This window comes from Pseudorca crassidens, chromosome 4, assembly GCF_039906515.1.
Source record: "Pseudorca crassidens isolate mPseCra1 chromosome 4, mPseCra1.hap1, whole genome shotgun sequence".
In the NCBI taxonomy this organism is placed as follows: domain Eukaryota; kingdom Metazoa; phylum Chordata; class Mammalia; order Artiodactyla; family Delphinidae; genus Pseudorca; species Pseudorca crassidens.
Window position 1 is genome coordinate 633,969 of NC_090299.1, and position 138,532 is coordinate 772,500.

Consider the following 138,532-nt stretch of genomic DNA (forward strand, 5'->3'; position numbering starts at 1 on the left):
AAGCCGGGATATTCCAGCAGCCGGACACAAACAGAGTGAGGGCAGACGGGTGGCACCCAGGAGAGCTGGTCTCAGAGTCTCAGGGTGTCCGTCTTGACACCCACATCAGCCCTCATGAGACGAGGGCCCTTGCAGGGAGGAACACGAAGTAGGAGGCCTGTGTGCCTGGGCTGCTCAGACCCAGGGCTCGGAGCCTCCCTGGAGCTGAGACACTGGATCTTCACGGGTCTCACAGTACCGGCCCCGTCACCCCTGCAGCAGATAAACTGACACGGAGCCTGGGCCTCAGCCAACGACACCCGCGGGGCCCAGGACAGAGGCAAACATATCATCACTGCGGGGAGAAGCTCTCCTTCCAGCACCGTTGGATTCTGACCGGCGAAGGTGACCTCACAATGGGAAGCGGGAGAGGGAGGCCGGGGGCAGCAGGCGCAGTCTCCACACGGCCGGCCGGTCCACACGGTGAGGCACTGCCAGGGCTAAGGGAATAAGAGGACAGGCGAGCCAGCAGGGGCGAGACCCCCGGTGGGGAGAATGGAACCTCCAGCAGGAAGCCACACTCACTGCAAGGAACCGGCCGCTGGGTGAGCGGCCGGGAAGCCCCTGGACGTTGAGTTTGCCAGGTGTGTGCACGCCACCCAGGACGCGGCGTGGAGTGCGGGGGACGCAGAGGGGCAGGCAGAGTGTCCAGGGGCTGCCATTCAGGGAGACTGAGAGGGTGAGGAAGGAACGATAACGCCTGGGAACTTTCCTCCGGCTGAGAGATGCAGTCCTCGGACTCCGGAGCACCTGAGTCTAGAGCTGGAAAAAGGAACCTGCGCTTGTACGTGTGGGAGAGAAACCACAGAGCACAAAAACCAAACAGTTCAGGAGACGAAAGCACCCCAGATACCTCCAAAGTAGCGATGACGACAGCAGACTTGTTAAGATGATAAAAGCAAACAATAATTATGTACCTAGTTTTTCAAAGTCTCGAGATAAAATAACTATTGACTTGGGACTTTACACACAGCGTGGTTATCTGCTGTGGTATAAAAAAATTACCCCCAAACTTAACAAGTTAGAACAGAACACATCTAGTATCTCAGCTTCTGCCGGTCAGGAGCACAGGAGTGGCCGGGGTTGGCCTGATGGTCTCACGAGGCCGCAGTCAAGGCGCTGGCCCGGGTCGGGGTCCCGCCTGAAGGTGCCCCGGGGAAGGGTCTGCTGCTGGGCTCACTCAGTGCTTGGCTGCCCCTGGCTGTTGGGCTGAGGCACCTCACTTGCTGGCCTCACGGGCTTCTCCCAAATGGCATCTTGGTGACAGGAGTCTTCCAGCAAGGTGGAGGTCACAGGCGTTTGTAACCAAATCGTGGGTGTGAAGCCCGTTTGCCACATTCTGTTGGTTACCAGTTACCAGGTTACTATGTTAACGCTGTTACTAGGTAACAGTGTGTGTGTGGGGGGGGGGAATTCCACAAGGAGCAGGGGATCGTGAAGGTCTCGGCAGAAGTCAGTCTAACTCAATAGTCAGATCGTCACTTGAGAGAGAGGGCTTAAACCAAAACATCTTCCAACATGCGTGACTAAGGAGTTTATCAGTGACAGGTCCTTGCCGAAGAGACTGCTAGAGGAAGCACTTCGGAAAGAAAGGAGTGGGGCTGAGAAGGAAAGGGCGTGAGCAAAAGAAGCAACTGTGAGCTACTCACACAAGGTGATAATGACGGTACTTTGGGGAAGAAAGGCAGAGAGGAGGTGAGATACTGAAGAATCAGAATGGAACTTAAACCATGTAGAACTTGGCGATAAAGAAAATGCTTAGGATGCAGCTAAACACACACTTGGAAGGGAAACTGTTCTGAAACTGCACATGTGGGAAAAGAAGAGAAGTGGAGAAGCAGGGACCTAAGTGTCCAACTCAGGAGGTTAGACGTGGATAGCAGAGAAAAGCCATGGAGAGAAGAAGGAGGAAAACAGTCAGGTCTAGAGAAGCGATTCACAGGACTGAAGATCAGAAGAAAAGTAAACATTAGGCAGGATGAGCAAAGCCAGAACCCGCCTGGACTACCTGATGGTTCCACAGACTAGAATACAGCAGAAGCAATGGGATGTCACCTCCAAGGTGAAGCTACAAGAAGGCTGTGGCTCCTGTTTCTCTCTCCCTCCTTCTCCAGCCCTATCTCTATCCCCATCTCCACCTCCATCTCCATCTCCATCCCCATCCCCATCTCCACCTCCATCTCCATCTCCATCTCCATCCCCATCTCCACCTCCATCTCCATCTCCATCCCCATCCCCATCTCCATCTCCCTCTCCCTCTCCATCTGCATCTTTATCTCTATCTCCATCTCCTTCTCTCTCTCTCTCTCCAGCTCCTTGCTCTGGGAAAAGTGGTTGCTCTGTTGTGAGCTGTCCCGTGGAGGGGCCCCATGTGGAGACACTGACGTCTCCAGTCAGTGGCCCTGTGAGTGAGCTGGGAAGTGGCTGTGACCCCAGTTGAGCCCTCAGATGACTGCAGCCCCAGTTGACACATTGATGGCAGACTTGTGAGACCCTGAGGAAGAAGCCCCAAGCTCATCACGTCTGGTTCCTAACACTGGGAAACTGTGAGGTGATACATGTTTGTGGTTTTCAATCACTGAGTTTCGATGTAACCTGTTACACAGCAATCAATAACTAATACAAACTACAAAAGTCACAATGTGGCAAGATTGAAAAAGAAAGGAGGAAGGATGGCTTTACTAAACAATATTAGCAATGAACAGTGAGATATAAGCACAGATAGAACAGAGATTTTAAAATCAAAAGAAGATATAACCAATTCTGCCAAGAAATTCAAAGCTTAAATAAAATAAACAATATTCTGTTAAAAATTAAGCTAACCAAAACTCACTCAAGAAACAATAGAATACACAAATAACCCAGTAACCACAGAGAAAATGGATCACTCGTTTAAAGGTGAACCCCCTGCAAAAATGCAGATGGTTTAAAGGAAAGTTCTGTCAAATATTTAAAGAGCAGGTAATACAAATCTTATTAAAGTGTTTCAGGTAATTAAGAAGTAGGAAAGGGCTTCCCTGGTGGCGCAGTGGCTGAGAGTCCGCCTGCCAATGCAGGGGACACGGGTTCGTGCCCCGGTCCGGGAAGATCCCACATGCCGCGGAGCGGCTGCGCCCGTGAGCCATGGCCGCTGAGCCTGTGCGTCCGGAGCCTGTGCTCCGCAACGGGAGAGGCCACAACAGTGAGAGGCCCGCGAACCGCAAAAAAAAAAAAAAAAAAAAGAAGTAGGAAAGCTACCCAAATAATCTTGAGACATCAAACTCAGACGTTACAATGAAAAATTTTAAGATATAGACTAGTCATATTTAGAAACAGAAATACAAGATTATCAAATAAAATACCAGCAAACCAAACCCATCAATATGTATAAAAATAATTACACCAAATTAGGTTAATTTCAGGCATGTAAAGATGATTTATCATTAGAAAATATATTAACATTTAACACATTAAAAATCAATGGAGGGGGCTTCCCTGGTGGCGCAGTGGTTGAGAGTCCGCCTGCCGATGCCGGGGACACGGGTTCGTGCCCCGGTCCGGGAAGATTCCACATGCTGCGGAGCGGCTGGGCCCGTGGGCCATGGCCGCTGAGCCTGCACGTCCGGAGCCTGTGCCTCGCAGTGGGAGAGGCCACAACAGTGAGAGGCCCGCGTACTGCAAAAAAAAAAAAAAAAAAAAAAAATCAATGGAGGGGCTTCCCTGGTGGTGCAGTGGTTAAGAATCCACCTGCCAATGCCAGGGACACAGGTTCAAGCCCTGGTCCGAGAAGATCCCACATGCCGCGGAGCAACTAAGCCTGTGCGCCACAACTACTGAGCCTGCGCTCTAGAGCCCGCGAGCCACAACTAGTGAAGCCTGCGTGCCTAGAGCCCATGCTCTGCAACAAGAGAAGCCACCGCAAAGAGAAGCCCGCACACCACAACGAAGAGTAACCCCCGCTCACCACAACTAGAGAAGGCCTGCGCACAGCAACAAAGACCCAATGCAGCCAAAAATAAATAAATTTTTTAAAAAATCAGTAGAACTTTTTCATTGAATCATCGCAATAAATACAAGAAAAATATTTGGTAAAATCTGGTAAAAATTATTTTTTCATCAAGGTGAAATTGACATAACATAAAATTCAATTATTTTAAACTGGACAATTCAGTAGCTTCTAGTATATTCACAGTGTTACGCAACCATCACCACTATATAATTCCAGACCATTTTCATCAACCCCCAAAGAAACCCTGTGTCCATTTAGCAGTCACTCCCTATTTCCCCCTCCCCTCAGACCCCGACAACCATTAAGCTGCAGATTAATGTCCCCATGAATTTGCCTATAATTACATTTAAATTGAGTCATGCCATATGTAGACTGTTGTGTCTGATTTCTTTCACTTAGTGTAATGTTTTCAAGGTTCATCCATGTTGTAGCACGTATCAGTACATCATTCCTTTTTATGGCTGGTTACAATTGCATTGTATAGTTATACATTTTGTTAGTCCATTCATCAGTTGATAGACATTTGAGTGTTTTCCACTTTTTTGCCTGCCTTTTTATCAGAGAGTTCAATCCACTTATATTTAGTGTAATTACTGATGAAGAGGGACTTACTTCTGCCATTTTGCTACTTGTTTTCTATTTATCTTACATATATTTTGTTCCCGGAAATATATATATATATATATATATATATATTTGTTAATTTCTTAGTGGTGGTTCTGTGGATTACAAGTAATATCTTAATTTATAATAATCTCGTCTGAATTAATACACACTTATGTTCAGTAGTTTAAAAACTTTGCTCCTATTTAGTTCCATCCCCACCCCCTTCTGTTGTTTTCATCACAAATCACACTTTTATACATTGTACGTCCATCGATATCATTTATAATTATTGTTTTATGTAAACGTCTTTTAAATCAATAGGAAATAAAAGTGGACTTAGAAACCAAAGCACAGTGATACTGGCTTTTATATTTACCTGTGCTCTTTACTTCTTTGTATGGATTTGAGTTACTGTCTAGTGTCCTTTCATTTCAACCTGAAGGAGTCTCTTTAGCATTTCTTGCAGGGCTGGTCTACTAGTGACAGATTCTCTCAGTTTTTGTTTATCTGAGAATGTCTTAATTTCTTCTTCAATTTCGAAGGATAGTTCTGTGGGTGTCGAATTCTTGGTTGATAGCTACTTCAATGTGTTTATCATCCCACTGCCTCCTGGCCTCCATGATCTCTGACAAGAAATCAGCTGTTACTATTACAGAGGTTCCCTCCTACAAGTCAGTATTCTCACTTTGTATTTGGTTTTCAGCAGCCTGATTGTTATGTGTCTTAGTGTGGATCTCTTTGAGTTTATCCTACTTGGAATTTGTTAAGCTTCTGGGATGAGTACATTCATTATTTTCATCATATTTGGAAAGATTTTGGCCATTGTTTCTTCAAATATTCTTTCTGCCCCTTTTCCTCTATCTCCTCCTTCTGTGACTCCCATTATGCATATGTTGGTTCACTTGGTGATATTCCACAAGTCTCAGGCTCTTTTCATTATTCCTTTTTCTTTCTGCTTCTCAGATGGTCTAATGCCTATTGACTTATTTTCAGGTATACTGAGTCTTTTGTCTGCTCAAATCTTCTGTTGAAACACCTCTAGTGAATTTTTCCTTTCAGTTACTGTACTGCTCAACACCAGAATTACTATTTGGTTCATTCTGATCATTTCTATATTTTTATTGATAGTGTCCATTTGGTTTGACATTGTTCTCATGGTTTCCTTTGGTTATTTGTACATGTATATTTAGCTCTTTGAGCATATTTAAATAGTATATTTAAAGCCTTTGTATAATAAGTCTAATGTCTAAGCTTTCTCAGGGACAGCTTCTGTATACTTATTTTGTATGAACCATACTCTCTCATTTCTTTGCATGCCTCATAACAATTTTTGCTGTTGGAAACTGGACATTTTGAATATTACAATGTGGCAACTTTGGAAATCAGATTCTCCTCCTTCTCCAGGACTTGTTGTCGTGTCTTGTGGTTACTGTTGTTTTCTTTAGTGATTTTTCTGAACTAAATTTGTAAAGTCTGTGTCCTTTGTCATGTGGCCACTGAAATCTCTGGTCAGTTAGCTTCATAGTTAGTTAGTGATTTGACAAAGACTTTCTTAAAAGCCTGAAACAAAAGAAAAAAACAGATAAGTAACAGAAACACCAAAAACCCTCCGAGTCTTTGCAGAGGGGCTGTGTGTGAGCTCAGTGCCTTCACCTCTCACCCAAGGAGCTGACAGCTCTGCCTTAGCCTTCACTTCCATTTACATGGAGCCCAAAGGTCACACAGAGGTGAGCAATTAGGGCCTCTCAATTCTTTTCTGAGGATGTGCCCAGCCCTGGCTATGCACATGCACCTCTAGATTCTCAAGGATATGTGGGAGGTTTTCAAAACCTTATTCCCCAAAGTACCTCACTGCCCAGCTTTTCCTCCCAAGCTTTTTAGTGTGTCTGTTGTTTGCCCCAGTAGCAACAGCTAATACCTTTGCCTTTAAATGTTTTCGATAAATGTTTTGACAAAAATCAGCCCCTTAGGTAGCTACTTCTCCATGCTGAGAGAGTTCCTAGTTCGGTAAAATAAAGGCAAGCCCGTTGCAACAGTCCTTCAGGGAGCCACCAGAAGGTCAAAACAAAGAACCACAGCTCCTTGGGAAGGAGGTCCACTCTGCTGCCTCTGGCACCAGACACCCACACCTGGCACATGGGCTGCCATCGTCAAGACTGCCAAGCCAGGCCAGGGATGGGGGCAGTAGGGCAAGGGTGAGAAAAGTGACCCAGAGCCCTCATGCTGAGAGTGAGCTGCCTTTCCCCTTATTATTCATTCACCTTGTTTCTTTAAATCCTTGACTGTATTCCAGAGTTTTGATAAAGTTTATTCTGATAGTTTCTGCGAGAGTATCTGCTAGCTTTTGGAGTCCCTTACTGCACCATTTGCACTGATGTCACTCCTTAACAAACATTGCTGATGAAATCCTGTGAGAAAACTATGAGTAGCTGGGAAATTCCTTGACTTGATAAAGAGTATTAACCACAAGTCAACCGCAAGCACTGTAAGCGATGGTGTGGCAATGGTTACACAACAAAGTGAGTGTTCTTCTTTTTTTCTTTTTAAATTTATTTATTTATTTTTGGCTGCATTGGGTCCTCCTTGCTGCACGTGGGCTTTCTGTAGTTGTGGCGAGCGGGAGCTACTCTTCGTTGCGGTGTGTGGGCTTCTCATTGTGGTGGCTTCTCTTGTTGCAGAACACGGGCTCTAGGCACGCAGGCTTCAGTAGTTGTGGCACGTGGGCTCAGTGGCTGTGGCTCGCGGGCTCTAGAGCGCAGGCTCAGTAGTTGTGGTGCACAGGCCTAGTTGCTCCGCGGCATGTGGGATCTTCCCGGACCGGGGTCGAACCTGTGTCCCCTGCATTGGCAGGCGGATTCTTTACCACTGGGCCCCCAGGGAAGTCCCAGCCTAATTACTATTGGAAAATGATAAAGGACACTGTGCACTTGAAGATAGTGTGGGGCTAGTGATGGGAGAGCTGAAGGGTGAAGGAGGCAGTCCCTGTGGCTGCATGGGGAGCTGCCTGGAGATCCCTCTGGACAGAGGCCGTGGCCCTTGTGCAAGGAGACAGCCGGCCTCAGGTAACCCAGCTGCCCCCTAACGTGACGCCCTGCCTGGGTCCTGAGGGGCCAACTCAGCCAAGTGCCTGGGCCACGGGGTCCTCCCGGAGCCGGGGGCACAGTGAGGGAGGGGAGAAGGGGTGCCGTCTGATGCATCTCCTTAGTCATCTTGTCCCCACAAAGGGTCACACAGCTCCGGGTCAGACTCATCCAGTGTCGGAAAGAAGCCAGAGCGAAGCCAGAGCCACCCTCCCCACGGCCCTCCACCAGGGCCCGAAAGCCCCAATGGTTGCTTGTTTCTTCTCTCTGTTAACCAAGAACAAAGACCTGGCTGTAATGAAGAGGCGCTTATCTGGGGGCTGTTAGGACCACAGCCCAGATCCAAGCACCAGAATTGTGTTCCACCAGCCTGAGATCTGCCTCTTCAGCTGGGCCCGGGCACTGGCGGGAAGACCCAGACCGGGTGCTGATGAACACTCCCAAGCAGGGACCCCTTCCTCTTAGCCAGGACCTGGACCTCAGAGGGTGACAGCTGTGCCTTGGGACCTTGCCCTTTCCTGTCAGAAGAGAGAATAACGTTTGTTTGGTGGAGGTTTACAGGAACATTGTGACCTGACCATGACCTGACCTCAAAAACAAAGGCTCTGACACCAAGGAGTGTGCAACAGCTAACCACGCTCCCCCCTCTCCTTTCCCATAACAGGGCTTTGCTGAAGGGTTTCGGGGAGTTGGGGGTTTTAAGGCATGAGCCACCCGTCTCCTTGCGTGGCCCTGCAATGAACCTCTCTCTGTTCCCAGCTCTGATGTTCTGGTGTTGTTTGGCCTCACGGTGCCTCAGGCACACGGACTTGTGTCTGGTGACGACTGCACAGGAGCAATGAGGTGCTATCTAGGAAGGATACATCCACCTCGCCACATGGGTGGCCCACTCCCTCTGCTGTCCTGGACCCTGCGGTATGAAGGTCCTTCCTCTTCTTAGAGCCTCGCCTCCCCTGTCCTTGCCCCATGCCGCCTGCAGCCCATCCGCCCGTACTCCATCTCCCTTTCTCTGAGGGCCTGTCTTCTGAACCAGCTATCAGATGGCAGAAGCTGAGGAACAAAAGCGAGCGGTTGCAGCGTCAGGACCCAGGCAGGCTTGGAAGCGCGGCGGGACATCACAGGGAGGCATTGGGACGCGCGGGGCTGTTATAAGAGCCCGGCGCGGCCGTGGTCTCCCAGAGGACGTGGCGCTTCTGCTGCAACTCCTGCAGCTCGTCGCCGCGTCCTCCGCCGCCGCCTTCCCCGAGCCAGCCCACGGCGCGACCCGCGCGCACTCGTCCTGCCCCGGGCCCCTCGCCCACACCGTGCACTCCACGTTGGTGCTCGCGTGCACCTTCGCGCCTCTCTGCGGGCTGGCGAGTTCACGCACCCGCACCGGGCGCCTCCTGCACCCTCGCCCCTTGGCGGGGCTGGCCCGGCCCCTCGCCCTCGCGGTCCCGTCCAGCAGCGAGGGATCGGGCGCCGGGAACCGCAGCACAGCGGACCCCTACCCCGCCGGAGATTGCCCCTCCCAGACCTCCAGCGTCGCAAACCGGCTCCGCACAGGCCGGCGGAGCGCCCCCGACAGACGCCGGGCCGGGCCTCCAGCTCCGCGCTGGTCAGAGGGTGGCCGCCAACCCCCTACTGGGACACCGGTCGGCCTTGGACCACCGCCGGACGCCAGATCCAGGGCCTGCACCTTGGACTTCCTGCTCCACAAAGGCCAGCCGCTGACTCACAGGGAGAGTTCCTGGGACCCCTGCCCACCTCCATGCAACCTCTCAGTGGGCTCCCTGCAGAGCAGTCACAGGCCCGTGTGCCCTGACCCACCTAGGAACCTTAAACCAAGGTCTCCTTGGACCCCAAGCCGGGCAGAGGTCAACCACTGATGCGCACTGACAGTCCCGTGGCCCTACCTGAGCCTGGGGACCTTACATCTAATCTTAACTGCACTTGAATCTACTCCCATAAGAGGACAAAGCACCACCCCACAGTCAGCCCCCAGAGTCATCCATGTAGCAGCAGGTCCCCACCTTGGATGCCCCACTGAGCAGGGGACTCCCACCTACCAGCACCCAGAGCCCCTTGGGTGCCCCTGGACTTAGGGAACCAGATCCCAAGGTCTCTGCTTTGGTCTCCCCCCAGGAGAAAAGGCAACCTTCTCATCCAACTGAGCGTGCCCTGGACCTCCGCCCACCACCACCCAAGCTGTGTGCATGGGGAATCCAGCCCCACTCCCCCTCCTACAGGACCCCACCCACGTGTGCATGGGGAATCCAGCCCCACTCCCCCCTTACAGGACCCCACCCACGTGTGCATGGGGAATCCAGCCCCACTCCCCCTCCTACAGGACCCCACCCACGTGTGCATGGGGAATCCAGCCCCACTCCCCCTCCTACAGGACCCCACCCACGTGTGCATGGGGAATCCAGCCCCACCCCCCCTCCTACAGGACCCCACCCACGTGGGCATGGGGAATCCAGCCCCACCCCCCCCCACAGGACCCCACCCACGTGTGCATGGGGAATCCAGCCCCACCCCCCCTCCTACAGGACCCCACCCACGTGGGCATGGGGTATCCAGCCCCACTCCCCCTCCTACAGGACCCCACCCACGTGGGCATGGGGAATCCAGCCCCACTCCCCCTCCTACAGGACCCCATCCATGTGTGCATGGGGAATCCAGCCCCACTCCCCCTCCTACAGGACCCCACCCACGTGTGCATGGGGAATCCAGCCCCACCCCCCCTCCTACAGGACCCCACCCACGTGTGCATGGGGAATCCAGCCCTGAGCTTTCCCTTGATGTTCCCCGAGTCCTCTTGTGCCTGTGGCCCTCGGCACTTCTGGCTGGAAGGGGCTACTACCTGGTAGAAGAGAAATGCCTCGTCCCACTCACCGTGCACCCCACCACCGCACGGCCCTCCCAAGCCACCTTGGACACCTCCCATTGCTGCCGGGCGACCATGGCCCTGACCCACTCCCTGACTCTGGGCCCCAGCCACCAGAAAGGGAAGGACCAGCCCCGGCAGCCCCCCCCACCCAACAGCAGTTCAATCGCTCTGTGAGACTGGCGGAAAGCAGGAAGTGGGACAGGGAGAGCGACCTGGACCCAAAGAAGTGGGGCCTCCTGACCCAGACAGGAGAAATCCAAGGCCACCAGCGCAGGCGGGACTCGGCCTTCCATGGCCGGGGCTCCGACTCAGAAACGGCAGCGCCTCATGGCCGGTGCTTGGAGCCGTGCGTGGCGTGGTCCCCTGGGAGGGTCACCGTGCCGAGGTGCTGTTGGGCCTCTGGCCTGGAGACCTTTGCTCTTCTGGTGGTATATCACCTGAGGAGTCTTCGTCTTCTGGGGAGGGCTTAGAACAGGACAAGGACAGGAGAGCTGTCCACAGGCAGGAAACTCGCGGATAAACTTTGGAGGAATTTGACAGAAAGCTTAAATTTATGAAGACAGTTTTTCACAGAAAGAGGGAAATTAATAAAAATCTATCCAAGAAAGTGTCTGAACTGAAGGAATTGCTCGGAATGTCTGAAGAAAGCCACAGGAGGAAAAATCTATTCCACTTGTCACAGAAGGACGCCATTTAAAGAACTCGCCAGAGAACAGACGTCCCAGGACGCGGCTGGAGATGAGGGAGCCTGCGAGCGCGTCCCAGGGGGAGCCGCGGGCCCTGAGCGCGGGGGGGTCCTCGGCAGAGCTCCTCCAGGTCAAGGACAGGTCCCCCGCCTGAAGGGGAGGGGAGGCATTACAAGAACAGGCTGAGCGTTGGGGTGGGGAGGAGGCCCAGGCCCGAGAGCTGGAGAGCTTCTTCCTTAAGATGCGGGGCCTCCTGGAAGCTTTTGTACCGCGGACGTTTCGCGGTGCGAAGGCCTGGCACCCCTGTGCACCCCACCCTGGGAGGGGGCCTAGAAGCGGGGTAGAGGCGCTTCACCACGCATAGGAGTTTTGAACAAACCGCGTTGGAAGGGGACGGAAGTGTTCCTGCGCCGGGGCGCAGGGCAGTGCTCTTGCTCCCTCTCTCCCCCACGCGGCCACAGGCTGCAGCCCAGCTCCTGCTCTGCCCAGAACCCTCTTGCTTCCTCAATGCCGCTGGCCCCGCCCCTCACCTCGGGGCTCAGGGAAGCTTTGAGCTCCAGGGAGCCGGGCTGGGACGGCTGGCTTGAGGGAGTGTTGACAGATGTGGCATTAGAACATATGTATATGTTCTGAAATATGTATAGGTTCACAGGAGGGTGCAGATAGGGCCGAGAGGCCCCGGGCACACTTCACCCATTTTGCCCCGGTGGTGACATCTTATGTCACCGTAAGACAGCACTCCCTAGGAAGCTGGGGTCAGTGTGGTATGCGTGTAGGGTCCTGTCCTTCCGTCGCCCTGCCCGCGGCAGCCACCCATCCGCTCTCCATCTTGGGAGCTTTGTCATCTCGAGAGTGTGGCCTGAATGGAGTCATACGGCCGTGACCTTTTGAGATACTGGTCGGGCTTGTGTTTAGCTTTTTAAGAACCCGTCAAGCTGTCTTAGCAGCGCACGCACATTCCCACCAGCCGTGTGAGCCCTGCGTCCCTTCCGGTCTGCTGTCTTCTAGCAGGTGGGCAGTGGCGTCCTTCAGGTTTCCCTTTGCGTCTCCCTTGGGGCTGGTGATACCGAACAATGTTTCATGTGCTTATTTGCCCCCTGTGTATTCTCTTTGGTGAACGTCTGTTCATGTCTTTTGCGCATTTTCTATTCGGGTGGCTTGTGTTTTTTACCGCTGAGTTTGAGAGCTCCTTTGTCAGATGTGCGGTTTGCAGGTGTGTCCTCCTAGTCTGTACCTTGCTTGTCTTCTCATCCGAACAGGATCTTTAGTAGAGAAAACAGATTTCATTTTGCTGAAGTCCGATTCAGCACGTGCTTTATTTTACGGATTGTGCTTTTAGTGTCGCGTCTGCGTCCTGGAGATTTTCTCCTGTGCTTCCTTCTGGTAGTCTTGTAGCTCTACATCTTACTTTTAAATCTAGGCTGTGGTCGATTTGTGTCCACTTTTGTATGAGGGGTGAAGCTTAGGTCGTGGTATTTTTGTTCCTTTGTTTTGTCCTTGTTTCGTGGCCTGTGGCTGTCTAGTTGCTCTGCAAAGACCATCCTTCTATGTTAAAACGACTTTTCACCTTTGTCAAAGATCAGCCACGTGGGTGTGGTCTACTTCCGGGTGGTGAGTGAGTGTGGTCTACTTCCGGGTCCCCTGCTCTTCTCGCTGGTCCTGGGTCTTTGCCTCCACCCATACCCGTCTTGCGATGGAGTGCACTGACTTCATTCTTCCATTTTGTCCCTTTTCAAGTTGTTCTGGCTGTCCTAGTTCCTTTGCATTTCCATATAAACTTTAGAATAGTTTTGTCAGTGTCTATAAAATAAAACTTTCTGGGATTTCTGTAGGAATGTGTTAAACCCGGAGATCAGTCTGGGAGATGAGACATCTTGACTGCGGTGTGTGTCTGCATTCGGGGGGATCTCTGACCTCTTCCACCACCCTGCCGTGGGGTCCCACTGCTGCCTCTGCACCCCTACTCGTCCAGCTGCTGGAAGGATGGGTTCGCGGTGGTGCCAAGAGCAAAGTCAGGGCTCACACACTGAGGGCCCGGCTGCCCTGGCCCTCAGCGCCCCTCCACCTTCCCACCCCCGAGCAGAGCTGTGGGACCCCTGGAGCCCCAGGGCCTCCGCGTCAGCGCGGCCGGGACTCGGGCACAGCAGCTGGGGGTGTCCGGCCCTCAGAGCGGACTTGGAGATGGAGGGTGGTGGCAGCAGCTGACCCGTCCACTCGGCCCGGAGCCTCCATGCCTGGGCTCGAAGGAGCCCAGGAGCCCGTGGGGCCGAGGCCCAGGCCTGGCTTCCATGTGGAGAAGGAGTGTGGCGCTCCTCGGCCTGGGGGCTCGCCCTCCACCGAGGGGTCTCTGCGCGGGTGGCACAGGGCCTGTGTGCCTGTGGCTTCCATTTATTTTCCAGAACACATGAGTTATGACTGTGACAATCTCGGCAGCAACAGCAAAGCGTCTTGACGTGTTGAACTGTCGTTTTGTGCCCCAGGTTCCGACTTGCCGAGAAGGGACCGGGAGGTCTGGTTACCCCACCGTCCGGCCTGGCAACACTCCAGGTCTCATCTGCTGCGACACAGCTCACCGGGACCGCGCCGAAGCGTGTTGTCCAGGAAGCGTTCGTCTGAACGTCTGCTCTAGGTTCTCTGGGGCTTCTCCCTAGGAGTGGAACTCTGGGTCCCGTGTGTCACTTTCTGAGAAGCCACCAGCACGGTGTCCACAGCAGCGTCACCATTTGCATCCCTACTTGCGCAGTGGGAGGGTTCCCGCCTCTCCACACCCTCACTAACGCTCGCTATTTTCTGTTTGGGGATTATTTTGTTGTTTGAAGTGGCATCTCACTGTGTTTTGTTTTTTTGTTTTCTCACTGTGGTTTTGATTTGCGTTTTCCTAGTGACTGAGGTGGGAGGTAAGACTTCTCCTTTATCCCCTTAGCCTTCGCCGGACTGACACAGGACAGAGCAGCAGGAGAAAAGCAGACACATTTTATTTAATAAAATGTTATGTGTACGTGGGAGTCCTCACAGGACAAGGACGCCCCGAGAGGTGGTGAGGGCCAGGTGTTTATAAGGTAGGTTGAACAAGGAGTGGCAACTGTGGGACAGAAGGGGGAGTATCTGGGGGATGGAAGGAAAATACGAGGGATTTAACGAGGTCTGCTTGCAGGGTCCTCGCCTGGCAACCCGCCTCTGGTGACGAGTGTTTCTTCTCGGTGCAGGGAGGATGTCCTCCACGTCGAGTCTCCCCTCTGCCTTCAGGAGGAAAAGGGGAGCCGGAGCACCCTTCCTGCACCTGCTGTTTTGCAAGCGCCTTTAACACAAGGTAACCAATGTACCAAAGCAGCGCGGCACGGAGCGGCACGTCCTGAGCCCCTGCCCTCGCCGCGCTGAGCGTCCTTCCACGAGCTCATCGCCGTTCGTGTATGTTCTATGGGGAAATGTCTGTTCAAGTGCTTTGTCCATTTCTTTAGATTCCACATATAAGTGATATCATAGTATTTGTCTTTCTGTCTGACTTATCAGCACAATGCCCTCCAAGTCCAACCATGTTGCTGCAAGAGGCATTATTTCATTCTGTTTTCTGGCTGAGTAATATCCCATTGTGTATATGCACCACATCTTCTTTATCTCTTCATCTGTTGATCAACACTTAGGTTGCTTCCACGCCTTGGCTATTGTGAATAATGCTGCTATGAACATTGGGGTGCACATATCTTTTCGACTTAGTGTGTTTGTTTTTTTCAGATATATACTCAGGAGTGGGATTGCTGGGTCATATGGTAGCTCTATTTTTAGTTTCTTAAGGACCCTCCGTACTGTTCTCCACAGTAGCTGCACCAGTTTACATTCCCACCAACAGTGCACGAGGGTTCTCTTTTCTCCACACCCTGTCCAATGTCTGTGTTCTTTTTCATAGCAGCCGTTCTGACAGGTGTGCTGTGATATCTCATTGTGGTTTTGATTTTAATGCAACTTTCTAAAGCTGTGAATTTTACTGCACTCTTCTATTTTTACTGTTCTCTAGAAGTTCTGTGCTCTGTACCTAGCTTCTCTTTGGCTCCAGAGAGAGGCTTTGCCGTTTCTGGGCGGAAACACTCTTTTCTCCTAGTTTGGGTGCGACGTGATCGAGAAAGTCGCTCGTCCTGTTTCTGCTCTGCAGTGCCCGCTGTCTCCTTTGCAGGCTGCTGGGTGGGCCGTCTCAGCAGCACCTCTCCTGTGAGTGCCTGGATTACCTTCTGGGCTCGGTTCTTGAGAGTTTGGGACAGGGTGGGTGCATTTCACTAACGTGGCCCCGAGTAAGAAGAAAACTCTTTACACCGCCTGGGCGGCCTCATGCCACAGACGATCTACTCTCCACCCCGGTTACCATTTTCTCCTTCCCAGCACCCATTTCCATAATTAAACCATGGGGGTAGGGGTGTCTCCAGGCAGATTTACCAAGACACCGATTGCGTCCTTTCGGAGCGGGCCGCACGTTGGGGAGGACGGGCCGTACACACACACACACGTGCACACACGTACGTGCACACGGGTGCCTGATTTCTTTAGCGAGAGTCACAGGGACACCTGGACCCAGGCGGCCGGCCCCACTCCCTGTAGCTTCCTCAGCTCTTGAGTCCCTGCAGGGCTGCCCCTCTAGCAGCGACACACACCAGCTAGGTCTTAGCTCTGTCCTGCGTCCCAGCCTTCTTCTTTTCAGGCTCATAGCACCTTTCCGAAGGAACGCTTACAATGCTGGGCCCTGACAGGAGTGGTCTTGAACACCGAGCACACGTCTGAGCCCCACTCAGGACCAGGGAGGGCCCACAGCCTGGCCGCTGCCCTGGCCTCCAGCCTCGCAGCCCTGGGGGCTGCCGCCTGGAGAGTTTAGCGGCGGGTGTTGTGAAAATGACAGTCACGCAGTCTGGGTGGGTTCTATCTCTACGGCTGATCATAGAAACTAATTATAGGTTGTTTTACTAAACGATTTCGGGGAAAACCAAAAAATGTTATTTTTTACCAGTAAGCCAGCTAACTGCGAGTAAAATCTTATCCTCCTGTGTGGGGCACGTGTTTGATTCAAGAATCAGTATTTTAAACAGAATGGGCAGGTGTCAGCCGCCTCCTGTGAGATCAAAATCACCGGAGGTCAGTTCTGCTTGGACAGCGGACTGGGCAGTGTCCCTGAGCCCTGGGGGGTTATTGACGCCCTGGCTGTCCTGTGGGCAGCTGAGATGAAAGAAGGGGCCCCGGGGCCGGACAGGGAAGCCCCCATCCTGTAACAAACAGCCTCCCACCCTCATCTGCACAGCCCCGCCGGGACGTCCTCCCTCAGACCTGTCCGGGAGCCGCCAGCCTCTCTTCTCTAGATCCCCCTGACCCACCGGGAAGGGGGTGTTGGTACTCGCGCATGAGCCACCCTGCACCCCTAGCACAGCTGATGAGTCGGATCCTGAGATGCTGGAAGCTTGAATGGAGAGGACCTGGCAGCTCATGGGCGCTATGTGACAACAAAGCCAGACTTGGCCTTTGCCCCTCAGACCCCCGGGATCTCCTGGGTGATGAGTGTCTTCTGCGGTTCATAACCATCTCCTTCCAAGCACAGCTGAGTTTATGCCAATGAGGCGACGCCGCTGGGGCCTGTGAGAGCTTCAGGACAGGGGTTGGTCACTAGAAAAGCCAAGTGACCAGGGTGGGAACCCTCAGCCCCCCCACCCCCCAGACCTCCGGGGAGGGGACGGGGCTGGAGACAGGGTCAGAGCTCTTGAATGGTGAGACTGGAGAGCACCAGGTTGGTGAATGCGAGGGGACGCTGGGAGGCTCACGGCCGAGAGTGAGTGGCTCCATCCCGCCCCCACCCCGGCAACCCCCGCCCCATACTGGGCTCTTCCACTGGTCCTGAGCTGTGTCCTTTATCATGAACAAGTAAATACATTTTCCTGAGATCTGAATCGTTCTAGTGAATCGGTGAACCAGAGGAAGGGTGGGAACCACCGAAGTTGTCACCGCCAGGGAGAAGTCCCACGTGGTGGTGGGGGCCCACGTACAGGTGGCGCTGGAGGGGGCAGCCCCGCGGGACTCAGCCCTACTGCGGGCGGCGCTGACTCGGGGGGAGGGGCATCCAGATGGTGGAGGACGCGCCGGGCATGTGACTGGTGGGGTCCGGGAGGGAAGCCGGCTTCCGGGAGCCCCTGGTCTCCCTCAGGCGATGCAGCCTCCACGCCCCGTCTCCACCTCTCTCTGTGTCTCTCCCAGCCTCTTTCCATCTCTATCTCTGTGTCTCTGTGTCTCTCCCGTCTCTCCCTTTCACAGGGGGCTTGAATTAACTCCCATTACTCAGGACTAGGGTCCTTTTTACCCCTCTGCCCTGGAGCTCGAGCGCGTCTTGCTTCGCGGCCTGGTCAGGCCCCATTCTGCCCCGCCCCCAGAGCCCCCTCCCCATGCCCGGTCCTGTGCCGGGCCCTGCCGACGGTGCCCTCAGGAGCTGCAGAGTGAGGGGACCCGCAGGAAGACCCCGCAGGCAGGAGGGACCCTGGGTGCGGCCCTTGGGCCAGCCGCCCGAGGCGTTTCCGGGATGCGAAGGTGTGACTCACCGGAGCCGGAGGACCTGTCCCCAGCCCCGCCCTCCCACCGCGGGCAGGCGTCCGCCGGAGTTTGTGCCAAATGTGCTTCCGGAACACAGAGGGGGCAGTGGCTCTGCATGGCCCGAAACGAAGCGTCAGAGAGAAAACTGGGCGCGCGAGCGCTGCTCCCACGTGGACAAAGGTTACGTGTACAAACACATGGATTTTAATAAGAGGCGTAGAGTACAGAAAGGTACACGTCGTACGAGAACCTCTTCAGCCACACGTGCCCACGGGCTCCCACAGGCTCCGCTCCGAGAGCGTCTCGCGAACACAGATGGGCCAGAGACAAGCCGCCTCCCCCGAGACGGTTCTGTGACCTGTGATCCCGGAGGCCCGAGAGACTCCGCGTGGCTGGGCCCTCGGCTCACTTGACGCCAGGGCCACGCGGGGACCCGGCAGGAGGACGGGGTGCAGTGGCGGCCGGGAACCCACTCGCCTCTGTGTCCAGGGCCCAGATGCCGCGTCTTGCTGGCTCATAGCATCTGGATTAGCGGAAAAGCGCGGCCTTTCCACTTGACCTTAATCCCGCCGAGATCAGGCACCCTCCTCACTCTGGACCCCAGTGCAACCCCGCAGGGTGAGCCAGGCTTGCCTGCAGACAAGGGTCCCCCTCACCCAGACACCGCCTGTGACACAGACTTTCCCCTTTTATTCTACTTTTGTTGAGGCTAAACCTTCCAGAAACAACTTCCAAAAGCATGGCCGTGCCCCCGAGTCAGGGGCGCCACAGGCGGGACGCTGTGGGCTGTGGGCTGTGGGCTCCCCAGGCGCCAGGCGCCGGACACCACCGGCGTCCCAGAGGGAAGATCTGCCGGGGAAGCTGCATCCGAGGGCAACAAGTGACGCCTGGTCCCGGGGCAAGTACAGAGGAGGCTTCCCCCCCAGCCCCCCAGTCCTGACGTCTGTGTTGCATGAGCACCACACATCCTGCTAAAGCGAAAGGGGTAATAACGTCCCTCAGGTCCAGGGCGGTCACAAAACAGACGATAAGTGAAAAGCGTTTAAAAGAGGCAGTCACTTGGTTGCCTCAAAGAATGGGGTTGTGCAGCCCCGGGGCCCTCAGAGATGAAGCGGTGGCCATTCCCACGGAGCTGACTGGCCAGAGCACCAGCCACACGGCCACGGGACCAACGTGGTTCCAGAAGCTGGGGTTGGGGCGCGATCCATCTTTACGGCGAGGGACGCAAAGGAAATAAGGTTTTTATACTAATGAAGCTTATTCAGAAAGAACCAAGTAATCCAAATGCAGTTTTGTCTTCAAATAAGTGGATTCCGAGAATGCATGCCGCACATGAACTGTGAGGGTTTACACACTTCTGTGACATGCAAACTCTGGGCTGAGTGTTTGCGTCCCCAAACTCTTATGTTGACATCCTACCTCCTGTATTTGGAGGTAACTGGAGGTGGGGCCCCCGGGAAGGGCTTGGGTGCTGTGGGCAGCGCCCCGGAGACCAGACCACTGCTGTCTCAAGAAGAGGGAGCAAGTTGGGACTTCCCTGGGGGTCCAGTGGCTAAGACGCCGCAGGCGGCCCAGGTTCAATGCCTGGCCGGGGTACTAAGATCCCACAAGCTGGGAAAAAAGGAAGGAGGGGACGAGCATGGGAGGAAGTCTATTCACATTATCGTGCCAACACGTAAGGTCAGGTCTGTGCAAGTCCACTTCCATGAAGCTTGAGGAAGCTGATTTATGGGGTGAAGGGTCGGGAGGGCAGTCCTCGGGGGCGCAGACAGGGAGGGGCAGGGAGCCAGTACTCCCTGTGTGCCCAGTGTGTGCCCAGTGAGCGCATAAAGGGTACTGGTCTGTGGTTTCCTTGTAGTGTCTTAGTGTGTGTGGCTTTGGTTTAGGGTAACGCTGGCCTCAAAGAATGAGTCAGGAAGTGTTCCCCCCTCTTAAATTTTTTGAAAAGTTTGAGAAGGATTCGTATTAGTTCCTCTTTAAATGTTTGGTAGAATTCACCAGTGCAGCCATCAGGTCCAGTTTCTTTGTTGAGAGGTTTATTGTTGCTGTTATTACCGATTCAATCTCCTTACTAGTCATATTTCTATTCTTATTTTCTATTTCTTCATGATCCAGTCCTGGTAGGTGTTGTATTTCCAGGAATTTGTCCATTTCAGCTAAATTATCTAATTTGTTGGTGTACATTGTTCACAGTGCTCTCTTATAATCCTTTTTATTTCTGTAGCATTAGTTTTAGTGTTTCCACTTTCATTTCTGACTTTAGTCATTTGAGCTATTTTTCTTTGTCCATCTAGATGACATGAATTATGTTGATCTTTCCAAATAACCAACTTTTGGCTTTACTGATTTTCTCTATTGTTTTCCTATCCCTTATTTCATTTATTTCTGCTCTAATCTTTTTTTATATATAAATTTATTTATTTATTTATTTTTGCCTGAGTTGGGTCTTTGTTGCTGGGCATGGCCTTTCTCTAGTTGCAGCAAGTGGGGGCCACTCTTCGTTGCAGTGAGCGGGCTTCTCATTGCGGTGGCTTCTCTTATTACAGAGCACAGGCTCTAGGCGTCTGGGCTTCAGCAGTTGTGGCTCGCGGGCTCTAGAGCGCAGGCTCAGTAGTTGTGGCGCACAGGCTTAGTTGCTCCACGGCATGTGGGAGCTTCCCGGACCAGGGCTCGAACCTATGTCCCCAGCACTGGCAGGCGGATTCTTAACCACTGCGCCACCAGGGAAGCCCTGATCTTTATTTTTTTCTTCCCTTCTGCTAGCTTTGGTCTAGTTTGTTCTTTCTCTAGTTCCTTAAGTTAGTGTGCGGATTTGAGATTTCTCTTGTTGTTAATGATGTGTCTATAGCTATACATTTCCCCTAAACACCACTGTTGGTGGGTCTATTACTTTTGGTAAGTTGTGTTTTCTTTTTTACTCGTTTCGAATTATTTTCTAATTTCCCTTTTGACTTATTCTTTGATCCATTGGTTCTTTAATTTTCACAAATTTGGGAATATTCCAATTTTCCTTGTGTTATTGATTTCTAACATCAATTGTTGTGGTTGGAGGAGATACTTTTTATGGTATCTAGCTTTTTAAATGTATTGAGCCTTAATTTGTGGCTTAACATATGATCTATCCTGGAAAGTGTCTCACGTGCACTTGAGAAGGATGTGTATGTTGTTGTCGTTGGGTGGAGTGTTCTGTGCACAGCTGTTAGATCTGGTTGGTTTACTGTATTGCTTATGTCCTCTATTTCCTTATGTATCTTCTGTCTGGTTGTTCTATCCAATATTACGAGTGGGGTTCTACAACTATTGTTTCAGAACTCTCTATTTCTCCCTTCAATTTTGTCAGTTTTTGCCTCATATATCTTTTTATTGGAGTATAATTGCTTTACAATGTTGTGTTCATCTCTGCTGTACAAAGAAGTGAATCAGCTATATGTATACCTATATCCCCTCCCTCCCACCCCCCATCCCACGCATCTAGGTTGTCACAGAGCACCGAGCTGCACTTCCTGTGCTTTATAGCATGTTCTTGCTAGCTATCTACTTTATGCATGGTAGTGTATATATGTCAATCCTAATCTCCCAATTCATCCCACCCTCCCCGTCCCCCCACGTCCACATGCCCATTCTCTACATCCCTATTCCTGCCCTGCAAATAAGTTCATCTGTACCATTTTTCTAGATGCCACATATATGCGTTAATATATGATATTTGCTTTTCTCTTTCTGGCTTACTTCACTCTGTATGACAGACTTTAATCCCATCCACATCTCTACAAATGACCCAATTTCATTCATTTTTATGGCTGAGTAATATTCCATTGTATATACGTACCACATCTTCTTTATCCATTCTTCTGTTGTTGGACATTTAGGTTGTTTCCATGTCCTGGCTATTGTAAATAGTGCTGCAATGAACATTGGGGTACATATGTAATTTTGAATTATGGTTTTCTCAAGGTATATGCCCAGTAGTGGGACTGCTGGGTCATATGGTAGCTCTATTTTTAGTTTGGTAAGGAACCTCCATACTGTTCTCTACAGTGACTATATCAGTTTACATTCCTACCAACTGTGCAGAAGGATTCCCTTCTCTCCACACCCTCTCCAGCATTTATTGTTTGTAGATTTTTTGATGATGGCCACTCTGGTGTGAGGTGACGCTTTATTATAGTTTTGATTTGCATTTCTGTAATAATTAGTGACGTTGAGCATCTTTTCATGTGCCTCTTGACAATCTGTATGTCTTCTTTGGTGAAATGTCTATTGAGGTCTTCCTCCCATTTTTTTAATTGGTTTGTTTGCTTTTTTGATATTGAGCTCCATGAGCTGTTTATATATTTTGGAGATTTAATCCTTTGTCAGTTGCTTCATTTGCAAATATTTTCTCCCATTCTGAGGGTTGCCTTTTTGTCTTGTTTATGGTTTCCTTTGTTGTGCAAAAGCTTTTTGTTTAATTAGGTCACATTTGTTTATTTTTGTTTTTATTTTCATTACTCTAGGAGGTGGGTCAAAAAAGGTCTTGCTGTGGTTTATGTCAAAGAGTGTTTTTCCTATGTTTACCTCTAAGAATTTTATAGTGTCCAGTCTTACATTTAGGTCCTTAATCCATTTTGAGTTTATTTTTGTGTATGGTGTTAGGTAGTGTTCTAATTTCATTCTTTTACATGTAGTTGTCCAGTTTTTGCCTCATATATTTTGATGTTCTGTCATTAGGTGTGTAAATGTTTATATTTGTTATAAGTTCTTGCTGTATTGATCCTTTTATTAATATTTAATGTCTTTTTGATTTAAAGTCTATTTTTCTCTGATATTAACATAGCCATCCCAGCTCTCTTTTGGTTACTGTTTGCAAGGAATATCTTTTCTATCCTTTCAATTTCAATCTATTTGAGTCTTTGGATTTAAAGCAAGTCTCTTGCAGACAGTGTATAGTTGGAGCATGTGTTTTTATCCATTCTGCCAATCTGTCTTTTTATTAGAAAAATTAATCCATTTACATATAAAGTAATTACTGATAGGGAGGGACTTACATCTGTCATTGTGCTATTTGTTTTCTTATAGCTTTCCCTCCTCATTTCCTGCATCACTGTCTTTCTTTGTGTTTAGCTGATTTTTTTGTAGTGAAATGTTTAAATTCCTTTCTCATTTCCTTTTGTATATATTCTATAGCTGTTTTATTTGTGGTTCCCATGGGGGTTACATTTAATACCCTAAAGTTATAACACTCTAATTTGAATTTCTACCAGGTTAACTTCAAGGACATCGAGACCTCTGCTCCTTTACAGCTCCATATCCACCCCTTTTGGTTGTTGATGTCACAAAATGACATCTTTGCACATCGTGTGCACAAAACATAAATTATACATTCTTTTAAGCGCATCATTCTCTTAAATTATGTAGAAAACAAGATTTGGAATTATAAGTCAAAATTACAATAATACTAGCCTTTAAACTAATAATTTTTAAAATGTATTCATGTCTTAAATAAAATAGAAAACAAAAAGTGCAATAACAAGCCATTGTTTCAATAACACTAGCTTTTATAATTGCCCATGTATTTACCTTTCTTGAGATCTTTATTTCTCCATATGTTTTTTGTCTAGTGTCCTTTCATTTCACTTGCATGACTCCATTGAGCATTTCTAGTGGTCATGACCTTCCACAGCTTGCTCATCTGGGAAGGTCTTATTTCTCCCTCACTTTTGAAGGAGTTTTGGCAGGTATAGTGTTCTTGGTTGGCTTTTTTTTTTTTTGCCTTTAGCACTTTTTTTGTGTGTGTGTGGTACATAGGCCTCTCACTGTTGTGGCCTCTCCCATTGCGGAGCACAGGCTCCAGACGCGCAGGCTCAGCGGCCATGGCTCACAGGCCCAGCCGCTCCGCGGCATGTGGGATCTTCCCGGACCGGGGCACGAACCCGTGTCCCCTGCATCGGCAGGCGGACTCTCAACCACTGCGCCACCAGGGAAGCCCCCTTTAGCACTTTTAACATGTCAGCCCACTGCTTTCTGGCCTCTAATTTCTTTCTTTTTTTTCAATTTACACACAAATGTTTATTTCTCCACATTTACCTTTTTAAAATTGAAGTATAGTTGATTTACAATGTTGTGTTAGTTTCTGGTGTACAGCAAAGTGAGTCAGTTATACGTATATACATACTCCTTTTCATATTCATTTTCATTATAGTTTATTACAGGATATTGAATATAGTTCCCTACGCTATACAGTAGGTCCTTGTTGTTTACCTATTTTATATATAGTAGTTTGTATCTGCTAATCCTAAGCTCCTAATTTATCCCTCCCTCACTGCCTTTCCTATTTCGTAACCATAAGTTTGTTTTCTATATCTGTGAGTCTGTTTCTGTTTCCTAAATAAGTTCATTTGTGTCACATTTTAGATTCCACATATAAGTGATATCATATGGCGTTTGTCTTTCTCTTTCCAACTTACTTCACTTAGTATGATAATCTGAGTCCAACCATGTTGCTGCAAATGGCATTATTTCATTCCTTTTTTTATCACTGAGTGGTAGTCCATTGTGTATATACACACCACATCTTCTTTATCCATTCATCTGTAGATAGACATTTAGGTTGTTTCCATATCGTGGCTACTGTAAGTAGCACTGCTATGAACACTGGGGTCCATGTATCTTTTCAAGTTATAGTTTTGTCTGGATACATGCCCAGGAGTGGGATTGCTGGATCATATGGCAACTCTACTTTTAGCTTTTAAGGAACTTCCATACTGTTTTCCGTAGTGACTGCACCAATTTACTTTCCCACAAACAGTGGAGGAGGGTTCCTTTTTCTCCACACCCTCTCCAGCATTTATTATTTGTAGACTTTTTGAGGATGGCCATTCTGACCAGAGTGAGGTGTGAGGTGATACCTCATGGTAGTTTTGATTTGAATTTCTCTGATAATTAGAAGTGTTGAGCATCATTTCATGTGTCTGTTGGCCATCTGTATATCTTTTTTGGAGAAATGTCTATTTAGGTCTTATGCCCATTTTTTGATTGGGTTGTTTGGCTTTTTGTTATTGAGTTGTATGAGCTGTTTGTATATTTTGGAAATTAAGCCCTTATTTGCTGCATCCTTTGCAAATATTTTCTCCCATTCTGTAAGTTGCCTTTTCAGTTTGTTTATGGTTTCCTTTGCTGTGCAAATGCTTCTAGGTTTGATTAGGTCCCATTTGTTATTTTTGCTTTTATTTCTATTGCCTTGGGAGAGTGACCTAAGAAAACATAAATTCTCTGATTTATGTTAGAGAATGTTTTCTGGCATCTAAAATTTCTGATAAGAAATCTGTTGATAATCTCATTCAGGATTGTGTATGATGATTTGCTTCTCACTTGGTGCTTCCAAGGTTTTGTCTTGGCAGGTTTTTGTCTTTTGAAAGTTTGATTATAGTGTGTCTCAGTGTGGGTTTCTTTGAGTTCATCCTACTTGGATTTTGTTGAGCTTCTTGGATATTTATATTCATGTATTTCATCAAATTTGGGAAGTGTTCGGCCATTATTTCTTCAAATATTCTCCCTGCCCTTTTTTCTCTCTCTTCTCCTCCTGGGACTCCCACAGTGTGAATGTTGCTCTGCTTGATGGTGTCCCACATGTCCCTTAGGCTCTGTTCACTTTTCTTCAATCTTTTCCTTTCTGTCCCACAGACTCACTAATTTCCATTGTCTTATCTTCAAGTTCACTGATTCTTTCTTCTACCAGCTCAAATCTGCCTTTGAATCCATGTGTTGAATTTTTATTTTAGTTATTGTATTTTTCAGCTCCAAAATATCTTTTTGGTTTCTTTTTCAGGTTTTCTATGTCTTTATTCATATTTCTATTTTATTTGTACATTGCTTTCTTGACTTTCTCCACAGCTTCTTTCAATTCTTTGAGGATCTTTAAGGTGGTTGTTTTAAAGTCTTCGTCTAGAAGATCTACCATCAGGTCTTTTCATTGGTAGTTTATGTTGATTTATTTTTTCCTTTGAATAAGCAATACTTTCCTGTTTCTCTGTGTGCCTTGTGATTTGTTGTTGTTTTTGAACACTTAACACTGGACGTTTGAATCTAATAATGTGATACCTCTGGAAATCAGATTATCCCCCTTCCCTTGGGTTTGCTACTTCGTGTTATTGTTGTTCATCGTTATAGGCTGTCTCTGTGCTGAGGATAAGCCTAAGGTACAAACTTAAGGTCTTCTCAGATCATTTCTGAGCCTTTCCCTGGGCATGCATGGTCATTTTCTGATTTTCCCCATATATGCATTTATTTTTGAATGTCTGGCTCCCAAAAGAGGAAAAAGAAAAAAGTGAACAGGGATGAAGGCTGCCAGCCTTTTAAAGCCCCTGGAAGTCACTTCAGCTGGAGGGGGAGGGTCTTGCAACAATGAGAGAGGTGCAACAAGGGCCACCAGCCTGTTCATCTGCACCTCTGTGATCAGAAACAGCAATCAGTGATCAGAGCACAGATCCCCAATATCTGCACAGGGTCTTTTTTCCCCACCCTGGTTTCCCCAAGCTGTGTGTAGGCTGCTCCAGAAACACATGCACAGCTGTCTTCCATGAGCATAGGGGGTCCAGTGTAGGTAGCTGCTACTGCGTTAAGAACTAAAATTGACCAAGATTAACCACAATTTACCATCCAAGGCTTTTCCTGGATATTTCAAGCTTTCAACAGACTCCAGAGTACCCAGATGGTTACGGGGAAGATTCTGCCCCTGCATTTATTGTCCAGGTGGGAGATGGAGTCTCACCTCGCAGGTGCTTCCTACTCTGCCATCTTCCCTAAATCCTCTCTTTAAAAAGTACTTGTTATAAGGACCCTATAAATAACATGAACACCCACTAAAATGTGGGATGTGTCACACCTCTGTGTGTGTGTGTGTATATCTAAAAGCATTATTTCTCATTGATCACACGGTAGTTACAAGAATGTCAGACATAATGACTTATGCAATCTAAACAAGACAGACCGATTAAAATTTTCCGTAGTGGGAAAATATACATATTGAAACTTAGCCACGTGTGTAGACAGATGCCTGCAGCAAGAGTAGGTGATGGGAGGTTAGGGTTGAAGGACCATGTGCAGTAAGATTGCTTCCCCTCCATCATAGTAAATACCTTCCATTAACACACAGATATTCCACAAACATCTGAATACACAGGAGTAAAGTATGACCTGCCACATGTGCAAAGTGTTCTCACTATGCTGTCTCTGTTATACTCCCACAAAAATAGTAAATAGTGAACCCCGTGCAGGTAGTAGGAAGCATCAATCATTTATCCCAGGTTGGACTTGGAGGGTGTTTAACTGAACATTAATATTTGTAAAGAGTCTATTTCTCCTTTTGCTCTGTCTTTTTCACTATTGACATGCACAATTGACAACCAGTTGATGGTTGTTTGACCTAAAGGTGATAACTGAAATACTCCTAAAAACATAAGAATTTTAATAACATATTTTAGTCACCCAGTTAACATAAAACGTGGACCATCTATAGCTTTAGATCAAAAGGTAGAGGGAGTGCATCTGAACATCAGTGCTTTTAGGTTCAGTGTTCTGTAGTTCCTACCATTGTCCTAAGGAATGAAACTAAGACAACTTTATCAAAGCAGGAACTAGTTTGAACTCTTAGATCAGAGAAAATCCAAAACAGAAGAAATGTCACTCAATTTTTTCTCTGGGCCTTTTAAGAAAGTAGGCCAATTTATAAATTATTCAAGGTTCCCGTTGAGCAGTGGCGTTTTTCTGTGTGTAACTGTCTAGAGAAAGAACCCCAAAGAACTCCCTAATGTTGTGACAGTGTTGACCCGGCCTTCACTCATTAGGAATCAGGAATCTTGAACAGCAGTTCAGAGTGTTCTCATACACTCCCATTCACCCTGCTTTTTTGCCAACTATTACGGCCAATGTGTTTGGGGGGCAGGCATGTTCAACAAATTAGGCTTAAAGACCTTCTCTGGCTGAGTAGAAACCCTTCTAGAAAGAGTTGGCCGTGATTTGGAGCTATACTATAAAGCTATAGTAATTAAAACAACATGGTCCTGGCATAAAAATAGACACATAGACCAATGGAACAGAATAGAGAGCCCAGAATTAAACCCCTGCATATACAGTCAACTAATACTTGATAAGGAGCCAGGAACATCCAGTGGGGAAAGGATAGTCTCCTCAACAAACAGTGCTGGGAAAACTGGAAAACCACATGCAGACCATGATATTGGACTCCTGTCTTACACCACTCAAAAAAGTTAACTCAAAATGAATCAGATGTAAATGTAGGACCCAAAACCCTAAAATTCTTAGTAGAAAACATAGGGAAGAAGCTCCTTGACATTGGTTTTGGCAACGATTTTTTTTTTTTTTTTGGTATCGCACCAGAACCACAGACAACAGAGGAAAAAACCAACAGGTGGGACTATATCAAACTTAAAGTTTCTGCACAGCAAAGGAACCATCAACAAAATGAAAAGGCAACCTATGGACTGGGAGGAAATATTTGTAAAACATAGATAAGGGGTTAATATTCAAAATCTATTAAAAAATTAATGCCACTCAATAACAAAACAAAAAACCCATTTAAAATGGGCAGAAAGATTAAACAGGCATTTTTGCAAGGAAGACACCCAAATGACCAACAGATACATGAAAAGATGCTCAACATCACTAATTATCATGGAAATGCAAATCAAAAGCACAATTAGATATCACCTCACACCTGTTAGAATGGCTCTTATGAAAAAGATAAAAGATCACAAGTGTTGGTGAGGATGTGGAGAAAAGGGAAACCTTGTGCAACAGGCTTTCTCTAGTTGCATCGAGCAGGCGCTACTCTTTGTTGTGGTGTGTGGGCTTCTCATTGCAGTGGCTTCTCTTGTTGCAGAGCATGGGCTCTAGGGGCATGGGCTTCTGTAGTTGTGGCATGCGGGCTCTAGAGCACAGGCTCAGTAGTTGTGGTTCATGGGCTTAGTTGCTCTGCGGCATGTGGGATCTTCCCAGACCAGGGATCGAACCTGTGTCCCCTTCATTGGCAGACAGATTCTTAACCACAGTGCCACCAGGGAAGTCCCCAGAGTATTTTATTTTTATACTTCTGAAATTTGTAAACAAGACAGCCTAGGTTAAACAATACAGTTTTCCAAAGCTGCATGTGCTCATTTCATACTGTTGAAGTGAAGAGTTTTTCTGCTTGAAGTACAAAAACAATTTCCTAAAGCTCCTAAGTGGGAACACTACTGTTCTTATGATCTGTGATTAGATGAACTGATCAATTTCAGTTGGTAACATCCCTTTTTTCCCTTGGCAAGTGTTTAACAAATTCTAGAACAGATGCATTTTTCTAGGCTTACACCAACAATTTCATTCCAAATGTCGCCTGAGGGGCATGTACCATACACAGGAATCCATCTCTATCCTTCTCACTTTCACACACTCCAGAAATTAGCATGGACAAGCTCACCATTCTGTGTCTGTTCACCAGCAGGAACAGGGTGTCAGAAGTGGGATCTGAAGGCATCAAATCCCGAGAGGCAATGGCCCCCAGAATTGAGCAAGATACTCAACACTGAGCCCCTTGTGCTCATCACTTCTATGAATTGCCACCTGCTTTCGTTTTGGTGAATCTCTTCTTAGACTTCAAGTTTTGCTCTTTTTGCATTTTGAGCTCTCCAATTTTATTTGGGATCTGGAAAGTCTTTGTTGTTTCAGGGGGAAAGTTTTGTCCATTCCAGTTCAAGACTTTACCTTTAGTGAGTACTCAGTTGTTGTCTGGGGCATGGAGTGACAAGATTCTTTTGGGGGGATTGAGCTGTGTTCTAGGAATTCGTTTTATTCCTTTTGGAATCTGGGCTAGGACTTTAGCAACTTTATTGGGTTTCCAGGAGAACTAAGGGAAATGGGATCCCAGTCACCTAAATGTTTTGAGGGCAGCCCTCCTTCAGGGACTCCAGCCAGTTTCATGTTTAAAAACTATGGATCCAGGCTTCCCTCGTGGCACAGTGGTTAAGAATTCACCTGCCAATGCAGGGGACATGGGTTCGAGCCCTGGTCTAGGAAGATCCCACATGCCACGGAGCAACTAAGCCCATGCATCACAACTACTGAGCCTGCGCTCTAGAGCCAGTGAGCCACAACCACTGAGCCCACATGTCACAACTAGTGAAGCCCACGTGCCCTAGAGCCCGTGCTCCGCAACAAGAGAAGCCGCCACAATGAGAAGCCCGTGCACCACAACGAAGAGTAGCCCCTGCTCCCTGCAACTAGAGAAAGCCCGCATGCAGCAACAAAGACCCAATGCAGCCAAAAATTAATTAATTAATTAATTAATAATTTTTAAAAAACTATGGATTCCCCACATGCCCATTTTTAGCTAAGTGGGCTGAACAAACCAAAAGTAATCTGGAATTACAGTGGCCATTATGGGGAAGGTTCAATCTCCCTAAACTTGTTTTTCTTAAGATTAAATTGGAGGACCGTGGTTCTAAAATTAAACAAAATGAATGGCATATTTGTTTTCACTGGTAACCGGAAGCTTCCAAACATGCACAAAACTGTAAAATTGCTTCTTTGCAAGATACCATTTCTAAATTGGCTGAAACAACCAAAAAAAAAAAAAAAAAAGCAAAGAAAAAAAGGAGAACAAAATGGCTTCCAAAGCCTTGTGCTTCTTGTGTCCCCCCGTGCCCCCAATTTCTTTGTCTCAGGTAGGGTCTTATGTGTCTTCCCACTCCCTTTGCCTCAGACTCTGCCCCTAGAAACCATCTTGTGCTCAGGCCCTGCCCCCAACACCACCTTCCTCTCTCCTCCTCCATGAAAACCTGCCTCTTTAAAATGAGAGCCTCTGAAGATCCAAATGCTGACCCTAATTACTGGTTTTAAGTTAACTGGGGCAAACCACTAGGTGAGGAGATCCTGACTCTTGATCAGTGATGCTTTCAAGGAAAGATCTTGAGCAAAAGGGGAAAATGTAGAATTAATTAAGGAGCATTCCACTAACCTTTGGAGTCAGGACAGGCCCGCAGTGGGTGCCCTCACACCCACCATGCATGTCAATTATCCCAAACAGGAAGATGCCTCTACCTACTAACCAGCGGGAATAAGAAAACTTCCCTCCAACCCCACCCCCCAGAGCCCAGCCAATCAGAGACTGCAGCAGCTCAGCCAATGGGAAGCCTCCATGCTCCCCCCCCCCAGCTCTTCCAATGGACTCTTCCGTTATCACAGCCCCTCCCAACTCCTCCTTTTCCCTATAAAAGCAAGTCCCCATTTCTTGTTCTCTGGGTTTGCTTGTGGTCTGTCCTTGTTTGCATATTCCGAATCGAAGTTCCTCCACTATTCCTGAGTAAACTCCCTTTTGTTGGTGAAATAACTGGCTGTCATATTATTACAGTTGACAGAGGCTTGAGCTTAGCCTTGAGCTGCACAGGCTCTGATTGCCTTGATGCTGTTACTCTGGTTGATGTGATCAGGTTCCAGGAACTTGGTTTTATCCAGGACAGGAAGCTTCTCATCCTCCCGTGGTTCTGTTATTGCCATGATTCTGCTAGAATGCTGCAGGGCGTGGGGGCTGGTGGGGGTGAGGGTAGAGAGTCCGAGTGGCTCCCATTGCGACAGTGGCTTTCTTGTGTCGCCTTAGGTGTTTTTTTCAATGCTAAACTTAATATTTCTTTTTAAAAAATCGTTTCAGAAATGAGTGTGAGATGTGGCTTAATTTGAAAGTCTTCTCTTAACTAGTGAAACCTAATTTAATTTCTATTTTTAAAAGGAATAAAAGGGAATAAGAATGTGAAGTGGTTGAAAGGAAACTAGAATCTGTGTGGACGCCAGGGATGCTGGATGCTCTCCCCGCACCGGGTCCTTGTTACACTGTGGGAGCCTCTTTCCTTAACCAGTTCAGTTCTCCTCTTCCTCAGCGGGAACCTGCGGCTCCGTGTCAAGCTCCAGACGCATTCCTCTGCGGAGAGGGGCCCATGGAAAGTAGCCGGCAGACCGGCACCCGTGGCCTGCAGACATTCTGGCCACGACTACCACGCGGGGTCACTGCAAGGAGGGCTCCTAATCAGGAGGGAGGGGTCATTGCCTCCAGGGGCCGCCCCACGCGAGCCCAGTCACCCCCATAGCCGCGCTCCTAGCAGGACCCCAGCCCTCAACCCCCGGGGGCGCTCTGGGAAGGTAGCACTGGGGCTGGTGCAGCAAGCGAGCGACGGGTGGAGAGAAGCCGCCCCGCCCCGCCCCGCCTCAAGTTCAAGGAGAGACCACGCCCAGCCATGCTTCCCTCTGATTGGCTGAACGAGAGAAAGACCGGCGATGATTGGGTGGAGTGGACGCCTCTCGGCGCCCATCCTCCGCCACGGGGCGGGGGCGGGCGTGATTGGTGCAGGCATCGGCCCGCCCCGCCCCGCGACGTCACTACCCGGCGTGCCGCGCGCCGCGCTTCCGCTCCGCCCGCTAATGTTTTGGCCGGTCCAAGATGGCGGTGCAAGAGTCCGCGGCTCAGCTCTCCATGACCCTGAAGGTGCAGGAGTATCCGACCCTCAAGGTGGGGTCTGCGGCCGGGGGGCGCCCGCGCCTGGCCGGGCGGCCTCTGAGGGGAGGGGGAGGGGCTGGGCGAAGGCCGGGGCGCGGCATGGGGCGCCGGGCGGAGGCCGGGGGTCTGGGGGCCGGACTTCCCCGGGGCCGGGGATCTGGGGGCTGGGCTCCCCAGGGGCCGGACTCTGGGGGCCTGGCTCCCCAGGGGCTGGGGGCCCGTCTCTCTGGGGTCCTGGGCTGGCGGCCGGGCTCCCCGGGGGCAGGGGACCTGAGGGCCGGGCGGGTGTGGCGTCTGGCCATCCATGCTCCCTCCTGCCTTCGTGACAGGGCGGGGAGCGCGTCTGCCTGGCGCCCCGCTTCTCCCTCCGGAGCCCGATTGTGGCCCCTTCGTCCTATAATACCGTGAACTGCATCAGCGACAGCCCTGGTCGTAGACAGGCTGGCGACTTTGGAGGCTGGGGTCTCAGGGCTGTGGGGTCGCGGGCGCCCAGCCAGAGTGCCCACCGTGAAGGGCGGTTGGTGTCCAGCTATCCTCCCGGAAGCTCGTGTCAGACGGTGTTGATGGATGGCTTCCAGCCTCTAATTAGGGAACCTGTGAGGAGAGACCTCACGACCCAATGGGAACCCATTTGCAGGGCGTCACCAAACCTGAAATACAGCCCTTGCCACTCGGTCGCCAGTTGGGTGACCTTGGATGGTCGCTGAGGCAAGTCGACTTAACGCTGGGATGAAATCGGTGTTCCCGGGAGAGGGGTCGGTGCTAGTTCTTCCCTAGTTAGTAGAGGATTCGATGGTGATTGACTACAGCGAAGCACCTGGGAGTAAATTTCTTCAACGCTCAAGGTTATAACATTCCCAGGAGAGCTGCGGCCGATCCTACGTGCGTCTGAATTCCTTTCCCGGGGGCCACGTCGCATCTCTCCTCCCGGAGGACCCAGCATCCCTGTCCACGTCAGTGGTGACAGAGGGGGGGTGCGGTGTGGCCAGGTTGCTGTGAGCTCTGCGTTCACTTCCTGGGAGACCTCGGGAGGGTCCTCAACGCCTCTGAGGTTGTTTACTCCTGGCGCCTGGGTCGGCTCAGGGTGAAGAGAGGGCTCTGGCTGTGGGAAGGTAGCTGAAGGGAAGGAAGGGAAGCGCTGCCGGCCTGAGCCCGATGCCTGTTTGCTGGACCGCAGGTGTAGGGCGTGCTGTTCTGACACGCCACTCCCCAAGACCCTGCGGCTCATAGGCCACGATTCTCTGCTGCCCGAGGCACCCGACCAAAACAAAGGGGTGTGAGTGGGAACCGCTGACTGAGCTTTGGTCTCCCTCAGCCCCTGCCAGGCCTGCCGCTTGACGGACAGACAAGAAGGTTCAGAGATGAAAACTGTGGTGGTGAATGTGGGGAACACCAGACAGGCAGGATCCCTCCTCCGAGTCGTGCTCTCGCGTTTCATAACCGTGAACGGAGTCTGAGTTGCAGACTTATCAGACAGGCTTTGATTAATGTAGTTAGGCAGATACTTCTAGAGGTAAAGGATTTTGTTTTTGTTTTTTGGCTGCATTGGGTCTTCGTTGCTGCGCGTGGGCTTTCTCTAGTTGCGGCGAGTGGGGGCTACTCTTTATTGCGGTGGCTTCTCTCGTTGCAGAGCACGGGCTCCAGGCACGCAGGCTCAGTAGTTGTGGCTCATGGACTTAGTTGCTCCGCGGCATGTGGGATCTTCCCGGACCAGGGCTCGAACCCGTGTCCCCTGCATTGGCAGGCGGATTCTTAACCACTGCACCACCAGGGAAGTCCCAAGAAATATTATAGTATCCTTTCAAGTGAGCTTGCCAAATAAAGAAATTTTACTTCTTTTCTGGAATGATTTTAAAAAGTAGAATTTTTGCAAGGTACTATCTCCATTTTCCCTCACAGATTATTTAGATCCCACAGGATAATTCCTCTGTTCTCTTGACATGTGTGTCACTGCTGAGTTAACATTTTTATCAGGAGTAATTCCTACTGGATAATGAGGAAGTTTCACCAGGAACATGGGAAGAGCTGTTGGCTCGGGAGCTGTGCCGTTCATGGTCTGGAGGGAGTCAAGAGGCAGGGGGCGCGGGGGGACAGGGCAGGGGGGCAGGGGGTGAGGGCTGAGGGTGGGCATTCTGGAAGGCATAGGTTGTGCTTCTCTAGTCTGAAGGCAGCTCCTCCTGCAGGGTAGCAGGGACGTGCAGCCGGCAAGTCCCCTTCACACAGGATGGGGACTCCTCCCTGTTGGGGGGCTGGGCAGCCTCGTCATAGCCTCAGGGCTGGTAAGCTCTTCTGCTCTTCTCTCCTGGCAGAGTGGCCAGAGGGTGGAGCGGCCCTCGGTGGCGGCTCCGCCGCGCCCTGACCCGGGCCCTCTCCCCCACCCCGAGCCCCTGCTCCCCCCGGGGCCTGTGGACGTTTGGATGCGTCTTGGCGGCGGGAGCACGCCTCTGGGTGCCTCTAGCTTTGCCGCTTGTCCTGGGCTGGGGGCGCAGGTGGTCCCCATGAGAACCACTGGTCTGCACCTTGCTGTGGGGAACTTGTTCTTACTGCAGCGGGCGTGTCCGGGCACCTGGTGCTCTGGCCCTGGCTGGCAGCTTTCCCTGCAGTGTGTGGGGTTGTGGGCCGTGCCCCTCAGGCCTCAGGGAAGGAGAAGTGGAAGCTCGAGTGCGTGATCCACCATCATCAACTGGAAACCCTGTTCTAATTATGTTTTTAGAAGTTTTTTCTGAGTATAAAAGCAATTTGTGTTTATTCTCCAAATGACTTTGCTAGTTATCCCATTCGTTTTTGGAGTTTTTATTTCTGTTTTTTCCTTTGGATAGCTGAAGGAAAATCATATTTTAGAGGCCTTCTTTGTCACCGTCCAGGTCAGGTGGGAGTTCGCTCAGCCCAGGGGAGGGACCTGGCATCGTCGCTGGAAACCTGCTTTGGACCCTGATTCCTCCCCTTGAGCTCACCTGGACCCATCTCTGGGCTCACCTGGAGCCTCATCCTGGCTCCCCAGCCCCTCTCCCAGCTGTCCCCTCCTGTCACATGTGACAGGCTGGGAGTGTGGCCGTTGCTCCCAGCTGGGCCTGGAGGCAGATTCTCCTGTGTCTTTGAAAAAATCTGCTGCTTTTCATGTGGTGACAGTGTTGTTGACCAAGTACTGCCCTGCAATTTCAAATCCTGACTTTGTACTTGTAGAAAGTTTGTGTGCCAGTTACATGCTAAAGTTATAACTTTCAGTGCGGTTTTACAAACTTGGCCTCAGCCTGGCTTGGGGGAATCACGTGTTCTCAAATTTGAGAAATGCTGGTAGCATAAAGTGTTTGGACTTTTGAGACAAGTATCTGATTATGCTGTGTCCCAGGTGGTGGCCATGGCTGGGGCCTAACCTCTTTCTACTTTAGGTTTTGTGATTTCCCGAGTGAGCCAGTCCCTCCCTCAGACGCTGGCCGTCTCTGGTCCGCAGCTGCTTGCGTCATGATTGCCTTCTTCTCAGGCTGCAGCCTCGTCACACCTTCAGGGCAGTGCTTGTTCTCAGCTGAAAGAGCCCGCACGTGGCCTTGGCTTCCAGAGCCCCACACACCCAGAGCTCGGCTGCGTGCCCCTCTCTGAAGTGTGTGCCACGCGTCCTCCTGGCTTCGCGCTCCCCTCTCTCTCACTGTCGCTGGAGGGACGTTTGACCAAACGAAGGCAACCTGGTGGCATGTCCTGTCCTTGCGTCCTCCGTGCCGGGCCCTCCCGGAGAGACGTGGGTTGACGTGAGGGTCCCTGCTCGCTGCTTGTGTTTTTAAGTATGGTTAGTGTTTTAAACAGATTTCAAGTCTGGAGAGGAAAGGGCTTTCTAATCTCCATTTCTCTGTAAGGGGTGGGCTGTTGGAGCCAGCGCTGACCCTCAGCCCTGGGCAGGTGGTGGCAGAGCTGGTGGGGGAGCCATGTGGCCACCACACACGCCTCGGGCCCCTGGCTTCCGGCCGGGTCTGTAACAAACATGATCACTGAGCACGTGACATCTGCGCTCTTGGAACTCTCGGAACAAACCCTGGAGAGGGGGTCCCCGATGGTGCACGACAGCAGGGCGGCCTCATGGAGAGATGGGTGAGGCCCCGTCCTGGTCACACGCTTGGTGGCAGGAGGCATTAAACGAGGGACACAGGGTTTCAGCGCACTTGTTTGGGGGTGGCCGCGGAGGCGTGTTTCGGGGAGGAGCCATGTGGGTTGAGTTTAAGTCTTGGCAACCCTGACACGGAAGGGTCACGGTCCCACTGCAGCAAGGCAGCTTGGACGTCCCCAGAGCCCTGCAAAGGGGGCAGGGGCCACTGAGTGCCTGGCTGGCGACACGGGCCGGGGGGCGGGGTGGGAAGACGGGCCGGGAAGAGGCCTCGGGCAGGCTGAGGTGGGATGTTTGATGCTGACCTGAACCTGGCCAAGCAGTTTCCACCGGGGTAACAGTTGGTTATTTTCAGGTGTACGTTTTTCACAACCTTTTGAAAACCAGAATTATTCACTGTTTCAATCACTACTAACCAATAGTTAACAACTAAATATTGCTGAGTAGTTTGATAACTGGACTGTCGCGCAGAATGTGGCCGAGGGGAGAAAACCCCCAGCTGGGTCGATGGTCTCACTGTCCACAGAGCCAGCCTTCCCCTGCCACCACACGCAGCCCCTGGGGCCTGGCCTTGTCCCCTTTCCCATCATGACAGCGGCCCCCGTGCCCTGCCCCATCTGAGCCAGACCTCCCCCAGCTCCCCGCCCCATCCTGTGTCCCTCCCAGGTCTCTGCACATGGGAGCCGGCCTCCTAGCGCTCCACCAGCCGGCTGGGCAGGGCACTGCCAACGTGTCGTTGCCCACGTGGCCCCAGGCCACCGCCCTGAGCCGGATCCGGCCCTGCGGCCCCTGCGCTCTGGCCCTCACCCTGGGGTTTTCTTTCTGGCTTTGGTCACCCTCTGGCGCTTTTTCTGTCACATGCCCCCTTGGGACGCTGGTCCTCAGTGAGGGGCCGTGTCGGGGCGGTTGTTGCCCTCCCAGCGCCTGGAAGAGCTCCTGGCCCGTGGGGGGCACTGGCGGTAGCTGTTGGCCGAGCGAGCATCTCCTCTGTCTGGGCGGAAATCCCGTAAACATTCACATCTCACTCTTGTCCACGAGCGGCATTCCGGGTGTGGCAGCCTTCGGAGTTTCTTTTCTCACCCCCCCACCCCGGCCCGCACCCCTCTCTCCTTCCTTCAAGGCTCAGCTGCCGGGGAGGAGTGTCTGCGCCCTGCCCCTCTGTCCACTCACGGTGTGCATGCCGTGACCTTCTAGGTGACAACTGGACAGCACCCTCGGGGCACCCCCTTCGAGATGGCCACCTCCCGGTCTCACGAGCGGCCTCCAGGCTGGTTTTGCCCCAGCAATCCCTGGCAGGCTTCTGGCCAGGGTCTCCAGGTGACCCCATGGGGCTGCCTGAGCCTCTGACAGCGTCTGGTGCTCGCCCCCACCTCTCACCACGTGTGCCACAGGCTGCCCTTCCTTCCCGGAGTAGGGCCCCAGGTGGCTCCCGTGACACCACGCACGCCTGGCTCCTCCCAGGCTCACAGCCGCCCCTCATCCTCCTTGTTGGGACTGCTCGCTGACTTGGTGACCTTGTTTGAGGACCCCCGTGTGTACCGATGACTCCCAGCTGGATCCCCTCGCCAGCCCCAGAGCCTTGGACCCGGGAGCCTGTCAGACGTCCCCTCTTGGGTCTGTAAGGTGTCTCAGCATGTGGAAGTCTGAACTCGTTGTCTTACCCAACTCCTCCGCAAACCCGCTCCCCCGTCTTCCTGGTCTCAGTGGCGGACAGCGCTCCCATCCCGTTTGGCTCACGCTGGAACCTTGGAGCCAGCCTCGACCCCTCCGTTCTCAGAGCTCACATCCAGCCTGTCCTCACATCCTTTTCACTCTGCCACTGTGGCCTAAACCAGGCCCTCTCCGGGTTGTTGAAGGAGCCCCCAGCTGTCCCCAGCACTGCCCGTGCTTCTTCCTGGCAGCCTCCCGTCTTACTCGGGGTAAAGTCCAAGGTTGTTAGAGTGGCCCTCCAGGGCCACATGACTTGGCCCCCTCTTCCTCCTCCCCCACGTCGTCCTCCTCCCCTCCCCTCCCCCTCCCCCACCTCCTCGCCTCCCCCTTCCCCTCCCCCTCCTCCCCACGTCCTCCCCCACTACCTTCTCCCCCACCTCCCTCCACTCCTCCTCCCCCACCTCCTCACCTCTCCCCCTCCCCCCACCTCCTCCCCACGACCTCCTCCCCCACATCATCCTCCTCCCCCACCTCCTCACCTCTCCCCCTCACCCCCGACCTCCTCCCCGACGTCGTCCTCCTCCTCCTCCCCCTCCGCCACCTCCTCACCTCTCCCTCCTCCCTGCCACCTCCTCCCCCACCTCCACTCCTTTGGACACTGAGCCACAGTGGCCTCCCCAACTGCTACAGGATGTGCCAGCATGGGGGGCCTCAGAGTCTTTGCTCTTGTTTACTTTGTCCAGAATCCTTTCCCCCAGATGTCAGTCTGGCTTATTCCCTCACCTTCCCCCGTCTCTGCTCAGGTATCACCTTCTCAGTGCGAGCACCTTATTGAGACTGGGAGTCCCACCATCCCCTCTTCTGCTCTGTTTTTCTCCTTAGCTGCCGCTGCCATTTGACTTAACTGTGTTTTGCTTCTTTGTTTCTAACCACTGGGATTATAAGCTCTTTGGAGGGCGTAGAAGAAATAACTCTTCAAATAACAGATGAATTATTAAATATTATTTTGGCAATTCTATCCAAAGAAGTAAGATTGAAACAAGTAAATGTAACTGTTAGAACGAATGAGACAGAATATGTTTATGTACCCAGAAACACAAGCAAACTAACCAGAAAATGACTGCAGTTAATTAGAAAGGTCAACACAGTAACTGGGTACATGAAAAGCAGACAAAAGTCCTCACTTTTCTGCATCCCAGCAATAACCAGTAGAACATCTCCTGGGAAAATGCCAGGAAGAGTAAAGCGTTAGGGTGACTACAGCACACCAGCAGTGGGCGCCAGTGGAGGCGCCGTGGCTGGCAGCAGCAGAGGGTGCTGGGTTTCTGTTTGAAGATGCTAACAGTAGCTGGAAAGATACCATCTGACTTCTCTGTGTGCTTGATCAGACCTTTCTTCTTTATCACGAGGGAAGCTCCAAGAAGGGTGTCTCTGCTGGACACCAGGGTCTGCTATGAAACTGCGAAAGTAACAGCCTTGTTGCAAAGTTGCTGGCTTTGGTTATATGTTGTATGGAAAAGGTGAGCCAGTGTTTCCCTGGTGTTATGCATACAGTCGGCACTGGTGCCTGCTCGGGCTCTGTGTGTCGTGTTTGGTCATTGAGCCGCCCCGGGCCTGGAGACGCTCACGTGGAGGGCTGGCGCCAGGCTGCCTTGTGTGCACGCCGGCTAACTCATCACTTGCAGCGTGTTCTGTTTTACCCGTACTGCCCTTGCTGAGATGGACCAGTGGCATGAAAAGATGCCTGTGAGTAACCAGCAGTCGCGGATGAGAGGACCCTGCCCCCAGGAGGGAGAATATGGAGGTGCTGATGGTGCCCTTCCCGCCTCCAGCTTTGTCAGCACTTCACGGAGTGAAAAGTCCATCTCATCACATCCCCCTAGAGGTGGGCCAGCAACATGTCACTTTTCAAGAAGCCTATTTGAAAGAGGGGGTTTGAAGCACTCCTGCCCTTCGTGAGCCTCCCTCAGGTGTTTGCTGTGCCCGGGGAGGTCAGCCCAGGAGAGCGTGTGATTCGTGAGACTTCCGTGCCACACGCCGGAACACGAGGCACAGCTCTCCAGGCCAGGCAGGGCTGTCTGCTGCCATTCAGGGCTCAGTGCAACACTTTACAGGATGTTGTTAGCTTTGTGATAAATATTTAGAAACCTCTTCTGAGGTTTCTTAATTGTGAAAGATAAAAGGTCTCCTGCCATTGGGGAAATACTTCCTTCCTGTGCTGGTAAAAATGGCTGAAAACATTATGAGAACAAACTAAGGTGCATCTCTTTGTCAGCAAATACTGTGAGAAAACCCACAGCAAACACTGGAGAAGGTTTGAAGAAACACGTACCAAAGCAAGTGGCGCGGTGTGGGAGGGCTGCTGTGGAGCTGGATGAGAGTACAGGTGTTTCATACGGGTCTCGATGAGGGTGTTTGCCGGATTCTGCTTCAGTTATGAAAACAGGAAGGATTACTTTTTGCGAGTCACTGAAGGGGAAAGAGGTACTGGAGGAAATATAATTTAGCATTCAACTAATTAAATGGATAAATTCTATGATCTTAAAAGCTGTAGTGAAACAAATTACCAAGGAAACATTAAGTAGATTTGACTAATACAAATTTAATTTTTTGGTATAACCAGATAAGATAAAACCAGAATTTAAAAGCAAGTAACAAACCTTAAAAAAATCCGCCAAATGTGAACCATAAAAACCTGGTTCAAATTGATGAGAAAGCTCCAATGCCCTCTTCCTTGTTGAGTGTTGGGTGAGGAATACAAACAGAAAATATGTAGAAGGAAGAATGTGTTGAGTTGAACCGCATAAAATCACCCTTTTGTAAAAATGATGGCTGAATAGCCTATACCATGTAAAAAGATTAAAAAAAAACACAACTTCCCATAAAGAAAAACCCCAGGACATGATGGCTTCACTGGTGAATTCTATTAAATGTTTTAAAAAGAGTTAACATTGCTGCCTCACAAACAGCCAGAAAATGGAAGCGGAAGGAAGTTCCCCAGCTTGTTCTGTGAGGTCAGTTTTACCCTGATACCAAAACCAGACAGACAATACCACAAGAAAACTACACACCAGTCCTTATGGATGGATGTAGGTGCTAAAATCCTCAGCAGCGTGCCAGCAAACTGGATCTGACAACATATGAAAAGGATTATGTACCGTGACTAAGTGGGCTTTACCCCAGGAATGCAAGGTTGGCCCAACATGTAAAAGTCAACGCAATGCCATACTAATAGTATAAAGGACAAAAACCCCACGATCACCTCAATAGGCACAGATAAAAACACTTGACAAAATCCATCACCCTTTCATGATAAAAACACTCAACGAACTAGGAATAGGAGAGAACTTCCTCTACCTGATAAAGGGCATCTCTGAGAAAACCACAGCCGACATCATGCTTAGTGGTGAAACACCAAAACCTTTCCCCTAAGATCAGCAAAAAGACAAGGATGTCCACTCACCATTTCCATTCAGCATTGTCCTGGAGGTTCCAATTGGGGCAGTTGGGCAAGAAAAATAAATAGCAGGCATTCAAATTGGAAAGGAATAAGTAAACTCAATTTGCAGAGGAAATCATCTTGTGTATGGAGAGTCGTAAGGAATGCACACGTACACAACACACACACACACACCTGTTAGAGCTAACAATGTGGTTCAGCAAGGTTGCAGGACACAAGATCAGTTTATATAATGGAAATAATTTGTATTTCTGTATCCTAGAAATGAACAGTGAAAAGGGAGATGAAGAAAAGAGTTTTATTTACAATAACACTGATAAATTGGATTTCATTAAAGGGAAGAAGCTTGTGTTTCAAAGGTATTCTGTTAAGAAAGTGAAAGGACTACTCACAGAACAGAGAGAAAATATTTGCAGATCTTTTTTTTTTTTTTGCGTTACGCGGGCCTCTCGCTGTTGTGGCCTCTCCCGTTGCGGAGCACAGGCTCCGGACGCGCAGGCTCAGCGGCCATGGCTCACGGGCCCAGCTGCTCTGCGGCATGTGGGATCTTCCCGGACCGGGGCACGAACCCGTGTCCCCTGCATCGGCAGGCGGACTCTCAACCACTGCGCCACCAGGGAAGCCCTGCAGATCATTTTTGATAAGGATCTAGTATCCAGAATATGTAAAGAACTCTTACAGTTCAATAATATAAAGACAAATAACCCGATGTAAAAACGAGCAAATGGTTTGAGGAGACTCCTCTGAAGAAGAGATACAAATGGCTAATGAGCATAAGAGGAGATGCACGACATCATTCATCATTGGTGAAATAACGAAACCATGATGAGGCACTGCTTTATACCCACGGGAATGACTGTAATCAGAAAGATGGACAGTAACGAGTGTTGGATGAGGGTGTGGAGAGACTAAAATCCTGATAGACTCTGAGGAATGTAAAATGGTGCAGCCACAGTGGAAAGCAGTCTGGTAGTTCTTCAAAAAGCTACACAGAGTTACCATATGACCTAGCAGTTCCACTCCTAGATAATCTACCCAGGAGAAGTGAAAACGTGCCCATACAAAAACTTGTGCAGGAATTTATAGCCTTATTATTCATAACAGCTCCAAAGTGGAAGCAGCTAAAATGTCCATCAGCTTATGAGTGCATACACAAGTGTGGTATTCGCATAATGGAACACTATTCAGCCGTAAAAAGGAATGAAGTACATGCTGCATCATGGACGAGCCTTGGAAACATTACGCTAAATTAGAAAAAAAGCCAGACACAGAAGGCCACAGAGTGTATGATTCCGTTGATATGAAATGTCCAGCATAGGCAGGTCCATTCAGGTAGACAGTAGGTCAGTGGCTGGTTGCCCGGCTCTGGGGAGTGCTTCTGTAGGCAGCGGGTTTCTTTTTGGGGTGATGAAAATGTTCTGGAAGTAGATGATGCTGATGGTTGCACAGCCTGTGGTTATACTAAACACCACTAAGTTGTATACTTGAATTAAAAGGGGGAATTTTATAGTATCTGAATTATATCTCAATTAGAAATTGGTAAAATAAAAAATGATGCAGGGGGACTTCCCTGGTGGCACAGTGGTTAAGAATCTGCCTGTCAATGCAGGGGACACGGGTTCGAGCCCTGGTCCGGGAAGATCCCACATGCCACGGAGCAACTAAGCTTGTGTGCCACAACTACTGAGCCTGCACTCCAGAGCCTGCAAGCCACAGCTACTGAAGCCCATGTGCCTAGAGCCCATGCTCCGCAACAAGAGAAGCCACTGCAGTGAGAAGCCTGCGCACCGCCACGAAGAGTAGCCCCCGCTTGCCGCAACTAGAGAAAGCCCACATGCAAGAAACGAAGACCCAACGCAGCCAAAAATAAATTACAAAAAGCGGGGGGGGGGGGTGGTTTAAAAAAAAAAAGTGGTGCAGCTTACCTTAAATTATCTTTCAAAGGGCGAAAGTTTTAGTTTTGATAAAGACTAATTTACTGATTCCTCTTTTACAGTTAGTGCATTCTGTGTACCTGCAAGAAATCTTCGCCTATTTCAAGGTTGTGAAGATTTTCTCCTATGTTTACGTCGAGGATTTTTACAGTTTCAGCTTTTATGTTTAGGTCTGTGGTCCATTTCAAGGGAATCTGTGCAGATTTTATGAGGCACAGGTTGAGGTTTGTCCTTTTCCCACGTGGGGTCCAGTCCCGGCACCTCTGTTGCGGAGACAGCCGGTCTTCTCTGCCCTGAATTGCCCTGTCTCTTTGGTTGGCCACACGGACCATGCACGTGGGTCCACCCCCCAGGTCGCCCACCCTCCTTGGTCTCCATGCCTTCCTGGACCAGTGCTTTGAATCAGGCACCATTGCCCGTATGTTACCAAAATCATTCAGGATTTTTTTTTATCCAGGTAAAAAACAAATGAACCAGCTCCATCATTTCTAAGTGTCTAGCAGTGCTGTATCGCGCTCAGATCTCTAGGACTCTCTTAAGTCAGCTCGGGCCACTCTGACAGAACGCCCCACAGCACACACTGTTCCTTCCGGTCCTGGAGGTGGAGTCCCAGAGTAGGGGCCGGCACCCCCCAGCACGGCTGCTCCCTGTTCCCGCTGGGAGCGTCCCGAGGTGTGTGCTGCTCTCCTTGTGGTTGTGACTGGCGTTTCCCCGAGTGTTAGTGGTGCTGAGCGCCTCCCCACACGGGTCGGGGCCGCGTCTCTTCTTCGGAGAAATGTCAGTTCAAGTCCGTGGCCCATTTCTCAGTTGGGTTATTTGTCTCTCCGTCGTGGAGCTGTCGGGGTTCCTTATGAAGCCTGGATAGTAACCCTTACCAGGCGTGTGGTCTGCAAACATCTCTTCCTGTTCCCGGTTTGCCGTTGCGCTCTGACGATTGTTTCCTTTGCTTTCAGACGTCTTAAAGTCTAATGTAGTCCCATTTGTTACCCTTGCTTTCATTGCCTGTGCTTTAGGAATGTATTGAAGAACACAGAGTTTTTCTCTCAGTCTGGCTCTTTGTTGCTTTCCCACCTCACTGCACTTCTCATGTCTCTGTGGTTTTGTTGTCTCACCGAGGACCGTCTCAGTAGTTTTCCTCCCAGAAGGGGCTTGGCTGCTGAGGGGTGTGGAGCCTTGCCTATCTGCAGGCATCGCAATTGTGCCTCGTTCTCAGTGATACTTTGGCATGGTTTAGAGTCTTCAGCATTTCTGAAATTCCACCCCTTCTTTTGGCAAAAGCCCCTTGGGAAGGAACCTGTGGAGCTGTTGGTGACAGAACAGCAGGGGACAGTTGGGGAAAGGCGGGAGAGGCAAGGCCTGGGCGGCCCGGTGTCCCCGGGAGGGACGTTGATTCCAGGTGCTCGTGCAGGGGGTGGGTGGCCGAGCTCAGAGGGGCGCATGGGCAGCAGAGGGTGGGACCCGAAAGCTCAGCCCTGCAGAGCGCGTGGCCCCCGAGCATGTGGGCCGGTGGCCTGGGGCGTGGGAGGATGGCCAGGGCCAGGAGAGGCGTGGGGCTGGTGCAGGTGCAGGAGAGGCCTCTGGGGGACGGGAGTGTCCAGAGCCATCAGGAGCTTGGGTGGGGCGGGGTGTGGGCCACGTGCGGGGGTGGCACCCTCGCTGCCACCACCCCCACCACCGGCCGGGCTGTGCCATGGTTCCATTCCCGCACAGTGGACGTATGCCAGACCCTGAGTCGGCTTCTTGCCTCAGAAGAGAAATAGGTAAGCTTGACTGTTACCTTACAGTGTAAATTGTTGGGACAGGATCCTGACGATGGGCTGCGGATGAATGTGAGAGCGTTGCTGGCTGCTTTTCAGGATAAGAGTTGAAAGTCGGATCCCAGCCCACAGAGCTTTCTTTGGAATCCCCCTGCCTCGGTGACGCGCACGGGTGTACCGGTGTGTGCGCGGCCCGTGCAGGCTCTCTGGCCCGTGGTCGCCCCCGTGCCTGTGCAGGCACGTGACTCTTTTCTCCTGTGTCATGGTGGTTTTGATTATATTTATTGGAAGAGAATTTTAACGTCTGGATGTGATAATAAAAAACACCTTAGGAGCTTTGTTCATTGTGCATCGTGGGATTTGTTCAACTTGTTTTCTAGTAATTCCACTCTGTTTTCTTTTATGAATGCATCGGTCCAGCTCAGATTCCAAATACACAGTGTGTTCACGCAGACGGCCTGCGGGACCCGGGCAGGCTGCCTCCGCTCCTGGCCCCTGGTCCTGAGGGCACAGCCGGTGACCCACTTCCCAGTCGTTCTGGAACTGAGTGCTCACTTTTTCAAGCAGTAACATTAACGCCTGCGCTCACTTGGGTTTAACAAGCAGCCTGGAAGGGCGTGTGCGGTCATCAGTGACCCCACCAGCCCTGACCTCAGCCCCCCGCGGGCGTCTCTCCCTGTCTGCGCGCCATGGAGGCTGCCTGGGGGGGTCGTCGGGTCAGGACGGTGGCGTTGGGGGGCAAACCGAAGGCAGCTGAGGACCCTGGGGCATCTTCTCCGGTGCCGGCGTCACACAATCTTGGGGTTGCTCTACGTGCCGCTCCCATTGCAGAGACCCAACCCCCCCAGTCCTGGTCGTGGAGACCACGGGTGGTGGTTGAAGGCTGGGTCGTGCCTCCACCCTCCAGAATCCCAGCCTGTGGCAGGACACACCCTCCACAGGAGCTGGAGGGGATCCTTCACCACGTGCGGTTTGCTGTCTGCCGCGAGCCTGGCACCGTGTTGGGTGCTGTACGCAGTGGTCACTTTCTGACCAAGTGGACACCGAAGGAGCCCCTCCGTTTTTTCTTACAGGAAGTACTGAGTCCAGAGGATGCGGCCGGTGTGGGGGGTGGACCACAGAGCCCAGTCCGGTGGCCCATGCAGGGGGACCCACGCCGCCCACCAGCAGCAGGTGGCCCCGAACGTCCGTGTGAGGCCGTGTCCCGTGTCCTGCTGGGCTTGGCCTCGTAGCTCGGTTGTGCTTTGATAGCCACCCACAGCAGTCATCAGCGAGCCCGAGTCCCAGCGGGGTGGCCACCCGGTGCCGAGCCCACCCCATCACACGTGGCAGATGGGGCTCAGCTCGTGGCATTCTGCTCCTCAGACTACTGGCGAAACCCAAGGTGTGGACAGGCATGTTTATGCACTGCCGAATGGGAGTGCTAGCTGAGGGCAAGGACGGTGCTGGCCTTGCTGGGTCTCCGGCCAAGAGTCCTGCTGTGGTGGTCCTTCCGTGGCTGGAGCCTGGCTCTGCCATCACCCCAGGGTCTCTGCTGCTGGGAAGCCCAGGCTCTGAGCCAGGCCTGGGTCTCCTCCCTGCCAGGCACAGTACCTGGCACACGGCTGGTGCCTAGCAAGTGTCGGTGGAGCCAGCAGTGCCCCAGGAGTGGGTGCTTCCCTGCTGGGCGGGCCTGAAGACGAAGCGCTCACAGGGGCGGTTTGCGGCAGCCGTCGCAGAATCCCATGGAGACCTGCCGTGTGAGCAGGGAGTGCTGGCAGGGAGTCCCTGTCTTCGGTGGGTTTCCCTAGGGGTCCCCGGGGTGCGGTGCTGGACCCTGCCTGCTGCGCTGTGATGACCCTGGGGGCCGACGAGTGTGTGAGCAGCAGTTCTCCAGACTTCTCAGTGGTGCTTCGTGGGTTTTCTATCTTCCCATGCTCTGGACGGAATGGGTGGTTTTTAATAACTCAGGGGAATGGGCGTCCTCTCGTTGAGATCAGTTAAATGTGTGCCTATGATCTCCCATGGGTGCTGATGCCGTCACCTTCCTAACCCTGAGGTGCACCTGAGGTGCTGATTTCTGTCCGGCCTCAGCCTAGTGCCCGCCAGGCTCATCGGCATCTCTGCTGCACATCGTGGGCTTTCATGTCCATCGATTAAAGCCCCCAGTACTTCTCTCCTTTTTGCTCATTTCCTTAGCTGTGTTATTCTAGATGAACTTGGTGATCTTTCTGTCTGCTGGCTTGTGGAGGTTTCTGGGAAGAGTGGAGGCTGCACTACATCTTAGATGTGGGTCAGGGTGCATCTCAGCCTTTGTGTCCTTGTCTAGGAGCACAGGAGACCCTCACTCACACGGGCCTTTTGTGGGGCTTGGGCAGGTTTTAGAGGAGATACATTTTTAGAGAATGAGAAGCCGAAGCCTCTTGCCTCAAAAAGTGCCACGAAGGAGGCCCACACATCCTGCGTGGACGATGGGTGGTGCCCACCCACCAACCGTGTGGAGTTAGTGGCCTTCTGTCTTCTGCAGGTGCCCTACGAAACACTGAACAAGCGCTTCCGTGCCGCACAGAAGAACATTGACCGGGAGACAAGCCACGTCACCATGGTAGTGGCTGAGCTAGAGAAGACCCTGAGCAGCTGTCCAGCCGTGGACTCTGTGGTCAGCCTCCTGGATGGTGTGGTGGAGAAGCTCAGTGTGCTCAAGAGGAAGGTCAGTGCTGCTTCCGGGCCATGCTGCCTGCCCTGCCCCCAGGCTGCGCGCACCCCACAGGCGCACCCTTCACCCAGTTGTCCTGAGAAGGGGCCGCCTCCTGGGGGAGCTGCGGTGGAGGGGCCCCCCTCCCCTGCTGTCCGCGCTCTGGAGTCTGTCAGCTGTACGGCCGGCTTCCTGACCCACATTCCTGTTCCTGTAGGGCCAGGTTATCCTGACTCCAGATGTCCCAGGGAGCCCAGGTCGGGGCGGCCAGGATGGGTAGTAGATTGATTTATTTTTTTCACAATTTCACCTCAGAACAGCACATAGGGTATCCTGTTTCTGGGAATGGTAGGTATGCCCACTGATAAGCCCTAAAAAGTGAGATAAGATATTTGAAAACATTTTATTCGCCAGAATTGGAGAGCAGGGGGTCAGGGGGGCTAGAAGGCGAGGGACCCCTGCTGCCTAGAGAGATCCCCCAGCAAGGGCCTCACTGGCCAGTGACTCAGGGCCCTTAGAGTTGGGGGCCTGATGGCAGGACCCAGCAGCACTACACCTCAGGTGAGGGTGCCCAGAAGTGAACTTGCTGGGAGAAGCACTGCCGCCCACCCCCTCCTTCAGCCTGGTCTGAGTGGTCCCAGCAGGTGCTGCCTCCAGGCTCCAGGTAGAGTAAATGCAGTTCTCTTGAGTGGAGGATGCCTTCCATCTGAGCATCAGATGGTTCAACTACAGTAACCAGGACAGGTACACAAGACACCACGACTGCAACACAGCAGGAACAGAAAGAGATCTGCACAGACTTCGGGTACAGAAACTATCAAGTACCATACTTTACTGTGCTTAAAGAATGAAAAAATAGCTTGAAAATATCTGCAGGGAGTAGAAACTATGTCATTTAAAGTTAAAAAGAACCAAGTAAAAATACAAGAAGTGAAAAGTAGCAAATGAAAAACTCAAATGTTTGCTTACAACAAACATTTTAACACTTAACAATCAGACCAAGCTGAAGAGAGAGTTAGTGAGCTGGAAGGTGGGTCTGAGGAAATTACCTAGAATACAGCACAGGGATGAAGAGATGAGAGTGCATGAGAGGGTGAGAGATTAGGGAACAGAGCAGGGACTGTGCAGTGGGCCAGAGTCCAGGAGAGGCGGGCGGGAGAATGACGCGGAGACCTAAACAGGTTAAATAAAAGTAAACGTAACTAGGACTTTCACAGTGAGACTGAAGAAAAGAGAGACAGAAAAATCTTCAAAGCAGGTGGAGGAAAATCCGCTTGTCAAGGAGCAGCAAGTATCCTGACAGCTGACTTCTTGATGCCAGTTGGAAGCCAAACCTTGGTGGAATGTGCTGGAGGGAAACAAGGGCCGACCAGAATTCTGGACCTGCTGTCCAGTGCGTAGCCACCAGCCACCTGTGCCCACTAACATTTAAATGGAATAAAATCAAGAATTCTCTGCTGGGGTTGCACGAGCTACACTTCAGATGGTTGACAGTGGCTGCTATGTGGCGCGCAGGCGTAGAGCACTTCCACCTGGCTGTCTTAGTTTTGAGCAAAATTGCCTTTAAGGGAAAGTATTATAAAAGATAGAAAGTCGTGTTATAACGACAAGTAGTTTCATTAACCAGGAAGCTGTGACAAAGTTTAAGTTCTACGCCTCTGGCAGCATAGCCCCAGCGCATGTAAAGCAGTAACATCCCTGAGGAGGTGGACAGACCCTGCCGTCCGCTCGGTGGCAGCAGCCCCGCACACTCTTGCTGTCTGTGGCCCTGGGCCCCAGCTCCCCTCTGACCTCCTTGCCTCCTGGTCCTCGGCGATGGGGGTGGCGTGCCCGGTCTCCACCCATCCTGAGCGCCCCCTCTGTTCGCGTGTCACAGGCGGTGGAGTCCATCCAGGCGGAGGGTGAGAGCGCCAAGCTATGCAAGCGCAGGATCGAGCACCTCAAGGAGCACAGCAGCGACCAGCCGGCAGCGGCCAGCGTGTGGAAGAGGAAGCGCATGGACCGCATGATGGTGGAGCACCTGCTGCGCTGTGGCTACTACAACACGGCCGTGAAGCTGGCGCGCCAGAGTGGCATCGAGGTGGGCGCGGGGCCGCGGCTTCCCAGCCCTTCATGGAGGCTGCACTCGGCCACTCGTGCGTCCTGAGCCGGGAGGTCCCCTCCCGCCCGTGACGGCTCTAGGGGTGTGTCGCACCTGCCGCATGGTTTGCACGTGTTCCGAGGAGCTAGAGTGTGGACAGGGATCCCTCCCCGCACCGCTGCCCGCTTTCCTGCCGCCAGGCGCGTCCCGTGACTGTCCCCCTGGGGTGACGCCTTTCTCTGGGGTCAGGCACGTTTTCCATCTGTCCGTGTGTGGTGACCCCGGGGGTGCAGGTGTGGAAGTACTCGATACCCTAGGCTGCTGGCCGGTGGCGGAGGGCCTCTGCAGGTCGGCCCGCACCTTTCTCTGGCCTTTGGGGCTGTGTGGCTGGGGGCAGTGGTACCCTGGTGTCCCGAGGGCAGCCTTCACTGGGGGGGCGGGGGGGCAAGGAACAGTTGCTCGGGCTGCTCAGACCAGAGTGCGTGGCCAGCCGACCCTGTCCACGTCCTGTGTCGACCAGAGCCTCTGGCAGCAGAATCCGTGTGGACGGCAGTGTCTCCCTCGTCTCCACGTGGGGTCCCGTCTCAGCCTGCTCCTCTGCCACATGCTCGGGACCCACTGGTTCCGCCCCTCCTCACTCTTAAGTCCTCAGTCTGAGCACTGCTGGCCGCCTGGGGCCTACCTGCCCCCCCCCCGCCAGTCCCATCCCCTGGCATGGCTTAAATGTCACCCGTGTGTGTGTGGCTCCCACCCTGGGTCGAGGGGCTCAGCCCTAGCTGCTCGAAACCCCAGCATGAGACCCTGCCCCCTGTCCCGGCAGGTGGCCTTGGGTCCCTGACAGCATCGTGCTGTCACCCCCACACCGGCATCCGCAGGTCCTCACTGTGCACCCTGGCCCCACTTCCTGCTGTGTCCATGTCCCTGTCTAGTTCCAGCCCTAGGCCTTTCCTTCGACGTGGCTGACACACTCGTGCAGTGGGGCTGGGGACGGGGGGCTCCTCACTCTTGCACCCCAGTCCCGGGCGGCTCCCCGGAGCTGCATGTGCCACGTGCCCAGGCTCCTGCTGTGGGCGGCAGGGCCACAAGTCTCAGCTCGGTGCCCAGTGGTCCCTGGTGCCTGCTCTCCTCACCCCTCCCTCCGCTGCCCAGCACGGCCAGCTTCTGACCGACGGGCTCTCCTAGCCTCACATTCCTGGCACAGCCTGTCCATCTGCGGTGGGCGTCAGGCTTCACTCCCGCGCCCCCTCCCCCCCGCACACCTGCGAGGGCATGGCCACGCACACCTGCGGTGGTTGGTGAGGCACGAGCTCCCCACGCCTCCTGGCCCCCAAACGTGTACCTTGTAGAGGGGAGAAGCACGAAGTCAGACGAGATTTGCTGAAGGTGACGTGTCTGCAGAAGTGCCAAGAGGGACGGGAGGGCGGCGGGGGAGGGGCTGGTGGTCCTCAGCAGAAGGGCGCAGCCCCAGGAGATCGGCGTGCACCTCGTCGAGGAGACAGTCCTGGAAGAGGGTTTCCACAGGAGCCCCCAGCTTCACACAGGGCGCGGAAAGCCAAGTCTCTTTCAGAAGCAGATGCAGGAGGACATCCTCTTGGCCTTGGGGTTGGGCGAGGCCTCCCAGGAAGAGGCTGCAGCTGGGGCTCCTTAATGTCAAGGACTTCTTTTCATCAAAAGACACCACGAAGAGGGGGAGTGCGGGCTACGCAGACGGCCAAGAAGGGAGGAACGCCCGGTGGAGTCCGCTGTGGTCCCTGTGTTAGGAGCTTCCATGCTTGCGCCTCCCGGGAGCGGACTGTGGTTGGCGCTCGCTCTGGCCCGCCTCCCGCCGGCTGGTTTAACATCTTCACTGTGGCTCCCGTAACTGAGGGTCCAAGGATGTCAGAGGACCGTCAGCAGGAAAGGAAAGACCTGGAAAGACCCGGGATGCCGGGGGGGGTGCAGGCAGGAGAGGCCACCTCTTGGAATTTAGAGCAGAACTGGAAAAGGTGGGAAATGGGAGAGAAGAAAGACTAGCATGTCGTCTGGGCGCCTGGCCTTGCCCAGTGGGAAGGGTTCAGGGGAAAGAAGACAGTGGAGAAATGGCCAAGGAAGCGACATGAGAAAGCCCACCTCTGCAGTGAGGGCGGTGAGCAGAGAACTGGATTAGTGAGTCCTGGTTGCGGCAGCCACGGGGTACCTCGTCATCAGAGCTCCCCTCGGGAGGGCAACGCCAGGTAGCAGCCGGGAGGAGCAGCGGCCGTGGCGCTCGGCCCGCCACACTCCCAGCCCTGTCTGACTGGGTCCTGTTCTGTAATCGTCGGTCAGGACGGGGAGGTTGGGGGTGCCTCTTGCGGGCCCAGCCGCTGTCCCTACTGAGGACGTGGGTAGAGCTGCCCTTGTGTGGCCACCCTGACCTGCCCGCTGTCTGGAGCGGCCATGCAGGAGCTGGAAAGCTGACAGGGCATCTCCAGTGTTCCCCCCCACACACACACACAACAGGAGCACACCCCGGGCCCTCTGGTCAGCTGCTCTTCTGCCCTTGACCCATTTGGTTCCGCAGGAGATGCTTCAGGAGCTAGCTGGTCCATGGGCGCCGCCTTGTTGCCAAGTAACTGTACTCGATTATTTCTTCTTGTTAATTTTGCTGTAAGTGCCTGGTTTTCACTGCAGCATCAATAGCTATATGCATTCAGTGACTTTCTCTTGAAATAGAATAGGTGTCTCTGGGGCTTCCCTGGTGGCGCAGTGGTTGAGAGTCCACCTGCCGATGCAGGGGGCGTGGGTTCGTGCCCCGGTCTGGGAGGGTCCCGCGTGCCGCGGAGCGGCTGGGCCTGTGAGCCATGGCCGCTGAGCCTGCGCGTCCGGAGCCTGTGCTCCGCAGCGGGAGAGGCCACAACAGTGAGAGGCCCGCGTACCACAAAAAAAAAAAAAAAGGTGTCTCTTACTTAAAAGCTTGCACCTTAACGCTGCATCCACCAGTAGGCCTCTGTGTCCTTTTGCAGCACAGCTCCCACAGGGAGCTTGACATGGCCCTGGTGCCTGGGTACGGAAGTTCGGTGGCGAGCTCCTGGCTTGCTTTGCCGTGGCAGACCTTGGTCGAGAGAGTGTGGGCGAGAAAGCTCTCTTGTCCTGTGCTCTGCAGTGCCCAACAGCCCATGAGGCCTGAGCGGGGACCCTGGAGACACGGGGTTCCAGGGATGTTTGGGTTGGGTGTTCCACCTGGTAACTGAGAAAACGACCTTCACTAACGTTTTCTGCTCGAGTCTGTTCCAGATGGAAGAGAAATTTACCTTTTGAAATTTTCGTTTTCTTCTAATGAACCCCCTCCTTTTGTGATGTCTGAGCATTCATCACCTTGCCGTGTGCGACCAGGGAGGTCCTTCTCGCTGGCTGTAACCCAACCTTTTGCTGGGGGCCTTGCACTTCCCGGCACCACACAGAGCCCCCTTGACTGCAGCAGGTGTGCACTTGAGTTGGTGGCTTCGTTCCTGCGGGTCCCTGGCCCTACTGGGATCCTCCTGCCCCGCAGATGCAGCTGCACTTGGCCTGCCCTCCCAGATTGCCAGGCCTCGGGGACGGAGAGAGGGGAGCAGACGGCGGAGGGCAGAGAGTTGCAGCCCCTAACCACCCCGCTGCCCCTTCTCAGAAATCTAAACTTTAGATCAATCTGCAGAGCAAAACACAGAAAATGAGAGTATGAACTGCTGGGGTCTCCGCGGCTGCCCTGAGAGGTGAAGGGGGGCAGACCTCTGCCCTTCAGGGCCCCAGGTTCTGGCAGGGCCTGGGCTCTCAGGGGGCCTGGGAGCCAGCATCTAACTGGGGCGCAGGCCTGCCTGCTGTGCAGACCTGGCCCGCGGAGGGGCTGCCCCGGCAGGGGGCGGGGGTGCTCCTATAAGATGAGACTGTCGGGCCGGCCTTCGGCGGGTCCGGGGTCCCGTGCTCTAAGCCAGTACTTCCTTCCCTGCAGGACTTAGTGAACATCGAGATGTTCCTGACAGCCAAAGAGGTGGAGGAGTCCCTGGAGAGGCGAGAAACAGCCACCTGCCTGGCCTGGTGCCACGACAACAAGTCCCGGCTGCGCAAGATGAAGGTGTGCGGGGCTGCGCCTGGGCGGGGCTCCTGGGGGCGGGGCTGCGCCTGGGCGGGGCTCCTGGAGGGGCGGGGCTGCACCTGACAGGGTTCTTGGAGGGGGCAGGGCGCGCCTGGGCAGAGCTTGCAGGGTGGGGAGGCAGCTTCGCCACCTGCAGTAGAGCCGAAGTGCTTTCACCTGTTGGTTCAGAGTTCTGGCGTTCTGATTCATAGTGGAGGATTATTGGGTTTGGTATGGGTTTTGGGGTTTTATTGGGGGTGGCGTTTGGGTTTTAGGTAAAATCCCAGAAAAGTGCACCCCCTCTGCATTATGGTTTGGCCAGAAGTTCTGAGCACGAGGTGTTGACCGCGCTTGCGCTGCGCGTGGCCGCTGCGGGGGGGGGGGGGGGGATTGGCGCCGGGTTGGCCCACACACACGTGGGGAAGCCGGTGGGAGCGGGTACCCGCCTGCCAGGGTGCAGAGTTCCAGGCTGGGATATTCTCCAATACAGCCTTTCTTGAGACCCACAAGCAGCTTTAAAAATAGGCACTTAAACGTAAATTGCAGAATTTAAACATCCTTACTGAAAGGTGTCATTTGCCTTAGGGCTTGCAGAAATGCTTGATTGTATTAACCTTTCCTGCCTCTGTCAGAAAAACTTTGTCTTCTGTGTTCTAAACTGAGTGCCTCTAACCCCGCCCCGTTGAGCTTGTCGTGTGCACATAGTCACCAGCCAAGGGTGACACTCTCTGCCACTCAGGGCCGCCAAAGCGAGCACGACGCGAAGACGGGACGGAAAAGTAGAGTGGCCAGTGGCTCCCCTAAAGAGAGTGAGGATCTTGGTATGGAAACCATAAAAGGAAAGCCAGAATTGGTATGTAACACGCGCCCGCTCTCCTGCTCCACCCCCACGGCTGTGCGCTCGGTGGGGACCAGGGCAGAAGGAAAATAGGCCTCCGGTCGCGAAAGGCGGTTTCTGCAAGCCCTGTTCCCTCCCAGAGAACACTGCTGCTTGGCCAGGGCACACCACGTGGGCCGGGTCAAAGCGGGGGCCTTGCAGCTACCAGGGGCGGGCTGGCAGGGGCCGAATCCACGGATGGTACATTCCTGTGACCTCGCCGTGTAACTTGAAGGAGCATAAGTAGTCGTCCAGAAGCGCACTTGGAGAACAACCTGATGCCACCAGAACGTGCTCAGTACAAGATAGCGTCTGAACACAAGTCAGTGCGCAGGCACTGTACAGTTCGTACATGTGTGGGCACACGTGAGCTCCTGCACTAGATCACACTCGCAGGCCGGGGAGGGGAGGGAGCTGGGGCGGGGGGTCAGGGGTGCCCGTGCCAGATGCCAGGGATCCCTCAGAGCAGTGATGAGATTCTAGACGAGAAAAGAAACTCTGAGACCCACGTTTCCCGCAGTTGAGAAATACATCCAAGGGTAGGCGCAGCAAGGAAAGTCTCCGGAGCTGACCTGGGTCTCTGGACACGTCAGGCTAACAGAGGCAGCAGCGTGTGTGCTGCGTGTCTGCAAACTCGGAAGGGGTCATAAGTGGGAGAACGCCGCGCCTTTCTCAGACAGCACGGGGCGTGTTCAGCCAGCAGCACATGACGTCACCCAGATCGTAGCCGTCCACGTGGAGTGACCGCCTGCTTCCCTCTCAGCGGACTGTTTGAAGGTTAACCTGGAGAGCAAAGAGCCACCGTAAATAACGCGACGCATTTCCACGTGTCAGTCGTGTAAAGCTGTGGCCTGGCGTTTACCCGTGGCGCTCCTCGGCTGCACATCCACCGGCGGCCCCAAGCGGAAGCAGTCACCGGTCCCGGAGGCAGGCGGGGCCTCTCCCCAATACTCCCCCTCTCGGCCCTGCTGGTCTGGCCTCTGAAGGGGGCGTGGCCTCTTCACTGGTTTGTGCGGCACCGCCCAGGCGGCCTGCGCCCTTCCCCAGCCAGTCGGGGGTCAGGACAGACTGCTGCCCAGGGCTTAGTCCCCCGTGCAGAGGGCAGGGAGTGGGGCTCGGGCTGGGAGACCGCCTTCCCTGAGCACCTGTGGGGTGGATGTGTGGGCACCAGGTAAGTGGCTCTCTGCATCGCTGCCGTGCCTTGGATGCCCTGGGCAGCACGGTCTGGTGGTCAAGTCAGCCCGGCCTCACCCCGTGTCCCTGGGGCGGGGCTGGGGGCTTTGTGTAGGGTGTCCTCCCAGGGTCCGGCCCAGGCGCTTCCCCAGAATGCAGTGTGCACGCCGGGGCTTGGGTGGGGAGTCGCGGGGTTGGCAAACCTGAGTTGAAGCGTCAGGCATAGAGCACCGTTCACGCCATCTTGCGACCTGGGCGCTGTGGCAGTGACAGTGAGGTTTGCGTCCTGTTCTGTTAATTCCAGGTATTCTGTCTCTGGTGGAAACCATGTTCGAGATGTGATCATCTAAATTACTTCTCTTGTAAAATAATCCAGGTTTTTCACCTTAGGTCATGAAAGTTCACTTTGCCTGCTTGCCCTCTACCCCCAACCGCAGGGGTTTTAGCCCCAATTGGATTGATATCACCAAGATTTCAAAGTTAGTTTGGGCTCCCATACAAGCAACCCCCCTGGTTGGGGCCCCATTAGCCGCCCGCAGAGTCTCCCGTGGAGCTTTGGGATTTACGCCTCCCAGGTGACACCTTTGGGAGACGGCCACCTCCTGGCACAGCAGCCCCAGCCCCCCCGCACCCTTGGCAAATCCTGGGGCTCCTGCCCCTTCCAGGAACCAGCCCCTGACTGGCTCTCGCTACCTCTGCCTCCTTCACCTGGTCCTGGCCAAGTGCCCCAGGCCCCCCACCCCCCGGCCCCGGGCCTCTGAACTGGCTCATCCCTCTGCCTGGAGCATTCTCTCGGAGTTCTCACGGCCCCCACCCTGAGGGTCCGCGCCCAGCGCTCCCTCCCTCCCACCTACCGGGTGCCCAGGCCTCAACGCTGCCCGGCTCCGGAGCCGCCTGGCGGTGGAAGGCGCCCCGTGTGGCTGAGGGCTGCCGGCCGGCGAGGCTGGAGGTAGAGGAGGGCGCACGCTCGCTGACTTACAGGAACTGGGCCGCTTGTCTGTGCGGTTACCCACCGCCCTCTGCGCTGCCGACGGCCCACGCTGCTTCTCGCCCCCGGCACCGCCTGCCGGCCCTCCCTGCCCTCCCCGGCCTGGCCCGAGGGGCACGCTTGGCCGAGGCTGCGCTGGGAGGGGCCGGGCCTAGAAAGCCACGACTGTGATTGAGATTGCGGTTTCAGTGGCAGCCCTGCCTCCCTGGTGACTCGGAGCGGCTGTCGCTGTGCGCGTGGCCTCAAGCTGGCACGTGGCTCCGGTGACCCCGTGTAAGCTGCCCATTGTCTTGTCTTCACCCTCAGAGCTGCCTGGAGTTCAGCCTCAGGATCCAGGAGTTCATTGAGCTCATCCGGCAGAACAAGAGGCTGGATGCTGTGAGGTAGGCCTTCCTCCTGACTCTCGGGGCGGGCGTTTCGGGTCCCCTCCCGGTCTGGTTTGGGGCAGGCAGGGCGGGTGTCTGGCAGGTCTTCTCTGGCTGGCTGGGCCCTGCCCAGGGACGCACTGCCCTGCTTCTCTCCCATTGCTGAGCGGGGGTGAGGCCACGGGCGCCCCCGACAGGGCCAGGCCTCCACCGCACTCTTCCCGTCGTGGTTCCTGGAGCAAATGGCCGTCCCAGGTCAGGCTGTGGGCAGCGGGGAGCACAGTGTCCCCAGGGCAAGAGAGCCCTGGGCAGCTGTGTCGGTCCTCCCGCTGCTGCAGCTTCAGCCTGGCGCCCTGAGCTCTGTCTCCTGGAGGCATGGGGCGCCGGGCTGGGGGGCTCCCAGCCCAGGATGTGGTGGTTAGAGGGTGGGCGGGGCCAGTTTTGCTCTCCACGGGGAGCCTCAGGGAAGGAGGCTGGAGTGCAGGCGTGGCGGCAGGGGTCCCCGCCCCCTCCTGCTGTTTCCACCTGCACAGACAGGGCTCAGCGCCCGGGGTCTGATCGGTGGACGCGAGTGAGGCTGTTCTGGGGGTCACTGCAGAGGCGGGAGGCTGGACCCTCTCTGGGGCCCCAGGGGCTGTGCAGGAGGAGGGGCGGGTCGGGTCAGATCCGGGTGCCATGGATGTCGTTGGGCCCGGTTCGTGGCACCCAGGGTCACCTGGAAGGGCTCGGGCAGGTACCGTTTGCGTTCAGGCACTGCCTCTGGGTGTTCTCTAGATGGGATTCTGTACTTGGTGCCTCGCAGCCCGTCCCCGTCCCCTAGAGGAGGGGGTGCCTGAGTCCCGAGGCTTTCCGCATGTCTGGGTGGGGGCGGGGCCCAGGATCCCGCAGCTACCATGGAGCCGAGCTCAGCTTCCCGGCGCTGGGAGCGCAGACTTCACCAGGCCGCGCTGTCCTTTTCCAGACACGCAAGAAAGCACTTCAGTCAGGCCGAAGGGAGCCAGCTGGACGAGGTCCGCCAGGTCATGGGCATGCTGGCATTCCCGCCGGACACGCACATCTCCCCCTACAAGGTAGGGTGCGCCTGGGGGCCCCGGGCGCTCGTAAGGTCTGGTCTGTAGTCACTGCCACAGTCGAGCGTGGCCCACGCATGACTTGTTCGTTTCCCGTCTTGGGCCTGGTTCGTGGGACCCAGGGTCACATTTCCTGTCTTGTTCCCATTATGCTGGTAAAAGAAACTTATATCAGGGCTTCCCTGGTGGCGCAGTGGCTGAGAGTCCGCCTGCCGATGCAGGGGACGCGGGTTCGTGCCCCAGTCCGGGAAGATCCCACATGCCGCGGAGCGGCTGGGCCCGTGAGCCATGGCCGCTGAGCCTGCGCGTCCGGAGACTGTGCTCCGCAACGGGAGAGGCCACAGCAGTGAGAGACCCGCGTACTGCAAAAAAAAAAAAAACAACTTATATCAGAAAACCTCCCGAAGCACGTCAGCTGCAAAGCGCAGCTCCGAGTGCCTGACCGCTCCCTTTCCCTCCCCGGGGGCGCCGCTCTCTGGAGTGCCTGGTCAGGGCTGGACAGGCCGGGGCCTCTGCACGGCTCTGCCAGTGTCTCTCCTGACCTCGCTTGCTCCTGATCCGCTTTCTCTTCCCTGCGCCAGGATCACTGGGCACATCTGTCCTCGGTCCCTCCCCCTTGGGTGGCTCTCCTTGACCTTGAGGTTCCATGTGGGTCTGGGCAGGGGCATACCCCCCACAGCTGTGGTCCTTTTGAAACCTGGGGGCCGCCCTAATGACCTTTGAACCTTCTCTTGGAAAAACACCCCAAGTCCCGTCCTGTAAAACCTAAGAAGTTTGACAGCCCCCCTTCATTCCTTCCCTTCTCCTTCCCCTGAGGTTCAAACTGGCTGTTTTCTCTGGGGTGGCCCATTGAGTCCTGGGTGCCGCCCACCACTGGTCTCCTCTCCTCAACAGCCTTTCTCAGTGTTTACAGTGTGAACAGCGTTTCCCAAATCCTGAAGTTGTGCTTCCTCTTGACGAACGATTCTATCTTTAAGTCATTCTTCTCTTCTTGGTTTTTGTTATAAACACTCAAGAGAAGCCGAGCCGCACCTTCAGCACTTTGCTCAGAGACAGCTCATCACCCACAGCTCCCCCGTCCACGTCCACGAACACAGTTCGGCCAGGCTCCGCACACCTCGTAACAAGGAGCCCTCCCCCCAGTTCCCAGTAACATGATCCTCTTCCATCTGAGGCCTCATCACAGTGGCCTTGACAGTCCACAGCTCCTAGGTTTCTCTGCGGAGCCTGGGGCGCTCCCTGCCGCTCTCCCCTCCTCCTCCTGGGCCCACCTTTTAATGGTCCATTTTGTGTGGCATTACCTCCAAGCTTCTAGCTGCTGCTCATTGCCCAGTTCCAAAGCCACACCCCCGTGTTTAGGTATTTGTTTCCTAAAGCATCCACTTCCGGTAGCAGGTTTCTGTCTTAGTCCCTTCTGGCGTCTGCAACAACACACCACAGCTGGGGGCTTGTGAACAGCAGAATGTATTGCTGATGGTTCTGGAGGCTAGAAGTCTAAGATCAGGTGCCAGTGGGGTCCGGTGAGGCCCTCATCCGAGTTGCAGCCTTCTGCTATGTCCTCCCGTGGCGGAAGGGTCGGGAGCGCTCTGGAAGCTCTTAGAGGGGCACTGATCCCTTTCATGAGGCTCCACCCTTGTGACCCCATTCCCTCCCAGAGGGCCTCCCTGACCATCGCCTTGGGCCTCAGCATTTCAGCGTGTGCAGGAAGAGGGTAAAGCCCCTTCTTTGTGTGGTGAACCAGCCCTGTGCTCCAGGCCTTGAAGCTGGTCTCTGTCCAAGGCCCTGAGTGTTCGCCCCGCAGAGTTCTGTGGGGCCCCTGGCAGACCCGGCCCCTGCCGCCCAAAGCGTGTGGCGCAGGCCTTCGGGAGGTGGCTGGAAGCTTGTCGCCCGGACTGAACTCACGCCTTCTGCAGTGTTTGGGAATATAAGTCAGCAGGTCACAGAGGTCTTCAGGTCTAAACTCAGGTTTCAACTCACAGCGTTGGGTCTTCCTGCTCTGGAGAGTTGTTAGAAGTGCAGGAAAGGCCGGCCTGCCCTTGGGGGCGAGATGGCCAGCTCAGGAGGGCACGGAGCGTGTCCCTTCCCTTCCCGATGTGGCCTTGCAGGGGCTGTAAAGAGCCAGGCGAGTGCTGCCATCATGGCTTTGTGGCCAGGAGGAGCCGAGCCTCAGAATGGGCTCCGGGCCAGGGCGGAAGCCACAGCCGCCAGGGCAGGCCACCCCTCCCCGGGGCAGAGCTCTCCACACAGCCTCCCACCCATGAAGATTGGTCAGACAGATTGAGCAGCACAAAAGAGAAGACCAAGATGACACAGGAGAACTTCGGCCCAGAGCAAGCGGGGGATCTAGGGTGCGGGAAACGCAGAAACAGAGCTGGGACAGTGGAGTGTCCTGGAGGCAGGAGCAGGGGGGCAGATACTCCTGAAACGTGCTGGAGCAGCCTGGTTAAGGGAGCGAAACCCTCGTCCCTCGTGGTGGGAAGTCACAGGCGTGTCCCGACCGCTCACGGCGGGAACGGGCCGAAGTGTTTGGTTTTGAGAGGCGGCTGTAGCAGAGGCTGCGCAGGGCCTCGGAGTCGGCACTGGGCAGTGCCAGCCCCGGGTGTGGACCTCATTCTCCGTGGACTTGGATAGAAGAAATATTAAAAGCGTTTCTTAAACGTTGGAGTGCGATGTGTACCGTCCGCCAGGACTCTTGAGGAGCTCACACAGAACCTCTGGCTGTGCTTTTGTGTGTGTGTCTCCCCCTCCCTCCCTGCGCTCTCTTCTTGGGTCTAAACCTGGGTGGTTTTAGGCATGGACGTGATTTAAGCTTCTCTTCTAGTAAGTGGTTTCCAGGAATAAGGCTTCTCCTTTCAGACCTTAATGCTCTTAGCAAGAGGCTCTTGCTCGCTCCGTGCTGAGCTGGCCTTGCGGCCCCAAGTCCTTGACTGGCCTCGAGGCCGCAGGACACGTGCTCTAGGGTAGCCGAGTCCCCGCCCAGCGAGTCGGTGTCCCAGAAAGCGAGGCAGCAGCGGGCTCGCCGCGGGCCGCCTGCGCGTTAGTGGGGTGACTCTTCCTCCCGTCACCTTTCATCTGCAGGGGTGAAGAGTCACGCTTGTTTGCTGTTGTCACCCCAACTCTGCCCCGCTTCTTCCAGGACCTGCTGGACCCGGCCCGGTGGCGGATGCTGATCCAGCAGTTCCGGTACGACAACTACCGGCTGCACCAGCTGGGGAACAACTCCGTGTTCACCCTCACCCTGCAGGCCGGCCTCTCGGCCATAAAGACACCGTATCCTTCGCGCTGGGAGTGGCTCCCCGTGTGCCCCTCTTAGTGTGGGGCTGGGGTCCAAGACCCCGCTTCTTAGCGCCCTCGTTCTCCACCTTGAAACGGGCGCTGCATCCCCCGGCTTCAGGCCCGTGCCTTAACTGGGCGACTGGGGGAGGGGGTGCCCAGTGGAAACCTGCCCAAACTCCACGGATCGAACCATTCGGAACAGCCTCCCCCGTGGTGCCCGGGGGACCCCCTAGAACCTCGGCCGGCCCCCGCCCTCCTTAACCCGCGCGCAGGCAGTGCTACAAGGAGGACGGCAGCTCGCGGAGCCCCGACTGCCCAGTGTGCAGCCGCTCCCTGAACAAGCTGGCGCAGCCCCTGCCCATGGCGCACTGCGCCAACTCGCGTCTGGTCTGCAAGATCTCGGGGGACGTCATGAACGAGAACAACCCGCCCATGATGCTGCCCAACGGCTACGTCTACGGCTACAACGTGAGGGCGGGGCCTGGGCTGCGCGAGGGAGGGGCGAGGCCTGTAGGGAGAGCGGGCGGGGTCAGAGGGTGGGGCGGGGCTAGCAGGGCTGGGCCCTGAAGGCCTAGGGCAGGGGTACCTGCCGGAAGTAACTTTTCCGAAATGCAGTGACTTATTTTCCGAGCCTTGGTTCTGTGGGTTTCTCATAGAAACGTTGATTTAAACCATATTGGCCTGTCTTAATGCGCCTGGTCTTTCTTTTCAGTCCCTGCTGTCTATCCGGCAGGATGATAAAGTCGTCTGCCCGAGAACCAAAGAGGTCTTCCACTTCTCCCAGGCCGAGAAGGTGTACATCATGTAGGCGGGTCGCCGCACCCGGGCGGCTGCGGGCCCCTGCCTGCCTGCCTTTCTGTTTCTTGCGACCAAAGATCAGTGAGCAACGACAAACACTCTTGGGAAGAAAAGAAGTAAGATATAACAAGCTCGTACTTGATTTTGTAACAAGTCAGCTCTTCGACGCTTCTGAAGCGCTTTCCCCTTTCAGAGAAACTTCTTTAAAGACTGACCACGCGGAGGGAGGCTAGAACTTTTCACCATAGGAACTGATCCCTTCCCCGTGTTCTCACAGTTCCCTCCCTTTTGCTAACGAGGAACCCCGGGGGACAGGCTAGTCCTCGGCCGTGGCCCGGGAGCGTTGGTGGCCATGCCAGACTGCCCTGCGGCCACTCGGTGCCACGAGGGACCCTGTCACTTCTCTGTAGAGCTGCTGCCAAAACGCCAGCACCGCGGGAGGGGCCGGCCTCCAGGACCACCGCCTGCCTGCAGCCGCGCCCACGGGGCTGTGTTAGGATGTGTGTAGGCTGGGTGTCATGTCACTCGTGCCGCCTTATCTCCCGCCTGAGAATGTATCCGTGGAAATCCACTGGACCGGGGTCTGCAGAGGCCTTGCCGACGGCTCCGTAACTTTAGCTCTAAACACTGTTCATTGCAGAAGCCAATAATAGTTCAGTTGAAGTAAGCACCGATGACTTTCCAAATCAGATGAACCATCGTAGTTTACACGAAACCATATTGTAGAGGTTTGTATTCAGCGCTTATTTTTGCATGTTGATGTTGATTAGCTAATAAAATGTAAATGTAAGACACGGGAATGAAAGGGTTTCTACTTCTTGTTCCGCGTGCACATCCCACCCCGCCGGTGGTGTCTGCCACCTGGCCGCTGGTCCGGGGTGGGGCCTGGGTTGGCGGAGAGCTGCTCCCACGTGAGCTGCGTCCCAGAGTCCTGCCCCAGGGCCCCTTCAGCCTCACCGCTGCCCCCCGAGCAGCACCTGGTAACTGGGGGTCCCTCTGGGGTCATTTGAGGCACCTGAAGCAGAGCGTGTCTCCTGCTGAGAAGGTGCCAGGCTGGGAGGAGGGGCCGCTGCTCAGATCTCCCCGCTGAACTTCGGCAGGGATGGCGCGGCAAGGGGGCTCAGGGTTAGGATGCGGGCGACCGCATGAGCCCCTCTGCCTAGCAGGTCGTGCCTCGGTGGAGGGCCCTCCCCTGCCCGCTGCTTCGGCCCCCTGCAGTCCAGAAGCTGCCCAGTACCCTTCGGCAAATTCCTCTTCTTAATTCACACAGCTTCTGTCACTGTGGCCAAATGGGGCTCAGAAGCAGCTGGAGGCCACTCCGGCTTGGTCGGGGCAGGGCCACCAGCTCCACCAGGCCCCCAGCACCTGGCCCCAGGCGTGCTCTGTGCTGCGAATCTCTGTCCCCGTCGTTCCTGCAGACGTTTCCTGCTAGGACCGGCGCTGGGTTCTGCGGCCCCTGCTAACCTCTCCCTCACGCCTGTTCTCTGCCATGTCAGCTGAGCCTTCTGGGTTCCTTGGCCTCCTTCCTGACCTCACTGCTGTGCTTCCCCGACCCTTGATCCGCCCGGGCTGCTTGCTGGGTGCTGGCCGCTGTGGCTCCCAGCCTTGGTCTCAGCTCTCTGCTCCTCTGCCAGGCGCCCACGCCGAACCCTGTGCCCGGGGTCCACATCCCAGAGACCACGGTCTCCAGGTCGTCGCCGTGTGCTCTGCTTAGTGGGGGCCGAGGATGGCAGCACCGTCCGAGTGGCTCTCCCCGTGCCCATCTGCCACCAGTCAGGCCCCAGCGCACACGTGGGCTCCCGGCTCCGCAGAGCCGTGCGGGGCAGAGCTGTCCGCGGGGCGATGGGCTCCTTGCCGCCACCTGCACCGAGGGAGGGAGCAGCGGGGTCTCTGCTGGCCCCATCCCCATCCTCTCTGCCTGCCTTCCTGCCCTTTCCTTTCTGTAGAAGTAGGTCTTAACTGAGCACACACACGAGGATGAATTTCTGCACGCGTGCTCGTGCGTGTGGCCCGAGGGCCAGCGGGCCCTCAGGGCTGCCCCCGGGTCCTTCCCAGGCCAGTGTTCCAGCAGCGGTGGTTCTTGGTGAGAGTGGCTCAGCAGTTCTCAGACTTGGTGAAAACAGAACCCTACCGTCGGCTCCCTGGGTGGCTCGCCCACGGGCAGGGGCAGCTCATCCTTTCCACTGTGTGCAGCGTCCCACTGGACGTGTGGAGGGTGACTTCCCGTCCACACACTGGTGGACACTTGGTTGTTTCCAGATAAACCTGCCCGGAGCGCTCTTGTACGTGGCTTTTGCTGAACACACACACGTGTTTTGTGGGAGGAGTGCCGGTCTTGTGTTACCTTTGCTAGATAGACGGTTGGCCGGCATGGCCCCCCCCCCGCTCACACTGCCGCCGGTGCCCGGCGTTCCACGTGGACTGCACGTGCTGTCGGCTGTGAGCACCCGCTCCCTGTGGGCTTGCTTAGTTGTGAAAATGGTATGTGTGGAAACACAGATCGTAAGTCAACAGCTGGATGAGTTTTGCTAAATAAGTGTTCACACACATTAGCCAGTGGGCCCGGGTGGCCAGCGCTCCCGGCCCCTCCAGACTGTCTGCTTGCCCAGCACACAGCCATCACTCCAGTTTTCATAACTCAGGTGAGTTTCGCCTTCACTAAAATCAAATCACGGACTGAGCTCTTGGTCCCTGACTTGTCTCACCCAGAAACTCCCGTGGGCCGCTGCTTCCCTATGCGCACCCGGCCTGGTTGTCCACCCGGCCATGGACACACAGGCGTTTCCCGGGACGTTGGCACCCCCGTCTCTGGACATTCCTTCTTCTCTCCTGGGTAAAAACCTGGAAGTAGAGTCCCTGTGTCCTGGTGTCGTCACGGGTTTACCGTCGCAGCCGCCAAGGACTTCCTGGAGTGGCCACACGGTCCACACCCCTCCGCTCGCCCCACCTCATTCTTTTCTATGTGTTTGTGCTCTGCGTTTCCTGGGCTGGGTCTGCCTCACTACCCGCTGATAGGTTAGTCATAACTCCGTCAAGCCTTCTGCCCCTTCATCATTGGATTACCGGTTATCTTCATTAGTAGGGATTCATGACACAGTCTGGCCACCGACCCTTTGTCAGAAATATGTACATACACTTTATTGACACTGTCATTTGATCAGCCGAGGTTTTAATTTTAGTCAAGTTCAATTTATCAATTTCTTCTTTTTGTATTCTGCGAAATATTTGCCTATCTCAACATCAGAATGATACTCTCTTATATCTTCTAGAAGGTTTAGTGTTAGCTTTTATGTTTAGGTCTGTGATACATCACAAATTAACCCGTGTGTGTGGTCCGAGGGAGAGGTTGAGGATCGTTTCTCCCCAGTGTGTTTACCCTGTTGTTCCGACATCAGAAGACTTTCTCCCCATTGAATGATGGCGGCTCCTTTGTTGGGAAAACCATCCCCTGACTCTCTGTCTGGGTCCCCTTCTGGATGTCCTCACGCCACACTCCACCTCAGTCACAGGAACTTCAATGGAATTCTTGAAACCAGGGAGTGCGAGTCCCTTTTGTTCTACTTATTTTCTGGGTTTTCAAGATTGTGTCAGCTGCTCTACCTCCCTTGCACCCACATGTAAATTTTAAAATCAGCTCTTAAAATTCTACCGGGAAACAAAAACAGTCCGCTGGGATTTAAACTGGAATTGCATAGAATCTCAAGATCGATTTGAGGACAGTCTTAGTCTGCTCAAGCTGGGCGGCTGAGACAGGAGGATATTTCCTCACGGTCCTGGAGGCCAGAGGTCCAGGACTACAGTGCTGGTAGTTGGGTCCTAGCGAGACCCCATCCGGCGCCTTCTCCCTGTGTCCTCCCAGGAGGGCACCAGTCCTGCTGCATCGGGGCCCCGCCCTTGTGACCTCACTTAACCTTAATTGCCTCCAGTCACACGGAGATATGGGTTTGGGGGAGGGGGTGCCGATTCAGTCGGTAACAGGGACTTGAAAATCGGCAGTCCTGAGTATTCTAACCCGTGAACACAGGCTGTCTCTCCACATGTTTATTCAGATCTACCTTCATTTCTCTCATTTACATTTTATAGTTTTCAGTTACATACCTTGCACATATTTTGTTACTTTAACCCTAATTATCTCATGATCTTTTTATTTTATTTTTTTTGCGGTACGCGGGCCTCTCACTGCTGTGGCCTCTCCCGCTGCGGAGCACAGGCTCCGGACGCGCAGGCTCAGCGGCCGTGGCCCACGGGCCCAGCCGCTCCGCGGCATGTGGGATCTTCCCGGACCGGGGCACGAACCCGCGTCCCCTGCATCGGCAGGCGGACTCTCAGCCACTGCGCCACCAGGGCAGCCCTGTCTCATGATCAACGCTGTTGTAAACTTAATCTTTAAATTTACCTTTCCAACATTTCCAATATGGTAACAGACAGACATAGAGTGATTTTGTATATTGACCTTGTATCCTGTGACCTTGCTAAACTCCCTCATTAATCTTAGTAGCTTTTTGGTAAATTTTAAGGAATTTTCTATGTACACAACTGTATCATATGTAAATAAAGACAGTTTACTTCTTTCTTCCTAATCGCATGCCTTGCTTCTCTTTTTCTTTCCTTCTTGTACCAGCCAGAGCCGCCAGCTCAGGGCTAAACAGGAGGGTGGACACCGTTGCCGTGTTTCCAATCTTGGGTGGAAAGCATTCTCTTTCACTGTTAAGGGTGATGCTTGCTGTAGGTTTTCCTGGGTGTTCTTTATCAGGTTGAGGGGGTCTCCTGAAAATTATTACCATAAACTGATGTTGAATTTTGTCAAATGTTCTTTAGTTTGTCTAAGGAAATTGCCATATGATACTTCTTCTTTATTCTGTTGTCATGGAGAATTACGTTTTTCGATTTTGAGTGGTTAAACACACCTTGCATTCCTGAGATAAATCCCACTTGGTATGTTACATTCTTAATGTATCCTGGATCTGTTCTGCTAGGCCTTTGCTAAGCACATGATCTATGACGTACTCTATTATTTTGTAATGTCTGTAGGACATGTAGTGATGTACCCTCTCATGCCCGTTGTTGGTCATTGGCTTCTCCTTATTTTTTCCTTGATCAGTCTCGCTAGAGTCAGTTTTCTATCAATTTTATAGATTATTACAAAGAAGCACCTTTTGGATTATTTTCCCTGTTGTTTGACTGTTTCTGTGTAACTGATTTCTGCTCTTTTCGTTTTCTTCCTTCCACTGATTCTGGGTTTAAGTGTTCTTTTTCCAGCTTCTTGAGGGGAAGATTAGATGACTGATTTGGGCCTTTCATTTCTAACATAAACATCCCGTACGTTTTAACGTTGTTTTCATTTTCATGCAGTTCAAAACATTTTAGTTTCCCTTGTGATTTTTTTCTGTGACCCACGGACTATTTCGGTGTCTGTTGGCTAATTTCCAAATACGTGGAGATTTTCCAGATATTTTTGTCATTAAATTCTGATTTAATTCTGAAGACCTTCCTGTAACATTTCTTCCACCACAGATCTGCTGGTGATGAATTCCCTCAGCTTCTATTTGTCTGAAAATGATTTTATTTCACCTTAGTTTAGTTTTGGGGGGACATTTCACTGTACATACAATTCAAGGTTAACAGTGTCTTTTTTTTTTTTTTTTTTTACTGCTGCAAGGGTTCTATTCCATTGTCTTGGAGCTTGTGTTGTTTCAGGCGAGAAATCTGCGGCTCTCTTATCTTTGCAACACGCCTTTTGTCTCAGACTGCTTTTAAGGTGCGTCTTTGTCACTGGTTTTCCACTATTTGATCATGACGTGCCTTGAGTGGTTTTCTTCACATTCACGCTGCTTGGGGGTTAGCATCCTGAAACATCCGCTTTGGTTGTTTTACAGTATCTTTTTAGTTCTCACCACAGTTCAGCTTGGCTAATTTACTGATTCAACATTCAACGAGTGTGGAACACCTACTGTGTGCCTGGCATCATGGTACAAGACAAAGATCTCTGTTTTCACGGAGCATATGTCCTGAGAGCAGAAGAGGAAAAACCCCAATAACCTAGTAATAAGATTACAAGCCTGTAATCTTGTGAGTGTGAGACAGAGCTGTAAGCGCTGTGAGACAAAGTACAGGAGGTTGAAGGGCAGGCAGGCTGGGCAGGGGGCGGGGCGAGGGGAGGCTTGTCACAGCAAGGGAGGCGACAGGCTGCAGGAGAAAGTGCTGGGGTGGGATGAACAGACTTCCAGGCACGGGGTGGCTCCAGGAAGCCTGACGTGGCTGCAGGGATGAGGGGAGAGCAGGAGGGAGGAGGTGGGGCGGCCGGCACAGACCAGGAAGGCCCCGTGGGCTGATAAAGGCTTTTGCTTTGCTCTGGGATGGGAGCCACTGCAGGGGCGAAGGGGTGACATGATCTGACCTTAGCCTCTAGAGGGTCCCTCTGGCTGCTGCAAGGTGAATGGACCCTAGGGGTCTGAGGGCGGAGTGGGCAGGGGTGACTGCAGTGACCCGCTGAGGGGGATGGTGGCAGGGACCTGCTGGTGGCTGTGGGTGACGGAAAGTGCTCGGATTCTGAATACGTTCTGAAAGTGGGCCTGTCTGGACTTCCAAGTCGGGTGAGAGGAAGAGGGGTCCAGGGGGACTCCAAGGTCACTGGCCCGAGTGAGTGGAAGGACAGACCACCATCCATCAGCTGACACCAGAGGGCGGTGGGCAGGTGGCTCAGGTGGTGCGGGCCCAAGGCTGGACTGGGCCACACAAGCATCTTGGGCAACCTGGGTCGGGGCAGGGGCAGCTCTTAGGAGTTGGGCCGCACAGGGCTGGGAGGAGCTGGAAAGAGTCGGGCCTCGTTTTGTCAGGAGACAGTTACCCGTGGCTGCAGAAGGGAAGCAGCTCTTGGTTGCTCGGAGCAAACCAGAGGCCTGAGGTCTGGGCACAGAGAGGGCGGGTGGCCACTTCCTCTCTCTTTTTTGTGTCGTTTTTAAATTCATCTTTGTCTTTTTCCTTCTTTCTTTTCCTTTCTCTCAATAGCTACTTATTGAGATGTAATTCACATACCACAAGAGCCACCCTTTCAAAATGTACAACTCAACGTTTTAATACAGTAAGGAGGTTGGCCAACCACCACCTCTAATTCTAGGTCACGTCTGTCACCCCAAGAAAGAACCCCTGTGCCCATCTGCAGGCGCTTCCCTTCCCTTCCCTCTGCTGTGGGTTTGCCCCTTCTGGACATTTTGTCCAAGTGGCATCACACATTTGCTCTTTTTGACGGCCTCCTTTCACTCAGTGTCCTGTGTTTAAGGTCCCTCGTGTTGTGGCGTTTCAGCGCTTCAAGCCCTTTTGAGGCTGGAGACAGGCGTCTGGTCACCGTCGGCCAGGGAGGGGCCCTGCCTGGGCTGCGCGCTAAGGCCGCGGCGCCCGCGCTCAGGGGCGGGCGGCCTCCAGCGCCGTCACCCCCTTCGGCCCCCACCCCGGGTCGCGGCACATCCCAGCTGCCCCCTGACGCCTCTCTGTGCCGGCGCCGCGGCACCCAGAGCCCGAGTGAGGCGGGCAAGAGCTGGGGAGGCGGCGGCGCTGCGGAGGGAGGGCCGGGCGCCCGGGGCCGGTAAGCGGGCGAGCGCCTCCCGAGGGCCTGGCTGCGGCGGGGCTCCGAGGACGCAGGGGCCGCCGGGTAGGGCGGCTGGGGTGCGGGGCCACCTGGCTGGGGGTGTCACCTGGCACCTGGGGTCCCCGGCCGCGTGAGGACACAACGCCCAGCCCGGGGTGTCCCCGCCTCCGGGACGTTCGGCAACGTCTCCCGGGGAGGGTCCCCCGGACACGGCTCCCAGCGCTGCCATCGGACCCGGGAAGTGTAGCCGCCCAGGCGAGGCTAGTGCCGACAGCGGGGGCGCCACTCCTCGGGGAGGGTTGGGGGTCAGCTGCCGAGGCCCCCAGCCCCGGGGAGCCCGCGCCCCCTCCCGGGTCCTCCGAGTGGCGTCTGGGGAAGGGTCTCCGGCGCTCCCGGAGAAACGCGCAGCGGCGCCCACCCGGGCGTCCCGTCGCAGGGGCGGGGCCGGGCCGGGGGACAGCAGTCCTCCCGGCGGCCACGCCGTGAACGCCAAGCTCGCACCCCTCAGCCCGACCCCGCCCCGTCCCCCGCGCACGCGGCTCCTTTAAGAACTTGCTGCGCCCGCCCGCCTCCTTTTTCTCGCGCGTCGCCCTCCCAGGCCGCCCCGCCCCTGCCGGGAGCGCGCCTGCGTCACCGCGCAGACCTCGGCCCTGACCCCACGTCCGCGCCTCGGAGGTCAGGGCGAGCCATTGCTTGCCGAGCTCGGCGGCGCGTGACAGGAGGTGGGCGGGGCCTCATCCGGAAGGGGCGGGCTAACTTGAGAGCAGCCGCGTCGCGGCGTAGACGCTATCGTGGCCGGGGCGACCTTCGCCCCCGCGCCGCCCGGGCCAGGGCGAGCCAATGACTGTCGCGATCTGGGGCATGTGACAGGGGGCGGGCCCTTCGCCGGAAGGGTGAGGTGAGGCGAGCGGCCGGGTCGCGGGGTAGGTATCGCGGTCCTGCGCCGCCGGGCAGGGGCGACGGGGCGGGGGCGGGGGGCCGGAGGGCGAGCCCTCTCTCGGGGACGACCCCTGCGTCCCCACCGTGATGCCCCTACCGCACCCCTCCCCAGACGCCCCCTCCTCAGTCCGGCCGCTCCCCGGACTTCAGGACGGGGGCGGAGTCGGCCCTGACAGGGCCGTGGGCAGCCGGGTGCTGGCGTGTGCTCGGGAGAGCGGCTCCCGCCCAGGCCGCCGAGGGTCGGCGACGATAAACGTTACTGTCGGCGGGCGCGACGGGAGAGGCTGCGCCCACCTTCCCGGCCCTTCTTTCCACTGGTGAAGCCGAGCCCTGCAGCCAGCCAGGCGTCCTCGGCGCCCCAGGTTCAGGGCGACCCCGGCCCCTTCCTTCCTGCGCAAGTGCTGCGCGGGCGCCCCGGCCTCCGCCGCACCCGGCCTCCGGGCGGCTCTCCGCGCGCAGGTCGAGTCGCAGCAGCTCGCTCCGGGTGTAGAGGACGCCTTGTGGCCTTTGGATGGATAGTCGTGTTGGCGAGGAAAGAGAGGCGGCGGCGGTCCTGTGGGAAAGCTAATTTAACTAAGTGCAACTTAGACCGTTCTGATCCTTGCCTTACCGCAGTGCGTGGCCAGAGGCGGAGAACAGCCGGGGCTGCAGCCTCTGCCGCGCTGGTGGGGTCGGACCGTAGACCTCCAGAGCTCACGAGCTGTTGTTACTCTTTTCCTAACTTCCACCAAAAACGTCTTGTTGGTCTGATTTGGAACGTCTCCTTGAATGGTTGTATTTCAGCATCGGGGGTCACCTCTCAGAGGCCAGGGAGCGAGGCCCCAGCCTCGCGCCCACACCCCGATGCCCAGCACAGAGTGCAGCCCAGCAAACACTTGCCGATGAAACCCAGGGCCCTGAAGTACTAGGCGGTCATTTAGCGTGTCTGCGTTCCAGGTTTCTACGTATGGATCAGAAACTTTCAGAGTTGGTGGAAGAGCTCACGACTTCAGGAGAGCCCCAAGTGAATCCCGAGAAAATGAAGGAGCTGAAGAAAATTTGCAAGTACGTCATAAGCGTTCACGTTTTAGGTGACGGCTGTCTCAGCAAGCCCGTGACAGCCCTGGGAGACTGTGGGGCTCCCCCGGGGTCCGCCCTCCCCTGCCTGTCCCCACGATCGACCCTTTGCCAGGAGAGAACTAGTAAAGGGACACGCCTGGGACGTCTGCCCAGGGCCCTGCAGCGCCTGGTCGTGTTCTGGGTAGTGGTCCCAGGTGGGGCTGTGTGGCATGCGGGAGAGCACAGCAGGGCTGTGGTTGGTGTCTGTTCACTCCCGTGGGTGTGTGGGGGGTGTGTGTGTGTGTGTGTGTGTCCTTGAGCGCACGTGTGGTACTTATGGATTAGTTACTGTTGGAACAAAGGATGGGAGGAAGGTTAGAGGTCATAGCAGGTGGGCTCTGCAGGACCTGTTTCTCAACACCACCCCTTCTTTTCTCCCACTGCCGAGGGCCTCTCAGATGCTGGGAACGTAAGCCGAGGGGATTTACTGATCGTTCTTATCCTGTGCTTACATAGCAGGGAAACTTAAGTGATCCTGTTAGTGATTTACGTTTTGATAGAAAATAGTGGCTCAGATCAGGTTTTGCCGCACGCCCCAGAATCCCCCCAAACAGCAGGGTGTGTGCAGGGGCGGGGATAGCCGGTAGGAGGAGCAACGAGGGGTCAGGGTGTGCGCCGGCCTGCCAGGGCGGCTCCCAGAGGCCCACAGAGCTTTCTGGGGGTGCTGGGACGTGTGGTCTCCCCTCGGGGTGGGGTCTCTGCTACGCGAGTGCAGGGCCGGCAGGCCTCTACCCGCGGGCCGGCCGGGCGGGGAGTCTTTCAGGCTCCGCAGGCGGTCAGGTCTGCTGTGGGCACTGGGCTGTGGACAGGCGGTCAGCCGCTGAATGAATGAATGGGCCTGGCTGGGTCCCAATAAAACTGGGCACCCACGCTGAATCTCACACGTCAGGAAGTGTTACTCTTTTGACTTGTCTTAAGCGAAAAAAGGAAAAACTGTTCTTGACTTGTGGGCTGTGCAGAAATAGGCAGGGGCTGGGTTTGGCCCGCGGGCAGTAGTTCGTCCACTTTGCTCTGGAGGAAGGGCAGAGGGCTGTGGGAGGGCCCGCGTCCCTGCCACCTGTGGGTGCGTCAGGCGCCTGGTGAGGACGGCTGTGTCCTCAGGTCTTCAGAGGAGCAGCTTGGCCGCACCTACCACCTGCTGATGGCCCAGCTGAGCCAGGAGCACGCCGAGGTCCGCCTCTCCGCTTTCCAGGTCCTGGACCAGCTCTTTGCCAGGTCTCACCATTTCAGGATGCTAGTCGTTTCCAACTTCCAGGAGTTCCTGGAGCTCACACTGGGCACCGACCACGAGCGGCCCCTGCCACCGCCCAGAGAGGTGGCACAGAAGCTGAGGCAGGCCGCCACCCGGGCCATCCGCGGCTGGAACGAGAAGTATGGTACAGCCTATAAGAAGCTGGCCTTGGGCTTCCACTTCTTGACGCACAACAAACAGGTAGGCAGGCTCCAAGCTGCACTGCCCCTCCCCGCGGGGAGACCTGCCTGGCCCCTGGGGGTACCGAAGGGGGTGGGCCTCAGGGGCTCCCAAGACAGGAGGAGCAGCTTTGGGGGAAGAGCCGCAGCTTGTCCCCACGTGTAGGTAGTGCTGAGCCTTTGGACCTGGTTTCTAGGAAAGATGAAAAAAGGAGAAGGGAGATTCAGCTGCTCAGACGCAGCCCTTTTCTGTGCTGGGCTCTGCGCTTGGGCTGTCCCCTGCTTTCAGTGTGAGTTGCTGCCTGGGCTGCCACAGGCTCTGGCCAGCCCGGTGGATGGTACCTACCAGTACCAGTAGCGCCAGCCTCCCCCACGTGCCCGTGCTCCTGGCCTGTGGCTGCTGCCTTTCCTGCCGCTCCCTAGGGGTCCACTCGAGCGTTGTTCTCAGGCCCCTCGGTCCAGCTAGCAGCCTTCCTTCCCACTAATTGGAGCGAGCTTGCTGCCTGCCTGCATGCAGCACACGTGGGGATGGAAGTCTTTTACGTTTTATTTTACTGGGAGACGCCGGTGGTTGTGTTCTTACCGGGGGTTAAACATCGCAGCTGAGCGTGTTGCTGTGTGTGTTAAAACAGCGCGTGTGAACTCGAGACCCGTAGAGCTCATGGTTGTAGCTGGCGAGGCTCCGTCTTCCCTTACACCAGTTTTTGTTTTTTTGATTTTAGTTATTTTATTTATTCATCTTTAGCTGTGTTGGGTCTTCGTTGTCGCGCGCGGGCTTTTCTCTAGTTGGGGCGAGCGGGGGCTACTCTTTGTTGCGGTGCGTGGGCTTCTCACTGCGGTGGCTTCTCTTGCTGCAGAGCATGGGCTCTAGGCTTGCAGGCTTCAGCAGTTGTAGCATGCGGGCTCAGCAGTTGTGGCCTCGCGAGCTCTAGAGCACAGGCTCAGTGGTTGTGACGCACAGGCTTACTCACTCTGCGGCACGTGGGATCCTCCCAGACCAGGGCTCGAACCCGTGTGCTTTGCATTGGCAGGCAGATTCTTAACGTATGCGCCACCAGGGAAGCCCCCTTAGGCCCGTTTTTGATTCTTGTTTTACTTGGGTTCACGATGGTCAGATCTGATCTTTACCTCGACTTCTCAGGTAGATTTCCAAGATGTGGGCGCTAGGACTCTGGCGGAGAGAAAGCGAGCAGAGGAGAAACAGAAGCGGTTGGACAGAATCTACAAGGAGAGGTCTGAGCAGGCCGCGCGGGAGATGGAAGGTGAGCTGTGGGGAACGGGGTGCCCCAGCGCCCACCGGCTGCCCCTTCCCAGGCAGAGCTCGGGTCTCCGCCCAGCCCTCTGTTCTCCCATCCCAGGGCCTGGTCCCCAACGGAGGGGCGGGGGGGGAGGCAAGTGGGCAGGCTGGCTGGGCGGAGCTGGCTCAGGTTGAGGGCTGGGGGAGGCACTCAGCCACAGACCCCAGCCCTCCCCTCTGGAGGCCGGGCAGCAGGAGGCACCCTGCAGGCCATCCACGCCTCCCCCGCGGCCCCGGCGGTAGTGCTTGAGACGTGCACCCCGCGTGGTCTGCACACCCCATGCGTTTGACGCTCCCCCACGCCCCAGCCGTGGTCTTGCCGGCCTCCTCCCCAGATCCCCACCATTGGCCAGCCCTTCCCGTGAAGGGCAGCCAGGGTGGGAGCACCTGGGTAGGAGGCCTGGCCTTAGGATAGCCGCAGAGCAGGGAGAGGTGGTCGGCCCGTGGGAGATGCCGGGAGGGTGGGGGGCGGCCAGAGCGGGACGGTGGTGGTGTGCCCCCTCGGCTGGCTGCTCTCTTCCAGAAGTACTGCCCACAGAGGCTCTCGCTGGGTGTCCATAGACGCCGCCGGGTGCCGTCACAGCATGAGTCAGGACTGAGGGTGGTACCCAGGACGTCCTGAAGGACGGCCTTGCCGCGGCCGGCTGGGTGCTCTCTGGAGCAGGGCTCCTGCCTGCCTCTGTGGAGGAAGTGGGGGACGGGGCGGGCGGCTGGTTGCATCCCCACCCTCGACGGCCAAGTCCTGATGGGACCCAGCGAGCCCCGTCTCGTCCTCCCAGAAATGTCCGGGGAGATCCGGAGCTGCCTCATGGAGCTGGAGAGCTGCTTCCGACTGCTGGTGCCCTTTGACCTCGACCCGACCCCGGGGGCTGCCTGGCCCGCCATGGCCGAGGAGGGTGGCAGGGACGAGGAGCAGCCCTGCTGCAGCAAGACCCTGGCCGCCTGCACCCGCCGCCCGGGAGCCGCGGGTGTGGAGGGCCCGCCCGCGGAGGACAGGGACGAGGACAGCGACCCCGAAGGCTTTGTGCGGCAGCACGGGCTGGGCTCCCGCGAGTACACGCTCGAGGTGGAGCTCTCCTCAGGTGCGGGCCCGTCCCAGAGCTTGGGCTTGCTTCCCGAGCTGTGGGGGCAGGGGTGACTTAGGCTTGTGGGTCCTCATCGCGACACGCAGGCCCGGCGGTGAGGGTGGGCCTGACGCTCCAGTGATGGGGCGCCCCTGCGGAGGGGTCGGAGGGTGGCTGGGAGAAAGAAGTCATTGAGAAACAGCTCATCACCGTGTTTGTGACGACACAGGTGGTGACAGGCTGGCCTCACGTGGCTCCTGCTTTCCAGCCACCGGTGGGGCAGGGGCACTGACACCCCGTCCAACCCCATGTGGCCCAGGCCCCTGGGGCGGGGCTGGAGGACAGCTGGGCTGCAGGAGGAGCCCTGCAAGCCCCAAGGAACCGACACCCTCTGGCCGGGGCCATGGAGGCAGGGGCGTGCTGGAGGTTGGGGTGCCTGGCTGAGGCTTGCGGGCGTGGCAGAGCTCAGAGGGAGGACCCTGGGGCCCAGGGGCAGGTGCGGCCTCCATCCCGCAAGTAGTGCGGGGAGGGTCTCCCGACCGCCTGGCGTGGAGGGAGGCGTTGAGGTCAGGCTAAATCCATCGTGGCCGAGATCACAAGGCAGTGAGTCTCCTTAGGGAGTCAGGTTTGGGGTCCCGGGTGATGTGTGGCTGGGGCAGGGTGGGTGGCAGTGCGGGTGGCCCGTCTGGGGTGCCCGGTGATCTGCCCGGACGGTGGTCACTCTGATGACCTGTGTGCTTGCTGCAGACAGCCTGAAGGTGCACGAGGATGAGGACAACCTGGTCATCATCCACGTGGTCCAGGACACGCTCAGGCTCATCCAGAACAAGTTCTTGCCAGCCGTGTGCTCCTGGGTCCAGGTGGGCCAGGCGTGTGGGCAGAGGGTGCCAGGGCGATCCCGGGGGAGGGAGGGAGGGTGCCCAGCCTGCTGAGCGCTTCCCCGTCCTCGCAGCTGTTCACCCGCGCAGGGACACGCGGCAGGCACTTGGAGGGTGCTATCGACCTGAAGGCCGAGCTGGAAACCGCCCTGAGGCGATCTCGGGAGCTGGATGTCATGCCCGAGGAGGGCTGCAGGAGGGAGGTGAGTGCCACCGGCCCGTCCGCCCGTGAGGACAGCCAGGGGACCTTCCTCTGATACCAGCTCGGCCTCCTAAGCAAGCAGGCGTCCCTGGGGCCCCAGCGTTGTTCCTTCTCTTTCTGCCTGGGAACCGACTTCCCCGAGCGGGAGCCCTGGACTGAGCACCAGAGGCCACAGCCAGGCCCTCGCCACACGTGGAGGGACTGGGACCGGGTCTTGGCAGAAGGGCGAGGGAGGTGGGCTGGGCAGCGGGCGGAAGGCTCTAGTTGGGGAGGGGGCTCCCAGGGCCCAGGCAGGGATGTGTGGGAGGTGGCCTCGCTGAGACTAGGCTGCCGCCGCCTGGCCCAAGCACCTAGTAGGCCCCTTCCTGTGAACTCGGTAGCAACGTCCAGCCTTGGGCGTTTCTCCCGTCTGTGCACTGGAGCCGAGGGTGGTTGCAGGACACGGAAGACCAGGATGTCTCTTACGCGCAGAGCGGTGTCCCAGCCTAGGGCGGCCAAGTGGGGTGGACGTGGGGACTGGTGCCCGGTTTTGGGAGGGTGCTTAAGGCCCGCCATCTGCTGGGCATACAGCGCCGCCTCCCAGGTGCCACATGGTTCGGGAGCGGGGAGCCGATCTTCGATGGCTGTGTCCCCAGCAAGGCTTGTGGGGCGGGGGCAGGCGTGTGGCCCTGGTCCAGGGGCCCTGGGGACTGGGCAGGGGTAAAACCACTTGCTCCCGGACACCAGGCCCCTGTGCGGTGACCCCGAACCTCAGAGGTGGTGGCGTCCAGGGCCCCTCCCATGGGCTTGCACCAGGAGCTGGACCTTCGTGCCTGAAAGGGACAGAGAGAGCTGGGTCCTCTGAGGGTGTTCCAGGGGGCCGTGGGGGGCGGGGAGGCGCTACAGCTGGAGGGTGTGTGTGGGGAGAGGTGACAGCCAGAGCTGGACGTCGTCAGCCATCAGAGCCAAGAAGCCTTTGGTGAGAACCAGCAAGGAAACAGGCAGCAGAGTGCACTGCGCCCCAGGGGCACCCAGAGCCCGAACCCCACAGGGTTGAGCTGTGGCACCTGAAGGGGGAGGAGGGCGGGGGCAGGGGCAGGTCCCTCTCCCGTTTCCTGAGGAAGCCCTGGGGTGGGGAGAGCGCTGTTCCTTGCTGAGGAAAAGGTCAAGTTTGAAGCCCCTCAGACTTAGAGGGGAGAGTGGCCAGCACCCTGGGCCTGGGTGCCTCATCCTTGCCCCCAGGGGCCCGCGGGGATGGGCCCTGCGAGAGTTTCCGGAGCCGAGGGCCGTCGTCTGCCCTCCTCTTTGCGGGTGTGCAGCGCCCGGGGACCGGCAGAGGGCGATCTTGACCTTCTCCCGAGACACGCGGGCACGAGGCCTGGTCGTCAGCTGGGGGCCTGGCCCTGCTTCCGTGGACGCTAGGGCTCTGCTCGGTGCATAACTGAACAGGAAGTAAGTTAGTTCTGTGAATTTTGACCGAGATACTTGTTTCACGATGAGAAAGGGTGTTTTCTGGGCCCGGGGGAGGAATTGGTCTGGTCTGCATCCTCTCAGGTCTGGGGGCGGGGGGGCGTGTTTCTGAGCCTCAGCGGACTCCTGGCGCGGTGTCAGGGTGGAAGGCCGGGCTGAGAGCAGTGAGGGGTGTGGGGATCAGGGGTTGACACCGTGTGCCCCCTTCACAGGCACCTGAGGCCGCCTTTCCCTCACCGTGTCTGGTGGGGCTGGGGCAGCTCCCCCCTTTTCCGAGCAGCAGGCATCCTGGAGCAGCCAGGGCTTTGGGGGAGAGCCTCAAGGAGAGACCAGGCAGCGCAGTCTGGTCCCTCCGGGTCGGGGGCCAGCCTGCACTTCCCGGGCCGGCAAGACTCGGAGCCCAGAACTGGTAGCAGAACCTTCCGGATGTCTTGACGTGGCTCCCTTGAGAGCCACTAGGTGAGGCCAGCTGCTGGGAGCGAGCCCTGAACGGCCCACTGCGTCTGGTTCCAGCTGGGACATCAACGCATCCTTGACGGTGGCCGGGCAGCCCCAAAGCCCGGGAGGCACGTGGCGGCACGGTCAGGTCAGAGTGCACTCTGTGCAGGGAGGCGGCTGAGGGCACGAGCTGGGGTGGCCAGGGTCTGTCGGGTGTGGGAGTGGCGCTGCCTTGTCAGGCTCCTCCAGGAGTTGATTCCAGAGGCCCTGAATCCTTGGAGAGCGTGCTGGCTGGTTCACTAGCAGTGGCGCGGGCCTGCTGATGGGGTGATTGGGGCTGGGCCGCTGAGTGGCAGCGCCCACTCGCTCGGGTAGCCTGCTTCCCAGAATAGGCAGGCTGTGGTATCTGCGCACCTGTGCCCGCGCCGCGCGGCCCAATGGCGGTTAGAATCACGGCCCAGTCTTTCTCGCTCGCTCTTTTCACGTAAAATGTCCGGGGCTTAAATCCTTTGCCTGGTGTTTACCCACTTAGCATGCGCTGAGCTGGGAGCGTGTAGTTAAACATTTGAGAATTTTAACAAACGTGGAAGAGACCGAAGCTGTTGTGACGGTCGTGCTGAAGCTTAGGCGATGGCTTCGACCGTGGAAAGTGGGTCGTGCAGGGGCTTCTCCTGGGCAGCCTAACTGCAGCCAGGCCAAGGGCCTTTTTTTCAGATTTCCTGTTTCAGTGTGTGTGTTGCTGTGTTGTTTTCCTTTTGACGTAGACGTTCTGTCTTTGAAGAATACTTAAGCTAGCTTAAGTACGTTTCACCGTTTGTTTCATAGAGCGTCTGTCCCAATTCCTTGTGGAAGCGGGCCGGGGAAAAATCTTAACTAGATAGATACGGAGCATCGTTTGGTAGATTTAGTTTCCGGTTCTGCTGCTAGAGGAGAGGTCTGATAATCCGTGGCTGCTACATCTGTTAAACTGATAAAAATCCTTTGGAAACTTGCAAATTGCCTGCTGTTTAACTGTGTAGCTACGATCACCACTTAACTTTGTATTGTGTAATTAACAAAATATTAATCTTCCCCCAACCAGTAAGTCAGAAATAAATAATTCCAAGTATCAGCCTGTTTAAGCTGTGGACAGTGTGGGCGTCTGCTCAGTTGTCGGGTTCCTTGCTTCCACGGCTGGAATGCCCGCACGGATGCTCTCGTTCTCACCCATTGGTGGTCTGAGGTGGCAGCCACAGGCTTTTAACTCAGACACACTCCCTCTCATTGCAAAAGTGGAGATCGCTCCTCTTAACTCTGGGTGAGGTTTTCTTCTGTTGGTCGCCCAGGCGGGTGCGCGGGCCGAGGCCAGGCTGCTGTCACGGCTGTTCTGTGCGCTGGAGGCGAGGCGTTTCTCTGCTGCCGGAGCTGAGTGCTGGCTTCCTGTAGGTGAAAAGGAAGGAGCAGGGAACAAGGGGAGTGAAATGTTGACCGTGTCGGGCGCCCCAGGGAAGCAAGGGAACTAAATCAGCTGGCAGTCAGGACCTTGTGTTCGTCAGGGCCAGTAAACAACCTTCCTGGTGACGCGGCTTCTCCATCACCACCACCACCGTGCCAAAGGCTGCTGTGTGAGGGCTGGAGCCGGGGGAGGGGGCTGCACACGTGCTCGCGAGGACGGGGACCAGGAGCGTGTTAGCTGCTGGGGGGGCGGGGGCCAGCCGTCTCCCCCACAGCCCCTGGGCCCTCCCTGCCCTGCAGCCCATCCTCCCCGGCACCCTCCAGGGTGGCCGCTCTCTTCCAAACACTTTTCACGTGCGGTCCCGTTAATTCCAAAGTCAGCCCTGTGAGGTCGATTCCATGTTCACCGTCCTCTCACGGATGGGAAGACAGTCTAGGCGGAGCCGCGTGGGTCTTCTGGCCAAGGCAAGGCGGCACAGCAAGCGCCTCGCTCTCGCTAGGAGGTCGCGCCAAGGGAGGAGCGCGCCGCTCATGTGCGTGCGGAGCAGGCCCAGGCCACCCAGCCTCGGCTGGGAGTGGACGCCGGGCATTTGGTGGCCTCCCTGTGCACCCCCGGAGGCTGGCTGGGGTGCTGGAGCGGCTCCCAGGGCTCGGCCGCGAGGGGGCGGGTGAGAAAGGGCCAGTCGGTCTGGTGGCTCTCAGGCCCCCGTGCGGGAGGTGAGCACGTGCTCCACGCCCCGTCCGCCTCCTGTTCCGCGGGCCCGTGGTGGTCACTGCGCGTCCTCTGCCCTCTGAGGTGCGTCCGGGCAGTGGAGATGCGCGTGAGATATTGGCCTGGCTGGGCAATTTGCACTGCGTCCAGGGAGGGCATTAGCATATAAATAGCAGATGTGATGACGGCCATCACAGCTGAGCACGTTTAATTTTTAGTTTATAAGATGGAATGGGGTTTTCAATGCGTTCCCATCAAGCCGCGGAGACACACGCCGCTCGGAGCTCACTTGTCTGGCGAGGCCTTACATCATCTTTGTTAAAAAAGGGAGACAGACACACATGAAACTGAACAAAAGTGATTCTTGGGTGAAAAGTAATGGACATGGCGCCCCGAGTTAATTAGATCGCACAAAATTTATTTAATGGTCCAGCTGTATCTCGGGTGTGCCTTGGGCGGGCAGACCTGGGAGGTAGCTCTTCCCATCCTTCTCAAGTAATTAGCAGCCCGCTGCCCTAGTTCTGTAAACAGATTACGTTGTATATCTTAGCTGTTTTTATTGCTTGTTTAATTATGATCGGGGAGCCTCATTTTTCTAAATCCTTTTAACTGTGGGCGAGAATCAATTTGTGTGAAACCAGAGGAAAGCCCAGGGCGTCCTCCACACCTCCCTGCGGCCTTGGGAGGGTTCAGCTTGGGGCCTGGCCCTCACCCAGACGGTTGACCACAGGGCTCGGACCGCCTGCCCGGGCCTCCGAGGCCCTGGGGCTTGACCTGTTAGGGAGGGTGGGCGCTCCCCCGGGGGCGGCCTGGCATGGCCTCCTGGCCCCCGGACAAGGGCGGGCTGCTTTCTCAAGCATGTCTGGTGGTCTTTCTTCCCGATTGGGAAGCTCAGCTCCCAGCAAACTGCTCTTGAGAACCACTGGCGAGTCTGGCCCCGTTTTGAAGGCCACCCACCCTCAACCGATTCCTCCCTAGGGCGTGACCTCCTCCTAGGATCCTCGGGCCTCCCCTCACCCCTGCTCTGCCCGTAGTGCCTCTACCCGTACCCAGTGTGGCGTCTGACCTGATATGTGACCTTTAGCCTTGAGGGGAGGTTGCCAGCGCGACTGCCTGGGACCCCTGGGCTGGCCCCTCGAGCACAGGTGGATGCTTTCTCGTGGGCCTCAGTGTCTCCAGCCATGTGCTTTCCGGAGGCCTGGAGAGGACTGTCCAGCCTGCGGGCAGGGGTCCCTTCCTCTGAACAGGCCCTTGGCCCCAGGTGTTCCAGCCGCAGGGATTGTGCCTTGGGACATCTGCACTGCTGTTCTCCCGTGAGGGTAGCGTGCCCAGAGCCGGACGCAGAAGGTCCCGCTGTGTGCTCAGGACAGCAGAGCCCAGCCCAGCCCGTATGAACTAGAACTCGAGAATGGGTTCATTCAAGCTTGAGTTCAGTATCAGCAGCGAAGCCCCTGCTTCCTTCCGCAGGGCCGTGGTTTGAGGGTCACCCCAGCCGCTAAGGGGTTTAGGACGCGAGCGTGGCAGCGATGGCCAAGGTAGGTCTCGTACGAGGGCCCGGGGCCGCTCACAGCAGAGCTGTGCCCGAGGATCTGGCCGGGGGCCCTAAGGAGGCAGCTCTCGAGGGCCTGACGGTCTTCCTGGGTGCGGTACGGCCTCATGGCCTCGTCAGTGAGACTTCAAGAACAGAGGGAGCCAGGCTTTAGTGTTTAATCGTGGGGGTAAACAACTTTAGTTGGGGAGAAAGAAGGTATAATTCCTAATAGTTAGCTAAGCGGCTAATTATTTTTTAGGAAATGAAAATTTAATAAAAGTTCCCGGTGAAATTCAAGGGTGTGAGCAGTAAGCATAGTATTGTATGAAAATGAGCCCCGTGTTTAAAGTCTGGCACCACGTGCTATGCATTGTGGCACTCGGTCCACATCTACCTTTTAGAAAATTAAAACACATAAATTCTGTTTAGTGTTTGATACGCGCTGCGCTAGCCGGGACCGTAATGCCCTAAAACCTTGGGCTGCTTTCCACCTTTCATAAATTCCTGGGCAGATTCTATACAAAAATAATTTTCAGGTCCGCGGCTCATTGTTATTCAAACGTGATTGATCGTCGTCATTTGCTCAGCTCTGGAGTTAAGTGCCCCTGTCATTTCCAAAGAGTATAATTGGGACGTTTCACAGGTCAGCGGCGGAGACAGACTTCCCTTTTGATCAGTGTTAGACCGATAACAAAAATTACAGTTTCCAATGATTAATGTCTCCGTGCTTCCCAGACGCACGCCGCGGGTTGTGTCCAAGCTCAGTGCATTTGCATCTGATTAGGCCTCGCGGGCAGCTGCTCCATGGATTCCAGGTCCACAGGGCGTGGGGCATCCCGGGCCTGGCAGTGCCAAGGGCAGCGGCCTGGCTGGCCTCCTGCCCTGGGGGTCGGCGGGCCGGGCCCTCCGTCCTTCTTCCGGCGTGCCTGTGTGCCCCTGAGACGTTGCTGTCAAGATGGGCTCTGGAGGGGAGGGCAAGTCTGATGGATACAACCATTGGTTGCTATCACCCCGATAGCAGGCTACCTCTCTGGACGTTTCCTTCGGGTGGGCCTGAGAGGCTGGAGGCAGGCAGCGCCCCCCGAGTGTTTCAGGATGGCGCTGGCAGCGGGGCCGGGCTTCTGGGCGCCTTCCTGCCGTGACCCTCTCAAGAAGGACAGGCCCCCACGCCCTGTCCTGGAGTGCGGGGGGCCGTTGAGGATGGGTGAGGGAGAAGGGGAGCAGGAAGCTGCTCTGGCCTTGGAGGGGCTATGCCTCCGAGTCTGCGCGGCATGAGCTGCCAGCACCTCGTCCATGCTGCACGTGGCCCCAGCACATTGGCACGTGTGCGAGGCCGTCGGTCGTCCTGCTTTTTGGAGGGCCTTCTGGTCCCCACAACGTGAGCCCTCCGTGCTCCGTGTCCCTGCCGCTCCTACCCAGCCGGGCACTGCCCAGGAGCGGGTGGGGGCAGAGGCGGAGTGAATGGGTCTTGAAAAGAATGCCCTGGGTGGTTCTTGGGTCCCTGGGTTTGAGGGGTGGGGGGGCTCCAGGCATAGCACAGTGACCCTGCCTCACAGAGCAGGTGGGGAGGTTGGCCTTGTCCAGAGGAAGCTTCCTCTTCGGTGGTTTCTTAACAAGCCGTCTTGAGGGTAGAGTATTGCAGAAGTGCTGTAGGTCACACTGGCACCACTGGACACCCAGGTGGGGAGCCAGCCCGGGGCAGGACGAGGTGCTTTGGCCTGGCTGGAGCTGGATGGAGGGCTGTCATCCAGGCCCTGCCTGTGCGGCTGAGACCTGCCGCTTGTGGGGGCTCTGTGGGCTGAAGCAGTGCCCATCCGCGCATCTCAGGGCCGGCCGGTGGAGGGGAGCGCGTGCAGCTCGTGTGGTTTAGGGACGGGAGCGGACCTCCAATGCGGCCGTCACGGTCGACAGTAAACCCCAACCTGGAGAAAGTCCACAGAAGCGGGACTGGGGCTGTCCGGGTCTCTGCCTGTGTTGTCCACTCACAGGTCTGGGGGTGTGTCCACAGGCGGCAGCCCCGCGGGACGAGGATGAGGACGACGAGGACTTCGTGGAGGTCCCGGAGAAGGAGGGCTATGAGGCCTGCGTCCCTGAGCACCTGCAGTCTGAGTGTGGTGAGTGGCCAGGTTGGGAACGGGAGGAGGTCCCGCCCCGGACGCTGCCCTTCAGGGCAGACCTCACGTCCGGCCTGGGGCCCGCCAAGCAGGGAGCTGGCCGTGGTAGGCACTCCGAGTCTGTGCCACCTGGTCCTGAGGTTCACTGCGTCCCTGCCCGTCGACCCTGCAGAGCTGCCTTCATGGAAAACCATGTGATTCTCGTTTCCTGATTGGGGTGCTCACTGGCCTGGGCCCCTCCCCGAGGTCCGCCCCGGGTTCCCGCAGTCCACTTGGTGGGCAGGCCCTGCTGCCAGTTCCTGTGGGCGCGGCCAGGCTGTCCACACACGGAGGCCCATGCTGACCACCCCCCCGCCCTGCAGCTTCAGGCCTCACCACAGTGAGGGGCAGCCCTGCTTGGGATCATAGAAGTCTCAGCCGTCGGGAGCGAGTCCAGGGTTGGAAGGGCACCCTCAGAGCAGAGAGCTCCTCCTGGGCTTGGGGGAGGGTGTTGGGGGCACGCGGTGTGGTTGCCGTGGCGGTAGGGCCCTTTGGGCTGGGAGGGAGTCGGGGGGGACGCCACTGCCTCGGTGGGTGGGGGGCAACCACCCCACATTCTCTGGGCTCCCCTGCTGCCCAGGCTCCGTTTCTCAGGGGCGTCACAGGTCAGGCGGTGCCCTCCTTCCCGTTGATGGAGTCGCAGCCTGACGTCTGGCCCAGGAGCAATGACACACCTCGAGAAGGCGTGCTACCCGCGCGACCTGTCTTTCCCGTGTAGCATTCTTTTCTTTTCCAAAAAGTCTCCAAAAGCCTCTTCTGCACAGGAGGCATCTTTTGTCCAGAGAAGGCTAATAAAACCAAGATCACATGTGGGTTTGTGGCGACGTGGACAAGTTGATTTGAATCAGAGCGTGTGAGATGAGATGTGAATTTGTTAGTTTAGATGCTCAGGCAGTTGGAGTGTGAGGGCATGACCCGTTAGGCGTGTCACACCAAGTTACCACACCAGCTTCACAGCCCTCCAGTGTTTGGGTCCTGCCGTCTGCGCCACGTGACCCTCCCTGGGTGCCCGAGGGTGCAGCCTCCACCTGCCTCCTGCCCTCCCGGCCACCGCCCCGCCCTCCGTCCCGGCTGCCCCAACCGCGCCATCCCAGCAGTGGGGTTCCTCTGACCACTGGGCCACTCCCCGTGCCCTCTGTTCTGCCTCGTCCTCCAGGTGCCTGGCCCGCCCCCCACGAGGCCTCGTCCCACACCCGTGAGGCTGCCAGGGGTGCTGGAGGCCCTGGGGTGCCATGACTGCCCTCCTAGGTCTCCCCTGGCTGCCCCGCCTCAAGGGAGCTCCAGCCCCGCCAGGGGGCTCCCAGGTCGCCAGGCACCACTGTGGATGACCACCTCCAGGTGTCGCCGACCTGCCGCTTGTCTTCCCAGCGGGGCCCCAGGTGTGACAGAGCAGAGCTGAGCCATCCCGATTGTTCGTGGGCCGGGCAGCCTGGGAGCCCTCGCACGACGGGACCTGCTGAGCTCCGGGTCTGTCCTGCGGCAGTGGGGGGGCTGGGTGCTGTCCCCCCGTTCCCAGGAGGGGTCTGGTGCCTGGTCTGGAGCACAGAGCTCGGGGCCACGAGGCCACTGCAGGAAGTGCTGGGTGTGCCAGTTCATAACTGTAGTTGATAGTCCGTCACTGGTTTTTCAATTAAACTCAGGTGACTGCAGTAGATTCCGTCTAAATCCACAGCTGAGGAGACGGGTGCCCGTTTTCTTTCTCATTTCTTTCTCTGAATTTTCACTGAGGGGCTTTTATCTTGCCGTTAATCCTCCCATTTCTGTCAGGACGTAATCTCTTTCTCAAATTTACATTTTAATTACAAGGCCAGCTGAACCAGGTAAAATCAATAGTGTCAGGCGCGCAGCCGCCCTCCACGCGGAGCCCCGCCCCTCCATTTCCTGCCATCGATCCCGCCCGCCCCATCTGCTCTAGCGCTGCAGGCACGGAGGGGCCCCTGGGTCAGTTTAAACCAGCCCAGGGGTTTGGGCATTCTCATGCCTCTTCCTCAGAGCCGCCGAGGGAGCAGATTTGAGCTGAGTCTGTGTTTGAGGCAGACGCCCCTGTGCAGGTGGGTGGGGCTGGCGGGGTTCGCCGTGACCTGTGGCCTCTGGTCTCCCCGGACTCAGTGTTCTCCCCGAAAGCACAGCACCCGGGGCCGGGGGACACGTCTGCTTTTAGGACTTTTACCTTGAAAGTGTGTCAGGGAGATTGATTTTCTCCAGCAGTGTGGGAACGGTAGTGTTGTTTTAGTGCTGTGAGTGTTTACCCTGCTTCAGCACGCTCACCCATCTTTTTAATGGTTTAAAACAACACATCAATGAAAAATATATTTCATTCCTGTAACTCTTAGGAGTTCTCGTATCGATCTTTGGGTTGCGATTGTAGCCACCTACATGAGTGCCACAGCGGCCACTTACCAGTCCCGCCTCCCCGTGTGTGCGCATGCCCGTGTCGGGGTCTGCACCAGCTGGTAACACTGCATTGTCGGTGCCCGAGTGGGGGCATCTGGAAGGCTTTGTGACTGGACCCGGGCTGTGTTGGTGACGGGGCCGGGTCCCCGCCGGCCTTCCGAGAGCACCCAGGCCTCAGGGCTCAGGGTGCTGCCGGGTGACCGAGGTGGACCCTGCCACACCAAGTGGCTCTGCCCCACGTCCTCCACTGTCAGCCACAGGCACCTGAGAAGCAGGGGTGGACCCCGTACTCAGAGCCGTGCGCAAACTCGGAGGGCGTCTGGAGCAGCCAGGGAAGGCAGTTTTTCGTGAAGGGCCTGGGGTAAACGGTTTCGGATTTGTGGGCAGTATGAGGCCTCTGTCGCAGCTACTCACCTGCTATCATCTACAAAAGCACTGGACAGCATTCCGGCCGTGCACGCGGGGAGGCCACGTGCAGACACCGGGAGGACCTGGCCGTGAGGTCCACCCGCCCTGCTGCAGGGAGCCCGGAGCTGATGGTGGCCTGAGCCAGCCTTCCCAGCCTGTCCTTTTCGCCTTTCTCCCCTCCCACCCCCTCCCCCTTCCCCTTCCTCCCCCAGGAAGTACTTCCCCTGGGGCCCAGCGCTCAGTGCTGTGTCGTTTCCTTTCTGGTTTCTCACTCTAAGCGGGGGATGTTCTCGAGCCCGTGCACGTGGATGGAGGGATGGAGACACGCCATCAGGAAGGCCAGGCTCGTGGCGTCGCGGGCAGCGCTTTGTGTCGGTGTTGGTGTTGCTCTGCTCCCGTGGCGGCCCTTTGGCCCCTGGAGCTGCCTGCCTGGCTGTCTTGTCAGTTTTCCATGTGTCCTGGGAAGGACTTCTCAGACGTGAGGTCCCAGGGTGTCTGTCATAGAAGGCACGGCCTCACTGACCCTTCGTCCACCCACACTGGCCAGGGTCGGGCCGGAACTGCCAGGGCGCTCCTGAGGCAGAGCCGTTCGCGTCTGTTACGCCTTCACACACTCCTCTTATGCAGCTTTTTGACGTAGAACCCAGTTTCTTTGTGGTGACATCGGCTCAGCTTCCCTCTCGTTCCCATTGGCACAGCGAGCGTCTTTTCATCCTTTTGTTTTCTTTTTTTTTCTTTTCTTTTATTCTTAGTCTCTGTTAACCTTTTGTTTTAAGGGCTTCTCGTCAAAGTGGGAAATTGCTGCTTGTTTTTCACGTCGTCATTGTGTCTTTTCGTTGACTTGAGTCCGTTGAGTTACTGCCGTGTTCTCAGCTGGGGCTGCCAGTGTGCTGCGCATCTGTTTGCCAGCCTTCCTCTTCAGTTTGCTGTTGTTGCTACTGTTTTGGTTTTTTCTTTTCCCTACCTTTTATTTGCTGGGTAAACCTTTTTTCTGCGGGTTTTGAAAGCGTTCATCCAGTATAAATAAAACGATACGAGTATTTTCGCTTCTGATGGTGACGCCCGCTCGGGAGAGTTGCACTCACACTTCCCCTCGCCATGCACCTCCCAGCACGTCCCTGTCCCCACGTCCTGCACAGGATGGGGGACATGCTGGCTCCCGCTCGCTCAGGCCCCCCAGCCCGGCACATTGGGTCGTCCAGGTACCAACTTACTTCTGATGGTTGTGGGTACTCAGGTTTCGGGGGAGGCGGGAGTGAATCTTACGAAGTCATTTCTTGGCCTTTTCTCCCCATGTCCCGCAGACCCTCCTGAACCTCCAGGTGAGGCTGTGTCCTTCACCTGCATGTTGAAACCTAGTGTAGCTGGGTATAAAATTCCGAGTTTGATTTTTTCCCCAGACCTTACACTCACTGTTGTTTGAAAGAGACTGGTGCCTGTGGGATGCTTATGGTTTCCGAAGGAAAGCTTCTCAGACCATTGTGTTTATCTCTCGCATTCCTAAACATCCTTGTAAGTGACTTGCACGTTCTTCCTTTCGTCTCCTTCCTGACACTCAGTGAGCCCCTCGGTCTTGCTCTTGCTCTGATTCCAGGAAGATTGGGCTTTTTATTTCATCCACTCCAGTTATCTTTCCTCTTTCTGGGGTCCAGTCATGAGGAAGTTGATGCCTGTGTGAATGCCCTTCACGTCTCTGACCAGAGAGAGCTGCCCATGGGTGTGCAGCCGCCTTCCTGTCCTTCAGCCCGGCCTGGAGTCGTCCTCTCCTCTGCTTGCCTGCTGTCTTCGTCTTCCTGGCTCCCTCTTTGTGGGGCCCTGGTGGGTCTCCAGCTCCTCTTTCTTTCTCACCTTCCAGATATTTTGTTTCTTGTTCACCTCTTTCTTGGCAGTGGTTCCCTGTCTGGAGGAGAGTTTGGGGAGGGAGGCGCTGCCCTCGCTCTCGGGATGGAGTGCCTCTGAGGTCCTAACCCACACCCTGCCCCGTGCCTCCTGGGCAGCCCCTGGCCCAGGTGCCCAACTGGGAGGGGCTGGCAGGGGTCAGGGACAGCCCGGGAATCGGCACAGTTGGGCCAGTGGGGCCCAGTAGTGTCAGAGAAGCTGCCCTCCCCCTGCCCTGGGGACCTGGGCACGGACCCTGGCCTGCAGAGGTGGCCCGGTGGCCTTGCTGCTGAGATGTTGGCATTGGGGCCTCATCTGGCTGGCGGGGCAGGTGCTGTGCTGATGGAGGGTTCGGCGCCCTCACACGTGCTGTGCTGTCACCGTGGGATGGGGACACGGCGCTCTCCAGGGGTCTGTCCGGGGTCATGGGGATGGTGGCCAAGAGCAGATACGTCTCTGTCGCAGGGCTGGAGAAAGACCCGGCCACGCCGGCCTCGCAGGCGAGGAAGAGGACGCGGAGCAGTGAGGAGGCCTGCGACCCCACCTCTGCGGCTGCCCAGCTGCACTGGCTCCAGCGCCACTTGCCCCCGGCCTCACCCCCGAGCCCCAGGTGATGCCGACACCCACCCCTGCTCAGGCAGCCCCACATGTGCACCCCCGGCCGGGCAAGCACCTGCCAATATCTATACTGGGGCGGGGGCTGCAGGGGCCGGGGGTCCTCAGCGCTGGTGTGTAGGCCAGGCCATGGGGGTGGGCCAGGGCTCTGGGGTTCAAGGGGTCAGGCGTCAGGACACCCCTGGGCCCACCGTGAGGACCGCAGATCTGAGGCCAGCTCCCAGTGTGGTCTTGGGGTGGCCAGCCTTTTCGTAGGGCTTCAGTGGCTGCCCTGGGTTCCAGGCCCGAGGTGGCAAAGGTCGCAGCCCAGGTGTGTGACCGGGAGCTCCGGGGGATGCGGAGAGGCAGGTGGCCGAGGCCGGCTCCCGGCAGCACAGCACTGACGACTCCTCTGCTGTCTCCAGGGTGCCGCTGGGTCCAGAGGAGGCCAAGAAGCTGGCGGCAGAGCGGGCCCAGGCACCTGTCGTGCCCTTCGGGGTGGACTTGTGCTACTGGGGCCGAGAGGAGCCGATGGCTGGGAAGATCCTCAAGTGAGTGCGGGCGTCCCGTGGGTCCTGTGGGCACCCATTCTGCCCCCGGCCTGGGCGCAGGCCCTCACGTGTCCCGCCGAGCGCAGCTCTCAGGCTCTCGTAGGCATGGTGCCTACCCGGGGTTGTACAGCCCTGCCCAGAGGCCTGTGGACCTCCTTTGAACCTCCTTGTTCCTCCCTGGGGGGACGTTCCCTGTTGTCTGCCCTGATGGTTGGGCATCATGGCAGACGGCATGAGGCTTGTCTGCCTAGGACTGCTCCAGGCTCTCTGCCCAGGCCCTCGTCATGACCGCCCTCTGGTCCTCTGACTCGGATCTCCGCGGGCCCGGCCTGGGACTCCGCAGAGAGTTTCTGGGAAGCCGCCCCCGTTGCTGCACTGGACGCTTTCTCTCCGGAGTGGGCGTGGGCGTGGGCGTGGGGGTGGGGGTGGGCTGATCTGTCCTCTGTTAACCTCCGTCAGGGAGCCCCTGCCCCGGGTCCAGGCCAGGCTAGGGAGGCGGGCCACCGGGGTGGGGTGTCTGGCGGTGCCCCCACCATACTCAGTGTCTCTACTCGTCCCGAATGGGCTCACAAGCCCAGGGGTGCCCCCTGCTCAGCCGCCCAGGCTGGCCTTGCTGCGGGTGCTGTGGTGGCCACCCCGTGACGGCGCTGAGCGTCTGGTCCGTGTGCAGGTCCGACTCGGAGCACCGCTTCTGGAAGCCCCGCGAGGTGGACGCGGAAGTAGAGAGTGCCGCTGTCTCTGAGTCTCTCCGGAGCCGCCAAATCACCTTTGCGGGGCGATTCGAGCCCGTGCAGCACCGGTGCCGTGCCCCCCGGCCCGACGGCCGGCTCTGCGAGCGCCAAGACCGCCTGAAGGTGAGGAGGGTGGACGGCTGGGCAGTGGGGTGGCCACCTCGGCCAGGCCAGGATGGGGCCGGAGGGGGCGCTCGGCTCCAGGCTGCTGGTGCCAGGACCTTCCCCTGGGTGGGTGGTCTGACACGCGGGCACAGGGCTGGGTTGCTCTGCCCTGGCTCCTGCGTCCCTGCCCACGTGTGTCTCCTGAGCGCGCTCTGTGCTGGGCCGGGGGTCCACGGAGGCGGCACTGTGCGCCAGGCAGGACTTTGGCCAGACTGACACCAGATCTCCATCCGCTGCCTGGCTGTGTCGCGGCTGCGCCCGAGGGCCCCTCCTTTGAGGGGTGTGTGAGCAGAGGGTGGTGTGGACCGGCCGGCCCCGGGAGCCGTGAAGGTAGGGATGGCCAGTGGCCCGCTCCCGCCTCAGAATTGCTCCGTTCTCTGCCTCAGTGCCCTTTCCACGGGAAGATCATCCCGAGAGATGACACGGGACGGCCCCTCCATCCAGAGGACAGGGCCCGCGAGCAGAAGCAGAAGCAGAAGCAGCAGCTGCAGAGGCAGGGGGGGCGCCCAGGTAGGTCCGGGGGACGGGGTAGCGGCAGCCACGGCGTGGGGGGGCGCCCTGGACCCCGGCAGCCGACAGGGTGGCCCGTGGTTGCCACGTGTGGTCGCCTGCCGCCTCCCACTCAGTCATAACTCGCAAGCGTGGCCGGGACACGCTGTCCTCGGGGCCAGCAGAGCACTGAGCACCAGCCTGGCCGCGTTTCACGCGGCTCCTGACGGGCGCCATGGACACGCCCACGGCCGGAAACCACCTTCTCATCGTTGGTTTGGGTTCTGGGTTCTTAAGCCTGTTTTTAAGCAAATGGAAAAACCAAGGCATGAAAAGTTAATTGGCTGAGTCCCGAGCTGCCTCCAGGACGCCAGCTGCCCCCCTCCGTCACCTGCTGTCTTGCAGAGCCATGCACGAGGGACCGGGCAGGAGGGCTGCGGTGTGTGCGGTGTGTGATTTGCGTGCACATGGACTGTGTGTGCGCGTGTGTGGGCAGAAGGTGAGGGTCCTGCCCGGTGGTCCCAGGCATCCTTGCTGAGCCTCTGAGCCTGGAGCGCTCTCTTGGGGTCCTACTCAGGGCCCCCATTTTCCGGCCTGTAGGCCTGTTGCGTGCCAAAGCCACCGAGACGCTGTTCTCCGCCGTTCAGGGAGCTCATCTCATCCTGGCACGTGAGCCGGTGCTGTGTTCTGGCACGAGCCGCGGGGTGGCGGCTGCCTGGCCCCCAGAGGCCCCTGAACAGCCGGGCAGGATGGTGACCCGCAGAAGCGGCGTCCTGGGCAGGGCAGCACCCGAGCACACTTGGGGTGGGGGTGGTGGGCCCAACGGTGCGGCCCTGACCCGTGTCGACATCCCGTGGTTTGTCAGATCTGGGCTGGGGTCTGGAGGCCGTCCCGCCTTGGGCCCCTTTCCTTAAAAGAAAGGCCAGGCCCACAGCGCAGAGCCCCGAGGCAGAAGGCGGCTGTGTCTGTAGGGGTGGTGCTAGTGTGGGTCTCAGCTGGGCCGTGTGTCCTCTTTCGCAGGGTTTTTCCCTTTGTCACGAGAGACAAATGTTAGATTTCGGCCTCACACCCAGGGTTGGCGCCTGGAGCCCTGGAGGGCGGCGCGGAGGGGCCCTGACCCATTAATCCGCAGGCGAGGCCTTCCCTGGTGGCCCACTCGGGAGCAAATTAAGTGCCTATTTTTGTGTCAGCCCTGAAGAGTATCGGGTTCTGCAGCCCTCGGTGACTTGTTAACAACAGGTATCAGGCCGGGGCCGCGGGCCAGCGCTGGCCAGTCAGATGTGAAATAGCATCTCTTTACTAACTACAGTATCGATCCCCGCCTCCCTCACACGCCGGGCAGTTTTCTTTTCCCGGCGCTAACCTCAGTGACAATGCGCGCGGAGCTCCAGGGCCCATCAGCGCGCAGGACGGCCGCGGCCTGGCTCTTATTGATTTTTTTCAAAGGCTTTTAAATTGCTCCTTCATTTTACTGAGATGCTCATTCCGTCTCTACTGGGTGCCGGCGTTTTTCCGTTGTGTTTAAACAATTGCTCCATTCACTGGGTTCCTAAACTGTGACGCCTTCTCGTTCTGGGAGATAAACTGTTTGGACAGTTTTCCTTAATCTTGGATTAATCGTTCCTGTATCTGGATTGGGCCGCCCCGTATTCCTTCACTTCAAAAATCAACTCGGGGAGGCCTCGCTATCTGTCTGGGCGCGTGGCTTCTCCCCCCACTGGACGTGCCCTGCCTGCCACCCGGCCCCTCTGCCGCAGCCCCCATGGGGCTCTTGTTTGCGTGGTGGGCGCCATCGGGGTTTGGGGTGTCCAGCCCCCTTCTGCCAGCCAGGGCCTGGGTCCGTAGGTCTGGGCACGCTGGGGAGCTGTGCTGTCACACTCATGACCAGGGCGGCCTTCCCGAGCCAGCAGGCTACACGGAGCCTGCATCTCAGGGACCTCCACGCGACCCAGCCCTGCCCCCAACCCAGCGGACGGAGACTGAGGCGGAAGTCGCTGCCAGGGCAGTGGTGGGTGGAGTTGGGACGCTGGCCTCTGACTCCGATGCCTGGGCCTGCTGCGTTGGGAACCCCCCATTTAGACAGTTAACGTTTCCCGTCTTGGCGAACAGGCACACTCACCTGTCTCTGTTGCAGCCGGGTCTGGTGAGACCAGGCCTTGGGGCTGGGTGACAGTTGTTTCCCCGCGGAGCACCATCTTCTGACCCAAACGGCCTGGGCCGTGGCGGGAGGAGCAGGGCCGCCTGCCTGAACCGGCACCCTCATCGCTGGGGCCTGGGGCCAAGTTCTCTTTGGACCAGTAAAGGGGCCGTGGCCACCCTGCTGTGCACACCCTCTGGCCAGCACACGGGTCCGGAGGCCACGCCTGGGTTCTGGCGGGGCACCGTCAGCCTGGAGGCGGAAGCAGCCTGCGCGTGGCACTGCCCCTGGCCACCGGCCTCGGTTGCCTTCCTGCCTAAGGGGTCAGTGGAGGCGCCCACCTTGGCCTACGGGGACTTGCGCCCACTCCTTGGGCAGCCGGTGGCCCTCCCTGCCCCCGTGTCAGGGAGGGCTTGGGGCTCAGGTGAGGTCGGTGCCGGGAGTTTTCTGCAGTGTCGGGTGTGTTTGCAGCCTGGCAGGACCCTGAGCTCATGAGGGACGTGGAGGCAGCCACTGGGGTGCATCTTGGCTCATCCAGGCCCGGTGGGAAGGGCAGGCGGCGGCGGTCCGGCCTCACCGACCTCAAGCGGCAGGCGGACACGGCGCGTGCACGCATCGCCAAGAAGGTCTTCGCCAAGTAAGAGCTCCTCACGGGGTCCCGCCCTCCGCCCCAGGCCCGGTGTCGCTGGTGGCGAGAGTGGAGAAGGCCACCAGCCCGCGCCCCCACCCCGCCGCTCTGGCGGCCAGAGGCGCTCCTTGCGGCGCTGCTAGGTGCCCTAGAAGGCACGAGGGTGTCTGCGCCCAGGCCCCATGGGCGCCGTCCACCCTGGGCAGAGGAGGCGGCGCCAGGGCCCTGCCCAAGTCGGGTGAGCAGGAGGGCAGCTTCCTGAGCACCCCGCGGAATGCCCACGGCTCCTCACCGCCAGCCTGCCTTTGCGTCTGCATCCAGGGGAGGGCTCGGCCCCCGGGTTCCGGGCACGAGGCTGGCTCCCCGTGGCTCAGCCAGGGGTGATGGTGCCGTGGGTGCTGGCGCCCGGAGGAGCGGGGCCCGGGGGCGTCCTCCGAGGGGCTGGGAGCTGTGGCCGGAGCCTCTCTGATCTGTGAGGGAGGTCGTGCCTGATCCCTGGAGTGGTGCCCGTGTCTGGGCCTCCTCGCTGCCAGGCCCCAGCGGCTTCCTCCCAGGCAGAGGCGCTACCTCGTCACGGCAGCCAGGCTGGCCGTGAGACGTGTGTTCCTCGCCGGATGTCGAGCTCTGTGCACAGTGGGGCGAAAGCAAGCTGGGCTGAGTGGATCCAGCGTGTCTTGACCGCCTCTGCCCACACGCTGCTTCCTGCCCGGTTGCTGGGCAGGCTGCGCCCTCGTTCTGGGGTGCACCCTGGTGCTGGCAGAATTGGGGATCCTAGGAGCAGGCTTCAGGGCTCAGGGAGCGACGGGAGAGGTGCCAGGACGCGGCCAAGGCCATGTTCGGGGGCAGAGCCACTCACTGTGGTGTCCGGCTCTGGACGGGGAAGCTCTAGCTATTTCCGAGCTGTGTCGCCCGTCCGTAGGGAGCGGACGGGCAGTCGGCCCAGGACCCATGCCTGAACCCAGCCAGGCTGCAGTGAGCAGCCCGGAGCCCTGACCGGTGCCTCCCTGATCACGTCTCGCTGTGCTTTCCCTGCAGGGCCGCTGTGCAGAGGGTGGTCACAGCCATGAACCAGATGGACCGGAAGAAGCATGAGAAGTTTGCAAACCAGTTTAACTACGCGCTGAATTAGAGCGCCAGGCCGGGTCCACTCTGATCGTCAGCTCCTCTTCTTCTGCTGATGAGCTAGGATGGGAAGGCAGACCCGGGTCTGGGCTATAACAACAGCCACAATTATAGTGTGTATTTAACGTGAAGAAATGGTGCACTTTCTGCTTCAAGCGCCCCAGAGGTGTGGACTCTCCCCTGCTGCGGGGGACCACGGCCATCGCTTATGGGTCTGACTGCCTAGTAGCCCGGGGTGAACTCGGGTAACCGTGTCCACAGGTGGGTGTCTTGTACAGCCTGTGCCCTTTGTGGTGTGATTCAGGGTCGCTCAACGTCCAGGACGAGTGCGCAGCCTCCAGCCCTGCCCCCCAGCCTTCTCCGCCTCGGAGGAAAACCCACATTTCACGTTGACACGAAGGGGAGCCAGCTGTTTGCTCTCGGCGTTTCCAGCTCATAGGCCTGCTGGCGGTGGTTCCACGTCAGAATGCAGGGAACTACCTCACTCTTGGTTCTTCTAAAATCAACTTTATTGAGACGTAACTCACGTACTGTAACGTTCATGCCTTTAAAGCGTACAGTTCGGTGACGTTAAATACACTCACAGTGTTGTATAGTCTCCACCACTGTCTACTTCCAGAACTTTTCATCACCCTAAAAGAAACCCTGCTCCCCCAGCCCCGGCCCTCTCTGGTCTCCTGTTTCTGGATTTGCCTTTGCTGGACGTTTCCTGTGAATGGAGTCATAGCAGCCTGTGGCCCTTTGTGTCTGGCTGCCTTCACTTAGCACAGAGTTTTCTGGGTTCTTCCCTGCTGGGGCCTCTGTCCGTGCATCATTGCTTTTTATGACCGGTTAACTCACCACTGTATGAACATACTGCACTTTGTTGATCCGTTCATTGTGGACACTCGGGTTGTCTGCACTTCGGGGTTATTATGCATGGTGTTGCTATGACCATTTGTGTACAAGTTTTTGTGTGGGCATATATTTTCATTCCTTTTGGGTTTATACCTAGAAGTGGAATGGCTGGGTCACGTGGTCACTCTGTGTTTAACTTATTGATTGAATTGCCAAAACATTTTCCAAAGCCGCTGCACCGTTTTCTGTCCCCACCAGCAGTGTATTAGGGTTCTCGTTTCTCCATGTTCTTGCCAACATTTGCTTTTATCAGTTTTCTTAATTTTAGCCATCTTGGTGTGGAGTGGCGTATCATTGTGGTTTGATTTGACTAAGGATATTGAACATCTTTTCATGTACTTATTGGCCATTTGTGTATTTTCTTTGGTGAAACATCTAGGTCCTTTGCCCATTTTAAATTGAATTGTTGTTTTCAGTTGTAAAAGTAATTTATATATTCTGGATACTAGATCCTTATATGATTTGCAAATATTTTCTCCCATTCTGTGTTTTCACTTTCTTGATGGTATTCCTTGAAACACAAAAATTATGAATTTTGATGATACCCAATATATCTATTTTTCCTTTTGTAACTTGTGATTTTGGTGTGATATCCAAGCAGCTCTTGCTTACTCTAAGGTCACGAATATATACTCTTATGTTTTCTTCTAAGAGTTTTAAGATGTAGCTGTTCATTTTAGGTCTTTGGTCCATTTTGAGTTAATTTTTTTTTAAATTTTATTTATTTACCTTTTATTTATTTATTTTTGGCTGCGTTCTTTGTTGCTGCACATGGGCTTTCTCTAGTTGGGGCGAGCGGGAGCTATTCTTCATTGCAGTGCACGGGCTTCTCATTGTGGTGGCTTCTCTTGTTGTGGAGCACAGGCTCTAGGCACTCGGGCTTCAGTAGTTGTGACTCTCAGGCTCTAGAGCGTAGGCTCGGTAGTTGTGGCTCGTGGGCTCTAGAGCGCAGGCTCAGTAGCTGTGGCACACGGGCTTAGTTGCTCCGTGGCACGTGGGATCTTCCCGGACCAGGGCTCGAACCTGTGTCCCCTGCACTGGCAGGCGGATTCTTAACCAGTGCGCCACCAGGGAGCCCCATTTTGACTTAATTTTTGTCTGTGCTTCATTCATGTGGCTCTTCAGTTGTCTCAGCATCATTTGTCGAAAAGGTTATTCTTTCTTCCATTGAATTGTGTGCACTTTTCTTGATCATCAATTGACAATAAATGTGTGAATTTACTTCTGGACTCTCACTTCTCTTCCCTTGACCTATAAATCCTATGCTACTGCTACAATGTCTTGATTAATGTAGCTTTGTGGTAAGTTTCGAAATCCTCCAACTTTGTTCTTTTTAAACATTGTTTTGGCCATTCTGGGTCTTTTGCGTTTCCAAACAAATTTTTGAGCCACCTCATGTGTCTGTCGCTCTTGCTAAAAATAAAGAGTAATGGAATCTCACAAATAAATGAATGATCGAATGAATGAATGAATTTGTGCCACCAAACAAAAAGGGCATCTGAGATTTTAGGGATTGTGTCGACCCTAGAGATCACTTTGGAAAGTCTAGCTGACCTTTGAAAACCACGGGTTTGAAGTACGTACACAGGTCCACTTACACAAGGACTTTTTCAGCAGTAAACACTGCAGGGCCACATGAGCCATGGCTGGTTGACTCCTTGGAGGAGAACCACAGGCGCAGGGGCTGAGGGTGCGGTACACGTGGATTTCTGACTGCATGGAGGGTAGGCTCGGTAGGCTCGCCTAAACCCTGAGACGTTCAAGGGCCACGTGTAATGTCATTTTAATCTTAAATTTTCTAATTAGTGAACTTAGAATATCTTTTCATTTGTTTAGGTTTTCTTTATATTTTCTCCATGTTTTGCAGTTTTCAGTGTACAAGTTTTGCATTTATTTTGTTAAATTTATTCTTAAATGTTTTATCCTGTTTGATGTCGTTGTAAATGCAGCTGTTCTCTGAATGTCATTTTTGGATTGTTCATTGCTAATGCCTAGAAATACAACTACTTTTCTTATGTTGGTCTTACATCCTGAACCTTGCTGAACTCACTTATTAGTTTAATAGTTGTATGTGTGTGTAGGTGTCTTAGGATTTTCTGTACACACTCTCACGTCATCTGCAAGAGAAAGTTGTATTTCTTTCTTTGCAATTTGGATTTCTTTTATTTCTCTGTCTTGCCTGGGGCTCTGGCTAGAGCCTCAGCACAGTGCCAGATAGAGCTGGAGAGCGCAGACATCCTCGTCTTGTCCCTGATCTGAGAGGAAAAGCTTTCAGTCTTTTACCATCGAATGTAATGGTAGCTGGTTTTTTTGTAGATGGCCTTGTATCAGGTTGAGGAAGTTTCCTTATGTTCTTAGTTTGTTGAGTGTTTTTGTCGTGAAGGGAGTTGAGTTTTTGTCAAATGCACTTTCTACATCTATTGAAATGATCGTGTGGTTTTGGTCCTTTATTCTTTTCGTATGGTGTGTTACATTGTTTTTCATATGTTGAACCGCACTTGCATTCATGGGATAAATCCCACGTGGTCAGTTTCAGTAGTCTGTATATTTCTAGGAATTTGTCCATTTCATCTAGGTTATTTGTTATCGTTTGTTGACATAACAGTTGTTCATAGCATTACTTTATAGTCATTGTTATTTCTGTAAGGTTGATAGTAATGTCTCTTCTATCATTCCTGATTTTAGAAATCTGAGTCTTCTCTCATTAATTTTCTTGGTTAGTCTAGCTAGAGGGTTATCAGTTTTACTGATCTATTCAAAGTTGTTTTTCTCTATTATTTTTCATTTTTTACTTAATTTCCACTCTAATGTTTATTATTTCCATTGAGTTGCTTTGTGTTTAGTAGTTTTCATTCTTTTTCTAGTTTCTTAAGTGGAAGTTTAGCTTATTGACTTGAGCCCTGTCTTCTTTGTAACGTAGGTGTTTACAGGTATGGATTTCCATCTAAGTACTGCTTTAGCTTCATCCCGTACGTTTTGGTGTGTTGTGTGTCCATCTTTATCTCAAAAGTATTTACTAACTTCTCTTGTGATTTCTTACTTTGCCCACTGTTTATTTAGGAGTTGGTCCTTTAATTTCCACACCCTTGTGAATTTCCCAAACTTCCTTCTGTTATTTGATTTCTCATGTCATTCTGTGTAGCCAAGGAACACGTTTTGTGTGCTTTCAGTTCTTTGACATTTGAGACTTCTGATCTGTCCTGGAGAGTGTTTTATGTGCAGCTGAGAAGATGAGTATTCTGCTGCTGGTGGGTGTTCTGTCAGGTCTATAGCTGGTTTATAGTATTGTTTAAGTCTCCTTTTCCTTGTTGATCTTTACCCCAGCAGTGAAATCCCTTATTGAAAGTGGGGTATTGAAATCTCCAGCTGTTGTTGTTTAATTGTCTGTTTCTCCCTCTCTGTCAGTTTCTGCTTTGTGTATTTTAGGGCTCTGTTAAGTGCATATATGTTTATACTTCTTATTTCTTCCCGATGGGTTGACCCTTTACAGCACAGCCTTCTCTGTCTCTAGTACCAGTTTTTGCCTTAAGGTGTCTTTTGTATGAGTTAGCGTAGCTTCTGGTTGTTTGCATGGTATATCCTTTTCCAGCCTTTCACTTGCATCATATCTCTGAATCTCAAGTCTTATGGACAGCATATATTTGATCATGTTTTTATATCTGTTCTACCAAGTCTCTGCTGCTTGAGTGGAGTGTTTAATCTACTTACCTTTAATGTAATTGCTGATAAGGTAAGATTTATGTCTGCCGTTTTTCTGTTTTTCTACATATCTTTTTAAATCTTTCTTCCTCTGTTACCTTTTTTTCTTGTGTGTTAAATGGCTGTTTAATTCCCTTGTAATACTTCAATTCCCTTGTGTCTCTACCACTGTTTTTTAAGTAATTTTTTTCAGTGGTTGCTTTGAGGATTACAATGAACAACTTAATACAATCTAGTTTGGATTAATAACAACTTAATTTCAGTAATGTACAAAAACTGCTCCATTAGAGCTCTGTTTCCTTCCAGCTCTTTTCTGCTGTTTTTGTCATACAAATTGCATCTTAATAGATTATAAGCCCATCAACATAGTTTTGTAATTATTGCTTTATGTAGTTGTCTTTTAAATCAGATAGGAAAAGAAAAGGTTTACAAACACAAGCACATTTATACTCTCTTTTATCTGGCTCTGTAGTTCCCTTTCCCAGTGCCCTAATTTCTCTTTGAGGATTTGAATCTGGTATCTTTCACTTCAACCTGAAGCACTCCCTTCAGTGTCTCTTGTAGGGCAGGTCTGCTAGCAGTGAAGTCTTTTCATTTTTGTCTCTCTGGGAATGTCTTCATTTCTCCTTCGTTTTGAGGAATAGTTTTGCTGGATGTAGAATTCTTGGTTTAACAGTCTTTTTCTTGCAACACTTTTTTTTTTTTTTTTTTTTTTTTTTTGGCGGTACGCAGGCCTCTCACCGCTGTGGTCTCTCCCGTTGCGGAGCACAGGCTCCGGACGCGCAGGCTCAGCGGCCATGGCTCACGGGCCCAGCCGCTCCGCGGCATGTGGGATCCTCCCGGACCGGGGCACGAACCCGTGTCCGCTGCATCAGCGGGCGGACTCTCAACCACTGCGCCACCAGGGAAGCCCTCTTGCAAGTCATCCCACAACCTCGTGGGCTGCAGGGTTTCTGGAGAGAAGCTAGCTGTTAGTCTGGAAAGAAGGCTTGAACCACGAGTTGGGTTTTTAATTGCTACTTTCAAGATGCTCTGTTTGTCTTTATGCTCCGTTTTAACCACGAAGTGTCTAGTTAAGGTCTCTCTGTGTGTGTCCTGCTTGGAATTTGTTGAGCTTCTTGGTTGTAGAGATTGTTTCTCATCAAACTTGGCCACTGTTTCTCCTGAGATTCTTTCTGTCCTGTTCCCTCTCTCCTCTCCTCTCCTCTCCATCATGTATACACACTTGGTTGATGGTATCCATTGGCCTCTGAGGCCTGTTCAGTTTTCTTCGTTCTTTTTACTGTGTCTCAGACTGGACCTGTTGACGTATCTTCAAGGCAGCTTAGTGATTAGCTAATGATTGGACAGAGATTTCCTTAAATGCTTTGATCCAGTGAGTCTGGTGGTTTCCCGACTAGCTGTGTGTGCGTGTGTCTGTGTTGGGCACACCTTCAGCGCTCTGCCAGCCGGTTGCTGACTCTGCCTTGGCTCTCACTTCATGAATGTTTTGGTCTTTGCTCTATGAGAAAGTAGCGTGTTATAGTTTTAATTGACGTTTCTCTTACGAGTGAGAGCAAGCATTTTTCATAATGTTAAAGCATTCATTGTTTATCCTTTTGTGTGAATTGTATTCCATACCCTCTGCCCATTTTTCTGTTAGCTTATTGGTTTCTTATTAAGCCGTGGGAGCTCTTTATTCAGTAACGAGCTGTACATGGTGAGTCACGAATGTTTCCTCATTTTATCTCTGACTTTGCTTATGTTGTTTTCGCCATGTAGATTTTTTATGCAGATGAATTTAACCAACTTTTCATGGCTTCTGCTTTTGTATTCCTTCCCCACTCAAAGATTGTACCAAAAAATTCTTCCATCTTTTCTTCTAGTACTTTTATAGGTTGCATTTTCATGTTTAAGTCACTGATCAACTTAACATTTAGTCTGATATAAAATATGGCTCTGGAAATTCAGTTTTTTATTTTAAATACCCATCCAGCTGTCCCAACACCAATAATGAATTCATTTGTTTTTGCAAATTTAAAATACTGCCTTTATCATTTATTGAAGTCCCTGCGTACAGTGGTTCTATTTCTGAACTTTGTTCTAGCTCATCAACTCGTCTGCCTGTTTATATATCATCATGCTGTTGTACTTACTGTGCCTTGGTAGTACATGCCTATGTCAAAGCCTCTTGTGTTTCTGTTCTCTGTTGTATAACTTCAGGTGAAGTTACATAGCTAGTGTTTCTATAAAATTTAATTCATGACTGATCGGTGACTGGGGCTCTTTGCATCGTATCTTTTAAAGAATCGCCACGAGTGTTTATTAAGACAGACCCACAGGTCCATGTGTTTCTGGCTGGGGGAGCAGCAGTGGGAGCTGGGCTGGCCCTCCTGGCCGGTGGGGCCCAGTGGACGGTACCTCGGGGAGCAGGCTCCACCACTCTGAGCCCAGGGCCCCCAAGCAGTGACTTGGTGCTGAGGGGGTCCTGGGTGGGTCCCACTTTCCTCAGAGGCCCCAGCGGAAGCAGAGGAAGCTGCACCCCCTCCCTTGGTGCCCCCAGTGCCCCCCCCACCTGTCTTGTCACGTGCTTCTTGGGACCCCGTGAGTCAGGGCGGGGCAGGGGGGCCTGGGACAGCCTGGGCAGTAGGTGGGTTTGGAGCCAGCAGGGGAAGGCTACACCCCGAGTGCCTCGAGGAGCCCACCTGCATGTGGGAGAGCGGCACTCCAGTGAGGACCTGGCAAGCAAGAGTGGGACTGCCTGGGGGGGGGTGGGGTCCCAGGGCCTCTCAAGCCGTGTAGCAAGGGGGCGTCGGTGCTGGCGTTTGGGCTAGGCAGGTTCTCGTCAGGAGGGCGGGAGCAGTGAGTGGGGAGTCCCTGTCAGCGCGGGTGGTGTGGGCCAGTGCGGGCAGGGCTGGTGGGAGCGGGTCCTCGTGTGGCGCTGAGGGCTCCGGCTCCAGCCTGGGACCACGGGGGCTGCCGTGGGGTGCGGGGTGGGAAGGTGCTGTGCCCTGGTCCAAGGCAGACTGGCTGGGCCGGCCCAGGGAGCGGCAGAGGGACGGCAGGAGGGAGGACTGGCAGGGCTGTTACAGCGGCAGTCAGAGCTGGCTGCACAGAATGGAAAACTCCTGAGTGACGGTGGCTTGTGAACGCAGGCTTTAAATGTGCTTCTGTCCTAAGGTGGTGCCCAGGCTGGGGAGGAGGCCGCACGGAGCCACTGGCCCCCATCCCTTCCCAGTGTCAGCGTACAGGGCCTGCATCCCCAAGGCTACCTCTTGGCCCAAGGTGGCTGCTGGAGCTCCAGCCATCACTGGGTCTGCAGAAGGGGGGCAGGGGTGTGTGCCTTGGGCTCAGCCATTTCCTGTGAGGAGCCTCCCTGGGAACCCCTCCAGCAACATACACCCTGCTCATGCCAACTTGGCCAAACCTAGTCACACGGCATCGTCCAGCTGCCCAGAAAGCAGGAAAAGTTGGCTTTATTCTGGGGATGGGCGCCCAGCTGCCATCAGCTGTGTCCTCGCAAGAGGGAGAACCTGTCAGTGCCCAGCAGGGGCTTCTCCAAAGGGGGCCACCACACGGCTGTCTGGTATGGGGTGGGACATGGCACCCGGAATTGTGGCCTGCCTACAGGGGATGTGGCCGTGGAATGGACGGGACTTCCCCCCGCCACCCCGTGGACCTGCGTGCCTCAGCTCTGCACCCTCCCCTTGAGTGACAGTCCCTGCGTCCCTGAGAATGACCTGTTTGATTCCTCCCCACCCCCTCCCTGCTACTACTCCTCTGCCTGCCCCCAGGTGCCCCGAGTTGTCTGTCCAGCCTTGCCCTTTCCCTGTGGAAACATCACACCCTCCAGGAAACCGCACATGGCTGGGCAAGGTCCCTCAGCTGAGTGACACTTCAGTGGCCCAGGATGGAGACCTGGGTGCCACCCTGGGATGGGGGACATGGTAGGTCACGCTGGCTGACCTGGAGCAAGGGGTGGGAAGGGGGGAGGGGCACAGGAGGCTGAGTGATGGGCCAGCACCACTGGCCTGGGGAGGGCTGGGGGCCCTGGAGAGGGGGCCACAGGAGAGCTGCTGTGTGGAGGGGGGACGGAGCGGGAGTTCATTGGGTCCTGGGAGGCGAGTGAGGTGCGGCTGGGGGCACATCTGAGATGGGGCAGAGCTGGGTTTGGCCCTTGGGGCTCATCCTTGCCTCTGCAGGACAGGGGTGGGCTCAATGGGTCCCCCCGAGCTTTGAGAAGGAATCGGCAGCGTCCGCGGCAGGAAGGAGCAGCAGCAGACCTGGCAAGGGCGCAGGATGGGCTGTGGGCGGGCAAGAGGGTGGTGTGATGGGCGGGGGGAGGGAAGGCAGCGTAGACAGCTCTTTTGGTAACTTGGGCTCTGAAAGGAGGCCACACTGCAGGCAGCCGGAAGAAGCAATCCCGGGTCGGGTGGAGACACTAGAGTGTGTTTGGACTCCAGTACAGCCGGGCAAGGAGGGGTGGAGGTCCTGGGGCTGTGCCAGTCATCATGGCACTGACACCAAAGTGGGACCGTGGGGGGGGGGCAGGAATGAGGTGGCAGCGGGGCCACCGTTGAAGGGGGAGGGGAGGGCTGCGGCAGGACGGGCAGGTGGCATGAGCCTGCTGTGGGGGTGGGGCGGTGGGCACTGGGGATCCTGAGCGGGGAAGTGAGCACAGTGGGCCAGGGGCACGCCGCAGTCCAGGTGTGTCCCCTGAGGGTTTGGCCGTGACTGGGTAAGGCCGAGGGTCTCCAACACGCCCAAACGGAACAAAGCTGGTTAAAGTTAAGTGGGACAGGCAGGCAGGGAAACGGGTGCAGCTGCTAGGGTGCTCTGCAAGGGTGGCAGGTCTGTCAGCAGCCCCCGCAACCCCTCCCCTTTTTACCAGGAATGAGAGCGCATCCGCTAGAAAAACTACATTTCCCAAACTCCCTTGGCTAGGAGTGGTCATGTGACCAAGTTCTGGCCAATGAGATGTGAGCAGCTGTTACATGGGCTTCTGGAAATCACCTTAAAAGGAGGCAGTTGTGCCCCTCTTCTCTCTTCCTGTTTGCTGCCTAGAACGTGGATGTGATGGCTGGAGCCTCACCCTCTATATGGGTCCATGAGGATGAGGGCCCAGCCCAGCTAGGATGAGGCAGTGGAGAGCTGGACAGAGCTGGCTCTCCAAGGACCCTGGGAAGGTGTCCTAGCTGCCCAGGGCTGCCAAAGGCCAGCATTCCCTCACACAAGAGAAAATAAACAATCTCCTTTCAACTTCTGTTCATTCAGTTTTTCTCTTTCATGCAACCAAAGCCTAACACACAGCAAGGGACCACAGCCAGCCAGCTGTGGGCTGGGCACAAGGAGGGGAGGGGGGTGGGGCTCAACAGTCCCTGGGCAGGAGACTGGGGGGCAGTGTGGGGAGGGGAGCCCCCCAGGGAGGGCTCTGGGTGCCTGTGCTTGTCCGGGCTCGTACCTGCAGGGGCTGTGTCTTGCTTGCTCCTTCCACGTGATGGAAACTACTTGAGTACCATTCTGGGATTGGGGGTGGATGCTGTCTGGGGCCAGGGCTGGTCCTAGGGGCTGGAGGAGGGCCTTCCCAGAGTACATGAAGATCCTGGGGGCTGTGCCAGTCCTCACGGCACTGACAACAAAGTGGGACCATGGGGGGGACAGGGATCAGGTACCAGCAGGGCCACCACTGCCCTCTGCTTCCAGCTCAGGAACCCCAAGCTGAGAACTGGGCAGGCAGGGGCCCCCCATAGCCTATTGGGAGCAAGGGTGGTAGGGCCAGCTGGAGGGTCCCTGGGGAAGCAGCCAGAGGAGCCTGCACCCCCAAGTTCCCCAGGTCTGCGGCGGGTTCCAAGCACCTGATAGGAGAGGGAGCGGGGGTGCTGAGGTGGGAGCTGGGCCTGTCGGCACCTCCAGGAGGGGCAAGGGCACCCAGGCCGGGGCCAGGGCCTGTTTCTTCCCACGTGACCATGTGCAGATACCCGCAGCTCGGATGCCACTCGAGTGTGGGGAGGCTCAGATGGGCTGACACAGGGCCCAGCACATGGTAGGCACGCACCAAAGAGAGACTGGAGGGGCCCAGGGAAGTGACAGGGTGCCATCCCTGCGCCCGCAGCAGGGCCTGCACAGGTGCTCAGAGCAGCCCAGTGTATGCCTAGCGCGTGGGCCAATCACCGCTGTGGTATCCGCTCAGGGCTGAGTCTGCGAGCCCGGAGGTGGAGCCGGGCGGGCAGGGGCCGTTGATTCCCTGCCTCATGGCTTCCAACGGCCCCCTGCCCCCGTGTCCTGAGCCACGGGGGACTGATGTTTAAGGGTCCAGCGGTGTGGCCGCTTTGTTTCTGGGCGACCTTGGTGAGTGAGGGCAGGATGCGGGATGGGGAGAGGAAGGAGACTGGAGCTGTCGAGTCTGGAGTCTGAAACTCCCTCCCTCCTCCTCCTCTCCTGCCCCACCGTGGACAACGCTGCAGGACCAGGCCTCGTGGAGGGTCGGGGGCACTGCCCTTCCCTGACCTCTCCCTCTGCTCCAGCAGGTTCCGGCCCAGCAAGGTGGCCTTAGGGGAGGCAGGGGACCCCTGAGGGACAGGTGTCCAGCTCCTGCAAGGTCCTGATGGTTTTGCCCTCCTCTGGCCTCTCCCCCCAGCTCCTGGAAGTGGAGGCTGTGGCTTCTTGCTTGGCAGCCCCTGGCATCCTGTTTGGGCTAAGTGCACAGTAATGCTGATGATTTGAGGCCGAGAGCCCTCTGGAACCTTCTGGAGCCTTCTGGGGCTCCTCTGTCAGCTGTCTACACCCTGGAGGCCCAGGCCTCAGGGGTGTCCTCACCCTTCTGCACCCCGGCCGGTTAGATTCGGGGACAGTCCGGCTGCCCGCAGGTTGGGTGGAGGATTCGGATGGCGGCTGTAACCACCAGCTGCGAGAATACTCCGAGAATTTCAGCAACGCCCGCTCCAAGCTGACGGGGAAGGCAGAGGCGGAGTGGTGCATGGTGGGGGGTGGGGGGGGGGCTCAGGTCTGAGGCAGGTGAGGAGCCGCCTGCGGGAGGCCAGAGGCCCAGGCGGCGGGGGCTGCAGCAGTGGGCAGGGCGGTCCCAGCTGCCTCCGCCCCTCCCCGCTGCGCCGTGGTCGGGGGCTGCTCCTCCCCCACCCTTTGCCCACAGGTGATGGAGAGGACAACGTGGGGCGCCCTCTCGTAGGTGAAGGTGGTGCGTGCGCGCCGCGGCTTCCTGGACTTGGGCCTGGACGGCGGTGCTGTCACTCACCCGCCGCAGGGTCGTCCTTCTCCCCAGCCCTAGCCTCAGCCCCAGCCCTGCCCACGGTGGTGGGTGATGGGCTGAACAGCGCAGGGAAGAGTCTGAAAGCTCGCTGGTCGCACATGGAGAGGGATGTCCCCTCTGCGGGCGCAAGGCTCGGCCGCGGAGCAGCCAGGGGGCGGGGCAGGCGCACGGCTTCACCGCGCTGGCGTCCAGCGACCGTGGACACCCACCTTGAGTGCCGGCGGGGCTGCGGCGGGGACCCCCTCACCGCGCGGCAGCGCCCGCGTCCCCGAGCCTCGGCTCTCGCCTCGAGTCGGCCACCAGGCCCAGGCGCCGCCGCCTCGCGCCTCCCCTCTCTCCCCAGGGCTCCAGGAGCCCGCGTGGGGACCGCGCCCAGAGCCGGACTGCAGGCTATTGAAGGAGAGGTGGCCGCGCCGGACTCCCGCGGGCCGGGCTCGGGGTCCGGCTCAGGCGCCGTTGGGCAGGTTACTCCATCCCGGCCAGCCCCAGCTTTCCTCCACTGGGAAGCGGCGGGAGGCCCCTCCTCCTCGGGCCGGCCTGGTGCTCAGGGAAGGCCGCGCGGATGCGCATTGGGGCGGGGGCGGGGGCGGGGGCGGGGTCGGCGCCCGGCGCGAGCGCTGCCCCCAGGCCCCACCGCGCGGGCACTGTCCCGCTGGGCTTCCCTCACCCCCAAGCGCCCCGAGCGGAGGAGGGGGGAGGGGAAGGGAAGGAGCGGGGACACGGGACTCCTGGACCGGAGCCTCAGCGCACACAGCACCGAGGCCGCGCGCCTGTTCCCAAGCGCGTGGGGGAACCCGGGCGACGCAGGATGGGGCAAGCTTGGCCACGGGACGCCGGGCGGCGGGGAAACTGGGGCCCAAGGCTCGCGCCGGGTCGAGCACCCCGGAGCGCCTCGGTCGCGCCGAAGTCCCCACCGAAGGGCGGCGAGGAGGACGGGGCGCGGGCGACGCGGGAGCCTGAGGGACTTGGGCGCGGCCTCCTGCGGTTTATTGATTAAGTAGAGTTCGGCAAAGTGCTTCCCAGAGGGCAGAGCTCGGCCCCAACGCGCGCGGACAGTCGTTTATAAATTTAAAACTCTTCTGTAGCAATCGGCTATATACAGAGTCAGCGACCGCAGCCTTACAAAACGGCCGACCGGCGGGCGCCCTCGGGTCCTGGGCGCGGCCTCAGGGGCGCGAGGGCCTCGTGGGGCTGCCCGGCCCGGCGTCCCGTCCTGATCCGAGGCCGTGCTCAGAGGTGCGGCGCGTAGAAGGCGGGCGCGCCGTAGGTCTGCGAGCCCAGCACGAAGGGCGACAGCACCGCCGGGCTCGACAGGAAGGGCAGCTGCGCGGCGCACACCAGGCCGCCGGGGCCGTGCGCCGGGTACCCGGCCGGGCCGTGCATGGCGATCGGCGCACCCATGGGCGGCGACGGGCTGAGCGGGCTGAGGCCACCGGGCAGCCCCGCACCCGGCCCGGAACCCGGCCCCGGTCCCCCTCCGCCGCCTGTCGGCGCGCTGGTATCGGCGCCCGGATTCTGCTTCTTCCACTTGGTGCGGCGGTTCTGGAACCAGATCTTCACCTGCGTCTCGGTGAGGCTCAGCGACAGCGCCAGGTTGAGGCGCTCGCACACCGACAGGTAGCGCGTCGCCTTGAACTTGTTCTCCAGCGCCACGAGCTGCTCGTAGGTGAAGGCGGTGCGCGCGCGCCGCGGCTTCCCGGACTTGGAGTCGGAGCCTGTGCGCTTCCGCTTGGGCTTCGTCGCCGTCGCCGCGCCCTGCGGGGTCGTCCCCGCGTCCCCGGGCGCCGCCGAGGCTCCCGGCGGGCCCGGGGCTCCGGGCGAGTTCCCACGGGGGCCGGGGACAGCGGCCTCATCGACAGCGCCTGGGGGCGCCTCGGCCTCGCCCTGGCAGCCCGACCCGCGGGCCCCGAGGCCGCTGCCGCCTCCCCGCGCCTCAGCGCCGCACGCCGCCCCCGCCTCGGGCGCCTCGTCCTCGTCCTCGTCGTCGGGCGCCTCGTCCCCGCTCGGGCTGCGGCCACCGCCGCTGCTGTAGCCGTTGGCCTCGGCCTCGTCCGCCTTGCAGGGGTCGCCGGCGTCTGCGGGCGGGGACGGGGCGGGGAGGGAGGACAGCACAGTTAGGACCCGGCGCCTCTCTTCCGCTCTCTCGCCCCTCCGGCGCCCTGCTCCCCTTAACGAATCCCTTTTCCTGTTTCCGTTGCTTCTCTTCTTGCCTCCCTTTCCCCTTAGCGCATTCGTTTCCCTGCCCTCTCCCCTCCTTTTCTTCTCACCCTCCCGCGCTTTCTCTCTCCGTCCCCTGTGCATTCCTTCTCTCCAGAGCCCCCCCTTCCCGCCATCTCCCGAGCCCTGCGCCTTTGCCCCAGCCGGGCAGGACGGGGCCGCAGAGCTTACGGCAGACGGAAAGATCCCATCGATCCATGGGGCAGATACAAACTTAATTAAACTCATTTTGCGTAATGTAGAAACTAGTTAACGGCCATTTAATTTATTTCAGCGTACATTACCCTCCAATTACCACAAGGCTCCAACAGAGCCAGCCAATTACTGGGCATTTAAGAGTGGGCCGGGCCAGAGTCCTGGGGTAAGGTTGGAGCCCGCTGTGAGGAGGCGATTTCCGGGGACCAAAAAAGTTGCCCTGGATCCATCCCTACCTCAAGACTTGGGGCCCTGGAACTTGGCCACCCTTGGCCCATCGGCTGAGACCCCAGCAGGTCCAGGCTGGTCCCAACCAGGGACCAGTGGGCAGTGGGGGTCTAGAGCAGCGCTGAGACCAGCCGGGATGGGAGTCCCCATAGGTCAAGTCTGAGCAGCAGCTCCGGATCCTCCAAGCAGAGGCCCGCGCGGTGGCTGCAATGTGAATCTCAGAAATTTGGAAGAAAAGCATCTGTCCCGGTCAGGGCCCGGCAGGGGTGGAGGGGAGGGGTGGCGGGGAGGGGAGGGGTGGCGGGGAGGGGAGGGGAGGGCGTTTCTATGCAGCCCCTGCTCCCACAGGTGGTCATACAACCAGGAGAGAAGCCAGGGCAAGCGCCCAACACCATGCCGCCCCGTCGGGCACCAGGCCCCGGTCAGGTTGGCACGGAGAACTGGAGAGTAAAGGACAAATTCAGTCCGATTCCTCCAGGGTGACCACGGGCTGCGTGGAGGCCGGCAGGGCAGATATCCTGGCCCCCACCTATACCCCTTAGCAGGAGAAGAGACAGTCCCCCAGGTGACCCTGACAGCTCCTGCTCTGTCCAGGGGTGGGCTAAGGAGGGGCCCTGACCCAGCTCCCTCCCTAAACTACCAAGAAACTGGGCCTTCCGACTGGGATGTCTTCCCCATCAGAGGCTCCAGGTGGAAACTCCCAGAACCCTGGCCAGGCCGAAAACCTGAGGGGCTCCCCTCCAGCCTTCCCGAGATTGTTCCTCTTTCATCTCCGCCCAACCGGGAGGAAGCCCAGTGCAGGTGCTGGGAGGCCCCTCGCCTGAAAAGGCCCACCCGAGCCCTGCCGGCCCTGCGCGCCTCTCCCCGCAGGGCAGAGGGCCCGGGAAGTTGGAGGGAGGAAGGGCCGGCGGAGGGGGCACCAAAAGCAATCAGGCGCCGGTCGAATGCAATTCTCGATCAATAGCGGCCCCTAATAAGTGTAATAGGTTTTAATCGAGTAATTATCCGAATTTTGACCCTATAATTTAGATGTTCGGGGGGAGTTTGCAAGGTGCTTGAAAGAGATATGCATGCAGCCGTAATGGGATATCGACCAGGCCGGGGTTGCGGGCCGCCCCATTACCGGCCGCTTTCCGCCGCTAAGCACATTTCCCCTTAACTGTAATCGAAGGGATTTAATTGTTTTTCCAGAGATAACCAGCGTTTTGTCACAATTAGTCTGATTTGTCCAAAAAAAAAAAAGAGAGACAGAGAACGGAAAAAAAAAAAAAAAGGAAATAAAAGAATGGAGGGAGGGAGGTCTCCGGAGGCTGCGGTGGGAGTGGGGAGGTCACGGGCTAGCCGCCGCGCACGACTCCCCCTCCTCTGCCACCTACTGCCCTCCAATGCCGGGGGTGCGCGGTGGCCAAACCTGTGCCGGCCATGCAGTTCGTAGCCCTGGGCCCGGCCTGGGGGAGGCATCCCGGGAGGCACCGGGCGGTGCGGGCCCTGGAGTCCGGGTCGGACGCAGGCGGCGGGAGGGCTGGTGCGGTCCCCGCGCGCTGCGAACTTTCCACCGAGCCTTGGCGCCGGGCCGGTCAGGTTCGCCGAGGGGTCCCGGGAGCGCAAACGCGTAGACGCGGGCCGTCCCTCTACCCCCGCGACCCGGCACCGGCCGTGCCCTACTCACGCGGCGGCTCAGCTCCGGTACCGGCTCCAGCTCCTCCGGCGGCGGCGAGGGCACGGCGCTCCAGCTCCTCTGAGCGCGGCGGGCGTCCCGGGGCGGCGGGGGCCGGGGCGCACGCCGCGGGCGCCACGGGGCCCAGCAGCACACAGCGGCGTCTTCTGCTGTTGAACTTGTTGGGGTCCAGGATGTCCAGCACCGAGAAGGAGGTGGGGCGCGGCGGCGGGCCGGGCCGAGCCGCCCCAGCCCCCTCGGGCGCCGCGGGCACCGTGTCGCTGGCGGCGAGCGGCGGGGCTCCGGCCCGCGGGAAGGCGGGCAGCTCAGCGCGCCCGTCCATGGCGTCCCGGGCGGCGGCGGCGGGCGCGGGCGGTGCGGGCCCCGCACCGGGCCCGGCCGGCGGTGGCGGCGGCAGCGCGGGGCCGTCCCCGGTAGCCGCCGGGCCGCTCGCGCTCATGCCGGCCTCCCGCCGCTCCGGCCGCTCGGGCCCCTCCGGCTACTGGGCTCCCATCCCCGGCGGCCCGGGCGACGCCGCACGGTCTCGTGCCGGCGGCCGCGGCTCGCTCCCCGTGCCGCCCCGCGCTCGGCCGGTGCTGCCAGGCGCCGCCGCCGCCGCCTCAGGCGCCCGCCGCGCCCGGCCCGCTCATTTATGGCGGCCCCGCCGGCGGCGCCCACGCGCCCACTCGCCGCACACACGTGCGCCCGCAGGCGGCCGCGGGCTCCGCCGCCCTCGTTAGAGCGCGCGCGTAATTGGATGCGAACGGTCCCGGGCGGAGGAGGCGGGTCCCGCGCGGGACACACGGACTGCGCTCCGGGCCCGACCGACAGACCCACAGCCCGGAGCCGGAGTGCGCTCCGCGAGCGGCTGTCGCGGTTCGCGGCGTGCCGCTGCGCCTCCGCTGGTCCAGAAACGACGCGCCGGCCTCCTGGGCGGAGGGGGAGGGGACAGCCCCGGCTTTTAAATAATTGCGGGATCCGTCTGCGGAGGGGCCGCGGAGGCCCCCGGGCGCGCCTTAAGAGTTGGCTGGGGCATCCCGGCGGCCGGCCGGCCTCACCCCCCGCTCCCGGCGCTCGGGGCCCTGGCGGCTCCCGAGGCTTCGGTGCCCCTCGGCGGCTGGGGCGAGGAGTGGGGTCCTCGCGGGCCGACTCCCGGGGTCTTCGCCGCGTCGTCAGCCCCCTCCCAGGCGTTCCGTGGACCTCGGTCCCGCCTCTCTCCGTCGCTCCGCTCGAGGTCTCCTCTCGTGTCTCGGGGTCTCCCTCGCTCAGGGTCTCCGGCCCTCTGTCCCCTCCCGCGCCTGCCCCTTTTGCGTCGTCAAATTAGGGCCCGGCCTCGAGTCCCCGCCGGGGGCGGGGCCGGCGGCCCCCAGGGTCGCTCATTAGACGTGGAATCGAAAATGGGGACGGCTGGAGGGTCCTCCCGCCCCCGCCCCCGCCCCCCAAAACGGGAACCGAAAAAATCGTACAGACGGCAGGAGGCCTACACAGAAACCGATAGCCTCAAGGAAGGAGAAACGTCGCAGCAAACGCCCCCTCCCACGCCCGGAGAAATAAGCCCTTCGGTCCGGGTCTTTACGTGCGCACATTTGTCCACAGCGGCGAGGTCTGCGCCCCAGGGCCCTGGCCCTCGGGGTGGAGGGACCGGCTGGCGTCTGTGGGCGGGACCGCCGCTGCTCCCTCTTCCCTGCGCCCGCCAACGCGCACACCTGCCGACCGCGGGACCCAGGCGGGAGCCGGCGGTGGGAGCGCGCGTGCGAGTGTCTTCCGGGTGCGCGGCTGTGTGCGCGCGGGCGTGTGCGTGAGCGGTGTGCACCGCCTCACACTGCGGTCCCCGGAGCCTGCTCTGCGAACAAGGACGGGTCCTTTGCAATTACCGCGGGCAATGATCCTTTGGAAGCAGAAATTAAAAGTTGGGGGAAATAATAGGGGACCGATTGACTGTAATTTGGGCCAAGCTCGGACATGCTTAGCCTCGAGGAGGCGGGGGAGGGGAAGGGGAGGTGGGGGTGGGGGAGGGGCGGGGGGCAGGCAAGACCTCCCCTCCCCCAGCCGGTCCCCTCCCCCGCGTGCTGGTCGGTCCTGAGATTCTAATCAGACCCACAACACTGTGTCCTTTCTTGCCAGGACTTGATTATTCTTTATCTTTAAATTATAAATCACCTCTGGGGGAAGGAGGGTGGATAATCTCTCATCACAGAGAGGTAATTATCTCCTTCCCACCCCCACCTTCCTGGAGGGACTCTTAGGCTCTCTCCACCCCTCCCCCAGCAAAGTTTGAATATAGATGTGCACACGCACTCACACACACAAACACGCGCATTCTCCAGCACGCGCCCCACGAGCGCAAATCCATTCGTGAGCCCCCGGGCACGCCGCGTGGGGCTTGCGGCTCACAGATGCGCCCACCAGCTCCGGGCTGGTCTTGGGGGAGGGGCACACGAGGTCCCCCGTCCCCTGAGCTGCCGCCTGATCCCGCATGAGGCACAGCTACTAGGCACCCTAAGGGGCCAAGTCCCAAGGGCTGGGCCCTGACCTGGCTCTGGGTGGCACGAGCCTCTCAAAGGCATGCCCACGCTCCATGCCTGTCCCTCCGCAGGTCACCAGGCGAGGCACAAACGCAGCAGTCCAAGCCGCCACACCTCACTGGGTGCGCAGGGGGCGGCAGGGGTCTGCTTTCACCCCCGTTATACGCACACGTGAGGAGGAGATACGTGAGCTCTCTTGGTAGGACTTTCATTCAACATGAACACAAACACACATAAAATGACGTCTTATACGATGTGGATGCAGTATAATGTATGGTGATTGCCACTAGAGCATAGTAAGTAGAATACAGCATGTTAAGTAGATATGTAATACGCATAAAGGAATACTATACTGTAATATACAACCACACTGTGCTCCCCTCCAAAGCGCGTGCCCACACTCGGCGCAGCAGAGTGCTCTCCCTGCCGAGAGGGGTGGGCTGATCAGGGCTGAGTGCTGCTTGGATGAAAGCACTGTGCCTGTCCTGGAGTTTGCAGGTCCTTCCCTCCCCTTTCCTCCCTGCCCCTAAACATTCTACTGGGAGCTTGGCAGGCAGGGAGTGAATGGCAAAGTCCGCAGTCTTCAGTCTGGAGCAGGGACAGGGCAGTGGGGTGTGAGGGGGACCTCCAGAGCTACACAGGAGACCTCGGGGCGCTTTCCCATGGGGAGGGGGGTGCTGTGCATGGACAAGGGTCAGGAAGATCGCGGCATCCTCTACTGCCCCACCCCTCTCCCATCTCTAAGGAGCAACCTGTCGTGGAGATGCGCACACCCCTCCTCCTCTCCCAGGTGCCTGGAAACAAGCTCCCATCTCCCCGACTTCAACCTAGAGCATCTGGGTCTATAAAGACGCCTTTTGCTCCTCATCACAATTGATTGTCAATTAGACCGTCATCTGTGCAGTCCCTGCCCATCTGCCATATCAGGTTGTCCCCAAGCCACCAGCTTCACTTGTGGGGCCCCAGGTGGGCAATGACAGGTGAAATCAGCGCTTAAGTTGGGGATGTCTCCACCCACCCAGTGGACAGGAAACCGCCTTCGCTGCTAAGCCCACACACACTGCACATCAGTCAGGGCCAGCTGGGGTCGTTGGCGGGCTGGCGGGGGGGAGGGTGTCAAGGCAGGAACCGACATGGACAAGGGTAGAAATCTGGGGAGAGACTGGTGATAAAAGGCCTTCAAAGTGGCCCCGGGAACATGAGTGAGTGGGGGCTGAGATTATGCAGAAGAGGGGAGGGAAGGGAGGTGTTGGAAGGGGAGGGAAGGGGGAGAGCGGGGCACTCAATCTTTTCAGCCCATCGCCAGTATCCTCTCCTCAGCAACGGAGTTTTGGGAGGTTCTGGAGCAGGTGGGAGATCCCACCACCTCTGCCGTTAACTCACCGTGTGTCTGTGAACCCCCTCCTCCATTCTTCATCTGTGAATTATGGGGGTTGGATTCCATATGACCTCTAAGGTCCCCATATCCTCCGCTCGAAGGTCGAAGGGCGACAAGTTTACAGCCTTCATTGTACATGGTGGTGGGGTGAGGGGCCTCCCTTCTCATCTTGCACCTGGAAGGGCAGCAGTGCTTAGGTGTTCCCAGGGCGCCTGGATAAGTAACCCCCAATTTGAATGATGTTAGATTCATGCAAAGCTCACCCCACCCCAGACCGCCCAGGGTCCTCTCAACATCGCTGTGGAATATGCAGGGCAGGGGTTACCACCCCCTCTGCAAACTGATGCCTCGGCTCCTCCAGTCCGCCTGGGTCCCGCGGCTGACGCTGTGCTCTCTCTGAACGGGCTACTGTCCTGTGCACGTGTGGGAGGGGGCAGAGGTGGAGGCAGAGCCTGGAGACAGAAGCCCCCGTGCCCCCTCCTCTTGCCTGTCCACCCCCAAACGACCCACACAACCGCTTTCTCACCTGGAGTTTGGCAAGTGAAAGGGGAACTTTCTGCTTATTTGTTTGCTCATCTTCTCTAAGGTATACCTCTCCTGGGGTCTCCTGACTATTCGAGAAAGGGTACCCTACACTCAGAACACCAGAGAAGGGAGAGAATACGGGCTACTGCGCTGCAGATCTGGGGACAAGAGGGCCCCAGCCCCGCGCAGCCCGGGCGTCGGGGCGTCTTCAGAACCATGGGCAGCGCGCGCGGAGCCCATGTTCAACACCGCGGACAGCGCCCCAGGCCCCAGGCGCCTTCGCCTCCCGGCACCGTCAACGCGCTGTCAGCAGCCCATTCACCTAGGCCAAACCACGACCTACCAAAGGGCAGGGGTTTTCACTGCCTGGGTTTGAATCCGCCTGCTTGTAAGCTGCATGAGTTCAGAGATAAAGAGCATGTAGCGCTGGGCCTGGTTGGAGGCAAGGAATCAGATACAAAGGTGAGGTTTAAACAGGGCTTCCCTGGTGGCGCAGCGCTTAAGAATCCGCCTGCCACTGCAGGGGACACGGCTTCGAGCCCTGGTCCGGGAAGATGCCGCGGAGCAACTAGGCCCGTGTGCCACAACTGCTGAGCCTGCGCTCTAGAGCCCGCGAGCCACAACTACTGAACCCGAGTGCCACAGCTGCTGAGGCCCGCGTGCCGAGAGCCCGTGCTCCGCAACAAGAGAAGCCGCCACGATGAGAAGCCCGCGCACCACAACGAAGAGTAGCCCCCGCTTGCCCAAGCCTGCGTGCAGCAATGAAGACCCAATGCAGCCAAAAATACAATAAATTAAAAAAAAGATCCATAAACCCTTTAAACAAAACCCAAAACAAACAAAAATCAACAATGGGAGTGATTTCAGGCTGTGGGGGACCAAGGGTGCTGGCGTGGAGGCAGGGGCACCTGGCTTCGGCACCCGGGCTGTAGACACAGCGCCAGCTCCCTCTCCCGGCCTCAGAGGGCACCCTGGCTCCAACAGGCTTTCTGACCAGACGGCAGGCCAGGGGTGGGAGTCACCCGCTTGCAGACGAGCAAACTGAGGCTGGAGGGGATGGGTGACGTGCCGGCACGTGGTGGAGCTTTGATGTGAACGCTGGGTCCTTCCGGTGCCAGCGTCTTTAACGTGCACGAACAGATGCCACAGGGAAGACAGTTCAGGTGGGGTGACGGGGGGGGGGTCCCTGCCTCTGCAGGCCTGGTCTCCAGGTCAGGTGGGGTGCCCGGTGACGGGGGGGGTCCCTGCCTCTGCAGGCCTGGTCTCCAGGTCAGGTGGGGTGCCCGGTGATGGGGGGGGTCCCCGCCTCTGCAGGCCTGGTCTCCAGGTCAGGTGAGGTGCCCGGTGACGGGGGGGGGGGGTCCCTGCCTCTGCAGGCCTGGTCTCTCCTTGTCCCCCTTGTGGCCTCTGTCCTCTCCAGCCTCTTTGCCTGTCACTGTTCACCTCTGAGGGGCAGCAGGGGTGTCCAGGTTTGACCCTGCCCAGCATGGCCACCTTCCCTCCTGTCCCTCAGGGTCCAGAGCTCCAAGCTTAGGCATTTTCACTGTCAGTGGTCACTAGAGTTATTTGGGGTTTCTATGGATTTTTTTCCCCAGGGTAATGCCCAAGACCTCTCTGTCTGGAGGTGGATGGTGAGAAGACCCTCCCGAGTGGAGGGTCTGGGGTGCCTTTGGCCCTGGGTATCAGGATCTGCTGCTGGTGAGCGCCTCTCCTGCCCCTGCCGGAGCCCAGCCCTGCAGTCTATCCCCATCATTCTAAGACACAAGTCCAGTCACACTCCTCCTCTTCCAGAGACTCCTTAAGGCCGCCATGGCCCAGGGCCGACTCCGGGCTCTGCAGCCTGGCGCCAAGGCCTTCCTGACTGTGTCCTGTGGGATGTGCTGCCTGGCTCCGCGGTCTCTGCACCCTGTGCCCGGAGCTCCGCAGTCTGCACCCTGTGCCCGGAGCTCCGCAGTCTCTGCACCCTGTGCCCGGAGCTCCGCAGTCTGCACCCTGTGCCCGGAGCTCCGCAGTCTGCACCCTGTGCCCGGAGCTCCGCAGTCTGCACCCTGTGCCCGGAGCTCCGCAGTCTGCACCCTGTGCCCGGAGCTCCGCAGTCTGCACCCTGTGCCCGGAGCTCCGCAGTCTGCACCCTGTGCCCGGAGCTCCGCAGTCTCTGCACCCTGTGCCCGGAGCTCCGCAGTCTGCACCCTGTGCCCGGAGCTCCGCAGTCTGCACCCTGTGCCCGGAGCTCCGCAGTCTCTGCACCCTGTACCCGGAGCTCCGCAGTCTGCACCCTGTGCCCGGAGCTCCGCAGTCTGCACCCTGTGCCCGGAGCTGCGCAGTCTCTGCACCCTGTGCCCGGAGCTCCGCAGTCTGCACCCTGTGCCCGGAGCTCCGCAGTCTGCACCCTGTGCCCGGAGCTCCGCAGTCTGCACCCTGTGCCCGGAGCTGCGCAGTCTCTGCACCCTGTGCCCGGAGCTCCGCAGTCTGCACCCTGTGCCCGGAGCTCCGCAGTCTGCACCCTGTGCCCGGAGCTCCGCAGTCTGCACCCTGTGCCCGGAGCTCCGCAGTCTGCACCCTGTGCCCGGAGCTGCGCAGTCTCTGCACCCTGTGCCCGGAGCTCCGCAGTCTCTGCACCCTGTGCCCGGAGCTCCGCAGTCTGCACCCTGTGCCCGGAGCTCCGCAGTCTGCACCCTGTGCCCGGAGCTCCGCAGTCTGCACCCTGTGCCCGGAGCTCCGCAGTCTGCACCCTGTGCCCGGAGCTCCGCAGTCTGCACCCTGTGCCCGGAGCTGCGCAGTCTCTGCACCCTGTGCCCGGAGCTGCGCAGTCTCTGCACCCTGTGCCCGGAGCTCCGCAGTCTGCACCCTGTGCCCGGAGCTCCGCAGTCTGCACCCTGTGCCCGGAGCTCCGCAGTCTGCACCCTGTGCCCGGAGCTCCGCAGTCTGCACCCTGTGCCCGGAGCTCCGCAGTCTGCACCCTGTGCCCGGAGCTCCGCAGTCTGCACCCTGTGCCCGGAGCTGCGCAGTCTCTGCACCCTGTGCCCGGAGCTGCGCAGTCTCTGCACCCTGTGCCCGGAGCTCCGCAGTCTGCACCCTGTGCCCGGAGCTCCGCAGTCTGCACCCTGTGCCCGGAGCTCCGCAGTCTGCACCCTGTGCCCGGAGCTCCGCAGTCTGCACCCTGTGCCCGGAGCTCCGCAGTCTGCACCCTGTGCCCGGAGCTGCGCAGTCTCTGCACCCTGTGCCCGGAGCTCCGCAGTCTCTGCACCCTGTGCCCGGAGCTCCGCAGTCTGCACCCTGTGCCCGGAGCTCCGCAGTCTGCACCCTGTGCCCGGAGCTCCGCAGTCTGCACCCTGTGCCCGGAGCTCCGCAGTCTGCACCCTGTGCCCGGAGCTCCGCAGTCTCTGCACCCTGTGCCCGGAGCTCCTGATGAGCCTGGACGGTCTGGCTGCCGAGTGCCTCCGTTGGCGGGGCCCTTGGCTGTTGTCTACACAGATCCTTCCTGCACCTTAGCATTGGGTGCCCATCCGAACCCCGAGCTTCGCTCCGTCACGTCTTAACGTGCTGTGAGACCTTTATGTGTTCACTTTTGGCCCCAGGCTGGGGGCTCTTGGACATTCTGTGTGAGTCTCACCAACTCTGTGTCCCCCATCAAAGCAGATGCAGGATGCAGGATGCAAAAGCATGTTCACGCTGATGAGGAAGATCGAGGAGCGACGTGGGGGGCGGAGCCTGCGGCCGAGCATCGCACGGCCACCCCCGTGGCGCTCTGACTCCCTAGTCTGTCTGTCCTGCCCTAGCCGCCTCGGCTCTGTCCTCCACTGACAGTGTGACCTGGCACTGATCAGTTTTCTGCCTGGTGCAGTTGGATGCAGGTGGTGCCGTGCCCAGACCCCCAGTTCTAGCTGCTGAGTGTGGTGGGTCAAGCTCACACCACGATCTGCTTGGGAGAACTGGCCCTGGCTAACAGGCGGTGCCTGTCCCCGGGGACCACCCTTCCTCCAGGGGCAGGGCTAAAGGAGGGCATCCTTGCTCTGTTCTGTCCCTGCCTTTCCTGCACTCCCTCCTGGATTTCTCCTGCCTCAGTGAATCCCCGCTGCCTGAATCGCTGCTGCTGGCTCTACTCGGGCCTCCCCGGGGGTCAGTGGTCAGGAGACAGACCTGGGGAGTCTTTGTACAGGGAGGAATGACACCCCTGCTGTGCCGAGTGTGTGTGTGGACATTTACAGTAATGCGTCTCCCCTACCCCCAGCCCCATGCCACTGGAAAAGCTCCAGTTAAATCAGAAATGTCATCGATGGGATAATTTAGCCCCAGCTTTCCCTTCCCTTCATTGTTCCTCCCCACCAAGGTCTTCCAACGGGGAAAGGATGCTTCCCACCTGCTGAAGCTGGGCTGGGCCACGTGAACTGCACGGGCTGAAGCTGGGCTGGGCCACGTGAACTGCACGGGCTGAAGCTGGGCTGGGCCACGTGAACTGCACGGGCTGAAGCTGGGCTGGGCCACGTGAACTGCACGGGCTGAAGCTGGGCTGGGCCACGTGAACTGCACGGGCAGGAGTGACCAGGCCGTCTACACTCAGGCCTTCAGGGGCCTCTGAGTTTCTGCCCCTTGCAGCTTCCAATCTCTTCCATCAGAACCTGCTCCAGGGCGCTGATGGTCCGCCAGCTGGGAATGGGAATGAAGGTGTGGAGGCTGCCTGAACCCCACCTGATGAATCCGGCAGGGGAGGGGGTGCCAACTGGCAACCAATCCTGGTCTGCCACCAGGAAAGGAATGACCACTGCTGTGGACCACTGAGATCTTTGGGGCCGTTTGTTACACAGCGGGATTGCAGCAGAGCCCTGACTGATACAGTCCACGCAGCAGGGCTGAGAAAACGTGGCCTTGTCGGCACCCACCCACTTGCCTGTCTGGTTCCCGGCTCACGTGGCTCTCCCATCCATTTCTCCCTCTGTGACCAGACCTCCACCTGTCCACCAGCTGGCTCAGCCACCACAGTCACAGTGTGTCCCTCCCGCATGCCCATGCTTCTGCACGCCCCACCACAGGCCTGACAGGGTGAGTCCTGGCTGGGTCTGGAGGCAGCAGAGAGCAAGATGGGCAGTTCTGCCCTCGAGGGGCCTGGGCAGTCACCCAGCCACCAGGGAGGGCAGGCGGAGACCACCCACCGGACACCACCTGAGGGAGGGCGGGTGGGGGGTGAAGGTCAGGGAGGTGAGAAGGTGCCCCTTCTGGCCCAGAGGAGAGTGAGCAGGGAGCTGGGTGGGTGCTGGGAGGAAGGGGTGGGGTGAGTAGGGAGCGTCCAGCGGGGTCTGAGGGTGCAGAGAGGGCGCGAAGGCCGGGTACATAGGAGGCGCTCAGTAAACGAAGGCACAGAAGTCGTAGGCGCCCAGCGGCCCTACCACACTCACGGGGCCTGCGGCCGCGGGTCAGGAGGGCATGTGGGGGGGCAGTCAGGCGGCGTAATGAGCTTAATTGAGGTTAATGTCTCCTGCGAGGCTCCCTGATTATTAAATTATTATTATCACACGCATGAATCATAATTAGAAGTTTGAGTAAGGCTCCGGGAAGCCTCGGAGCAGCGACTCTGGCGTGCAGGGCCCTCCTGGGGTCCCGGGGCGGGGTCCGCGGTGGGGAGGGGCGTGTGCCCGGGAGACTGCGTGCCCAAGAGGAAGTGTCCGCGGGGTGGGGAGCCTTGTCTGCGGGGGTGGGGTGGGCGCGTGTCCGAGGACGGCTGCGCATCACCACGAGATGACGTGCGCGCCCCTGGGCCGCTGAGCCGCAGGACGGGACCGGAGACGCGGGTGGCCGGGCGGTGGCGGGGGGGGGGGGGGGGGGGGCTGGGGAGAAGGGGCCCCCGCGGCCCCGCCCAGCGGCTTCCCCACCCGCAGCTGCCCTCCTGGCCCGAAGCCGGCGAGGGGGAGGCTTCGGGGTGACGGGCGGGGAGGAGCTCACGCTTCTCCATTCCCTCCTCTCCCGAGGCCCCCTCCCCTGCCCCCTCCACGGTCCCCTCACGGGTGAGATTCATCCCTCCCCCGCTTCTGTGTCCGCACCCAGGAGGCCCGCAGTGAGTCGACACGGTTGAGGATGTGTCGCTGTGGTCCACGCACCGGTGCCAGTGTGTCCGTTCACACGTGTGACTCTGCGTGTGTGTGTTTGGGTGTCCACGTGTTTGCGTGTGTCCATCCATGTTGTGTGACTGTGTGTATGTGCCCAGAGTGGATCTGTGTGCGTGTGTGTGTCTGGGTGTGTACGTGTGTGTGGTGTGGTTCTGACTCTCCATCTCTGTAACCTGTGTGGGTTTGGGGAGCCCTTTGGGGCGCAGACCAGGCGGAGGCCACCCTGAGGGGCCCCGGTGGGCTCCCCCTCTCCAGGCCAAGCTGCAGCACGTCTTGTCCCCGTGTTTGATTCCAACCCCTCAGCCCTGTCCTTCAGCCCCTCCCCCTGCACAGCTCAGCCGGGAGAATCCCTGAGAAGATGTGCTGGGGAAGCGTGGGGGGAGCCAGGGGTCCCCAGGGGGAGAGACAAATCGGTCCTCCCTCCCCTGCCCTGAGAGCGCCCTCCCCCTCCCTCCCCACCCTCTCTCCCCCACCCTCTCTCTCCCTCTCTCTCCACTTCTCTATTTATTTTCCTCTGTTGCTGAAACATATTGAAGGGGGAGAAAAAGGAAACATTAAGATCCACTGTGAGCCACACAGCGGTTTAACGATTTCAAATGAGCCCCGGCTTGGGTGAGGACCTGACAATTCGCCGTCAGGATGGCAGATGACGGCGAAAATTACCCGGAATCAATATTCTCGCCGGGTGTCCCGGGCTGATAAGCACCGCCAAGACAATGTTGACTATTAAAGTCGACAGCTTGAGATATTACACTATTAGTTATGCTATTTTTAATAATCTATAATATTGGGGCTATAATTAATTAATTATACGGGTCAGATAATATCTCGGGCTGGAATGAGGTCTGAAGGACCTATTACGGTGGTAATGAGAAAGGAGGAATCTAATCTGGGGACAGGTGCAGGAGGGCCGCGTGCAGGCCGAGGACGCTGCCGCCCGCCGCGCTGGCCTCCCCCGGCTGCCCGGGCCCCGAACCCAGCCCAGCACAGCCGGCTCCCTCGAACCAGGGGTCTGCCGGGTCACGGGCTGTGGGGCTGCCGTGAAGAGGGACTCTGCCTCTGAGCAGCTGGGGGAGAAGGAGGGTCTGCAGGCCCTGCAGGGATGTCCTGGTCCCCGCCCGCCCCCACTGCTTCCCCATCTCTCTCCGAAGTGACGGCCTAGACCGGAGGGCTCCCGCCTCTGAGGTGCTCAGAGCACGGCTTGCAGGCCTCACCTCGTGCTCGTCCAACCTCTTCCCAGCACAGAGAACAAAAGCCAAGCCTGCTGCCTTGGTCTGAGGGGCCTGCTCCAGCTGCCCAGCCCACCCCCTCTCGTCTCCCTTCCGTGGGCTCCCACACCCCTGCCAGCAGGCCTTCCTGCTGCCGCTCCAGGGCCTTTGCACTGGCCGTTCCCTTGTTCCGTCGCCCAGCCCCCCATCTTCTCGTTGACACTCATGTCGAGCGGCACCTGCCTGAAGGTCCTGTCTCAGCTACTGCACCGTGTCTGCCCAAGACGATGGTTATTTGTATGCTGGTGGGATGGAGGAACGATGGGCCCCTACTGCTGCCTCTGAGCGGGGTGGCCTTTGGTGAGCACAGTTGTCCTGTGAACAAAACCAGGACACAGTGGTCTGGACGAGGGCCACGTGCAGGTGCATCGCCCACAGGTGTGCTCAGCGACACTGCTCCTTCCCTGGCCCATCCTCCCGCTGCAGGAGGCCACCCTGCTCTCCCTGGGATCCTCCCCCAAAACCGTGGTGTCAGCTGCTTCTCAGGAGTCGGGCCCCGAGAAGATAGGCCGTCGGGAGGGTGGGGCGGCCCTGGGCCTCAGTGGAGCCTGGGGACAGGACCCTCTGTGGACACCCTGAGGGGGCAAGGACCTCCGCAGGGCTGTCACCCTTCACGGCTGGAGCCTCCCCTTCCCCGTCAGCCCCCAGGCCTCTGCCCGGCTGGCCCTCTCCCGCCCCCTTCCTCGCGGCCGGCTGCTGCTGTGTGAGACGGTGGGAGCAGGGCACCGGCTGCAGGGATTTTAAAACACAGGTAAAGCCAGCTAGCAGGCTGTCCTCTTCCTGCTGTCACCAGCGCAGTGATTCTAAACGATGCCAGTGATAAATACTCCTACCCAGAAAAGGTGTTTTGTCGGCTCAAGTTCTAGACAGTAGCTGCGGTCACTGCACAGTTCGTAGGGACGCCCGTAACCCTCTGACTGCACGTTTTCTCCTTCCGCTTTGTAAGCGTCATCTCACACGAAGCCAGCTGCGAATCCAGGGTCTCCAGGCCCCAGACCGGCCAGGAGTGAGCCCCACGTTGCTTCAGGCCACGCCTGTCTCCATCCTTGTGTTCCACCCGTGACCACGTGTAAACAGCAGGCCACAAATAAAAAGACACAGAGACGGAGACGCAGGACGTGGTGACCTCACTATGTCATTCCGGGCGCCATCCCCACGGCGCCCTCCGGTGCCCCGTGATGTCCTGCCCCAGATCCTGGAGCAGGGAAAGGACGCTCGTGGGAGAAAGTTGATGAAACCCCATCTGGGTTTTCCTTAATAGGTTCCCAGCCCTGATGTCTCCAGGGACAGGCATGCGGTGGGCGGCGGGGAGGTGCTGACCCTGGGGGTGGGGGGAGTAGGAGGAAATCAGAGCTCTCTGCTCTACTGTGCAACTCTTCTTTGGACCTAAAATTATTCCCAGATTAACAGTTTACTAAATACGTTAATATGATCTAAAAGTACCAACCCATTACCTTTTCCTCTTTTGCATGGTAGTATTAAATTGGTTAATTTCTTACCGATGATACAAAAATTCAATAAAAGAAAATTCTCACCATCCCCCGGCGGCCCGGGCCCCGAACACGGGCACTTATTGTCTGTTGGTTGCTTCGTTTCCCGGTGATTGCTGGAAAGAGCTCTGTCCACGTGCTCCTGGTCTCAAATATTGCGTTAGCCAGAAATGTCATTTGGGTTTTTCTGTGATATCTTAACGGCCCACCCAGTACTAGAGGTGGAGCCCGGTGGCTGCCTCTTTGAGCCCCAGGGCAGACGCCCCTGTTGTGCCCCCCGGGACTCCTCCCCGCACCTCTTCCAGGCGCCTTCTGTCACCGCACCGATGGCACAGGTGAGCGTTTGGGTCCCCTCCCGCCTCCCTTGACGCTGCAGATGTGGGAACAGCTCAGGGCACTGTAAGCAGAGAAGGGGGCAGGTGGCATACCCAGGCCTGCAAGGTGGAGGCCAGCGGGGACGAAGGGCCAGGAGCGATGGTTTGGGGGCCACGGCTCCCAGCTGAAGAAGGGAGCCCCGTGGCTCCCTGCTGACCCGGCCCGGCCTTGCCACACTCTCCTATGACTGTAGAGGGGACACGTGCAGAGAAGCCAGAACGTCTCCCATGATCCCACAGCACAGCCGTGGCCCCGCTCACATCTCGCCTGTTTCCCTCTTATCCTGTTTTCTGCTTTTTGGAAACACACTCGTTGGTGCTGCGTGTCCAGCTGCGGCAGCCGCTCTTCTACCTCACATTACATCACAAGCCAAGATGACACCATCTGCAGCCACTGCCGGGCCCGCTCCATCCCAAGGCCAGAGCTCGGCATCACTGGGTCGCCTCGGGGTGCTCTGTGCGCGGTGGTAGGGGCCCTGGTTTAGGTGTGATCCCCTCTGTAAGAGGAAATAGACACGAGCTGCTGGGTTAAAGGGAAGGAAGTGGACGATCCCTCCAGCAAGGCCCCGCTTGGCCGGAGCTCCCGGGCTCGAGGCGGGCGGATCTGCTGTCTTGCTGTGATTTTTGTTCTGCGGACGCTGGCGAGGAACTGGTCCTGTGTCCGTCTTTCATGAACTGCCTTTTGCCCTTTTTCTATTTGTTCAGCTGTTGGGGTTATTGTGTTGTAATAGATTAAAGAAATTCTTTCTTCTAAAATATTTCAAACACACGCAGAAAAACACAGAAGAGTACAGTCAGCTCCCTTGTGCTGTCACTCAGATTCAACAATTACAGACGTTTTGTCACTGTGAGTTCATCCATTCACAGCCACGCTTTTCTTTCTGGAATATTTTAAAGCGTATCAGATATCAAGTGCCTTCACCTGTAAATATTTCAGGCAAGAGAAACAAGCCAAAACAAGGTATCCAGATTGGGAAGGAAAAACGAAACTACCCCATGTACAGGTGACATCATTACCCACACAGAAAATCCCAAGGACTGACTTCCCGGGACTCAGAAACTAGGAGGCTCAGAGGATACGACCCCAAAAAGTCAATCACATTTCTATCTGCTAGCAATCGACCACTGGAAACTGAAATTTAAAAAATTTACGATAGCCATGGGCTTAGGAGTTCCTTCCTATTCCTAGTTTTCTGAGTTTTTATCATGAACAGATGTTGCATTTTATCAAATGCTTTTCCGCACCTACTGCTGCGATCATGTGGTTTCTTTAGTCTGTTCCTGTGGTCAGTGGTGATAATTGGTGTTGCAGTGTTGAACTGGTCTTGCATTCTTGGGATAAACCCCACTTGGTCCTAACGTTTTTGTTCTTTTCAGATGCTGCTAGACTTGATTCGCTCGTATTTTGCTGAAGATTTTTGCATGGTTGTTCATGAGAGGTAGCGTTCTGTAGCTTCTTATCTGGTTCTGTCTCTGCTGTTGGAGTTGGGATAATGCTGGCCTCATAAAACGGGAAAGTGTTATCTCTTCTATTTTCTCAAAGAGATTAGGTAGAATTGGGGTTGCTTTTATCTTTAGATATGGTGCAGAATTTGCCAGTGAAACTATCTGGGTTTGGAGTTTTCTCTTTTGAAAGGTCATTGGCTACGGATTCAATTGCTTTAGTAGATAGAGGGATATTCACGTTACTCGTTCTTGGGGAAGTTTTGATAGTTTGTGGATTTCAAGAAATTGGTCCATTCATTGAAACGGTTGAATCTGAGTGTGTGGAGTCATCTCTAATCGCCCTTTTAATGTCTGTGGGCTCCGTAGTGATGGCTGTCTTTTACCCCTGTTATTGGTAGTTTGTATCTTCTCTCTCTCTTTTTCTTTTTTTTCCTTTTCAGTCTAGCTAAAGATTAATCAATTTAATTGACTTTTCCAAAGAACCAATTATTGATTTCATTGATTTTATCTAAAGTTTCTCTGTTTTTAACTTCAATGATCTGGGCTTCATCTTTATTATTTCCTTTCTTCTGGTTGCTTTGGGTTTCTTTTGCTCTTATTTTTCTAGTTTTATAAGAGGGAAACTTAGATCACTGATGCAGTCTTCCTTCTTTTCCAATATAAACACTTAATACTATAAATTTTCCTCTAAGCACTGCTTTAGCTGCAATCCACAAATAATTTTGATATTTAGTTCAAAAATGTTTTCTGGGCTTCCCTGGTGGCACAGTGGTTGAGAGTCCGCCTGCCGATGCAGGGGACGCGGGTTCGTGCCCCGGTCCGGGAAGATCCCACATGCCGCAGAGCGGCTGGGCCCGTGAGCCAAGACCGCTGAGCCTGCGTGTCCGGAGCCTGTGCTCCGCAACGGGAGAGGCCGCAGCGGTGAGAGGCCCGCGTACCGCAAAAAAAAAAAAGTTTTCTAATTTCCCCTGAGCCTTCTTCTCTGATCCATGAATTATTTAGAAGTTTGTTAACCACTAAGCATCTGGGGGTTTAAAGACATCTTACTGTTATTGCTATCTAGTTTAATTCCATTGTGGTCAAGAACATATTTTTATGTAAGTTGAATTCTTTCAAATCTCTTAGGTTGGTTTCATAGCCCAGGATGTGGTCTCTCTGGAGACTGTCCCATGTGCACTTAAAAAGAATATGTATTCTGATGTCGCTGGACGGAGTGTTGTTCTGTAATGTCATTTAGGAACATCGGTTGATGGTGGTGTTCAGTTCTTCTATTTCCTTGCTGATGATCTGTCTGCTTGTTCCACTGATACTGAGAGAGGACCGTTGAGGTCCCTGCATAGTTGTGGGTTTGCAATTTCTCCTTCCAGTTCTGTGAGTTTTTGCTTCATGTGTTTTGACGGTCATGTTGGTTATGTTGTTAAGTGAATACACATTTAGGCTTTTATGTCTTCTTGATTAGTTGGTCCTTTTATCATTATGTAATATTTCTATTTACCCCTAATAGTTTTCCTTCATCGAAAATTATTATAGCCACTTCAGCTTTCTTCATTACTGTTTCCATGTGATTTTTTTTTAAATTTTATATATATATATATATATTTCTTTCTTTCTTTCTTTTTGGCTGTGTTGGGTCTTCGTTTCTGTGCGAGGGCTTTCTCTAGTTGCAGCAAGCGGCGGCCACTCTTCATCGCAGTGTGTGGGCCTCTCACTGTCGCGGCCTCTCTTGTTGCGGAGCACAGGCTCCAGACACGCAGGCTCAGTAGTTGTGGCACACGGGCCTAGCCACTCCGTGGCATGTGGGATCCTCCCAGACCAGGGCTCAAACCCGTGTCCCCCGCATTGGCAGGCAGACCCTCACCCACTGCACCACCAGGGAAGCCCTGCATATGATCGTTATTATGTTGAGGTATGTTCCCGCTATAACCACTTTTTTGAGAGGTTTTTTTAAATCATAAATGAACGTTGAATTTTTTTCAAAAGCTTTTTCTGCATCTGTTGAGATTATCATGCGATTCTTATTCCCCTATTTGTTAATGTGGTGTATCACACTGATTGATATTGAACAATCCTTACATTTCTGGGATATATCCCACTTGATCATGGGGTATGATCCTTTTAATACATTGTTGAATTTGGATTGCTAATATTTTGTTGAGGATTTTGGCATCTATGTTCATCAGTGGTATTGGCCTGTAATTTTCTTTTTTTGATATCTTTGTCTGATTTTGGCAGCAGGGTGATGCTAGTCATAGAATGAGTGTGGAAGCATTCCATCCTGTGCAGTGTTTTGGAATAGTTTGAGAAGGACAGGTGCTAACTCTTCTCTAAATGATTGTATAATTCACCTGTGAAGCCATTTGGTCCTAAACTTTTGTTTGCTGGAATTTTTTTTTTTTTTTTTTTTGCGGTACGGGGGCCTCTCACTGCTGTGACCTCTCCCGTTGCGGAGCTTGTGCTCCGGACGCACAGGCTCAGCGGCCATGGCTCACGGGCCCAGCCGCTCCGCGGCATGTGGGATCTTCCCAGACCGGGGCACGAACCCGTGTCCCCTGCATCGGCAGGCGGACTCTCAGCCACTGCGCCACCAGGGAAGCCCTTGTTGGAATTTTTAAAAAACTACTGATTCAGTTTCATTGCTGCTAATTAGTCTTTTCATGTTTTCTGTTTCTTCCTGTTTAGTGTTGGGAGATTGTACATTTCTAGAAATTTGTCCCTTTCTTCTAGGCTGTCCATTTCATTGACATATAATTGTTCATAGTAGTCATTTATGATCCTCTGTATTTCTGTGGTGTTCATTGTAACTTCTTTTTCTCGGCCGTGCTGCATGGCTTGTGAGATCCTACTTCCCTGACCAGGGATCAATTGACCCCACACCACCTGCATTGGAAGTGTGACGTCTTAACCACTGGACCGCCAGGGAAGTACCTCCCTTTTCATTTCTGATTTTATTGATTTGAGCCCTATTTTTCTGTTAATGAGTCTACCTAAAGGTTTATCAATTTTGTTTATCTTTTCAAGAAACAGCTCTTCATTTCATTGACCTTTTCTATATGTTTTAGTCTTTATTTCATTTATTTCTGCCCTGATCTTTGTGATTTCTTTCCTTCTACTAACTTTGGGTTTTGTTTATTCTCTTTCTAGTTCCTTTAGGTGTAAGATTAGGTTGTTTATTTGAGATTTTTGTTATTATTTCCTGAGGTGAGATTTTATTACTATAAACTTCCCTCATTGAACTGCTTTTGCCATGCCCTTAGATTTTATTTTTGCTTTTTGTGTTTTGGGGGGTTTTTTTGGCCATGCCACACAGCATGTGGGATCTTAGTTCCCCAACCGGGGATCGAACCTGTGCCCCCTGCAGTGGAAGCATGGAGCCCTAACTACTGGACCCACAGGGAAGTCCAGATTTGGGATCGTTGTGTTTTGGTTTTCATTTGTCTCCAGGTATTTTCTATTTGTTCTCTGATTTCTTCAGTGATCCACTGGTTGTTTACTAGCATATTGTTTAACCTCCACGTGCTTGTGTTTTTGTTGGTTTTTTTTCCCCTTAGAGTCGATTTCTAGTCTCATAGCATTGTGGTCAGGAAATATATGATTTGATATGATTGCTATGATTTCAGTCTTCTTAAATTTGTTGAGATTTGTTTTGTGGCCTACCATGTGATGTGTCCTGGAGAATGTTCCATGTGTGCTTAAAAAGAATATGTATTCGGGCTTCCCTGGTGGCGCAGTGGTTGAGGGTCCGCCTGCCAATGCAGGGGACACGGGTTCGTGCCCCTGTCCGGGAAGATCCCACATGCCGCGGAGCGGCTGCGCCCGTGAGCCATGGCCGCTGAGCCTGCGCTCCGCAACGGGAGAGGCCACAACAGTGAGAGGCCTGTGTACTGCAAAAGAAAAAAAAAAAAAGGATTCTGCTGCTGTGGATGGAATGTTTTGTATATCTCTATTAAGTTCATTTGATCTAATGTGACATTTAAGGCCAGTGTTTCCTTATAGATTTTCTGTGTGGATGATCTGTCCATCAAACCAAAACTCTATAATAGATACACACACAAAAAAGAATAAAGGAGTCCAAACATAACACTAATGATACTCATCAAATCACAAAGGCAGAGAGAAAAAGAAAAAAGGAACAAAAAATAATTATATATATAATTTTTACTCCCCCCACGCATTTAATATTTTTTACATCATCTTTTACGTTATTTTGTTTCATGTGTCCCTTAACTACTTGTTCTGGATATAGACGATTTTTACTGCTTTTGTCTTTTAACCTTCTTACTAGCTTTGTAACTGGTTGATCTATTGCTTTTACTGTATATTTGCCTTTACCAATGAGATTTTTCCTTTCATGACTTTCATATTTCTCATTGTGGCCTTTTCTTTTCTGCTTAGAGAAGTCCCATTAACATTTCTTGTAAAGCTGGTTTTATGGTAGTGAAGTCTTTAGCTTTTGCTTATCTGAAACTGTAAAACTTTTCATCTCTCCATCAAGTCTGAGTGAAAGCCTGCCAGGTAGAATATTCTTGCTTGTATGTTTTCCCTTTCATCACTTTAAATATATTATGTCACTCCTTTCTGTTCTGCAGAGTTTCAGCTGAAAAGTCAGCTTATAGCCTAATGGGCGTTCCCGTGTATGTAAATTGTTGCTTTTCCCTTGCTGCCTTTAATATTCTCTCTTTATTGTTAAGTTTTGCCATTTTAACTACAATGTGTCTTGGTGTGAATGTGTTTGTGTTCATCTTATTTGGGACTCTCTGTGCTTCCTGGACTTGGATGTCTGTTTTCTTTCCCAGGTTAGGGAAGTTTTCTGATATTATGCCTTCAAATATGTTCTCCATCCCTTTCTCTCTCCTCCTATAATGCAAATATTAGTACACTTCATGTTGTCCCAGAGGTATTTTAAACTGTCCTCATTTATTATTTTTTTTCTTCTTTCTGTTTGCTTCAGTGATTTCCGCTACTCTGTCTTCCTGCTCACTGATCATTCCTCTGTATCATCTAATCTACTGTTGGTTCCTTCTAGTGTATTTTTTATTTTAGTTATTTTATTCTTCATCTCTGTTTGGTTCTTCTATTTTCTAACTCTCTGTTAAAAACTTCTATCTCCTCTCTCTGTTCATCCAATCTTCTCCCAAGTTCCTTGAGCATCTCTACAACCATTACCTTGAATTTTTCCTCAGGTAGACTGCTTATCTCCACTTCACTTAGTTTTTCTTCTGGGGTTTTATCTGTTCTTTCATTTGGAACATGTTCCTCTGTTGCCTCATTTTGCCTAATTTGCTTTTTTTATTTCTATGTATTTGGTAGGTTGGTTCCATTTCCCAACCTTGGAAGAGTGGCCTTTTGTAGGAGATTCCTCTGGGGTTCAACAGGACCCTCACCTCCGATCACCAGAGATATATGTTCTAGGGGTGCCCCCTCTGTGGGCTATGTGGGTCTTTCCGTAGTGGCAGGCTGACTACTGCGGGTAGCCTGGTAGGCTTGGCTGGCCCCGGTCCAGTTGGTTGCTAGGCCCAGCCTGTGCGAAGTCTGCTGGCCACTGGTGGGTGGAGCTGTGTCACAGATACAGTGTCAGCCTGCTGGTGGTCAGGGCTTGTTCCTGATGTGGCTGGCTGTGGAGCCCAGGTGTCCCAAAGCTGGTGCCGGCCCTCTGATGAGTGGTGCTGTATCCTGGGGTGGCTGGCTGAAGGCCCAACATGTCCTAGAGCTGGTGTTGTCCTGCTGGTGGGCAGTGCTAGGATCCAGGGAATCCTGGGACTGGTGCCTGCCCACTGGTGGGTAACGCTGGTCCCAGGGCTGTGCACTGGTGTGTAACGTCAGGTCCTGGGCCCTCTGGTGGACAGGGCTGTGTTCAGGGGTGTCTGTGGGCTCAGGGGTCTGTTGGTGGGTGGGGCTGGGCCCCAGTGCTAATAAGCTAGATGGAGTATTCCAAACGGGCCCTTGCCAGCCCCGGCGCCCTCGTGGTAGAATGAGCTCCTCCCAAGTGACCGTCACCAGTGTCTATAACCCCAGGGTGAGCTCCAGGTGCCCCCTGCCTCTCTGGGAGGCTCTCCTAGATCAGCAGGTGGCTCTGACCCAGAGTCCTTTCAGATCACTGCTTCTGTCCTGGGTCCCAGAGCATGTAAGATGTTGTGTGCACCCTTTAAGAGTGGAGTCTCTATTTCCCACAGCCCTCTGGCTCTCCTGAAAGTCAGGCCCTCTGGCCTTCACAGCCAAATGTTCTGGGGCTCTTCTTCATGGAAGGACCCCTAGGCTGGGGAGCCCAATGTGGGGTCAGACCCATTGCTCCTTGGGGAGAACCTCTGCAATTGAAATTATCCTCGCATTTGTGACTGTCCCTCCTACATGTCTTGTTGTAGTTCCTTCTTTACATCTTTAAATGTAGAAGATCTTTTCTGCTAGTCTTCAGGTCTTTCTCATCAATAGTTACTCTGTAAATAGCTGTAATTTTGGTGCACCCTTGGGAGGAGGTGGGCTCAGGTTCTTCCTCCTCCACCATCTTGGCCACTCCTCTCACAGTCTTTAACTTTTAATTTAATTCTATAGCTATATTGAAAGTGGATTTTGTGTAGATAGCATGTGGTTGGATTTTTCTTAATCCAGTGTAAAAGTCTCTGTCTGTTAATTGGTGGTTAGACCATTGACATTTAATGCAATTACTTATGTGTTAGGATTCAGGGCTAACACTTTATTATTCCTGCCTGTTCATCTCATTTTTCTTCCTCTGTTTTCCCTTCCCTGTCTTCTCTATGATGATTTCTATTTTTTTTCGTATCCCACTTTATCTATTTTTTTTACCATGTCTCCTTGTGTAATTATAATCTTTAATGATTGTTCTGGAGGTTACAATATAGACACCGAACATGTCGCAGGCTATTTAGAATTAATATTTTTCCACTTCAAGTGGGATGTAGAAAACTTTGTACCAAACCACCTTTACCTCACTTTTTAGTTGTAGTTGTCTCATTATTACAACCACATACATTCAAAATTCTCTCAGATGGTGTTATAATTTTCACTCTCAACTATCATATATATTTTAAAGAAGTAAGGAGAAAAATAGGGTTTTACCCAGATGTTTATGTTTTCTCTTGCTTCATTTCTAAAGTTCCATGTTCCATTCTGGTATCATTTTCACTCTGCCTGAAGAACCCCCCTTTAGCATTTCTTTTAGAGCAGATCTGCTGGTGACAAATTCTCTTAGTTTCCCTTTGTCTGAGAATGTCTTTATTTTGCCTTAATATCTGAAGGACATTTTTGCTGGATATAGAACTCTGGGTTGACAGTGCATTTCTGTCAGCATTTAGAACATCTTGTTCCACTGCCTTCTTGTTTCCATGGTCTCTGACAAGAAATACACAGTCTTTTGTATTATTGTTTCCCTATATGTAATTACTTTCCTCTGGCTGATTTCAAGGTTTTTTCTTTTTCTCTGGTTTTCAGTGGTTTGATTATATTTCTGGGCATGGATTTATTTGAGTTTATCTTCTTTGGAGTTCACTGAGCTTCTTGAATCTGTAAATGTATGTCTTTCAGCAGATTTTGGAAGTTTTGGGTCACTATTTCTTCAAATATTTTTCTATACTTTCTCTTCTCCTTCTGGGACTCCATGTTGTGGCATATATCAGGTCTTCATTCCTTTTTATTGCCTAATAGTATTCCATTGTACAGATATACCACATTTTGTTTTATCCACTCATCTGTTGATGGACATTTAGATAGTTTCCATTTTTTGGCTCTTGTGAATAAGGCTACTATGAACATTCATGTACAAGTTTTTGTGTGGACATACGTTTTCATTTCTCTTGGGTCTATACCTAGGAGTGGAATTGCTGGGTCATAGGTAACTCTACGTTTAATCATTGGAGGAACTGCCAAACTGTTTTGAAAGTGGCTACACCATTTTACCTACCCTCTAGCACTGTAGGAGGGTTTCAATTTCTCCACATCCTTGTCAGCACTCTTTATTACCTGACTTTTTTTTTTTTTTTTTTTTGCGGTACGCGGGCCTCTCACTGTTGTGGCCTCTCCCATTGCTGAGCCCAGGCTCCAGATGCGCAGGCTCAGCGGCCATGGCTCACGGGCCCAGCTGCTTCGTGGCATGTGGGATCTTCCCGGACCAGGGCACGAACCCATGTCCCCTGCATCGGCAGGCAGACTCTCAACCACTGCGCCACCAGGGAAGCCCTACCTGACTTTTGATTCTAACCATCCTAGGGGTGTGAGATGATATCTTGTTGTGGTTTTGATTTGCATTTCTCTGATGACCAATGACATTGAGCATCTTTTTTATGTGTTTATTGGCAATTTGTATATGTTCCTTGAAGAAATGTCTATTCAGATTGTTTGCCTATTTTTAAACAATTATTTGGTCTTTTTGTTATTGAATTTTAAGAGTTCTTTATATAGTGAATATACAAGGTCCTTTTCAGATATATGATTTGAAAATATTGTCTCCCATTCTCTGGGATGTCATTTCACTTTCTTGATAGTGTCCTTTGAAGCACAGATATTGTTAACTTTGATTACATTTAGTTCATCTATTTTTCCTTTTGTTGCTGGTGCTTTGGGTGTCATATCTAAGAAGCCATTGCAGATCTGAGACTATGAAGATTTACCCCTATCATTTTTTCCTGAGTTATATAGTTTTGGTTCTTACATGGTTTTCAATCCATTTGGGTTAATCCTTGTATTTGGTGTGAGGTAAGAGTCAAGCTTCATTCTTTTGTGTGTGGATATCTGGTCTTCCCAGCACTGTTTGTTAAAAAGACTATTCCTTACCCATTGAATGGTCTTAGCAGCCTTGTCAAAAATCCGTTGACCATAGACACATGCTCTGTTTCTGGACTCTATTCTAGTCCACTGGTCTCTGTGTCTGTCCTTGTGCCGGGACCGTGCCATCTGAATTACCATTGCTGAATAGGCTTTGAAATTGTGGAGAGTGAGTCCTTCTACTTTATCCTTCTTTTTCAGGATTGTTTTGGCTATCCTGAGTCCCCTGCAATTCCACAGAAATTTTAGAATCAGCTTGTCAATTTGCACAAAGAAGTCAGTTGGGATTCTGAAAGGGATTTCAGTGAATCTGAAGATCAATTTGGGGAGTATTGTCATCTTAAAACAGTATTAAGTCTTTGAAAACATGAACACAGGATATAGTTCTGTCATTTCAGGTCTTCATTTCTCTCAGCAATGTTTTGTAGTGTTCACTGTACCCGTCTTGCACCTTCTTGGTTAAATTTATTCTTAAGTATTTTTTTTTTGCGGTATGCGGGCCTCTCACTTTTGTGGCCTCTCCCATTGCGGAGCACAGGCTCTGGACGCACAGGCTCAGTGGCCATGGCTCATGGGCTGAGCCGCTCCGCAGCACGTGGGATCTTCCCGGACTGGGGCACGAACCCGCGTCCCCTGCATCGGCAGGTGGACTCTCAACCACTGAGCCACCAGGGAAGCCCTATTTTTATTTATTTATTTATCTGGCTGCGCAGAACCCACGCCCCCCGTATTGGAAGGCAGTGTCTTAACCACTCGACCACCAGAGAATTCCCTCGTCAGGTTTATTTGCACAGCTAAGTGGACACATTGAGGAGACAGTTGGATTTTGGGGTCCAGAGTCAGGGGACCATCTGGGTTGAGAGAGAAATGGGGTCACGGGGCTACGGCCAAAGGAGCAGTGAGCCCTGGGGTGGCAGGTGACAGTGAGCATGACGCGGTCTGAGCCCGGGTCCTGGGCACTAGAGGCCCCGCCTGCCCTTCCATCTGCTGGGTGGACCCGGCCCACCCCACGCTGGCCATGCTCCTGGGCCTGGCAACCAGTGGGCCTGACGACCACCCAGAAAGTGCCCACCAAGCGCCCCTGTCTTCAGGCTCCAGGCCCAGATTCAGAGCCACTGAGCTCGGTGGACTCTCTCCAGACGGTGTCTGGGCCGGAGTGGGTGCCCCGCTGGGCCAGGGCCTGCTGAGAGGGGATACAAGCGGCGCCGGCAGGCCGACCCCTGGCCTGGGGAGGGGAGTCACTGGTGACCATGGAAAGCGCTGGGGGTGGGGCAGGAGGGGGTGAAGCCGCAGATGCCTGGCGCCGGCTGGGTGGGTCTCGGTGGCTGTGTCTGGGTTCCCAGAGGGGCCTGTTCTCTGTGCGTGACCCCTCCCGCCACCCAGCACGGAGTAGAAGCAGCCCCGCGGTCCTCAGGAGTGTGTGGGTGGCGGCTGAGGCCCTGCGGCCAGCGCAGCCCTGAGCTCCCGCGTGCAGGTGGGGCACCTGGCAGGCACAGCTCTGGTGGTGTACGGGTGGCGGCTGAGGCCCTGCGGCCAGCCCAGCCCTGAGCTCCCGCGTGCAGGTGGGGCACCTGGCAGGCGCAGCTCTGGTGGTGTACGGGTGGCGGCTGAGGCCCTGCGGCCAGCCCAGCCCTGAGCTCCCGCGTGCAGGTGGGGCACTTGGCAGGCGCAGCTCTGGTGGTGCATCCACCCCCCAGGAGATGCTGTGTATCGTCAGCAGGTGTGGGTCACGTCCAGCCTCAGTCCACGGAAGTAAGGGAGATCGATCCAGGGCCCTGCGGCCTCCCCTAGTCAGGGGCTCCTGGAGGGGGCGAGACCCCAGCACCAGCCCTGCCTACCCTGCCTGGCCGGGCCCCACAGTGCGCAGACCAGTTCCGTGAAGTGGACCTGTCAGTACACAGACCCGTCCTGCGGGTCTGCCCCTCCGGAGAGCCTGACTCACGCGTGGTCCTGGGCACACTTCCGGGCGAAACCCACGGCAGGTGGAGGTCCATCCTGGGCAGCGCAGGGACCCTCAGGTCAGGACACCACAGTGACTGCGGTGTCCTCTGGGCCCCTCCATCCTGGGCAGAGAAGCCCCCACTGCAGGCGCCCGGACGACCCAGCCCAGCGCCCCCGAGGGTCTCCTAGAGCCCGTCGCTGGCTCCAGATTGGATCTCAGTGCTTCCCGCGCGCGCGAGTGTGTCTTGGGGGCCTTTGAAGGATGCGCAGGAGAGAAGGGGGCGCTTACAAAGGGTCCCGTGGCCACCTCGGTGCTGAACAGCAGGGTCTGATTCTGCAGTTACAGGAAGGACGGTAATGCGGCAGGAGACTCGGGACCGAGGCTCTACTTGACCGAGAAGCCACCGGCTTTGGTTGATTCTGAGGCATAAATTCTCTGCCACAGCGGGTGGTCGGGGAGGCGCTAGTGTCCCCTCTCTGCAGCAAAGCACTGCTTCCGTGTCAAGGCCGAGGTCAATGCGCCCTAAACTGCCCTCCGGCACCAGGCCAGGCCTGAGTGTGCACGCTTGGCGGGTCAGAGCCTGCGCCCCGCTCTGTCCTCCTCAGGGCCCGGCTGGGCTGCCAGGACAGTCTGATGGTGGGGGTCCAGGTGCTCCGGGGCCTCCGTGTTGACATGGC

The 138,532-nt window shown here is 55.8% G+C and overlaps 3 protein-coding genes across 9 annotated transcripts; 2 read left to right on the plus strand and 1 right to left on the minus strand.

Annotated features, from left to right (window-relative positions):
- The first annotated feature begins 32,221 nt into the window (after positions 1 to 32,221).
- Positions 32,222 to 63,400, plus strand: MAEA (macrophage erythroblast attacher, E3 ubiquitin ligase). Of its 3 annotated transcripts, XM_067734828.1 has the most exons (10): positions 32,222 to 32,356; positions 47,745 to 47,927; positions 49,789 to 49,992; positions 53,939 to 54,061; positions 54,801 to 54,914; positions 57,406 to 57,482; positions 58,426 to 58,534; positions 61,671 to 61,804; positions 62,083 to 62,278; positions 62,523 to 63,400. In XM_067734828.1, the coding sequence occupies exons 1-10, from the start codon at positions 32,288 to 32,290 to the stop codon at positions 62,616 to 62,618; spliced, it is 1,305 nt and encodes a 434-aa protein (XP_067590929.1). In that variant the 5' UTR covers positions 32,222 to 32,287; the 3' UTR covers positions 62,619 to 63,400. The 3 variants fall into 3 exon arrangements, with proteins under 3 accessions (XP_067590929.1, XP_067590930.1, XP_067590931.1); XM_067734829.1 differs by lacking the exon at positions 54,801 to 54,914; XM_067734830.1 differs by lacking the exons at positions 53,939 to 54,061; positions 54,801 to 54,914; positions 57,406 to 57,482 and having other exon boundaries at positions 62,087 to 62,278.
- A 6,758-nt stretch (positions 63,401 to 70,158) lies between these two features.
- Positions 70,159 to 98,284, plus strand: UVSSA (UV stimulated scaffold protein A). Of its 5 annotated transcripts, none has more exons than XM_067734816.1 (14): positions 70,159 to 70,190; positions 72,069 to 72,176; positions 73,332 to 73,662; positions 74,782 to 74,902; positions 75,717 to 76,019; positions 76,749 to 76,861; positions 76,954 to 77,082; positions 84,654 to 84,759; positions 89,944 to 90,088; positions 90,498 to 90,623; positions 91,294 to 91,477; positions 91,906 to 92,029; positions 94,617 to 94,782; positions 95,809 to 98,284. In XM_067734816.1, exons 2-14 carry the CDS (start codon positions 72,079 to 72,081, stop codon positions 95,900 to 95,902), a joined length of 2,040 nt encoding a protein of 679 aa, XP_067590917.1. In that variant the 5' UTR covers positions 70,159 to 70,190; positions 72,069 to 72,078; the 3' UTR covers positions 95,903 to 98,284. The 5 variants fall into 5 exon arrangements, with proteins under 5 accessions (XP_067590917.1, XP_067590914.1, XP_067590915.1 ...); XM_067734813.1 differs by lacking the exon at positions 70,159 to 70,190 and adding an exon at positions 70,978 to 71,116; XM_067734814.1 differs by lacking the exon at positions 70,159 to 70,190 and adding an exon at positions 70,986 to 71,091.
- A 10,683-nt stretch (positions 98,285 to 108,967) lies between these two features.
- Positions 108,968 to 112,494, minus strand: NKX1-1 (NK1 homeobox 1). The gene is made up of 2 exons (XM_067734658.1): positions 112,047 to 112,494; positions 108,968 to 109,812 (listed from the first exon to the last, which is right to left on the minus strand). Exons 1-2 carry the CDS (start codon positions 112,492 to 112,494, stop codon positions 108,968 to 108,970), a joined length of 1,293 nt encoding a protein of 430 aa, XP_067590759.1.
- Positions 112,495 to 138,532: the final 26,038 nt, after the last annotated feature.

Coding starts and splice junctions, on each gene's coding strand:
- UVSSA (XM_067734816.1), top strand. CDS start 72,079: ATGGATCAGAAACTTTCAGAGTTGGTGGAAGAGCTCACGACTTCAGGA. Junction 72,177..73,331: donor GAGCTGAAGAAAATTTGCAA/GTACGTCATAAG, acceptor CTGTGTCCTCAG/GTCTTCAGAGGAGCAGCTTG. Junction 92,030..94,616: donor GAGGCAGGGGGGGCGCCCAG/GTAGGTCCGGGG, acceptor GTGTGTTTGCAG/CCTGGCAGGACCCTGAGCTC.
- NKX1-1 (XM_067734658.1), bottom strand. CDS start 112,494: ATGAGCGCGAGCGGCCCGGCGGCTACCGGGGACGGCCCCGCGCTGCCG. Junction 109,813..112,046: donor TACCGGAGCTGAGCCGCCGC/GTGAGTAGGGCA, acceptor CCCCGCCCGCAG/ACGCCGGCGACCCCTGCAAG.
- MAEA (XM_067734828.1), top strand. CDS start 32,288: ATGGCGGTGCAAGAGTCCGCGGCTCAGCTCTCCATGACCCTGAAGGTG. Junction 54,915..57,405: donor TAAAAGGAAAGCCAGAATTG/GTATGTAACACG, acceptor CTTCACCCTCAG/AGCTGCCTGGAGTTCAGCCT. Junction 58,535..61,670: donor CGCACATCTCCCCCTACAAG/GTAGGGTGCGCC, acceptor CGCTTCTTCCAG/GACCTGCTGGACCCGGCCCG.